Raw genomic sequence first — 142,249 nt, 5'->3', positions numbered from 1 at the left:
GTTTAAAAACAATTTTATATAAAAAAAATATTTTTATAGAAGAGCTACAAAAAAAAAGGAATAAAAAAATTATACTTTACGTTATTTTTCATTAAATAGTTTATTAAAAACTAGTACAAAATAAGCTTTGTTAACAGCAATGGGATTTTCATGAGTCGTTATGCTTTTAATTTTTATTTATCTATAAATAAGTAAAAACTATATAAAGTCAATTGTTTTAACTTTTTGAAAACTTTTACATAAAGTACAAAAAACTTATGACAAATTTCACTAGTTTTATTTTTTTAGAGGTTAAATCTAAACTTTTGGATAACTTAAAAATGATAAAACTTTTAATATTTTAATAGGTGATTAGTTTTAGTCTATTAGTGCTTTAAAGTAAACATTTTTGACTTGTACTGTTTAAGGTAGAAAAAATCAAATTAAACAAACTAAGTAAGTACCATAAAATTTATCAGTATTTATACATATATATATTGTTTGTTGAACGACAAAAAAAACTCAAAAAGAACTCAGAACTTTGATCCAAGAAGTACCTGGTGCACGTAAAACCTTTTGGTTATCCAGTCATACACCAGAACAGTTTAACGTCATGTCCAGATCAGTTTAAATGAACTAATTAAATTTTTCTAATTCTTTACATAATTTAAAGACATGTATTTCGAACTAAAAGTTTTATTTTGAGCTTTATTAGAATTATACATCAAATATTCTTTATCGTCATCAGAAAAAAACACCATGTATTTTTAGGGTTCTTAAGTTTAAAAAAACTTCTAAAGGATATAACAAGTGTTTGAGTAAAATAATTGAAGTTTGAAAATTACTAGCAAAGAAAATAACAAAAAATGTTTATTATTCAGTTTTACTACATTGTTAGTATTTTAGACTAGTTAAAGATACTTCATCTCATTAAAACTTGTTTAAACTTTTAAAAATAACTAAATTAAGCTCCTGATACAACTTGGTTACGTCCTGGAAAAGACGTTAAAGTGTATCCAAGTGGTATACGACCCGATAACCGAAAAGTTTTTCTCACACCCAGGTCCTAGGAATAGTTATTTTGAGGGTTTTTTAGTCGTTAAATAACCAATTAGTAATTAGTTATAAATCATTATTGGTTTATATTTTAAGTGTAATTAATTTTGTTGGTTATTGATTTTAAATGCAACTAACTTTACTTTAGGTTTAGATCAATTAAAAAATTATACAAAAGGTAATTGTTTTAATGAAAATAACTTACTACTTGCTTGAACAACAAATTGATTTAGTTGTTTGCCTGAGTTATTTTTTTTTTATGCTCTGAATATTATTTGAACTATTTTGGGATATGTATAATAATTTTCACTTAGTTGCGCCTATATCAATCGTTCCCGAGATCTTTAAAGGTTTTAAACTTATTCTTTTTTAGTACTTCTAGTTCTGATTGTCTGTTATGTTTATGATTGCGAAACCGTCATCTTAAAAATTTCTTGGTTTTTACATAATTATCATAGGTTGCTTAAGGAATTTAGTCCTATAAGGTCTTGAAGAATGAGCCATTAGTTACGTAAAATTGATTATTGCTGTCTTTACAGGGGTGGCAGCCTTGCCGTCATAAATAAGAAAAACAATCAAGAACTACAAAGACTTAAAAAGAATGGATAGTTGTTAGAACCGCACAACGACACTTTTGCACGAGTCATCACTTTAGCACAGAGTGACACTTAAGCACGGAATGACACTTTTGCACAGCGTCACTTTAGCACTTTTTTGCTTCAAACTTATTTTTTAAAACTCAGTAAGTTTAATAAATTGAAAAAATAATAAAAAAAACTATAGCTAGTTTATATCGCTGTTTCAAAAAGGAAAGTTACATATTAAAAAACTAAAACTACACAAAAGCCAGAAAAAAAAATTCGCAAAATTTAGCCGTGCTAAAGTTTTTTTTGCTTAAATTCTAATCTGTTCAAAAGCGATGCCGTGCTGTTGTTATCACTTTCAATATAAAAATGGGATTAAAAGAGCTTGGGTTTAAAACAACGGTTGATATAGTCGCAACTAAATGCTCTTTCTTAGACATATCCCTATATACTTCAAATAACATATTTAGACCATAAAGAAAACTCAAGCATTAAATACATTAACAATCACTCAAAACACCCATCAATTATCAAAAAAACTGCCAAAAATGATTGACAAAAGGCTTAACAGACTGTTAAAAAACAAACAAAAATTTTACTCAAAACTTTAATAACTTAATAGTTATTTACTAAAAAAAATTAAAAGCCCTACTTTCAAAAACTAACTTAAATGATCAAGACCCACAAAACAAATAGAATCCAGCACGAACAGGAAAAACAGTTTACTTCAACCCGCCCTGCTACCATTCAGTCATACAAAAAACATTGGAAAAGCAAGACAAACATTTCAAAGAGGATCACGAAAAACCAAAGTATTAAATATAAAAAATTCTAAAATATCTTACAGTTGCATTAATAGCATTAAAAAATCTTAAAACACACCACAAATGCTTAAAAATTAAAAACGGTGGAAAACAAGACAATTTGAAACTGTCGAAAATAAATGAAATGAAAAAAATCGCAACTGACTTGCGAGTTTAAATAAAAAACAAAATCCGGATCTCGGTTTATCGTAATTTTGTGGTCTGATGATCGAAAAGGTATAAATCCAATCTTTATGTAAAATATTATGATTTAATTATTTAGTTGGTAAGCTTTTCTTAAAAAAATTTTTTGGTTTGTATTATCTACTTTGGTTTTTGTTCCAAAATTTAAGTAACTGCTCAATTTAAAGACTTATCATTGTATTTAAAGAATTTTTTTTTATACATTGAAGAGCTCTTTGACTAAAACTTAGTTTACTAAAAAAAAGTTATTTTTTTTTCTTTCATGAGTATAAATCTCTAATCGTTTTTTAACAATTAACTCTAATAATACAAGTAGATATTAGTTAAATAAATAAAGTAGTAATTATCAACTGTTATTTACTAAGTTAACACAAACATTTTTTTTATAGTTTAAAAAGTATAATACTGTTTTATAGTTTTAAGATTGTACGCTATATCGTTTGTCTAAACCGATTAAAAAAGTAAGTATTTTATCGAAATACTTTTATCTTTATATGTCGCTAAGTTCTTTAATTATAAAATATTGATAAGTTATTACAAGTAATTTACATTCTTAGCAGATGTATGCATTAATATCAGCTTAGACTATTAAATAAATTTTACTGTTTGTTAAACCTCCGTTTAATTATCATTAAAAATACTTCTTTAACGTTAACAAAGTTAGTTGTTGCTCAAATTAATTTTATAACGTTTTTAAAAATTATAGGTTAAGTTCAAAAGTTTTACTCTACTAATATACAGTTTATGTAATTTAAGTATCTTGTGTAGATAATTTTTTTTTTAGTTATGGAACTAAAAATATACTATTAAGTGCAGCAAGAAAAAGGTTAAAGAAGTTTATAAAAAAGATTCTTTTATATGTAAATTTAAGCAAACTTTTTTTGCATATGAAACATCATTAAATTTAGTAAATTTTTATATACTGTATATCAATTTGTTAAATACGAATTTGTACACAAACAAAAGAATGTTTTTTAATTTAGTTTAATAAGGTTTGAAAGGTTAGAAAATATAAACGAAATTATAAGTATATATTTTTATAAAATATCTACTGTTTGTCGGTTGATTATTCTATATAGAAACTATTACAAAAATAGAAATTATAAAGAATTTTGTAGTTGTTTAACAAATCAATGTTTTTCCTCTATTTTTAGTGAGAAAGTTGAAACTCAACCTCACAGTTAAATAAATATTTTCTTTTAAATCTTATGTTCTACTACTTTTTTTTAAATGTATTTGTTTAAATGTTGTTCAAATGTGCTTCGATGATAAAAAATCGTTTAAAGTTTAAAATAAAGTTTAAACTTTAAGAAAATAAGACACTAACTAACAAAAATACTTTTAAACTTTTTACTTTTTTTTAAAATATTTTACAAATTTTTAACTGTTTTTTTATATTTTCATTATAATTTTCGAGAATTTAATTAGTTTTGTGGTTATCAAAATAAGTTTTGTGAATTTATTTTTGTCATGTGTAAAGTCCTAAGAAAAAATGTTAGAAAGCTTATTTTCAATCATATTTGCTTTAATTGTTATTTGTAAAAAAAATTGAATTTTTTTTATTACCAATTAATTATAAATATTATTATTGTTGTTGTCTTTCACATTTTCGTTTTTACTTTTATTAGTTCTAACTGCAAATATATTTTTTGCAAACTTCTAAAGTAAGCTATTCAAAACTAGTAATTTAATTGTTAAAATTTTAATATTAAGTTTAATTGTGCAACTTTCAGCTGACTTTTAAAAAATAATAGTTTATTTAACGACAAAAAAGCGCTCAAAAAAATATTGGTCCAAGGACCTAGTGTACGAAAAACTTTTTCGGTTATTGAGTCGTACACTATTTGCTTTGATACAGTTTAACGTCTTGTCAAGGACCTAAAGTTGTAAACAATTACTTATAAATAGACCAAAAAGTTTGAAAATTAGTTTCAATATTGTATAAGCTGTTTCTTTAGATATCATATTAGTTAAAAATATAGTTAAAATTAAAAGTAAAGAAATAATATTAGCAAATTGTATTAGTTTTTATGTTTAAATAAATTGCATCTTTGTAAAAACATTGCCTTTTCTTTATCTGACTTGATTATTTTACTGAAATCCAAGAATTGAAGTTGCGGTATTTTCGCTATAACATACCACCTGATAATTTTTTAGAGGTACTGAACTTTCAACAAACTTTCTTTAAGATTTTTAGTGACAAATATGCTTATTTTTTACGTATAAAACAAGTTTTAAAAATGCAAGATACTTAGTCTAAGCAAACTGTATTTTATATTCTTAAATTTAAAAACTTTTTTTTTCAATTGCAGTTAAGTATAATCTGATAAAATAACTTTGAACATTGACCAAACTTTTTTTTTAGTTACAGTGCTAAACTTATAAGTTTTTAGCATCCAAAACATTTATAACTTTAATATTAATAAAATAAAACTGCAAAACGTTTTTTTTACTTAATACTTTTATGGTCTAAAAATTTTGTCAATACAATATTATATATAAACTTTAAATTGTAAGTAGTATTTATTTTCTAACCTGTATGATTCATGTTGTTCTATAAAGTTTGCATGCAGTGTTAACTTTTTTAAGTTTTTTAGCTTGGCAAGCTTATCAACTTCTTTGATGCTGTTTATTTCGTTTGAATGCAAGTAAAGTACTTTTAAATTTGGAAATTCTAACAAAACCTTTAAAATTTTTTTTGCTTGTGTTGTTAAAAAATTTTTACGCTTAAAATTAGTTTCTTTACAACCCACAAGCTTTTGTAAAGTACTACAGTATTATATCTATTTTTTGTTAATTAAAATAAAGGTTTTGGATTGTATTAAAAAAACTTGTAATTTTTATAATACCTTTGTTAAACTAAAAAATGCAATCAATGTAAAGTATTTTTTATCAAGTGTAAATCTTACTTGATAACTATTTAATTAGATAATACTTTTTCAGCGGTAATAACTTTTTCTAATTCACTTTTGTGAAGTAGTTTTAATTGTTGTAACTTTAACTAAAGTAAATAAAAATGTTTTAGCTTTACTTGCACAAATTTTGGTATGCAATTTACATTATTTTTGTTAGAAGTTAATAAAAGGTCAGTTTATTTAATTTTAATATTTATTATCATGGGCAGACCTGTAACAAATATTTAAAACTACTGTATTTATTCATATACATTTATATATAAAAAATATTTAATTAAAGATATTTATTCTTCATTAAAATTATTTTTTTTATTTACCCATATTTCATATAATGCTTACCTAAATAGGTTCGAAGTAATTATAATGTTTTATATGCGGTATAAAAATATTAGCTTAAATTAGATTTTTTTTATTTACTATGCTTAAATTAAGGTTTCCTAATCTTTATAAACCTAACTTATACACATTTAATTACTGAATTGAAAAGTTTGAGATTTATTATATAAAAATTTAACATTTAACAGTCCTGGACAAGACGTTAACAGGTATCCGTGGTGTGCTACTCGATATCCGAAAGGCTTATCTGCGAACCAGGTCCTAGGACCAAATAATTTGAGCGTCTTTTATTTTCGTTCAATAAAGCATATTTAATTTAAAGTTATAAACTTAAAGTTTTTTATTTAATTCAAAATTATAAACTTAAAGTTTAACATTAAATTCAAACTTATAAACTTAGAGTTTTAAATTATTTAAGATTATAGAAATATAGACATTTTAAAACTAAACTAAACAATTAAAATATTACAAAACCAAACAAGAATAAAAAGCACATTATCTTTTAGTTCTAAATACTTAACCTCTCTCGTTGCTTTCAGATTTCTAATTATTATCAATTCTAGAACTAAAAGTTTGTTTGTAATTCTAGCTTAAAAAATTCCTACATCCTTTTTAACTTTCTGCAAAACTTGACTGTTTAGGAGGTAGTATTTTTGTAAACAGGTGATTGTTACTTAATTAATTTTAAAGGTCGCTATCAATTTAAAAAACTATGAACCAAAGATCTGCAAACAACGAGTTTTATAATTTAAAACTATAAAAATTTTATGCTGTTCTACTGTCATGTTCTTTTTTTAAATTTTTTTTTGTTTATTTAAGTTTTATAGTGCTTCTTTCTGTGAACTTAGAAAAATCTTAATATATAAATTTGAAATTTTAGACTCAATTTTATCTCGTTTAAAACAAATGTCAGTTTACTTCAATTCGGTTATATGACAATTCAAATTCCGACACAAAAATTCTTAATAATTTTTTTAAAGAGCCACAACTCAAAAGTTTAAAAAAGTAATATATACTTGAAAATAACAAAAATTGAGTAGGTAGGTCTAACTAATACCCACAAACTTAATTAAAAGTTAGTTTTATAAATTACCGAAAAATACTACATTTAAAAATTATGATTAGCAGTATCTCAAAAGAGATTTGAAATTAAAAAAAAAACGGTTTGTAGATATTACTTAGTCATGCACCCCATCAATTTAATATTAATACTTCTAACATAGACTTGGTTTTCATTTATCTCTTTTTGACGTAGAGTTTTACTTTACTTTTAGGCGTCGGCTGCAGTTTTAAGGTCGCTTTTGATTGGCTAATATTTTAATTATTTTTGTTTTAAGTTTTAAGTAATAACACTTTTGTTTTTCGGTTTACTTTTTATATATTTAGCTAAAGTTGTTTAAGGATAAGGGTATAAATGTTCTCAATATTCTGCTGTATTATCAATTTACCTCATTTGCATAAATTTGCATAATGGATGAAAACATTTCCAAAACCTTACAGCTGCAGCTGACCCTACTTTTTGAAACATCGAAAAAAAATAACAATTGCCCCTTTACTAATTAATTATTTATTTACTTTTCGCCTTCTTATTGCCAAAATCCCACTAGGATTCTACATCTCTCACTTTGGGAAACCTATACTAAGTTTTGTTTCATGCAGCTTTTAACTAATAAAGGGCTATACTAAAATATGTTGGTAAATTTTTTCGAAATATTAAAATTTCTGAGCTGTGTTTAAGTTTATCAATAACAAGTAAGTACCTAAACAAAAAAATCTATTCGTAAACAGTAAGAAAAATTATAAAAATAAAATTTATAAGCTTGTTTGTTAAGCTATTATCAGTATGAGCTGTTTAAAGTTTTCTATGCAAACTGTAAACAGCTGTATTTTTATAAACATAACTATTAGTTATTGTTTATTGAACAACAAAAAATTAAGCTCAAAATAATTGGTCCTAGGACCTGATATACCAAAAAATCTTTCGGTTATCGAGTCGTTCACCACTTGGATACAATTTTACGTCTTATCCTAGGACAAACAAACAAACTGTATTATACTATAGATAGTGCACTATTATTCTAAACATATTCTTACTTCATCAATATGCTCAATATCGTTGAATGAAAGATCGATCCACTGTAAATTTATTGGGTTATCCAAAACAGAGTTTAACATTCTTTGAAACCCTTTAAATGATGAAATTCTATTGTTGTTCATTCTTATGGCATCACTGAGTTTTTATTTTTTTTTATTGTTACTTAAAAAAATAGATAATAATTATCTAATTAAGGTATCTGAAAATCATATGTTTTAAAATAAGGCTATAGCATTAGTTAATATTAGTCAATATTATTTAACATTGTACAATTTTTTTTAATTTACATTAATGTATAAGTATAAGACAAGTATATAGAGGTTAAAAGTCTTTAATATCTGTAAAATTAGTTGTTTAAAGTAACACAATTAGTTTTAGTTGACTTAATTAATTTTTATAATAAACTAAAAAAAATTAACTTATCATACTAATTTTAAATTAAAATGATATAATGAATCATTAGAAAATATTTAACACAAAAGTGTTTAATATATTTTTAATATTTTAATAGAAATTTTTAAAAGATAATGCGTTGCACACATACTGTTCAATAAATTCAAGTCCAATTGATACTTATTAATAATTAAAAAACTTCTTAAGTAATAATTTAACGCTGTTTATCAGCATGTTATGTGCTAAGATTAAAGTACCCGATAAGGTATTCACTTTGATCCCAAGTAAACATTTTTACCTTTAGTGTAATGCGTACTTTACCGTTTTGAAAAAAAAAAATTTAAATCCTTTAAATAGATAGTATCTTTGTAAACTTAAGAAAATTACAAACATCTACTGTAGATTATTTTAACATGTTTCAAACGGGTAGCTGTCAAATTTGCACGAGCGTAAAAAATTGCACGAGGGGACAAAATTGCACGAAGATACTTTTGCACGAAGTGATAAAATTGCACGAAGATAATATTGCATAAAGACACTTTTACACGAAGGGTCACTTTTGCACAAAAAAATTTTTGCACCAGCAGACAATTTTGCACGAAGACACTTTTGCACAAGCAGACAATTTTGCACGGATACAATTTTGTACGGGTTGAATTTTTTTCAATTTTTTTAAATTTTCTTATTAATTACAATTTTTTTTTATCACTGTTACCCTCAACCCTTACCCTTGATCGGTAGCTTGTTTTTTATATTTTTATTATCATTGTTTAAAAAAGTATATATACTTCTTTTTTTGATTTATTATTATTTTTTTACTATCATTGTACCCCTAACCCTTACTCTCGGTCGGTAGCTTAAAATATTTTATTTTTTTGTTTTTATTAGTTTTTTTTTTTGACTATCACTGTTACCCCTAACCCTTACCCTCGGTCAGAAACTTTTTTTCTTTCTTTTTGTTTCTTTATTAATTTTTCTTTTAGTTTATTTTTCCTGTGTCTTTATAATTTTTTTGTTTTTTTTTACTCTCATGCATAAATGTAACTCGTGAAAAATTAACCCTTGGTGCAAAATTGTATTCGTGCGATTTCGTTTCCTCGTGCAAATTTGTCTTCGTGCAATTTTGACCCGTTCCCGTTTCAAACATTTGTTTTGTATTATCATTAATCACGTTAAAGTTATATTTTCGTTTATCAATTGTATTTGTTAAATAAAATAATTAAACTAAATAAAAAAAGAAGTTTTTGATCCGACTTCATTTTGACATTTATTGCGTACAATCAATAACAATAGCACGTACCTTATCGGATACTTTATTGTATACATACTTTTTTTAGCAACTTTTTTGCGGTGCAGAACTTATTCAAAAAATATAAAAAACACATTTAATTGTTTTATAAATTTATTTGAGTACATACTTTCAAGTAAGTTTTGTAAAAAATTGTATCTTAGTTAAACTATTAACTGAAATTAAACTGAATTGAAATTGAAATAAAACTATAATTTTCAAAACTTTCGGAACATGCTGATCGATTTTTACGTGAAACCTTTGCGATATTTGAAAAAAAAAAGTAACATCATCTATAAATTTAGATTTCACTGTGTAGTGACTACGTTAGAAAAATATCTCAAAGGTTTCACGTAAGAATCGATCAGCATGTTCCGAAAATCTTGAAAAGCTGGTTTGATGGTCGTTTGGAGAAACCTGCGAAAAAATACTTCTCTGCAATTGGACAACTATGAGTGTTCGAGAAATTATAAAAAAGATGACTTTTCAGTTTTAGTGAGAGCGGAGAACTCTTTTTAGTTACATATTCTGAAAGCCTTATGCATTCAATCTTTAAGGCCCAGTTTTTGTAAACAGAAAAACTTCGAATAACAAACTAGAATTTCAAATCGTTATATTAAGTAATTTTAAAGTAACTGGTTCCGTAATTTTTGAAAACTGTAGTTTTATTTTTATTGTTAGTTTTTATCGCTGGTTTATTTTAGTTTGATTTTAATCTAACAAGTTTTATTAGTACAGCAAAGTTCTTTAGTATTAGCACCTAATTAGTTTTGCACTTGACTATTACGTCATTTTATATTTTTAAATGTTAACGTTATAACTAAATTAAAATTTTATTTTAATTTCAATTTAGTTTAGTTTAGTAAGATAAAACTTTTGACAAGACTTATTTGAAAGTACTCAAACAAACTTATGAAAAAATGAAATGTGTTTTGTTATATTTTTTGAATAAAGTTATTTTAATTTGCAAAGTAAATAAACTTTCACCTTATTTATGTCCCTTTCATAACTAACTACTATAAATTTTGTAAAAGTTACCACAAAGAAATGGTATAAAAGCTTATCAAAAACTTGCTTTAACATTTAAGTTTTAATTTGTTTAAGTAAAAAAAATAACTTGAGTTTGGATTTCATCTACACTTTTATAGTGAGAATTTTTATATCAACACACCTTATATACTTGCAATAACTTTTCTTAATTTCTTTGTCTTCTCTCTTAGTAATAAGCTTGCTTTCTTTTAGCTTAACATTCATTTTGTCAATAGGTACTGGTACAGCTATATAATTATTTAATCCATTTCTAGGTGTTACTCTTGTAAAATCTGTATTAACAAAATATAACTAAAACTAGTTACAGGTAGCTCTTTTTCTAATGTTGTCTTTTTAAATCACATTAAATTACAGTATATTTAGAGGTAAACACTTAAAAAAAGTTTTTTTTTTTCTTTTTCAAATGTGTTAGTTTGTTCTAATACTTATAAACTACTTTTTGCGGTAGCATAAATTAAAAAATTAAAACTGGTATTTTACTTTATCGCAATTTAATTATTTTATACTTATAACACTTATAAAAATTAAACTATACTTTTACATTACAAAAAAAACTTAAAAGAAGTTTGTGCAATATATATATATATAGAATTAAGTTAATTAACTTGATAAATCAAATATTTCACACTGAGCCCACCTTAAGGGCTTTTTTAATGAAAAGATTTATTTCAAAATATAAAACTTGAAGGACTCGAGTTATCGTGGTTTTAAAAATAGTATGTTTTAAATTTTTATCAAGTACTTTTTAAAAAAACAACTTTGAAGTAAAACTTTGTAAACTTTGTTTTATAATATATAAATCAAACTATTAAGGTTTTTGTTTTACTAACAAAAAGAAAAATTCCATGCTAAAGTAATAAGAAAAAAGTATTTATTAACATTTGGAGCTAAATACTTAGTTTTAAAGAAGGAGGAACTTTCAAGAAAAGGTGGTATAGCCACAAAAGAGATATAAAAATTTACAAGGATAACGGAACCGAACTATCCAAATATATTTGGAAGCTAAAACGCAACAACACTAACTACAACATCAAATGGGAAATTTTACACCACATCGGACACATAAGGAAACCGCAGAGAATCTGCAGGACCTGCTCCTATGAAAAAATGGAAATAGCGAACGCTGACTGGGAAACATCTTTAAATAAAAGGAACGAGTTAATATGCTCTTGTATACACTTTAAGAAGCTTTATTTCAAAACTTAAGAGCGTTTTGATAAAAAAATATCTATTTTAATTTGTACAAGTATTTAAACCAATATATAATTACGTCATAATACAACAGCCATTTTTTTTTTTTTTTTTAAACGAGTAAACTTAACTTAAAGGTTTAGTTAAAGAGATGTTTTTCTTTGTTAGTTATCTACAGATTTCACAAGGCCACTAAATGTTAGTAGAATTATTTTTTATTGTATATTTTTTATTTATTTCTTTAAGTTTTAAGATTGTATAATTATTAAGTAACGTGCATTTTCCTAAATTTAGCCTAGCAACATTAAAATCATCATACGCTAGTAACTTTAAACTATAGGTTTTAATTAGATTTTATTCAGTTTTTTGTTATACATTTTTTCTTTTTAACTTCTTTTATTTCAAGTTTAGCCTAATGTCTTCCTACTTGTTATCACATAAATTTTTACAGATTTTAAACGACTGAAGATATCGTTTTTTTAAACGAGTGAAACATTGTATTGTAATAAAATTTTAAAAATTTATCATTGAAGTTTTAAAGAAGTAACAATAGTTTACTAATATCATGATAATTATTTCAACACTTAACATAGGTAATTTTTTTAAGTTAAAAATGCCTATCTTCAACGGGCATAGTATAAACAACTCAACATTTTTTGTTAGTAGTAACTTTAATAAATATTCATTTAATGATATGTAACACTTATAACAATAAATAACTAGACTTTTTTAATAAGTCTGTCCTGCAAAAAGTTTTTTTTAGTTATTTTATCTGAGCAACTAAAAAAGTTGCCCAACCCTATTCCATATGATACCCTATGCGTGTTTGTAGTAATTCCACGTTTATCAAATATATTTTGCTCACATAGAGGAAATCAATTTTCAATAATAGATAGAATTTTCTCTAAAATTATGATGGTGAATAATCAACTTACATATTTTAACTACCATGGTTATTGTTTTTAGAATGACATGAGTTTTTGTTATAAAGTAACAAAGCTCTATTTTACTAGAATAGTTTTTAAATATTATAGTTTGTTAGTTTTAGTAATAATAATTTGTTAGTAATAGTAATAAAATAGTTTGTTATAAGCTTTAAATAATTCTGAATATTTGTAAAACGTTTTTAACAATTTTTAAAGAGTTTAACGATAGTTAGGATTAAACCAATACTTACCTGACATTTTCTGAGCTTCACTAAAAGAAAAATCTAGAGGCGGCCCTAATCTTCTATCAACATTAGCTGGTATCACAGGCTTTATTGTCGATAAAATTTCACCTATACTAAACCTAAATGTTAATCAAACATGTATGATAAATCCAGACTTTAATTATAATATTGTCCTCTTTTTTTATTTTTTGTCTTACAATACTATTATAATGTAAAAAATTGAAACTCTTTTCAAATTATCGTAAAAACCAATTTACTAATATTAATAGTTTACCTGCTTGTGTCTCTTGTTTCGACTTTATACCGCTTTAACTCATATAGAGACGACCTATTAGTAGTAGCACTTTTCATACTACAAACACTATTTAAAAAAAAGTAAAATTTAATTATTTAATTAGGTATTTAATTAATACTTAGTTTCAACAAATAACTGAAAAATAACTTAACAATGACAGCAAAATAATGTTACTAGTACGGAAAAGTTTTTTATCGACTGCATGAGTTAAAAATTATCAATTTTTAAAACATAAAGCTATACCTTTCTTTTTGAGTAATGTTTTCTAAAAAAAATATATAAAAACTTAAAGATATTTAAATTTCTATTCTTTACCAATATAAAGTAACGTTTTTGGTAGAGACAAAGTTTGTTAAAAACCAATTAAAATAAAATAAATTGATGTTTGTATAGATTTAATTTTTTAAACTATAAAAACTAGTTAACAAATAAATATTGTAACAAATTTGTGACATTAGTTGTTTAATATTTTGTTTTTTCTTAGTAAAATTTTAAAATTTCACAAATAAAAGAAAACATTAAAGACATGTCTCATTTAATTAACGCAACTTTGTTGGTAATAATTTAACACTCTTTTGTTGGTGTGTAAGTTAAGCTTTGTTAGTTTATTGCAAACAATAGAACAATAGGTGGTAATCCATTGATTAAAAAAAGTTTTCGAAATCTTTGTACAAAACTTTTTCAATAATTGTTAAACATTAAATAACCACATTTTAAGTTTTTCGTCAAAGTATTTATTTTTTCAACATATTAATTCTAAGTAGAAATAGTCATTTCTGATGAGCAATACTTAATAAAACATCTTCTTATATGCTTTTCAGTGAATGATTTTTATAAAAAGGTTTTAAAATAAGGTTTGTCTGTCTATTTAGTGCATATACAGCTACAGAAGAATTTATTTTTGTTTATACATCAAAACTTCTGAAATTAACATATTCTACACTCTACTGCTACAACAAATGATGGTAAGAGTTTAGTTACAATTAATGCTTTTTTGTTATTTCTTTTTTTAACATAACTTTTTTCTTAAGTTATTTTTACGCCTAAAAACTTCTATACGTTCCATGAAACACTGTCACACTCAATTAAACTTATTTTTTGTGTTTTCTAAATTACAAATATTTTTGGTCAATTTGTCAAAAAAAATGTATAGGTTGTTTAAAGTACTTGAGTTAATGTTAGCTTTGTCCCAGTATGTTTACTTTTTAAAAAGATTATCTCAAACTGACGTTTTCTCTTCAAAGTAAGAAATAAAACATGATAAATTGAAGCTCAAACGAGTAAATAAATAAGTGTTCTGCCATACTATCAAATACGAAAATGTATCACTATTTTAAAATTTATATTCTTAATGGCTTGTATGATAAATGTTTTGTAAAGTTGTATACTACTAAAATTAAATAATTGTTCATCCACTTTTATTTTCCATAAACACGTACTTATTATTTTGAACAATTATTTATTAATTTGTTTAAAAAAATTATATTCCTTTAAATAAAAACGGTTACACATGTAATGAGTTACAACTATCTTTTACTTTTTTATAAACAAAACATTTTTTTCTTAAACATTAGTGTTTAAGTTATTGTTTAATTTCAAGTCCCATTGTATTAAACTTTAAACTTGAAATTCTATATTATTAGCTACTTTTAAACCCTCCTAATTACGGCTAAATAAGATCATTACTGTTTTAAAATCGTATATTTTGTAGCTAAATAGAAACTGTAACTAATTATATTTTTGTTTGTATTACATATAACAACAAATTAAACAAATAAGTGAAACACTTCTAAAGTTTTGAATACACTCACAACTTTTTGATAACGAACGTGAATAAGAAACATAACTTTTTAAAATGTAGCTTTTCAATGTATAAAGTTAACAAACTAACTTAGAAAACTTAAACACACTTATTTAGGTTTAAGACAATGTAAAGTTTATGTTTTTCACAGGCAATGTATTAAAAAAGTGTTAAAGTTGTGGTTATATAACTTGTAATAATTTTTTTTTTTGACTATTAGCCTCATATCAGTTTATATCATTTTACTTTATTTTACATAAACAAAAATAACTTGGTAAATACATTATTAAATTTAGAAAAAAAAAACCAAGTTTTTTTAAAGTTATTTATACACTTCTATAAAGTAGAGCAATAGTTTTGTTAATTGAGTTAAATTAAGAGTTTATTAAAGTTTCAAACAATTATCTTTAATCTGAGCAGTTAAGTTTACATTAATTACAAAACAGCTACAAACAAAAAACAGTTAAACTTAACTTAACCTTTTTGAAAGTATCAATTACATTGTCACAATAGTATAGCTTAAAAATATTTTTTAGATCTATGAACAACATATTATGATATTAAAAAAACAGTTTAGTATATTATAGCAAAAATCAGTTTTTCATCGAATTTTAAAATTCTTAATTTGTTTTAAAAGCAAAGCTAAAATTTATATTTTTTTTGTCTTCAAATTTTAATTTTATTATACGTAAAAAAAGTTAAACAACTTTTAGATTCTTGATTTAGCTACCAAACGACTTAACTTTTTGATTATCAAAATCATTTTGGAATAGTTGCGATGCATAAGCAGGAAATTATTACTAAATTCAAAATTTAGAAATTCTAGTAAAAAAAATAGCACTAGTCTTTTAATACTTTAACATACTAAAATTTAACCTAGAACGGTGAAACTTTTTATTCGTGTATTACTAGGTCTTGTCTCCAGTCGTTGTCAACTTAATTGGTCATTTTACCGTTTTTGTTTAAATGGTTGAGTGTCGAATACAAAGACTAGTTACTATATAATTCAACGTTTAACTAAAGCTTAACATTTTTCTTCTAAAACTCTAACATGATAAACATTACCTTAGAACGTTGAAACTTTTTATGCGTGTGCTACTAGGTCTTGTCTCAAGTAGGTGTCAATTTAATTGTTCATTTATTATTATTGCTTTATCGTCTTCGGAGATCGTTATCCCCGTCCATAGCGGGACTAATGGCATGTAAGATATCAGCAAAGGTGTTATGAACTTTAGTAAAAAGTATGAAATTTTTCCCGGTCGGTTTTTCTGACTCTAGACGAGTGTTATAAAATCTTGTGAACAACCGTTCAAAAATAGATTTTTTTGCCGTTGTTTTACATGCCTTTAGTTTATTATTGTCAATTTTCCTTCATCCAGATCATTTACTTCTTGATCTTTTACTCAATTTATCCCACAAATTTTATCATTTAATTATTTGTATGCGATCTAAGTATATAGATAAACTAGAAACTGTTTTTAATAACTAAGTACATTAATAAAAGGAAATTCATTTTTGTTATCTTCATTGACTTATTTTTGAGTTCCTTAAAATTTACTTATATAAAAAACCTATTGTTTTTCTAAATTTATTTTGTGAAAGGCTAAATCGCACAAGTGACCAAAATTTTTTGTTAACTCTGTTAAAGTCGTATAATTGATCATATTTAAGCATAAACGTTTTTTACTACTTCTTTTGTAATTAAATTTGCGAGTCTGTTAGTTATTGGTCTTATTATGTGGGACGAGCAGAGATGAATCAACTTATTTTTCAACCCATCTTGTTTTATACAACATTATTCATTTCGTTACTCTCGATACAATTACAATACCTAAAAAAATGAAAAAAATCTTAAATAAAGTTAAAAAATAGATATAAAAAAAACGTTATTAAAACTTACGCAGTAAACTATCTCTAAACATTGAAAAATTACATGAATTTAAAAAGTGTCAACTAGAAATTGTTAATTAGCCGGTAGAGGCTTTATTTACTTATTTAAATAATCACCTACTTTTTCTTTATTAACAATTCGACAAATTGCATGGATTAAAACCGAGTACTCAATTTAAATTTTCCATACATTAAAACTTGTGAAACTGTTAAAAAATTTTTAAGAACTCAATAAATGTTAGTTGAAATTAGACTAAATTTAGTTTTTATAGAACTTATTAAAATACTAATAATTAACCGCTGTAATTGAAAGAAAAAGTTATTTAGCCATGGTCCGACCTGTTCCACGGTGTGCCCGGCTGAAAGAAACTCTGCCACAGGTAAGGGTGGTTTGTTTTGACCATTACCTAAATGGTTAGAATAAAATTTTGCTATTATGTTTTTATTTACATGTAAAATTAAATAAAAAACAAAGTTGTGCTATAGACTTAAAACTTACTTGCTAATGAGAGAGCATAGTAAAATGGCCGTTTTTCCATACCATCCATTTTTTTAACAACTAACTCAATAGCATCCAAATGTAGCAAAGCTTTTTTACTTTTATTTATTTTTAAGTAGTTTCTTAAAGTTATAAAGTTTTCATCCGTTTACATGCTACAATTGAAAGTGTCGTAGTTAAGCTTTCTAAGGTTTCTGAAATATTTATGTTTTTAAATAAAGGAGTGTTTAAATTATTTACGCACTAACTAAAACTTTGACTAATCAAAGTAGAACTATTAAACATATAAAATTAATAAAAAACGATTTAAATTCTATAGAAGTTTAATAAACCCAAGCTACTTTTTCGCTTTTCCATCATTGCATACTACTAAAGCTTTTTTAAATGCTGACTAATTCGGAAAACCAATCCATTCTTTTCCATTTTTTGTGCTCAGAAATCATTTTTCTTACTACAGCTTCAGGTAGTGCAGGGTTTTCCAAACTTTTTTTCAAATGGCCCCTTTAAAGAATTTAAAAAAGCTACGGCCCCTTCAACAAGATTACTCGAAAAACTACCAATAAAAGCACCAAGACCTTTTTTTTGCTCTTTATCAACAACTCCTGAATACCTAGTGTAAGTTTAAAACTATGACCTCATGGCCCCCGTTGGTTCCTTAACTGCCTATGGTACCCTTTGCCCACTTTGGGAAACGCTGAGATAGTATATCAGCATAATTTGCGGCATGATGGTGTTCACTTGATGTGTACCTGACATGAAGTATTATTAATAATAACATCATACATACAAGTTACAAACAGTCTTTTTTTAACTCACTTATTATAACTCTCAATTTTAACTTCGTGTGGCGTTAAACGTCTCATTAAAGTTTTGTTTAAAACTTTAAATCGCCTGGGTTGCCTTAACTTGTCGCTTTTTGAAAATTTTTCAATCAAATATGTAATGTTGTTTGTCCGATAGGATGTTATTTTGAAAAAGTCATCTTTTTCAGCTTGAGGTCTTACCTAATAGTTTTAAACGTGTTTTAAAAAACCTTACTTCAAAGTTTTATTTATGACTAACCTGGAACTTCGCTATTGGCGTGTGCTCTAAACAATGCCCTATTTTTTTTTGGAATTGATTTCTTAACACCAACTGTAAGAAAGCAGGATCAAAGTTTTAATTTTTTTCAGAAACATGTTTTTTAATGAATACGGAATCCCCCTTCAAATATACTGGTTTCCAAATTATACAACTTTCTTAAAGTTTTTATGTCGACATCGTGACCAAGCTTTTCTGGTACATAGCTTAGACTTCGGTACTCACTAGAATTAAGAAGTAATAAATGCAAAACTGAAAGTAATAGTTATTGAAAAAATTAAAAGTAGTAGTTATTAAAAAAGTTTAATACTAATTAGTAATATCAAATTAGAACTGCTAAAAACAAATCCAGTAACTATTAACTTTTTCTTTTTTATTTGGTATACCGTCTGTTTCATTCGATATATCTTTAGTCTAAAACAAAAGAATGTTTGAAAATTGAGTTATTTAATAATTAGGTAAAAAAATATATATTTACCTCTTCACTCGAAAATATTTCTTCAATTTCTTAAAATTTTGTAGCTTGTTTTGTCCTCTTTTTGCTTCTCCACTTGTATTTTCTAGTAATTTGTTGCAGCCATCAATATAGAATATTTTTATTAGTTTACTTGTCTACAACTACAATTAAACTCCTTTTGTTAGCTATAACTTACTTCTTCTTCTTCAAATGAATTTTTATCACTAATCTTTTCACTTATTTGATCTTATTTATTTAATTTTTTGGTCTTTGAAAAAGATCTTGAATCTTGCTTGAGCTTTCCTGTACTTATGCTTAGTAGTTCAATTTATCTCGAATGTTTAGTTTTTTATACAAATCTTCGTAGGCTTTTTTTACATCTTTTTGTTGTGTCAAAAAAAAGTTGCACTCTTCTGCTTTTTTAAGAATGCTTTTTTGGTCAGAAAATAAGTTAAAGATAAGTGGTTTTAGTTTTAAGAAGGGGTGTGTCTAGACATTTTTCAGTAGTGTGGCACTATTTTGTTTGTTCGATTATAAAGAGTATTTTCTATAGTAGCTTTTAATGAAACACTTAGAAAAGTTACTTAATTGTCTACTATCGAATTAGAGCACTTTTTCTTATAATGTAAATAGAAAAGGATGTATAGATAACGATAATAATATATTATAATTTATAATTTTTTTAATTCTGAAGAGTGTATTTTATAAACAGTAATTCGCTCATTTATACTCTTAAAAAAGTTAGCCTTCTAGTAGAAAAACAACTGTAATAACAAAGAATAAATAAAACTTCAATTATTGTAAATGTTAAGATATTACTATATATAGTGTCCTTTCTAGTTTTCTTTAAAACTTGAAATTTTAACTTCCTTAATATTTAAATTTATTTTGCTGATTAGATATTTTTTAAGCTTTTTAAATAACATAAGTTTTAATTTCAATTAAAAAATAGTACTTGAACTTAAGTAATAAATATATATCTTTGAACGATAAATAAGTAGTGATGTACCAGACCCGGATCCGGACTTTTTTTTCAAATTAGAATCCGGCTGGATCCGGATATTAGACAAAAATAGCAATATCCGGCCGGACCCGGACCCGGATAGTGAGTCCGGTACATCACTAGTATAAACTAGCCTGAGTCAAAATGATGTTTTTAAAAACTGAAAAAAAAGAACTTTAATCTAATAATAAGTAGAACAGCTAGCCACAAGGTTTACAAATTTAGGTGTTATTTACAATTAAAATCTGAAATCAAGTTCTTGAACAAAATACACTAGAAAATTACAAAATATTAAAAACTGGATCAGCTCAAACCCATTCAAAATCTAAAAGAAAACTAGCCTGAGTTTTTATAAAAAACTAAACTAGCCTGAGGCAGTCCAAGATTTTCTAAAATTTCCAAAAATTTTCAAACTAGCAGGGTTGCCACTGTTTACGTCATTAGAACTATCTAGAGTGAGTATAAACAAGTCTGAGTCAGAATGAGGTTCTTAAAAACTGAAAAAATTACTTTAATCTAATAATCAGTAGAACAGCTAGCAACGGTTGACAATTTGGTAGTAAAGTTGTGGACTGATTGTGGTACACTTAACTTATTAGTACTACCCATCATATTTAAATCCTGCCTTATTTAATTATTATCTAACAAATACTAATTCTAACTGAGACTACTTTCTATAATCAGACACGACGGTTTTGAGTGATGAATCTTTTATATAAAACACAAAAAGAAATACTAGCATATACAAAATTATTAATTACTTTGGTAACACTTTAAAAACTGAAAGCTCTTTAAATCTATATCAAAAGACTTAAAACAATAAACTAAAAATTAAATAAAACTTTTAGTAAACAGGAAACTGTAAAAAACTATAAACCTGGCATAAATATTTAAACAATTAAACACCAGTTGAAATATTCACTTTTAAAACAAAACACTACTTACAACAAGCATTCACAAAAAAGTTCAAGATAATTTGTTGCATCAAGCTGCACACCAAACTAACTAACTGCTTACATATAAACTGCCTGTCATGTTCTGATGTTTTGTTGCATCAGTATTTAGTTTAAAACATTTCGTCATATGATTCTCATTGGCTCGTACATTCAACCGTATTAACTCTAAGTATTCTCTGAGCTCAACTTTAAACAATAAATAATGCAAGTATTCATTCCAAAGTTCAACATATGTAAAAAGTTGCATTTCTGAAATGTTTATTTCATAGTTTAAATGTAAACAAATGTAAATTAGTCACGTGTACAAAATGAGCCAATCACGGTAGGTGTTTAGTTTTAACTGACGAAAATGACTCTTATTAATTTACAAAGGGTTTGATTTTGAAAAACTACTTTTCGGTATGCTCTTTTTTACTAACTAGATCCGGGTCCGGCCGGATCTCTGTTAGGATCCGGCCGGACCCGGATCCGGACTTTTTTTTCAAATTAGAATCCGGCCGGATCCGGATATCAGACAAAAATGGTAATATCCGGCCGGACCCGGACCCGGATAGTGAGTCCGGTACATCACTATAAATAAATGTGTGTCCTGGTGATTGTTTTTACATTCTCTTAAATGAATATTCCAATACCTTAACCCAGTGGTTCAAACATAAACAAAAATTATATAAATGTAAAAATTATTTAGTTACATTAAAATTTTAAAGAATATGTTGGAGTGTCACTAAACTAATGTCATGGTCAAGTAAATGAAATGACATGGTAATTTTTTGTATTCTTTAAGAATTATAACTTTAAAAATTCTTGTATATGTGTCGACCTGTTCGTTTTAAACTTGTAATATTCAACTCAATTTTCTTTGCTATATATAAATCAAAATTATAAGGCTTGCTTCCCATAAATTTGTTTTACACAATCAACTAAGTGTAATTAAACTTTAGTAATTACATTAAAAAATTTGAAGTAAATTTTTACTTTTTAATTCCAAACATAATAATAATAATAATCTATTTACATTAAATAGCATATTCTATTGAAATTTTTGAGCAGGTTAATAAAAAGTTTCCTAATAAAATAATGCAACTTCAAAACATTAATTAATTTTGACAAAATTGCTCAAGGGCCGAAAGTAAACAGTTTAAAACAGTTTCTAATCGAGGTTTAAAAAATTTCTACTGAAACTTAAACATTTATAAAACTAAGAAAATATTTAGAAAACGATAAAATGACCAACTAAATTGACACCTACTGGAGACAAGACATAGTAGTACATGAATAAAAAGTTTCAACGTTCTAGTTTAAAGTTTATTATGTTAAGATATTAGAAGACTAGTGCCATTTTTTAAAATAATTTCAAAATTTTGAATTTCGTAATAATTTCCTGGTTATTGCGATGCGACATGACAAAAACTTTTATTATTAAAAGAAATTTTTATTAAACTTTGTCAACCATTTTCTTGTGCTTATTTTTAAATTCATTTTTAACTACAAAAAACTATGAATCAAGAACTAAGTCTAAATATATGAAAATAACAAAGTAAATTTTCACATTCTAAATTGTTTTAAAATTAAAATTTTTGTCACTAATTATTTACTTATTAATATACAAATTATAAACTAACAACTTCTAATTTAAATTATAATTAGTAGATACTACTTGGTAAATTAAACTAACAACGAGTGTTTAGAATAACAGTTGCCATAATTATAACTTGTTTGTAATCATAGCTGTTTTGATTTTTTTTGACAAACTAAATGCAATGTATAACAAATTTTAAAACCGCCATATTTAATATATATATATACATTTATATTTATAGCTATTATGCTTTGAAAAAAATTCAAAGTAAGCAATCAAACGGCTGTCCTGTTGACAACAATGGTTTAGGCTACCTAGGTTGAGGTTACTTTTTCAATACTTGTAGGTTTTTAATAGGTTGAAATAGTTTCTAAAACTACTCTCATAAAACAAGATCTAAATGTAGATTACATTAAGACCTTGTAGTATAGGAATGTATATCCTCATGAATTAGTAAAAAGAACTACTACATCTCACTTATATGATTTAAAAATAAATAAGAAATAATAAATAAGAAAACCAGAATATGTATAATCACCTTGAAAGTTCCATATATAAATAAAGCATTTGTTTACTAGAGAACAATATTAAGCAACTAATTACTTCTAAATTTTTCAGCTACAAAACCCAGAGTAATTTTTTAACTTAACTTCTACTTTTACTCAAGTTTACACCTGAAAGAAAAAACTAGATGTCCACCTTTGATAAAAGCATGGTTGTATACAAATTTAAATGCTATTGTGACAATAGCTATATCGGTCTCATAACAAGACAGCTTAAAAAAAAATCAAATAACTTATACCTGCTTGCGTTGAAAAGTTTTTGAAATCAGTTGAGAAAGAAAAAGAAAAGAAATATGTTAAAATTATGAATGCAATAAAAAGGTATGCTATTGCTAAACACTTTGTTAATATTCAACGTTGTGCAAAAAACTTCATTTGGGATATATTTAAGATAATCAAAAAATGTTGTAACGTTTTTGATATGGCTAAAATCGAGGCTATATGCATTTTGAATAGATAACCTACCCTTTGTAGGCAAAAGAAGTTTGACTATAGTGTTGCTTTATTTACTTAATGCTTCTTTTTTGTGTTTATATGCTTGTGCTTAATTAGCTCCAACAATAAGTATATAGATTAACCTCGTGTAATTAACTTTGTTTGTTTTGTAATGATTACTACTATTACTATATGAATTTAAATTTACTTTTTATTTATTGTTATGTATCCACTGACGAGAATAGCGTGATATATATTTATTTTACTGCATTGAGTGTCTGTTTTGTATAAACTGTTTAAAATTAATTGGACTTCAACTACTTGCCATGTTAAATAAACATTTTTCTAAAACAAAAATTTGTAACTCCTGCATACACAAGTATAGATTTTTTGAAACTACGACTATTTAATATAACGTTTTTTGTATTTAAAACAAATATAAAATAACGTTTTGTTTGACATCAGGATTTTTTGTTTTTACTGTAATATATAAAAAGAATAAAAAAATATTATAAAAACACTAAACACATTATAAAATTTTACTAAGAATAGCTTATTATAAAAAAGATTTATAAGTGTTCATTTAGTTTTGGAGTAAATGTTGCTTAGAACAATAACATAAGCCTATCTAATTTTTTTAAACTGTTTATAACTGTAAATATATACCTTTTGATTCAACTATAACAGGATAAACCACGTAAAAAAACAACAAAAGTTATACATCAAAATTATTTACTACAGTAATTTAGATATAAGAACAAAATAAGTACAAAACTACCTAAAATATTTTGTTTTTTATTTTAGCAGTTATTAAATTTTTAAAAAAGTGTTTAAGCAATTATAACGACTTTGTATATGTACTTGTATAAAAAAAATACTTACTTATAAAACAAGATTTAAAACGTTCACTGTTATTAACTTCAAAAAATAGAAAGTATATTTACAAGAGTTATGACAAGAACCATATGGCTCACTAGATATACAGTAATGTATTGCTATTTACTAGTAAGAACTCAAATAAAAACTGTATTTTCAAAAAAAATAATTTAACTTTACACAACTTTGTCCTGCACAAGACGTTAAAAGGTATCCAAGTGGTGTGTGACTCGATAACCGAAAGGTTTTTTAGTGCACCAGGTCCTAGAACCAAGTATTTTGAGCACTTTTTTTGTTGTTAAAAAAAAAAAACAATTAATAGAGAAAATACTCCTGATAAATTTAATAGTTTAAGATTACTCCTAAAATTTTTTATTTGGGAACGGGTCAGATAAGCACGGCGTCAATTTAGCACAGAATGACACTTTAACACAGCGTCCCTTTATCACTGCTTCACTTTAACACGGATTTTTTATTTATTTATTTTTTCTTTGCTTAAATAACATTTGTACTACGATGTTTGAAAATCTAAAAACGAACTATTCAACATATAAACTAAAAGTTAAAGACCTTTAAATGTACTAAAAGTTTAAGCTTTAATTAAAACTGAAATAAAAGTAAATTTACAAACTTTATTAACTTATGTTACTATAGAATTTTTAACGAAAATATTTTAATACTTTTACCTTCATATTTTCGAAACAAAACTGTTTTTATAAACCTGACTATTTAAACAAGCTCTAGGTTGTTTCTTAAACCTTTTTTAAAAAGCTTTAATTAATTTTAGTAAGGTTAAGCTTTAAGTGTAAATTTTTAATAAATTGAGATATACAAAGTTTATAAATAATAATAAGCATTATATCTTTGTCTTTTATAAGCTCTAATAATTTTAAGGCCTATCAAAAATTGACTTAACTTGTTTTTAAAATACTTTAGCTTTAAATATCAATAATACATAAAGATGTTAAGTTCCTCTTATTTCTACATGCACGCGTTAGCAACTTTTTCCATACTTATCTATTTGTTATAAAAATTATATATAGACTACTACAAGGGTTAATAAACTTAGTTTAACAATTTTTCTACCTATTTTAACTTTATCATTACTTTTATTGTTTTGAAACTTTAAAAAGCAGCTTGTCTTAAAGTGCTATTAAAAAAACTTTATTTATGATTTTTTCGGACAGTACTTTCAAAAGAGTTAAAATTAGTTTTCGCATTTATTTGTTTGTTAACTTAATATTTATCAACTAATTAGACATAATTTAAAAGAACATTTTAAAAGATCTAAAATTACTCCGTGCTAAAAAGAAGCCGTGCTAAAGTGACGACCCGTGCTAAAGTGACGTTCTGCTTTTCTGATACCTACCTTTTATTCGTTTTAAGCTTTTAATTAGACAAAAATTCTACCGTTAATAAAAAAAAAGTTTGTTCAAATTATTTTGTTACAGAGCATTAGATAACATGTGCTGAGGTTTATTTAATAAGAAACAAAAATCTAATAAAATTAAATAACTTAAGAAAAGTATAAGTTTTGGTGTTGCGTAAAACGAAGGAAGCTAAACGACTATAAACTAGTCAATAAAAAAATTTCATCTATCCAATATACAAAATAAAATTGTCAATAAACTTCATGTTGTATCTTCCACTAAACATATTTCTAGTTTACGTAACAACAAAAAGTTTAAATGTTCTAAACCTTTACAACATATATCAATTACTATATGTAAAAGTATTGTATGTAGATAATAATAGTATAAAAACAGTTTTATCCATCCAATTAACAAAAAAATAATAATCAATAAACTGCATGTTGAAAATTAAATCTTCCACTAAACATTTTTCTAAATTTTATAGCAACCAAAAACTATAAATATTCTAAACTAAAGTTTTCTCAGCTTTTTTCATTACGCCCCCTTTGATGAAAACAAAAAAGCAATAGCCCCCACAAACAAGATATCTAAAAACTATCCTGAGATCTTATGTCCCCCCTAAATATCTAAAATGATCCACTTTTGGAAGCCGTGGTGTAGTGTAAGCTTCAAATTTCCCGTAATGTCTTGTGTAAATTTCAAAACTAACATCAAACATGCCGAAGACCTTTTTTTTCTGTTCATCATTAACTTTTGAATATCTTATTTAAGTTTCAAGTTATAACCCCTTTGCACCTTATGCCCCTTTAAGTTTCTAGAATGGCCTACTTCTTAAAACCCTGATCTAAATCTTTACATCATTTTGAAAGTACTATATGTAAAGATCAAATACTATATGTAAAATATCTTTTTTGTGCTTGATTGGTTTGACTTGAGCTTTTGCCGTATCAAAGGAGTTTTTAATATAAGTTTAGTGTCGATTTTATAAATAGAATATCTGAAAACAAAGCTTGATACATGCTATCCACTCAAATTATTGAGTCCAACTCCTTTTTTTAAATCAATTTCTGGCCAGATCTGAATCCCAGAATCTAGTAAATCATTAATCTAAAAAAAGTAGTATTCAAAGTCAATATTGTTCAAAATTAATTGTTTTAAAATTTTATTATAGCTTAGTTTAGATTTACTACAGTTACTACAAATTAGTAGAACAAACATTTTACTTTGTAGAATTTTAAAGTTAATTTTTATAATAAATATACAAACCGTAATCAGATAATACAGCTAAAATAAAATTTTATTATAAACAAACTTTTTTAAAGAAATAAAGTAAGTCTACTTATTCTATAGGCAAGTTTTTTAATAAATTTTATATAAAACATTTAACATTAAGTTTTGTTATTTACTAGGTGGCAGCAAAGGTTTAGATTTATACATTCTTAAATTTAACACTTATATTACTAAACCAATATTTTAGTCCGCTAAAACAAAAGAAGCATTTAAAAAAAACTTTAACGAAAGACTTCAACACTTTAATTTAAGTAGAATCAGATTTTTTTTGTTTTGAATTTTTCTTTAAGTATTTATCTTTTAAAAGTTGTTGTTTTTGGCTTTAAAACATTCGTTTGAAAAAAAAAATTGTTTAAAAGCTTATATTAAATAAATGTTTAAACAATTTTTTCAGTTTTTATTAGAAAAATATCAACTTAAAATGCAGTATTCTAATTTATTTCATAAAATATTTTACTTTCATTGGTTAAGTTTTAAATATTTTTTGTAAAATTAAAAAGTTTAATTTTTTTTTTGTAAACTGATTTATTTTGTTTTATTTTTTGTAAATTAATATGATCTATAAGGTTTTCAAAATTTTTTGAAAATTTAATAATTCCTTATGAAACTTCAGCGCCTACTTTTTTGTTAGTTTAAGTTTGCTTGACTATCGAGGATAAATAAATTTCGCAACCTTTCTGCACTACAAACGTTTTTTTTTGTTTGCCTATCACACTAATCAGACTTAAATTAAAAGCATTAATAATTTTAAAGTAAATTAAAAACGTGTTTAGAAGCACAATCTTTATGAGAACGTAAAAAACTTCATAGCATTAAAATGTTTTTTTTTCTTTAATTTAAAATTTTTGACCAACGCAACAACTTAAAATTTCAGTAAAGTTTGTAACTTTTGTCATATAACTAAATATTAAAATGGATCTAAAATCGAAAAAGCTAATGAGAAGAAAAAGTAAAATTGATCAAATTCAACAAAACCCTGACGGAGGTAGAAAAGTTTTTCAGTTGATTTTTAATTACATAAACTGAACATTTACTAAAAACTACTAACAACTTTTTTCATGATTTCTATTTCAGGTTGGGGATGGGTTGTTGTTATTACTAGTATTTTTGGATTGTCTAACTGGACGATAGCACTAAGGTGTTACTCAGTGTTTTACTCCGATTTGATTAAAGACTTTAATGCTGAATACTCAGAAGTAGCAATTTTAATTGGAATGTTTCAAGCTGGATACGGCATTTCATGTTTAAAGTTTTCTGCTTTATTATAATATATTGTTAGGACACTAAAACACTACTTACTTCAAATTATCGGAGTTTTGTTATGTTTTACTTAAACGAAAATTTTATTAGAAGCAACTCGAACAACATTTATTGAACTAATTTCTAAAATTTATAAATCTAAAACGAATAAAATGGTTGAATAATACAAATGAGCAAAACATAAAACTTAAACCAATAAACCTTAAACTATAGTTTAACGAAAATTATAAGGTTATATATTCTTTACTTTTTATTCGGACTGATAAGCTGTTAACATAATGAAGCAGTCTTTGTATAAAGACGATTACTAATACTGAACTGGTTTCGCATTAATAACTTTGCATAGACAAGTAGTGCTTTGATTATTAACTGAAATATTTCGTAACTCTTTGAAGTTATTTCCTGCAACATACAAAACTTTTTAGTTATGAGTATGCACTCCTTTTCAAACTAAAATTAGATAATTGTTTTTAAGGAAATATTTTTTTTGTTTTCAATATAACTTAAAAATTCGAGAACCAAAGTTTTTTTTTTTTTTTTTTTAATAGTAAACCTTAACATGGGTTTATTATTTATAATCAAAATTATATCTAAGTACATACATTGAGAAACCAATTTAAAAAAAAGATAATTACTCTTATAATTATTAAAAAGTTTAAGTTATTTTTTTAAGTTACAAGTTTTGAATAACGTAATCTTTTAAAACCTTTATGACAAAAAATAATTTCAAATGCGGCTTTTTATAGATGTCATACATAAAACTTATCCAAACTGTAGTTTAGTATTTTTTTCAAAGTATGCATTAAAAAACATATGTATTTTTCAGCAATTTTTTGTCCATCCTTGGTTAACTACTTTTCATACCGACAACTTACGATGTTCTCGTCCATATTAGCGAGCTGCTCAGTCGTATTTGCTTCATTTCAACAAACCTTGCTAATGATTCACTTATTTGCTGGTCTAATTCCAGGTTTCCTCGTTTTTTGTAGCTAAAGCGTATAAGAAATAGTTGTGATCTTCCATAGTTTTGTTATAAAGTCAGAAAACTAAAATAACTAATGATCCGAGACTTATTTTATTTTATACTTATACCAGTAATGAAACGAAAAACACTATGTGTATTGATCTTTGAAGCAAATTTTACAAGTTTTATTAAACTCCTTTAAATAAAAAGCTATTGGTTTTATAGAATTATGTTAAAAAATTTAAAGTTTTATGAAAAAAAAAGTTTAAGGTAAGTTCTCTAGCTCTTAAAATTAAACAAAACTTACAATGAGTATATATTTGTAAATTTTGAAAATTATTAATGTAGTTTACAAATAATTAAATATTATTCAGCTAAAACTCACAAAGTTAACAGTTTTTTATTCATACATAATCTATTCTTATTAGTAAATGAGTTATCAAGACCTAAAAATCAACTTTTTGAATTACTTTTAAATCTTGATAACTCTGTTGAAGTGTGTTAACTCGTTTAATACACAGAAACATATGTCAGTTCAATAAATAAATTTATTGTGCAAATTGTATTTGTTGTATATTCCGGCGAACTTGCCTAGCTAAGATTTTTAATAACAAACGATTAGCTTTAAACTTTGTTAATATTTAGAGAAGAATAGGATTAGATAAACTAAATCAACTTCCACGTGGCCCACTTAAAAGGTTTTATCATGTTCATTGCAAATTGTCGAATTCAACAAAAAACACTACATATGTTTCATAAAACTAAATGCTTTAATCGCAACTCTTAAAATTCGAAATGAACTGCACTGTGCTTTACCCCATAACGCAAATTACACAAAAAATCTATGAAGTACTTAAAAGTTTTTGTAGAGGACAAGTTTCAGTGAAAAAAACTGAACTTCCTTCTTAACTAATAACAAAAACCACAAAACTACAATTAAGTGACTATAACATAAACATTTTTAAATTAATTTAACTTTTAGAGGAGCTATTTCATATTTCGACAAGACGATATGAATTCGCTCCTCTTGTTTAAGCATCCCTCATGTTTCGACGCATACATAACGGCAGTTGGTTCTTTTAAGCACAGCCTACACACAGGGTTATTACCATCTGCTATAGGCTGTGCTCTTTTTATCACCTCGTAAGTTATTCTAAAATCAGTTGCTTGCGTTTTAGGTCACAAACATGCCTTGAAAAGCTAAGTCTCATTGTCATATACACTTGCTTTAACTAATAAAATTTTAATTAAGCCTTCAAGGTGGTGTATATGAAAATTATACTGAGGTTTTGAAGTATGTTTGTGACCTAAAACAATGTTATATGTCTGTATGCATTGATCTATGTAATTTTTACATAACAGGTTTAAAATCACATCTCAAATAACATAGCATTATAGCTTGAATTAATTTAAATTTTGTTTCAAAATAACACACTACTAAAATAAGTTTTTTACTTAAACATTTTAAGATAACAGTTGTGTGTGCTACTACTTAATTTATTTCTTAAATATTTAAACTTTTTATACAATGTTGTTTCAAAAATTTTTATTTAAGATACTTGTAACTTTATTTAAAATGTGCTTTTTAGGAATATGTATAGCACCTATGATTCTTAGTTGTTACACTGTGGTTTCAAGGTATTTTAGTAAAAGAAGAAATTTAGCAATTCAAGTTCTATGTGGAGGGGCAACAGTTGGTGGCTTTGTTTACAGCCCTTTAATACAAATTTTAATTGACAATTACACGTGGAGAGGAGCTTTGATGGTAATAATGTAAATTTTCTATTATTCTAAAAATTTATTTAGTGTACTAAGTTTTAAAAAAATGTTTATACTTTATTTCTTTTATTATGTTAAGCTTTTTTAAACAGGATGCATTTTTTAAATTCTTATTGTTTTATTTTTATACTTTCAAATTATTGTATAATAACTTATTTTTGTAAGATACACTTTTTATAACAAACTAAAATAATGAAAATGTTAAAATTTAAGATTGTTGGTGGAATCTACCTTCAGTTTGCTGTTGCAGGCGCAGCAATGAAACCAATCATCTTAAAAGAAGATTTTGATCAAAAATTTCTCCAACTATATGAGTCTAAAACCAAAGAACAAAATTTGATGGATTTGAATAACAATTGTGAAGTTAAAGAAAAAAGCTTATCTAAAAAAATGTTTATTTTTATTTCTTTAAACTTGATAAAATCTTTAGATTAATATTTTTAGGCCCTTTATCAGCCGAAATCGACTAGGTGTGTTGTTGTCAAAATATTAATTATTTACAGTATTCACAACGCTATAAACAAAGACAAACACAGTGATACAGTAAAATGATTAAAAGAATATTTGAATAAATAAAACTAAAGTATAAATAGTTGTGATTTCTTCGTCTGCTTCAAACTCTTAAATTATTTTCTTTTTTTTAGTATTTTGTTAATACAAAACTGCCATTTATCGCAATCATTAGCAAGCTCCTTTCACTCATCAGTGCTAACATTTAACCAAATATTAATATTTTTTTTGCATTTTCGATGTTATTGTCATCGACCTTGAAAGATGGTAGACTATAGGTTCCTTTGCTTTATAATTTAGTTGTTCTAAGGCTAATGGTAAGGCCAAAATCTGAGTATGCTGATGAAAACTGACTCAGCTGTGTCCTAAGAACTTTGGAAGAATGAGTTACAAGTGCAGCACAATCAGCAAAGGAACTTTTATTTATTGTAAAGTTCTTTCGCTTTAGTCTCAGATGTGCAAGGTTGAAAAATTGGCTTCTGTTCTTGATGGAGCTTAACTCTTATAGAAGAGGATCCAAAAGCGTGCTTAAAAAATATTTCCATTAACTGATAAATTTTCGAAAATACTTTTATGTAAAAATAGTACTATTAGTTACTTATCAAAAGTAACACTATAGTAATAACTCTATTATGATACATTGTATACTTTATAGAATGAAAACCAACAGAAGTCGTTCAAACAGCTCATGCAGCATAAATAAATCATCAAAAGAACCTTTTAATCAAATTTGTGCTTCAGAGAAAAATTTAACAGAGAATAAGAATGTAAACAAATCTACATGGTCCAGAAGAGCTTCTGTAATAAACAAAAAGCTGAACTTGAGCGTTTTTTCAAACCTACTTTTTTATTTATACACTGTTAGCTACAGTTTTTATGCTGCTGGTTACTTTTCATGTATGGCACTTTTAGTGTCACACGGAAAAACAAGTAAGTATTTTTGACATACAAGCAAATTAGTTTTTATCGTAAAAAAAATCAATTTATTTTACATCACTACTTTAACTTAAAAGAGTATAATTTTCATTAAATTTTTATTTTAAAATGTTATCAAAACTAGAGTCAATAATTGTTCGTTATAAATAACTACTAAATATATTATAAATATAGTGAATTTATGTTTTACAGTTGGATTAAAAGATATAGAGGCATCAACATTAGTTTCGGCAATCATGGTTGGCGAATTAGTATCTAGGTTAATAAGCTCATTATTACTTAATGATATAACAAATGAAACCAGGATTCTTTGCATGGTTAGTTTTTTTAAATTAAAACTTAAGTTAAAAATTACTGTAAACCAGGTCAGTCTGATATGTAACTAAAAAATCTTATTTGTGAAAAAAAATATTACAACAAATTGTGATATAATAAAACTCCTACATTTAACTTATTAAACTTTAAGTGATAGTAAACAGTTTGTTTTGTGTAAAAAATTTATATAGCAGATTATGTATACATTTTTTGGAAATTTTCAGGCTGGATATATCGGATGCTTAACTTTCAGTTTTTTGTTTGTGTACTTAAGCAGAGCTTACTACGTTATGTTACTAGCCTGTTCAACAATCGGTATTTTTGGTGGCTCCCTTGACGGTGTATTTTCAGTTTTTATCGGGGATACGTTTGGGATGAAACTATACCCAGCTGTTTTTAGTTACAGCGCAACGCTAATTCATGTCGCTGGTTTAGGCTGGTCAGTAATTATTGGTAAGATATTTGAATAATTTGATATTATTTTGAATAGTTTTTTGCTTAAATATTTGACTCAGTTAATCACGAGTATGGGGGAAATATATTTAATTGACGACTTGTTATATAAAAAGACAAAAAAATATGTTTGTCAGGGCGTTAGTGCAGACTTTTAAAAGTACCAAATCTTTCTAAATATATATTATTTACACTTAAATAATTTTTACTTAATTTATTTTTACGTAGCATGTATTTCAAGTAATAAATTAAGATATTAATATATTCACAAAAGAATACATGAATAAAGGATAATAAGATATGAAATATAGTTACTTAATGTAAAAAATGATAAGCTTAGTTATATAAATACGTAGCTAACAAATTCCCAAAAATCTATTTCTATGAACTTTGTTTGTTTTTTGTAACATACAATAGGTTTTCTCTACAAAAAAAATATTTATGTCCATCTAAAATCCTTTAATAGCATAAGCTTTAGTTTTGAATAATTGAAAATGTATTTAAATAATTTTAGAGGATTTTAAACAATATTTACCCGACAAACATAAAAGTATTTTAATTCATAAATATTAGAATTTTTGTATTTAAGATACGATTAAACTGTTTTTACCTTTTTAGATTTAATATTTTCTTTATTTTTTTTTAAATTCTGCATGTAGCTTTTATAAAGTCTAATTGTGTTCATCTCATTAAAATAAGTAACTTTAAGAAAATAATAAACTAAACAAGAGTATTTAAAATATCTTAATCTTTTTTCAACTAACATGATAAAATTATTGTGAATATGAGCTATGAGATTAATTGTAGAAATTAATTATAGTTTTTCTTATAACTTCATATAAGATTAAGTTTTAATGAGGTATATACATTATAAAACAAAAATATTTTTTATTGTATTCATAAGTTGTATGCTTTTACAGCTTGTTAAACCAGTAAACTAAATCTATAAAAAAACTAAGTTTGTATGTTGTTAACATATCAAAGTTCAAAACTCAGTTAATGTTTAATTATTTCATGAAACAAAAGAATTTAATTTTGTAGAGCCACTTATATGGTCCAAAATATTAAAAACAATATACATGTTATTTAGAGTATTATAGAATCAGTACAAGCTTTGAATTTAGTTAAATAAATCAAATTTATCAAACTCTTGGCTTATTAGCTAGTTGTTTTTGATTGCTCAAAGTCTGTACTCAAATTAGGAAATAAAAAAATGTTTAGTATAGGGTATTTAACCTTTAATTTTTTTTTAACTCATGTAGATATAAAGCTCTTTAGATATAGAAATATAGACTCATTAAAAAGCAACTTTTAGTTGATATACAGAGAGAAAAAAATCTATTATAATAAGACTGTTTAATATTCGAAAAATATTTTTTAAAGATAAAACGAACAACATGTAAAAGTAGATGTTACATCTACAAGGCAGATCTTTGTTGTTTTTAATAGTCTTTTAATCAGTAACACTTAGTGAAGACGCTTACATTTGTTTTCAGTAAAATATTGTCGCATCTAGAACTCAAAGAATACTTAAATAAATAAAAAATCATATTTTTGTCGCTTATAGTTTCTTTAGGTTACCTTTATAAAGAAACCTAAACTAGTTCCTGTTGGGATTTAGCTAAAGTTGATAAGAGTTTAAAAACATTGCTTTTTGATTCCAAAGTGAAGAACAAAAACGTTTTTAAACACTTAGTTCAAGTACAACAGTAGTTTTTTAAAGTTATGAACATTTCAAACTTTTTTTAAATTAATATTTAAGCTAATAGTTTTTAGTAAAAAACTTTTAATTTTTTTTTAAGCTGTCTTAAAACCTTATCGATAAAAAATGCAGTTTTTATTGCAGTTAAATAAACTCTATGTCTTAGTAGTTTACACAAACATTATAGTTATTACCATGTTTTTTAATAAGTAAAAAACTTTCAATAGTTTTTTTTTTCAACTAATTTAATTTTTCTTTCTTATTTAGAAACTTTTAAACATTTAAGTTAATTCCTTAAATGTAAATTGAAAAACGTATCATGTCTTAATTAAAATTTATTTAGAGCTTAAAAAACGTCTTTTCTCGGGAAATTTGTAAAATCTGAAGAGTTATTTCTTAGTTATTTTAAATTACATATCTCATATAACTTAGCATAACACAAAAAACATTTAAAAGAGTACTTTTTATTGTTAATGTAAAAAAAAATTGCAACGCGTATTTTTAATATTCTAAAAAACTGGTCAAAACTCGAAAAATTTATTTAACCTAACTAGGATTGCTTTTTTTGCAGGTTCAATAGTTGATTTTACAGAAACAACCTCTGCTACCTTTATTATCGCTATAATTGTGGTTATAATAGCAGCAGCAATAACAATAGTCATGAGGAGAGTTTACATCAAGAAAAAAAACAAAAACAACTTGCAACACCTTACTCAATGCTGACAATTACAAAACAAACATGCGCTCAATTTATAACCTTTGAACAAATTTAGTTTTCCTGCCTTATTTCTACAAAACACTGTTAGCTTTTTACTTTACTTTGTTTCCTTTACTGTAAAATAAACTTTGTGATTTTATTTGTACTTATTTCAATTTGAGTAAAATAGAAAACTCTTTAAAAATCATACACCGTTTAGTTTCTCTTATTTTTAGTAACGACATATTTATTTAGATTTTATTTATATTAATTTTCTATTTAATTTTTTATCGAAAAACACCACTGGGCGAAAAATTATATTATAACAAGATGTTAACAACTAAAATTTCTAAACTTTTCTTTATGTATCTACTTAAGTTGAGACCTGTAAATGTTCAAATTAAAACTAAAAAGTTAACTTAAATGTTAATTTATAAGAGAAAATTTATGTGAGACAAAAAAAGTTAAAATGTGGAAAGGTAACTATAAGGATAAAAAAGTTAATAAAGTTTATTTCAAGATAAAATTAAGAAAACAAACTTTATAGAGTTTTTCTTAATGATAGAATTTGCAGTGACCTTCCTTTTAAGTTCGCATTTTTCGTTGAGTTCGAATTTTTACACATAAAACGTTGTTCTATTTGTTTTTTTTCTTAATCTAAAAATATCTATTACCAACTAAGTATTAATTAAAATACATTTTTTCACCTAGGTTTTTTCACTTTAAATAAAAGTTAACAAAAAACATAAAAAAAAAACAGTAAAAAAACTAATAAAAATATATTAGAAACTAGAAATAAATTAACAAAAACAAAGGACAGTGTAGTTTACATCTGAAATCTCACGATTAAACATGAATTAAAACTTTCTAGAAAACACTTTAAAAATTTAGACATTCAAAAAACTAACACGTTTTTTATGAATGTTTATTTTGTGTGTTTTGTGACTTTATATCTCGTCATAAAATTATTGGCTTTTAACATATATAAATTAGCAATTTTGTAAAAAAAAAAAATTATGACTTCTTGAGTTCGCTCTTTTGGGTTTTTTAAAAGAGCAAACTCAAGAGGAAAGTTACTGTGTTGAATTTATTAATTTAACAAAGTTTTATTTAATGAAAATTAGTATTTTGAAACTGAAAGCTAAAAAAAATGGAAACATAGTAATAAAAATTCTATTATACGAAGGAAATCTGAACTCAAAATTGCCATCATTTTTATATTTTTTATCAATGTGTTACATTATAATATTTGGGTCAATTTGGCCTGGAAAGATATTTTTTAAAAATTTATCTAAGCCAACAGCCTAAAGCAGTGTTTTTAAAACGCTGAGACCCATAGTCTTTTTTTTTGATAATTCCTGTGCGTACAAAAATTTTTTTTTTTAAACATAACCCAAACGATGCAAAAAAAGCAGTTTACTTTAAAATGGGTCTTTAGTTGTGTAATTTACCTATGTTATAGATCCGAGAGATCACTGAATCTACGTTAGTCGTTTCAGCTCCTTCCAGTTTTGTACCTAAGTTGTTGTTTTATTAACTAGTTAAATTTAAGATTATAAAAGTGTTTACAGCTCTTTACTGCAATGTTATTTGATAACAAATCATATAATCATAAAAATTTTATCTGATAATTGTGTCTTACAGTTTTAGAATTAAAAAACTTATAATTTTTGTTATAACAAGAGCTTTCCGCACCCTCCTACCTTCTGTATTTTTGGAAAGATTATTTTCTGAAGCTGATAACTTGCATGAGCAAAAGCGCAATCGATTGTTTAAAAAAATAGGCGAAAAGCTTTTATTTCTCCGTTACCACTTGAAAAAGCAAATATCTTTTTTTTAGTTTAATAGTGTAGAAACTATTTTTGCAACTTTAGTTCGTTTTATATTCTTAAACTATTTCTAAAGTTAAAGTTCTAGTTTTGTACGTTTTTTGTAATGGTTGAAGCTCAATACTAAACTGAATATAAAAACTTTTTATTACAACTTTATAACCTTTTTGATTTTATGATTTTAGTTTAGAGCAGGGTATCTCAAACTATATTTCATAAGGCCCTTTTGAAGAAATAAAACAAGCCTATGGACGCTCGAACAAAATTTATCAAAAAACTACCCTTAAATACGCCTAAGACTTTTTTATTTTTCTCTTTATCATCAACTGCAAAATATCTAGTGTAAATTTTAATTTATGGCCTTGTACCCTCTCCCCCTTTTAAAGCTTATGGCCTCTTAAATTTTAGAAAATTTTCAATTTTAATTAGTATAAGTTTTAAAACTACCCATGAACACGGCTTAGATTTTTTTTTCGCTCTTCATCATCAAATCCAGATTATCTAGTGTAAGTTTCTAATTATGGCCTTATAGCTCCTTAACTACTCACGACCCCCCTCCCCCCTTTAGCCCCTTTGCAGCTTATGACCTCCTAAATTTCTGAAATTGCCTCAAAGGGAAACCCTGCTTTAGAGTTTAGTAGACACTATGCTTATGTTTTATGCTGAGTTATTTTCAGTTGTACATATTTTTATAATTGTAAACAGTTGTGAAAGTAAATGTTCTACTTCATCTTTTGTAACAGTAAAAATTAATTCTTAATCAAATCTTTAAAAAAATTCAACTTTATTGGTATTTTGATTACTATTTTAAGCATTTACTAAAGACGATAAAAACATTTTTAATTTACAGTAAAGAAACAACGAAAATGCAAGTTATCAAAAATGTAACTTGTAATCATATCTAAAAAATTAAGCTGAGATCTTATTTATGTAGCTTTATTTTTTTTTTCTTCTCAGCAAGATTTATTTTCTTTGTTCTTTTTAAAAATAAAGCATTTCAACAATACCAATGGATTTATTCATTATCAGGTGAAAACTGTTGTTCAAACTTTTAAACTTAATTAGTAGTAATAACACTTAATTATATTGTGTAAGCTTATGATCAACTTACATTACAAATAACTTTAAATTTTTTGGATCCGGATCTAGCCGAATTCTAATTTAAAATAAGATCCAGATTCTAATTTAAAAAAAAAGATTCGGTAGATCACTAGTCTAAAGTATTAAATAATTATAAATGCCAAATTGAAACTGTACGTAAAACCACAGTCCGAGATTTTCAGTTTTTCATTCCGAGTAATATTTATAAACTAGAAACTAAATAATTTAATCAAACTATTTTTCCATTCAACACCATTTTTTGATTAAACTCTTTATTAAATTGCTGTTAAACAGTTTCTAAATCAAGAAATAAATAAGTTATGAACAATGATTCAAATTTTTTTAATGAACAAAATGTTTTTTAAGTATGGCAACTTTATTTAAAACATCTAATATATGTGTTCGACCCTAATATATGTTCTTATACTATTTTAGTTACTTTATCTGCAGTTGAGTTTGAAATTAAAAGTTGTAGAAAAAATATTTTATTCTAATATCAAAGCTAGTTTTTGTCAAAAATCTTTCCTTGAATAGGTTTGTAAACAAAAACTAAACTAAAAAAACGTTCAATAGATTCAAATCTTTATTGAAACTGCTTACCTTAAAATGATCTTGACAAAAAACTAGCTTTAAGAAGGTTTTATTTTGTGTTAGTTATAACAAGTATGTTTTATTGTGGAAAACTTCATAGTAAATCCTTGTTTTTCATTTAAGTTTTATTGTACTATATTAGTTTACTTTTAAACGACTGTTTCTTTGAGTTTAATTATAAAGCTATGTTAAAATATAAAAAGTTAACAAAAAAGTAAAATATATTTTTTTTTTGTTTTTGAAAAAAGTTTTTATTCTCTTTTAAATATGTAGTTTACGTATTTTTAATCCTAAATCATTTGGCTGACAATATATAAACATAAGAAATAAGTTAATAAATAGTAATTTGTAAGAAAAAGTCATTTAAATTTATTTTTTAAAAACCAGGATCTTGATAAAACTTTGTGAAAATGTTGTTAAATTATATTGTGACGTATGAGATCTAGTTTCATTTTTGTTTAGTAAAAAACTATACCGGTTCATTAATTAAAATTAAACGTCTAGTAGTAAACATATAAAGGTAATATGTATCAAACAACTATTTAAGAATGAAGCAAAAGGTGAACAAAAACATAGTTGTATACACAGCAATAGGCTCGGTATGTTTTATTGCTGCTGTACTGCTTACTATTATACTTGGGGCGGGAATTTTTCATACAAGTAATAGTTTACCTGAAGAGCTGTCAGAATCACTTGATATTGAAGAGCGTATGTAATCATTTTGTTTCTTTTTTTATTTTGTGATATATATACTATTGAATATTCTAATATAAATGCTAATAAATATTGTGTACAGTGTGAAAAAGTAACCTTCGGCCAAACGGATAAATAATAAAATGTAACACAAATCAACAAAAACTTAAGATTACTACTTAAAACTAACTTTTTAAACAATTTTAATTAAAAAAAAGAAGACTTTTTTTACGTAATATCTTTAGTTAACTAAAATTATTTTGTTGTTAAGTTCTGAATAAATCTCAAGACAAAAAATTGATTAATGATTGTTAGTTTTATAGTTTGGTATATAAACTAAAGTAATTTGTTAGGATGTCCGAATCCTCCAGATGGACCATTTGTTTATTGGGACTACAGAGTTCGAACTGAGTCATTAGTTCAGATTCAATATACTTGTGTAGAAGGTTTCTTTTTTGATGAAAATGAAGTTACAGTTTCTACATGCTTGCAAGATGGTCGATGGAGTTCAATTTTTGCACCTGAATGTATACCAGGTGAAAATAAAAGCCTAAAATTTTAAACCTTAATTTGACTTGTAAATTATTTTTTTAACTTATAGTTCAGTATAGTTTTTCTTCTAGTATAAATGTTTAGTAATTAAGCTTTATTTGGTACGTAACACAAAAGAACCTAGTTTAAATGAAGCCTACCAAATGAAAAAAAGATAAAATTGCTAAACACTTTTATCAGAAAAAAATATTTCTGACCTATAGTTTACAATAAAAATGTACAAAATGAATAAACATCTTCCTTTTTATCATAAATTTATTTCTTTTACTTAATTCATAATAAAAGCTTTAAATTTTTTTCTTAAGACTGTGGACTTCCTCCAGCAATTCCAAACACTAAAAAAATTTCTGAAAGTACTGTTCAAACAAAAAAGGGTTTTAGCATTATAACTGCAGCGAGCTATGATTGTGAAAATGCTATATTAGTTTCTAGAGTTATATATAATGGGGATATTAATATAAAATGTTTGCTGAACAACCAGTGGGAAGAACCTCAATTTAGATGTGTTGATAGCAGTCAGTTTGTTATACTATATTTTCATTTATAACTTTCAACGTGTAAAATAAACAGATGTTTTTTTGACTAACTCAGTATATTTCGAAATTATTTCAGTTATACATATAATATAATTAATTATTAGTATTTTTAATATAATTTATTATTAATATTTTGATAAACTTTCTTTACGAACTATTAGAGACTTTATTATTTAACAAAAAGTTTATGTTAGATAAAAAGATACAAAACATGGTCTTTAAAACTAAATTAAAATGTTTGTATGTATTTTATGTTTGATATCTCATTTAGTTTTAGCATGTTGTCTGTTTTTTTAGATTCGGAAAGCTTATGCTAATTCAATAAATACTATATGTAATAAAACCCAGTAAAAAGTCTTAGTTCCATTCACTTAACAATTACAATAGACCTTTCGTTAATTAAAATTGAAATTAGTAATCAATAATTATTTAAATAGAATTTTATATACAATATATGGTTTTGAACATGTATCTTTTATTAAGAAGTGTACTTAAATCATTCTTGTTATAATTTTTAAATCTATAAACACGTGTAATTTATGTGTAATTATTAAAAAAGTATGATTTCAAATAAACAGTATCAATTAATTTTAATAAACGATAAAATTACTGCATGAGTTTTTTAATTAAAAAAAAGCTTGCTTACCCATATCGCACTTATGTTATGCATTAAATCTGTTATAACTTTAATGTATACTTTGATGGAGAACCATTAGCTGCATATATGAAATAACAAAAATCAAAGTATATCTCATTTTCTTTATGATGATAACTAAAGTTTTTTGAAACATGAATTTGTGTAAATTTTTTTTAGGTTGTCCACAACCTCCGCAGAGAGACCACGTTTCATGGTTTTATGTCAATATAAAGTCTGATGATATTACCATTGACATCACCACTAGCAATAAAATAAGGTATAAATGCGACAAAAATTATCATTTTTCTGCTGATGAGGTCATCGTTTCTGAATGTTTTAACGGAAATTGGGATATAAGTGTAGCCCCCCTTTGCTTACCAGGTTATCTAAAAGTATTTGAAAAAAAAAGTTGACTAGTTGGTTGAACATAATGTTATTTACAATAAGCTTGAAATTTTTTTGTCGAACCTTTTAAAACCAGATTGTTTTCTAAAATTAAGCTTTGCTATTCTTATTTAAGATTGCGGTCCTGTTCCTGTTATACCCAATGCATCAACACAACGTCGTATCGATAGAAGTCCTGTTAAAGATAGAGAACCTATAGCAACTGCTGCATTCTACAGTTGTGAGAATGGAGCTGTTTTTATAGGTTCAAAGACGAATGAAGACGTTGAATTAAAATGTTTAGATGACACTACCTGGGAAGAGCCAGACTTTCGTTGTGTGAGAGGTATAACATCAAAAGTGTTTAACTAATTATTTGTTTGACTGCAATAAGTAATTTATTTTATAAAATTTTAATTGTGTTCTTTTTATGGGCAGTAAAGCAATTGATTAAATACTTAAAGTTATTCTTAAACTTTCTTATCTTTGTTAGTCTCTAAAGTTATTTTGTTTATTTAAAGTATTATAACAAATCGTTGTTGTTCATTTAAGTTTTATTGATTTATGTAAGTTGTTTTGTATGTGTAAATTATCATTTTATAAGTTTAAAAACTATATTAAATACAGTGCTCAATCTAGTATTACAGCGCTTAGTTAATATAATATTTTAAAAATATTTGATATATTTTTGTTGAACTTTGCATAAAATTTTATTAAATAGTTGATTACGGATCAGAAATAAAATTTAAAACCATGAGTATTTTAAAAACATTTAGAGTTTAATGTAAAAAATAAATTACTGGAAAAATATTAATAGACTAAGACTTTAATTTGAATGACATATAACGTTATAAGGATTTAAACCTTAGAGATTCAAATAAGCAAAGCCTGTCGAAGAACCAACACAGCTTGTGCTTAAATACTTTATTAAGTTGACTGCGTTTCGCTGCCCATAAAATATGAATAGCCCTGCAGACTCTGTGAAGATAAACGATAGAAAGTACACATAATTGTATAGAATATACATTTATGTATAAGGTATATAGACTATAAAAACATACTTATAGATACAAACAAAACATAAAAACTTGTCCAAAGAAGGATCTTAGTTTATTTATTTAAATTTTACTTAAGTTATACTGTTTATCCTAAATTCAATTTTAAGTTAAAAACTATTACATTTAGTTTTAATATTGATAACTTATTTCAATTAAACTTTCATTTTTTGGTCTTACTTAAAAGTATATGTATATACTACATATAACTAATTCATAAACACATATTGTATATCTTTTAAAAACAATTTTTTTAGTTTTTTTTCTAAAGTTTTTTGATGTTTACAGACTCCCTTAAGCTATTCATATTTTATGGACAGCGAAACCTCGTCAATTATATAGAGTATTTGAGTACAGAAAAAATGTTTGACTTTTATTTATGAAAAAGTCTTCTTTGTATATCTACAATTTATATATATATTGTTTATTGAACGATAAAAAAAGCGCTCAAAAAGTTTGGTCTGAGGACCTGGTGTACAAAAGAACCTTTCGGTTATCGAGTCGTACACCACATGCTTATAAAGTTTCTTCAAGCTATTACACATAGTTTTTTTATCATTTTAATATTTAAATCTTTAGTAATAAAACAATCAGTTAAACGAAATAAAAAATGAAAGAAAATAATATTTTTTTATAAACGTTTTTGTTAAAACAATTTTTTGGCTATATCGAATTTTAAGAGAAATATCATCATGTTTTTGGTGTTAAATAATAATAATTTAACGTACTTTCAGAGTGTCCTAATCCAGCTTATCTGGCAGATGTTGTTAGCACAGAGTTTTTGTCAAGAGTAAAAGATGATAATCTTTACAGTGGTGCAAAAATACTTTATTCGTACGTAAAAGACGGTAAAACAGAAATATCAGTTGACGGAGTGACATGTATGGATAGTGGCTTGTGGGATAAAACGTTTGTCTACCAAACAGAAGAAAAAGTACATGAACGAAGTTTGGTATTAACTGATATTTAGATAGTATAGTCTTACTAAACATTTTAATTTTATGGTTTTTTGATAAAACATACAGTGGATATTCTAATATTTAAAACATCGTATAGAACTGTAACATACAATATTCATAGTACATTGGCTTGTACAATTAGTCAAGATACTTTTTCGTTTACCTAGATTTTATTCAATGTATATACCTTCAATGTAGTGTTTTAAGTTAAAATTTTATCTATAGCATCTATAGTAGTTGTAGAAATTTTATCACTAATATATTAAAATTCTACACTATGAAAAAATTGTAGCAGTAGTATAAATTTATAGGTTACGAAATACTAAAAAAAATAAGTAACTCACCTATGACCTTCAACTTTTAATTTTATCACCAGTGAACAGTAGTGTGCATTATGATTATTTTACTACGAACTGAGAATTTGTTTGAAGTTTTTACAAATACGTTGTTAAGTAATCGTTATTTGTTTATCTACTTTTATGTTTCCTCTACCGTTTTTTGCAATAATTGTAATAAAATAACTTTAGTTGTTATTAAAATAAGTACACTTATATAACCTTGTTTACGTTGATATTTTCATTGGATGATATACTGTGTACATTTTTTAACAAACGTTGGTACTACTAGTCTATAGGCAATAAACCACGTGTTGAAAAAGCATCTAAAAAAAAGCTTTACTTGATAAGTAGGTCTAAGCTAAAATTTAACACTGCTTAAATTTTTCTTAGCTTTTTTTTTTCAAAAGTTAAAATTATAATTCTTGAAAAAGCTATTTGATTGAACTTTAGTGTTTTCAATAGTTTTTTGTTATGACACTGAATGGTCAGTTGCTCTTCTAGCACTGAACCAGGGTTTCCCAAAACCGCCCCTTAGCGGGGGATTTCGGCTATCTGTGGACAATAAATAGTAAGACAGCGAAAAAATTAGTGAGTAATTATCTCAAAAAAGGCAATGTTTGATAGAGGCCGATTGTTTTTTTATATCTGCCCAATGGGTGATTAAAGAAATAAGTTTGAAAAATATTGTACTAAACGCTGTAAAAATGCTTTTAATATTTACCAGCGATGTTGTTTAATTATTTTAAAACGTATTACGATGTTGTAGCTATTAAGGACGGTTGTGGTCTTATTGAAAAAGTTGCTGATGTTGACATCAAAGCAAGCTCCTATCATTTGTGGGACGATGAAACTTACAAAGATTCTTTTAAGCCATCCAATGCGCGTCTTTTTTCAACTTTAGGAGGAGGAGGCTGGACAGCTGCGGATAGCGACAGTAAGAAAAACTGAGTGTAAATTAAAATTGTATATTTTTACAAATGCAGTTTAGTACACTAACATGGTAATTTTTTTCTTTTTTGGTGTTTTGAAAATTAGTTTTAAACAAACATAAAGCATATACCTCATAAATGACTTTAGAAATTAAAAGTTTTTTTTACGCTTACTTAAGTTATTAAAGTATAAACTCTGTCTACGTGGTGTTGTGTAGACTTAGTTTTATGTTCGAAATTTTTCATAGCAATAACCATCGAAAAAAAGAAATATATTTAAGTATATCATCATAAAAAGACGTTAACTTTGCAAAGTGTATTGCTGATAATTAAATAAAAAATTTTTACACTGAATAACTTTTATAGTTCTTAATTAATTTGTAGACGTTAACTTTACAAACTCTTATTTACTAAAGATGAGAAAACATTGCACGTAGACTTTAGAAAAAACACTAATTTGATTGGAGTTGTAACTCAAGGCTTAGCTCATGGTGTCAAATGGCCTAAATATGTGACAACCTACAAAGTTTTGTATCGTATGGAAGGGGATACAACAGATAGTTTCGTGTCAGATAATGGTAAACCAATAGTAAGTTTGATCTTGCTTATTTTATACATGTTTACTTTATAGTTTTAAAAGTTTTATTTATTTAAAACTCTTATATTGTACAACCTAGTAGCCTAAAACTGTTTTGAATTAAAAAAGACAGTTGATTTTGCTTTCTGACACTTTTATTACACTAACGCTAACCTATACTTACTATTTTTTTACTTAATTAAAATCTTCTCGAAAAAGATGGTTTGTACTTAATTATGCTAATGTTTTATTGATACTAAAATATGTGATAAATCCTAGTAGTGTGTTTATTGTTTTTCATAATTGTTTACTGTAAAATGCATTAAAAAAAAAGGTTAATATAAAACAATTTTAAAAACAAATTAATGCTAATGTTTTCTAAATATTTTTTACTATATATTATTTGCTATATAATTCTTAATTTAAAAAAATACTTAAAATGGATCTTAAAGACGTTGTTAATGAAATTACAATGTATACAAGCCCTAAATATATAAAACAAAACTATAATTGATTAAAGTAAACACCATTGAGGCTATTTTCTTTAATGTCAATGCATTAAAGCAATCATCATCTATTTCATTATTTGCTAAATTGAAATACTATATTAACGATAAGAAAAAATATATCATACAATAATAATTAGAACCAGAACATAATCACAAAAGGTACAATTTAAAAAAATCTTAATAACATCTACACTTTATAAACATTTTTAATGAATAGCTAGACATATTACAAAGATAAACACTTTATATTTCATTTCTAAAGTTTAAAGAACTTTCTTTGCTAAATTTAGCCATTCGTTATTGAATATTAACTCTTATCAGACTTTTCGGATACATTTAGCATCACTTTGTTAAGTATTGACAGTTTTTTTTTTGTGCAAAACTATTATCGACTTTATTTACGAGCTTTTACAAAGTTTTTTGGGATTCTTTGTTATTTAAAAAAAATTATAAATGTATATGAAAGAAAACGCTTCTTTAGTTATAAACTAAACTTATTAGTTAAATAAAATTTTCACGTCATTCAAGTTAACTTGAAACAAAGAAAGGTCATTTGCAAAGTTTTATTACTTTTATTTTTTATTACATTTTATTCTGCTTAAGAATTTCTTAAAGTAATTCTTTATTGAAAATCAAAGTATTTAATCACATGATTAATTTGTTTTTGGTTCAAAAATTTTGTATAACTTTTTTTTTTTTGTATTTTTTAACTCTTGACTTAATTTTTGAACTGGTTATACTTAGAATTTTTATATTAAATTAAATTTTTTACTTTATTTACATTAAAAACTTAACTTAATAACATTAAGTTAACTTGAAACAAAGAAAGGTCATTTGCAAAGTTTTATTACTTTTATTTTTTATTACATTTTATTCTGCTTAAGAATTTCTTAAAGTAATTCTTTATTGAAAATCAAAGTATTTAATCACATGATTAATTTGTTTTTGGTTCAAAAATTTTGTATAACTTTTTTTTTTTGCATTTTTTAACTCTTCACTTAATTTTTGAACTGGTTATACTTAGAATTTTTATATTAAATTAAATTTTTTACTTTATTTACATTAAAGGTTTTTTTTATAAGCAAGCGTTTAGTTCATAAATTAAAGAATCAATTTTAAACTTGTAAATTGCTTTTATTAAGTTTTGTTTTACAAATATCAAGATATATAAAAGTTTTAAAATTTAATGCAAGATCTAAATACTTTTATTTCTAATTGAGGATAATTGATTTCCGTTTACTTAAAACTTACGTAGCAGATTTTAATTGCAAAATAAATAAATATAAAATCGATCAAAAAACTTAAAGCTTGTTGTTTACACAATTTTTAATTTCATGCTTAAATATTTTTATAGCTCTTCAGTGGAAATTTCGATGGCAATACACCGGTTGTAAACATATTTCCCGATTCTGTTACAGGTCAAATTTTTAAAATTAAAGTTATAACATGGCAAGATCTTCCTTCATTGAGAGTCGATTTTTTGGGATGCTAATAATTGGATTGAAATGATTATCAAAGAAAAGTCTAATGTATAAAACAAATAAAATAAACTTAAAAACCAACTATTTATTTTTAATTATTTTTTTTGTCTAACGTTTAACCAAGGTATAAAAGTCTGAGCTACAACAACAGAAAATGTATGAAAAGTAAAAAAAGACAAAAATTAACAACAGAATAAGCACACTAATTTACATTTTATAGAGAGAATTGTGTTAAAAAAAAGAACGTTTTTTATTTAGTGAAACGAAAAAGTGGTATAAAAAAGAACACAGAATTTTTTTGATATTCATAAGATTTATGGTTAAAAAATACAACAAATTTAATTACAACAATCTTAATGCTAAACAGTAAAATATAGTTGTAATAGAAACTCAAATATTAAGTTAATAAAACACTTTTTACTTTTTTTAAATTATTACAGTAATCTGCCACTTAGGTACGCCTTACGTTTGGGTAAACACTTTTTAGTCTAAAATCGCTGAATTTAAAGTGCTTTATTTTACTTTGAAGTTAAAAAACTAACATAAAATTAGTAATAAAAAAGTATTATCGTTAGATAAATTATAGTACATTTAATTTAAATATAACTATAACGAAAGCGAATAGAAAAAAGTTATGAACAAATTGTATATCAAATCCAAAATTAAAACAAACATATTACAGTTTTTTTTAAATTGGACGAAAATAAAGAACAGTACAATAAATTTCACATTCCTATAACTTATATTATCCCGGCGTGATGTCTAATATAAACACCAAAGTTTATTTATGTAATAATTATTATATTTATGAGTTTAACTATACTTAGGTCTTAAACATGTGGCCTCAAAGCACTTAAGTTAAACTACGTATCTTACTTTCTAGTAGTGTGGTGGGAAGCGCGAATAGTCCCTGATCTGTAAATAAGAGTACAATATTTATAAATAAACTATTTAGAAGCACTGCAAGTTTAAATTTGAAAAAGCTTTTATGACGTTGCATGACGACTAAATCTTGATACAAATACAGTGTTTTAGCTTTAGCAACCGTCAGTTTACAGATGAACTGTAGTTGATAACAGTTAATCAATATCCTGCTACTTTGAATTGGATTTGGAATTTTCAATTAAGCGAATAGACTGTTATTAAACTATGTTGCTTTTAATTAAAAAAAGTACCAAATTATTAAGCCATTTTCTTTAACTTTTTATGTAAATTTATTTATTTTAGTACCTCTTTTTAAAAAGATTTATACAAATTGTATATTTTATTCGCGACCTGTTTCGCGCAATTTCAAATACTGAGCCATCTTAAACACTTCAAAAAATTAATGTCGTACGTGATCCGGCTGTGGAATTACTTTGCAGAACGATGTGCGGCCTACGGTATCACCATTGACAGTGAGAAGTTTGAAATTCTACAGAGAATATGGCCCCGTTTTGATATTATAGACTTTGTGGAAACACGTGACGAAGACAGAACATACAACAGTCTTGTTAAGTTTTTACAAGGCAAATGTAGTAAATTGCCTCGTATCTTAGGTGCAAGCCCACTATGGCCAGAGCCAGTACAATTCCAGGATTTGTTTTTGCCAGCTAAACATAGGGCAAAGGCAAAAAAGGAAGATAGAGTTAAATATTTTATGCCCAAACATGCCCCTAATATAATAATTTAAAAAAATAAATTAAGGAATGTTTTGGGCTGTAATATGACGAGTTTATTAGGCTGTAACCGCTTGGTAGCGGTTTAGAGTTGTTTCTAATTAGGGGTTTTTTCTGACTTGTTTACTTCTTGAAGCTGTACCGCGTGAGCGGTAATTGTCTCTTTTTTACTTTCTTTTTTTTTCAAGCGAGTATAAATTAAGAATATCGCGTAATTAGTGGAGTTCAGTACGGTGCAGTTTTTCTAGTTGCTACTTCATTGAATGGTCTGAACTCAGTGCAGCTTTTTGCTGCACTTAAGTTTTAATGGTTTCAATCTTGTTGAAGTGATTTCGATTTTAGAATGTTTTTTTAGTTTGGTTTAAACATGTAGTGTTTAGTTTCTATTATTCTGGTGTAATGTTGTGCAGTTTTTTATCATCTTTTCGTTTCGCAGCTTCATTGTAAATAAAATCATTATCACAAATTCGAACCCAGTTAAATTAAGTAACTGATTTATTAAACATTTTGTAAATAGTAAGTAGTTCATATTAGTTTATTTAAGCAATTATAATTTAAGCGTTATCTTGGGGACTTCTACTTTTATATAAGTTAGAGCGCACGTTGCGTATTAAACCAGGCCAAAAATAGTTATATAAGTAGAATCTTTCCTAGGTAGCGTCATGATGACCCGGACGTCCAGTTATTTATAGCTGGAATCAAACACAGATACCTTCATTAAAATTTTTACGTTTTGTAGATGGTGACTTGAAAACAGAGTAAAATAAACCTTATTTAATAATATTATAAATTCGATAAATTTAAGGGCATTTATTTAACCCAGTCATCTGGTCTGTAAAGTTTTAAAAATGAGTTTAAAATTTCTAGTTGGAAAAACAACTAAGTAGTTCGAGTTTGTGAGAGATTTGTGTTGTTTTTTGCAAAAAGTAATTAGCTTTATTGTGTTGAATTTTATGTTAAAGTGGTTTGGGAAAAGCTAATGGACATGTGTTAGATTTAAAATGTATTTGTTGTGTAGATATTATTGCAATTCATTGTTGAAGCGTTTTTCAAAATGAGTTTTAAACTTGTACGAGCAAGTTTAAACAAAAGTTTGTCTTGTTTTCAAGTTGTTCCGCGTTTTGTCAGATTAATTAAATATCGTTCAATCGTTTTAAACATTTTATTAAAAATTAAAATGAAACTAAAGGCTTCTAATAATAAAACGTTCTTATAACAAAAAGAGTTTTAAACGTCTATAAAAGTTAGCAACTGTAAAGTTTAATTGTTTTGTTTTCAAACAATCGTTTAATTTGAACTATAATGGATAATAAACTTTTTAAACTGCATGTAAAAACATTGTTGTTTTTTCGTTCGTCCTTGTAAAAGTATTTGTATGAGGTTATTAAAACTTGTTTTCGAGTGCATAATCGGTTAATGAAGTGAAATTTCTTAAGTTTATTAAACTTAATTTAGTTTTATATTTAGCAACAATGTTATGTTCAAACTTTAAACTATAATATTTAAAGTTTTTTTTTTACAATGACCTTGTTAATTGCTTGTAACAAACTTTATTGGCTTGTTTTTTGTTGTTATACACTTCAGCTTACTTATAAAAACACAATTTTAATAGGGTCATTTGAGCTATTAATATCTTAATCAACATTTAAACGCTAACAACAACTTTGTTTTTAACTTTCTTAGAATGTTAAAGTTTTATAAATTAGTATAAAGTTCAAGAGCTATATATTTTTACGAAACAAATTTAAGCTTTTGAAATGAATATAATTGTTTATTTTGTCAACTAACTCATGTTGAATGTGAAATGTTTTTAATATACTAAAAGTTTTTATAATGAATAATTAGTTTAAACTGAAGCTATAAATGTTTTTTAAGTTTCTTATCAACATACTTAAAAGTACTTGAAAATACTTGAAATAGTATTTTCTTTATATTTTTGCTTGAACTTTAATTGCACTTTCGCACGAACGGCCCGAGAAACGAATCGGCGAGGAGCGGTACGAGGAGACCGAGCTTTATGTACGAGGAGAGGAACGAGGAGATGTACGGAGAGACGGATCAGAGGATTCCGTAGCGCCAAGAGACCGCTGGTTGAGGCAAGGAGACGGTTCCGTAGGGCCAAGAGACCGCTGGTTGAGGCAAGGAGACGGTTCCGTAGGGCCAAGAGACCGCTGGTTGAGGCAAGGAGACGGTTCCGTAGGGCCAAGAGACCGCTGGTTGAGGCAAGGAGACGGTTCCGTAGGGCCAAGAGACCGCTGGTTGAGGCAAGGAGACGGTTCCGTGGCGCCAAGAGACCGTTGGGTGAGGCGAGGAGACGGATCGGCGTGGACCGGTCAGACAACGTGGAGATGTGCAGGGGCGGAGCGAGTTCCGGCGGCGAGGAGATTTTTTGAGCTTTCTACATTTTTCTGTTATTTAAGTCTTAATGTGTTCTAACCAACTCTTAAGTTTTATAAACGATGTTGATTTGATTGGTAAATGTTTTTAGCATATAAATATCTTCTAGCATTTAAGTTCTATTTTGATGTATATATATTTTTATTTTTTTTGTCAACCGATTGTTGAAAGCTTTAACAGTTACATTTAAACATTTTGACACTTAAATATAATTTTAACTGATTTCTAAGCATCTTCTTAACGTAACACTTGAAGTAAAGTTAAAAAAATTAAGAAAATACCCCACACCGAAGTTTTTTACACCGGTTTTAATTAAGAGTGTCTTTTGTCTGTGTAATCGTTCTCTTGTCAGAATCTAAAAGTTTTCATCTAAAGTTTTTTTAAAGTTTTACGACTTGTTAGCAAAGTAAAGTTAATGTTTTTTCTAAACCGTAGCTGAAACTCCAATTTGACCGTTTTAGGAGTGAAAATGTAACCGCTTGGTAGCGGTTTAGAGTTGTTTCTAATTAGGGGTTTTTTCTGACTTGTTTACTTCTTGAAGCTGTACCGCGTGAGCGGTAATTGTCTCTTTTTTACTTTCTTTTTTTTTCAAGCGAGTATAAATTAAGAATATCGCGTAATTAGTGGAGTTCAGTACGGTGCAGTTTTTCTAGTTGCTACTTCATTAAATGGTCTGAATTCAGTGCAGCTTTTTGCTGCACTTAAGTTTTAATGGTTTCAATCTTGTTGAAGTGATTTCGATTTTAGAATGTTTTTTTAGTTTGGTTTAAACATGTAGTGTTTAGTTTCTATTATTCTGGTGTAATGTTGTGCAGTTTTTTATCATCTTTTCGTTTCGCAGCTTCATTGTAAATAAAATCATTATCACAAATTCGAACCCAGTTAAATTAAGTAACTGATTTATTAAACATTTTGTAAATAGTAAGTAGTTCATATTAGTTTATTTAAGCAATTATAATTTAAGCGTTATCTTGGGGACTTCTACTTTTATATAAGTTAGAGCGCACGTTGCGTATTAAACCAGGCCAAAAATAGTTATATAAGTAGAATCTTTCCTAGGTAGCGTCAAGGCGTACGGAGTTTATATGCGATATTGAACAACAGAGGGTCTTTGAAAATGCTAAAAACATTTAATACGAACCTCAGCGTTTTAAGCACAATAAGAGATACCCTAACAAACAAAAATGGCATGAGAACATCCCACATAAAATGAAACATTTTTGCAGCTATGAACATAATCGTAGTCAGGGGTATTTCGGGGAAGGGTATAACAAGCGCACGAATCACGACCAGAAAGCTCTTTGTCACAAACATGCAAAGTTTGGAGATATGGTAGACTATTGTGCTACAGTTGTAACTTGCCCTATGTTCCGTTACGGCAACAATACGATCAAAAAACGAGTGTATACTATACTAAGTAAAATGATTAAGTCGAAGAAGAGATTAAGACTAAAAAATAAGTTAACGGGTCTTGCAGATGCTGAGCCATCAGTATGACTTCAGTAGATTATAATGCTAAAGTTACAAGTAATGAAATCGTACTTAAAGTAACTTATTCCTAAGTTATAAATAATAACACACTTAAAAATAAGTTTAAAGTACTTTATTATTGATATATTAATTATAACAAGTCTGAAAGAAACTGTTTGAATTACTACACAAGTAAAAAATATGAAAAGTAATAACAATCGTAAAGTTCTATAATCTACTAACGATTTAGAAAAACTAATACTCGCTATTTGATATTCTTGATGATCGAAATTAGATGATCGAGTCTAGATGTTGAATTTAACTTAATGATACGTTGATCATGCGAACTTTGATTGATCATCGAACTTGAAAACGGCACACAGTAGATTGAAAACTAATGCGTATTTTAAAGACTAATCCGGTATATACGCATCAGAAAGAAATTAACTCCTTCGAGTAAACAGTGTTGTTTTGGAAATTGGGAAAATTGTTTTAAGACTGCTTAGATAATGTTAATTTTTATATCTGTTTTTAGTTCTAAAATAACTTTTTCTCGAAACTATAAAATAATTTATGACTTTGACACACTTTCTATTTTCTGTTTTAGTAATTAATGTCACACTTCAAAAAAGTTTTTAATCAACCTTATTCCTTCCGAACTTGATTTTGATTAACCGCTTAATCGTATGGCTTAAAAAATTGAACCTGTCAGTATTTTCTTTTAAACCCATCACTTTATACTGAACAAAAATCTGAACAATAGAAGATGAATTGAAAATAGAACTTATAGTTTTAACATTTTCCAGAAAACACATAAAAAGTTTTAATTTTTTTTTCAATCTACAAAAACATCGTTTCTCAATATTCAAAACACAAACTTTAATAAACAAAATAGATAACATTTTCTTTAAGATATTTTTCAAAACAATAAATAGCCTAATATGGTTTTTCATGCACAAATAAATTTTAAGAGGGTTCAAGTATAGATAGTTGCTTTTTAAAAGCAATACAAAGTTTTATGCATTATAGAAATGTTAACAAAAAAAAATGCAACTATTGCTTTTTTGATCCTTAACAGTCAAAACTTAATGGGAGTTGAAAATATTTTTAAATTCAAAGTTTGTAAAAAAAAATTATCACGAGTCGAATTTGAAAGCTTTAAACTTGAACTTGATTAGTTTATGAGGAAAAGAATGTAATGACGTAATTTTGATTCAAGTTTATAGCAATATGTAGTACTAAAAATTTAATGACACTTTTGTATGGTCGGTCTTTTTATGGGTATCCTTTTTAAAAATTGTACAATTTTATATCGATGTGAGGTATTTTTTCAACTTTTTGGTACAACTAAAAAAAAAGTCTTTTTGCGTATATTTTTTCATAAAATTGTTCAATTTCTTAAGATATAAATTTAATTAAAATGACTTTGAAAACTTGTTTAAACTGTTTTAGATGCAAGAATTTAAAAAGATACCTATAAAAACACTAAACACAGCCCTAAAACTTTTTCTGGGTATTCTAATGTTGAACTGCTTTTGAACTTGTATATGCTGTTATTCTCTCTTGATTTTCTTTAATTGCAAATTTACATTTCTAATTTGTTTAATAACAAAATTTAGTAATTTCATAGTTGATTATAATGTATTTGTGATTTAATTAATATATTAGTGATAGTTTAAGTTTTCTGTATTTATATATAATTACGAGCGTGAACTTAGCTTAAGAGGGTTTGTTAGGAATTTTATAAAAATGTCCAAATTTAAGACCCAATTATGTCCTTATCTTAATAGATAGTTATTAACTTTGTTTTTAATTCTAAAGAACGGTCCTTTGTCTTTAATTGAAAAAAAATCCATTGAATTGGGGTTTGACTTTTTGAATAGGGCCCCTTTAAAATTTTTGTGTTTTTTTCTAGTTTTTTATTTATACAACCTTTTGTTAAAAAATCATTATTATTTTTTTTTTTTACTTAAACATACTTATTAGAATGAGTTTAATGATGCTATAAACATTTTTTTTTTTTTTTTTTTTCAATTTTTTTTTTGTATACCATAAAGCCTGAACAAACTTTTCGGAAAAATTCCAATTTTGCACGATTTTCGTTTTTCAGATATACAACCTTTTATGCAAAAATAAAATATTTTTTTAGTAATTTTTATTTTTAACAGACTTGTATAGTTATGTTTTATGATGTTGTGATATTTTTCTCCAGTTTATTATTGCTTTTAAAATATATGACCCATACAAGTTTTACCTAAACTTATAGCAATTGAGCAAGAAATCCCTCAAATAGCGTTGCTAAGAATTTAGGTAAAACTTGTATGGGTCATATATTTTAAAAGCAATAATAAACTGGGAAAAAAATATCACAACATCATAAAACATAGTAAATTCAATTAAAGACAAAAGACCGTTATTTAGTTTTTAATTATCTATTAAGATAAGGACATAATTGGGTCTTAAGTTTGGACATTTTTATAAAATTCCTAAAAAACGCTCTCAAGCTAAGTTCACGCTCGTTATATAATTATTTAGAATTATTTACATCTGTTATTGTATTTGATATCCATTAATGATATTCATATTCATCATATATTGATATTCATTTGGCATTTATAATTCTCATTCTAATATTTGTTATCTTGTAAGTAAGAGTATATTAAGATGATCGCAAGTGACTCAGAGGCAATATCTGTTCCGCCGGTGCAGCCAGGCCCCCCGAGCGGACATGGTGAACGTTTACCTGAGCTCAAAAACTATTTGAACAAATTTATTCTGATAACAAAAAATCACTATTTTTCACTATAAGTAAATTCTCTTAAGTTAGTTTTGCGAAAATACCTATAATTTATTGTCAAAAGGGCTTTATAATGAATGTTAAAAGTTTTAAACCTGCTATCAATAACTCTAACTCTTTTTACGTTCTGTGTTGCAATTTCTTCTTCATTAAATTTAAAAAAAAAATTAAATTTTTCTGAAGAATTGCAATATCCTGAGTCTTTTTTATAACTTTTAAGCTTCACTGTTGGCACCTGATGTTTTAGCGCGCTATCATATTTTTCTGCTGATGTTTTTGGTGTTTTACTTTGCTAAGTTTACCTTGTTTTGCTGTAAAAATAAAGTCTTGCTTATAAGCTCTACTATTTGTTTCTTTTCGGTTGTTAAAATTACTCGAATTATTGTTTCCGTTCAATCTTTTTTGTTGAAACCTTTGGTTGTAGTTTATTTTTTTATCTAGAGCCTACTTAGACCCTTGAACTGGTTAACCATTAGGATCTGTCACGTTTGCGGCTTCTGAAATGTTCTTTTTACCTATAACAACATCAAACTTGACTTTTTCTCCTTGTGTAAAAAACTTTAATAATTTGTTAGGGTTGTTTTTGACGATAGCTGTATAATAAAAAAAATTTCTCTTTTCCGAACACCACGATGAATAAAACAAAAACATTTACGAACATTAAACCACACTACTTGGGGTAGGTGTCAAATTTGCACGAGCGGGCTAAATTGCACGAGGGGACTAAATTGCACAAAGATACTTTTGATTAAGCCTTATGGCTAATTAAAATTTGAAAAATATTTGGGTAGATAAAATTACACATGATGTAACAAACTCCTTCTTCCACAGAAAGTCTTTATCGGTACAAGGGACGCAGTTTGAGACTGATGTCATTTGACCATTATATAAATATTCATAATAAAAACAAGTTTTCACAGTACTTTTTCTTTATTATACTAAATATTTTTTTTCTGTGTGTTAACAAGCCAACACACTTCTACAAAGCTATCAAGTCAAGAAAAGTAAATTCTAAACTAAAGATCCACTGGATTTCAAGTCCAGATCGACCGGATACGGCTGTCTTTTGCTTGGATCTGACCAGATCCTAGCTGAGATTTCGCCGGATCTAGATCCATTTTAATAGAAAAACTTAGCTTTCAGCGATCAGTTTCTTTCAGTTTAATACTTAAACTATTGTGTTTTTGCCTAAAAAATTTTCTGTTATATAACTCTTTATTGCTTCTAAGCTCATTTTAAACTTATAACAAATAAATTAAGATTGTTGTTTTCTACAGTTTAAGACTTACTTATTTATAAGCATTTATTTGGTTTTAGTCCTGGACAAGACGTTAAAAGGTATCCGTGGTGTGCCTTTCGATAACTAAAAGGTTTATTCGTGCACCAGGTCCTAAGACCAAATATTTTGGGCGTATTTTTGTCGTTTAATAAAATATATTAGTAGTTAAACATTATTACACTACTTTTAACAGAAAATGTGATAAAATAAACAGTAGTAAAGCAAATGAACAACAAAAACTTTTTTACTTACTGAGCGTGAAACTATGACTTACAACGTTTATTGTTATCTTAGAAATACTCAAAAACATTTATTTTAGCTGAATTAAATAAATCTACTTCTCGAAAGAAACCGACCAAATAAGTTAGAAAGCATTGTATTGTAACAATTAATTTTATAAGTTTTTTCTTTAATAACACTACATAATGCTTAAATTATTTATAACCCAGCCGGACACTGTTTTAAAAAAATATCCGGATGCCGGATCTTAAATTAAAAAATAGAACCTGATCTAGATCCGGCCGGATCTTAAACTTAAATAAGATCCGAGACCGGCCGGATCATAAATAGTGGATCCGGTAGATCACCACTCTAAATATATATAAGCATATTAGATTAGCTGATTTTGAAAACGTTTTGTACAAGTTAATAAGTCACATTAAATTAAATAAATACAGCAACAATTTATTTAGCACTATGAAAAAAGACATCAAAAATATAACATCCTCTGAAAAATTGTTTATTTTATTGACAAATCAACTAACATTTACGAAGTAGACAAAAACTTTTTACAATAAAACTTTGAAAAAAAATATCACATCAGACTACAAAAAATCAGACCCGGGAATAATCGAAAAACTAAATGAAGAAACTTACCAATTCATCAATAAATACAATGTAAATAGCAAAATTAAGAAAATAGAAGAAAAGCCTGCATTCATTACAATCAAAGACCACAAAAAAGACTTTCCAAACAAACTAAACTGTAAACTTTTGAACCCTTCCAAATCCTCTTTCAACAAATTTACCTAAGCTAAATTAGACACAATAAATTAAAGAACATTAGTGGGCTCAAAACTAAATCAATGGAAAAACACCAACAGCGTTACAAACTGGTTCAATAAACTAAAAATAACCCCTAAACCTGATTTATAAAATTGATATCACTAAGTTTTACCCATCCATATAAAAAAAAGCCTTAATTAATTCATTAAAATTAGCTGAAAAATTCACACAAATCACAGACAACGACCAAAAAATAATATTTCATTCCTGCAAGTCTACAATCTTTCACGAAAATAAAACATGGGAAAAAAATAAACACCTCTGACCTTTTTATCGTTAGCATGGGATCCTACAATGGAGCCGAAGTGTGCGATATGGTAGGACTCTTCATGCTAAGCGAAATTAAGAAAATTAATAGTTCTAATGAAGAAGTATTCAGTATCTATAGAGTCGATGGCCTTGCGGTCATCCAATCTAAGTCGCCGAGAACCGCAGAAAACACAACAAAAGAACTACAAAAAAATTTTAACAAATCGGTTTTTAAAATAAAAGATGCAGGCCTAATCCAAACAGACTTTCTAGACATCGAAATACCTAACAGAACATACATCCCATTTAGAAAACTGAATTCGGATATCCTATACGTGAGCAACCAATCAAACCACCCTAGTCAAATATTAAAACAATTACATATAACTATTAACGAAAGACTAAACAATTTATCGAGTAACCAAGAATCTTTTAACCGTATAAAACATAATTATCAATCAGCACTAAAATCCGCCAACTAAAAATTTAATCTAACATACCAAAAAGCAAATAATACAGGACAAAAGCAAAGAAAAACAAAAATAAACTCATTTCAAGTTTCAACCCACCTTTTTCCCTAACTGAAACCACTAAAATAGGCAAAGAATTGTTAGACTTGGTAAAAAAACACTTTGGCACAAATCACCCATACCACAAAATTTTGAACAAGAACACACTCAAAATTTTTTATAGCTTCTTTTAAAACAAAAATTCTTAAACAAAACAACAAAATATTAAACAGCCTAAACCTCAAACAACAAGAAAAAACCGGCAACTGTAAAAAAAAAATCCCTTTAAACAATAACTGCCAATCAAAAAATATAATCTACCGAGCTACTATAAAAACAAATAATATAACAAAATTCAACGTGGGTCAACAAGCACAAAATCTAAAAACAGATATAGCAACTATAAAGCAAGCTTTAATATTAAATTAAAAAGACATAATACCGAATTATCGAACTGTTTATGGGAGTTAAAAGACGCAAACAAAGACTATAATTTAAAATGCGAAATACTCTGCAGAACAAAAACAAAACCGAAAAACAACAAAACATGTCATTTATGAAGCCTAGAAATGTACGAAATCGAAAATATAAAAAAAAAGAGTTATTATTAAATAAAAGAAAAGAAAGGCAGTAACTCTGTCTTCACAATTAAAATATTTATTTTAAAAGAACAAAAAACACTAAACAATAACAAAAAATAGCGACTAAATAAAACTAAAAACAAGAATAAACTAAGCAAAAATAAGTTAACTTGTACATAAGTTGTTTTTAAGATAAGCTAACTAAAATTATTTAATTTCGATTGAAATGTCATAACGTGTTTTTTTGTGACTCTTTAAAAATTTTTGCTATGTACTTTATATTGTTTTGATGAAATGTGTTTAACGTTGAAACTTAGTAAACAATACGAAAATTAGTTGCTTTTTTGTACTATAAACATGTTTTAAATATATATATTATATTAAAAACATATACTGTTGTAGTAGTATTTTAAGAACTTATTTCAGGCTAAACAATATGATCACACAGATTGGTCTAATTCTTTGATGTTTTTCTTTGATTCAAAAATCTTAAATCTAACAAATCAAATGTATCATGAACTATCCGATAAGTTAGTTTACGGATCAGATAATTTCAGTTCACTGCAGTTTATCATTACTGCAGCAGCTCCATAAAAAAAATTAATCCAAGTTTCAAGTAGAATATTAAATTAAAATATTAAAAGTTATAACTAGAATAAAAATACAATCTTCTTTTTTTAGCATTTCTTAATTTGGTCTAATTTTTAATTATTAAGTTTAATATGGTTTTGAACAATTAAAACTTTTATATAGTATATGAATGAAATCATCATATACGTTTATAAACTAACATTTAATTCATACTTTACTCTTATTTGAGAATAATTTTGACATTACAGAGTTAAAATTTACAACCTATTCTAGTTTTTATAAGTTTTTTATTCTTCATTGTATATTCGCAAAATAAACCGCTTAAAAACAACGCTCGTATCTTTTGAACAAAAATGACTTCTTTTAGGAAAAACTTCTACAAAAAGAAGATTAACTACTTTTTTTGACGTCATTTTTCAAAAAATTCCAAACATGGAAAATTGATTTGCAAACCAGAACTTGAATAAAAAGTTTGTATTTATTTGTTTTAGTCTAGTATAGTACTTTTTTTAGTTATTGTTTATAGAAAAATAAAAAGAAAACGCTTAAAATATTTGGTCCTTTGACCTGATACACGAAGAACCATACGGTTTTCGAGTCGCACACCACCGATACCTTCTAATGTCTTGTACAGTATTGTCCGTTTTTTACGAGAATTATTTAATAAAAGTGTTTTTAAAGTTTTTGGACTTAAAATTTATGTTAGCTTTTCATGTGATTTATTACTAAGATAAAAAAAAACTTCACAAACTTACGACAAAGAAAAAAGGAATTAAACTTTTATTTTCAAGTCCTAACTTGTTTCCAACAAACGCATTTTTGCGTTTGGTTTTTTCAACATTAGACGAATACAAGAAAAAATTCTACATCGTGTTTTTTGCATAGTTAGTTGAAGATGCAGCATTTAATGTAGTACTCCACCAAATCTTTTATTGAAGAACTTTTAATAAGAAGTCGAATGTGGTCTTAAAAACAGTACAAGCATTATCTTTAAGGTTTGAAGTACTAAATAATGATTTTCCTATTAGTTTTTAAAAATCTTTACAAAATAAATTATAAACTAACAAAAATTTCGATAACTACGTGAATATTAAGCGAACACTTGGCGAGAGCTTTACTAAGTATGTACTGCATCGAATCATTTTAGTTATTGATTAAGTGTCTACTGTGGGACTTTTTTTAGCTAGCTTACGTATTTATCTATGTGAGTGTATTTTAAAACATAACAACAGTTAATGCTAACACTTTTAACTTATTATTAAATAATAAAAAGACTATCAACAATGTATTTTTTTTGCATCCAGATAAAAATCTTGATCTACAACAAGACCATAGATCAATTTTTTGTAATTTTCATAGAAAATTGAATAATTAAATTTGAAATTCATATGTTAATAAACATATGTTAATGTTACAACTGCTAAAGTTTCACTGTAAAACCCTAGTCTGGCCCTGTATCCGTGGTGTTTAACTTGATAATCAAAAGGTTTATTTAAACACCAGGTCCTTAAACCAAACTTTTTAAGCCCCTTCTATTGTATTTCTTCCAAGTGCCACTGGTTATAATTGGTTTTTACTGGAAATAATCAGACAAATTGCTCCATAGCAAACAATTATTTATAAAAAAAGTTAAAATTTTGCAATTGTTTAGTTAATAGACGTGAACCTGTTTTTTTGTTGTTCTAACTAATGTATTAAAAATTTTACAACTGAATTTTACCTATAAAAGTACTTATATTTGTTCAGTCTGATTTTATCCTGTAAAAAACAAATATGCCACTGGTTCATAATTAATTTTGAAAGTACTTTTATGTTGTTTACACTATCTAAAAGTTTGAAAAGAGTTAAACACTAAAAATTTAACATAGATACCTTCATGGCACATTTAGAAATTAATTATTCACTAATCTGTAAAGTAATTAAATTTAAAATCTTATTTTTTCATTTGTTTAAAAATACTATGGTACAATAGTATCTTAATTTATAAAAGTGAAATAAGCTAGATGTAGTATATTATACATACGTTGAAATATTTTTGTACCAACCTTCTTTTAAATAATAAACTTTTTGCTCAAACAAGTAAGATGTTGTTAAGAACAGGTTAAAAAAATCTTAAAATAAAAATAAAAACAGAAAAGTATAAACAAATACACAAAAGTGGTTTTTTTATGTCATTCAATACAGTTAATTAAATAAGTAGTTACATATTTTGGTAATCTTATAAAACAGCCTGTACAAAAATAATTTTTCCTCTAAATTTATCTAGTACTTTATAAAAGTCTTAGCAACAGCTTTATCTGATTAGATGTGACATAAATTGGAGCACATTGTATTATGATGCTTAGTGTGTTATAGTAAGAGTTTTAAACTCATAAAAAGTCAGTGGTGTTATTTAATTAAATTATGATTATAAAAAGAAAATATTGATGTTTTCATTATATACTGATGAGGCTTAATAAAGGTAAGTAATGTATTTTCAAAATAATTACCAGTGCAAAACTTTTTTACAATATTTTCTGCCAAAAAGGCCTGGGTGGTTAGCTTTAAAGGTGATCAAATTGTTTTTTTTGTGATCTTTTTGTACAATTTGGAACCTATGTAGATTAAGTTTTAGGAGCCCAAATTTGTAGAGAAACATCAAAAGTTAAATACTCCTGAATACTGCAGTTTACAAACTTCTATAACACTATAGACATATTATTAATTCAAACACTATTCATTTAAATTAATAAATATATAAAATATCACTGATACAATGAAAAGTTTTAAATGTGTTAGTCTTTTTTATTTTGAAATATAATTTTACAGAGCTTAAATGTTTTTAAATCATGAACATTAAGGTTAAATATTTACTGACATTGTGTCTTGCAATGCCTTGTTTAGCCCTTGGTTATGCTAAAATTTCTGAAACTATGAAGTGCATAAATAAGGATTGTTCAGGTTGAAATTGTTCATTTTGACTATGTGTATAATGTATTACTTTGGTTTTAAACCAAAATATAATTACAAAAACTTTAGTTTAAAAGTCTGCAAGTAAATTGATAATAATTAAGTAGTGGTTTTCATTTAGTGTTGTTCTAAGATTTATGATGTCTTGGTAAGATTTAAAAACACCAAAATATATATGTAAACTAAGTATATTATTTACTTGATTTATTATACTATATTATCAATAATGGTTTTACGAATTAAAATGTTTATCTAAGAGAATCCAAAAAAAAAAACTTAATAGAAACTCTATACAGAAACAATATCTGAAGGCAATGCAAAGATAGGATATCGACCAAAAGATGATAAATTTTTAAGTATGAAGAAAGGGGACATTGTTAAAGTGACAGCAAAAGATGCAGGTCAAAAGACTCATTTGTGGGGAGGAACGGTAAATTTATTTTACACTCTATTTTTAAAATGTTATACATTCTTATGGTATTTTACTCTATTGCAGTTTAATAGTAGTTTTTTTTCTGAGTAAACAGCTACAGTGTTTTAATTTTTAGTCAGTTGTTTTTAAATCTAGTTTAAATTCTCAAAATAAGTATTAATAATTATAAAAACATTTACGATTAAGTTTTACTCTTTTGTTTTGTTTTTTGTTTGTTTTAATTTTAGTCCTTAAGTTTTAAGTTTTTATTTATAGTTATAATAGTTATGAATTAGCTTGTAACTATAGTATTTAGTAAACGTTTAAGTCTTATAATTTAAGATTATTTATTTAAAATTCTAATGTTTTGTTTAACGTATTTGATGGATTAATTTTTTTTAATGGTCTTTATAATTTTAATTCTGCTCATTTCAACAAATAGTTTTCCTTAATTTTTTGTGGCTTTTAAAAAGTCATTAAACATTGTATGCAGTTTAAATAAAAAGTTGTTGCTATTGATTTTAACTATATTTACTTGTTAATTGTTTTTGTGTGATAAAACTTTATTCTTTTGCTTATCTATTTTTTCTTTTAGGTCGTTAATGTTTAATAGAAATAATTTAATTTTTTAAAAATCTCCTTGTACTATTTTTAAGTTTTGATATTTTACAAAAAAAAAAAAAATTAATTTTGGTGCAGTCTAAATTTTGTTTAATTGATTTTTTTTGTTTGTGGAAGTTTTGTTTAAAAATTTGAACAGTTTTATTAGAAACATTTGTACAAAGCAGCTAGATTTTTCGATTTCAGTTGATTCTTTTATACACTTTTCAATTTTAAGGTAACTCAAATGTTTTAAGGTCATAGGGGTGTAAGCCATGTTTTTTACAAGTTGAAAAGAGTTTTTTCTAAGCTTGAAGATGCTTTTTATCGTTTTGAAAATTAAAATTATTTTTTGAGATATGACTAGTCAAAGTCGGGCCGCATAAAAGGTTCCCTATGGAAAGGGAAAACTAAAACAGCAAAAAAAATTAAAATCTATCTCCTCTTACAATTTTTGAGCAATCTTCTTCAAACTTTCACAGTCTAATCTTTATACAATAACAAAAAGAAAAAAAAAACGTTACTTTGGAATTAAAAAAAAAAATGTAAAAATATTATTTTTTTTGGAAAAAAAACACAGTTTTTTTTAATTTTTGTGATAATTTTTTTTATTTTTTTACATCTTTAAAATTTTAAAGTAATGTTTTTTTTCCTTTTAATATAAGGAGCATCTCCTGAAAATTTGAAGAAGATTGCTTGAAAAATGAAGGAGGAGATAGATTTTTAGTGAATTTTTAAGTTTTGGAGAAAATTGACCCCGAAAAATTTGCGGTCCATACGTTTGTATCGGAAACTTTTTGCAAAAAATAAAATATCTCAAAAGTTAAATGATATTTTTGAATTTTATAAAAACAGGCTCGTAGTTTATATTTAAAGCTTTCATATAAAAACCAAAGTTAATTTTTGTAAAAAAAAAATGTCGGACCCCCCCCCTATGGCCTAAATGCTTTTTTATGTTTCAACTAATTTCATATTAAAAACATTGTATGAACTATTTTTTACATGTACATGGTTTTAATTACGTGAGAACAATAAAAGTTGCCTTATGCATTAGATGAATTGTTCATTATTTTAAAATTATGTATTTTTGAAATTTTTCAATGTTTGTGTTACAGATTTTAGGGAGCAAAAAGTTTGGATTTTTTCCGAGCACATTTATAAGAGAAACACTGGTTTATCATAAAAAACCTTCTTTTATAGTGAAAACCAAGGTAACATGTAGAAACAATTTGTAAAATGACAAATAACTTTGTTAATTTGAAATCATTTTAACATTTAGCTTTGGGTTCTATGCTTAAACTCAACATCGAATGAAAATAAAAACAAATTACTCTTTATTCACTTTCATGTTTGATTCTTTTATATTTTTTATAAAATGTTTTAAGTGGTAAAATACATTGAGGTTGACAAAATTATTACTTTGATGAAATTATTATAGACATAGTTAAAATACATAGTTTTTGAAGTTTAATAGAAAAAAGTATATTTATTTATTATACATTCATTTCTGTACTAGGTATTTAGACTCTGCATACATACTTCAGTTAATGATACTTTCTAAAAGCTAAACACTTTTTAATAACTTATAAAACTATAAAGTTTTCTTTAGTAGTTCTTATATTTCTATCTAAGAGTTTTTGAATTATAGTTTTTGTCAAGTCTTACATAAATAATTTCACAATATCAGACAATAATTAAATTTAAAGTTTTCAGATATTTGTATGTGGTAAAATTTAACTTAGTTAAAGGAGTAACCAGTTTTTGTATTTTATTTTTGTTAAATTCAATTTAAGAGTTTATATCATTCTTATTAGTCATTTTCATGATTATTACTTATTAGTGATACTTTATTAGTTTAAGTAATATATAAATTACAAATTATTGTCTTTATTTTATTTTGTCTTTTATAAATATTAGTACAATGCTTTTTAATATTATTTTACAATTTTGCTCAATTAGAGTCACTGTTCATTCTTTTTCATAAAACATGTAATTACTTTGTTATTGCTTGAAAAGTTTTAGTTTAGTAAATTGAATGATTAATTCAGCAAAATTAAATTAAAACATTTGATAAGTTTTGATTTAGAAGGTGTTAGTTTACAATAATGTAGTTTTTAACAGTAGTCGATTCAATGTATTTCATTAATTTTAAATTAATGAATGTTTAGCTTTAATTTTACCAACACAACTTTAAATTTTAAAGAGTCTATCATATAAATAAAAAATAACTAGTTTTTACAAATAAAACTTAAGCAGAGACTTATATCATGGTGTATCTACTTATTTGATAATGATAGCATGCAATATAGAAAAACTAAACTTTATACTTTTGTTAAAAAGAGTTTATATATAGCTTCTAAAAAACAACTATAAACTTCTAAAACTTATGGTATGATTTAAGGCAAACTAATTCAAGTTAAAACTAACAAATGCAAATACAGTGAAAATTCTTTTATCTAATTTAAGTGGTTACATAGTACTTTCGAATATACTTTATTTTACTTCTAACTATTGCTTTTGGACATACAAATATAGTTTGAGTTTTAATTAAAAATTTTTTTTGTAAGTAAAAAAAATAATTTAAATGATTTTTTATAATCTCGTAGAATATCTTGTCATTAGACTATTTTTCTTGTTGTTAAGTTTTTAAGTTTGTAATTTTATTTTATTTTTGTAATAACAAATGATTGCTAAATACTTGATGTACGTTAAAATAGTTTTGAAGTATAATTAAGTATAATTAGTTGATAAACTTTATTGTATTTAATAATTTAAATATTATTTTTAAATTCTAGATTTAACTGAAATTTTTTAAATTTTCTTATAAATTTAGCAATTTTTTACTGTTTTAACAGTTTTAACTTACAGGATTTCTTAGGACGCGCGTCTGAGCAGAAAAACACCATAAATAGTGGTGGCCAAGTAAGTTTGAAATATCTTCATAGTTACTCAAGATTTTGTTTACAAATATAATGTTTATCATTAGAAGCTGATCATAGAAAAACAAGAAACTCGAAGTAGGCCAAAACTAACAAAACAAGAAGTTTTCGATGATAGTGTTAAAATTGCAAATAATGAAAACTCTGAAAAAGTTCAAGTTAAAACTGATGACATTTTTGACTTAAATAAAAATGTTATTGTTGGAACCATCAAAAGCAACAAACAGCACTCTGAAGTTTCTGATGAAAATAAAATTAAAACTGTGGAAGACGTTGCTAAAGATACAAAAAAATCCCAAATTTCAATTGTTGAGAATGTTAAAATTGTTGAAGATGATCTTAAAGAAAAAGAAGTATTAAAAAAACTAAGCGGTACCGATGAAAGGATGAATCAGTTTTTAAATTTAATTGCGCCTAATTCTATGAAGACTAATAATCTTGCAACCTTTGATAAGAAACAAGAGATAGAAAGTCTTGCTGTAAAAGGTAATAACAAAGTAATCCCTAGCAAAGATAAGCCTATTGACAATTCAGAATTTATCGATAACATCTACAGTAAAGAAAAGTTTTTCACTTCATACTATGATAACTTATATATAAAACAAAAGTCTTATGATGAAAGTGTATTAAGTATGAATGTGTATAAGAACAAACCTAGTTATATTGAGAATGGAAATACATTCAATTTAAAAAAAGTAAAGTCTGACGAGAGCAAACAGCCAAAATACATTGAAAATTTAGAAAGTGAAGGTAATTCGCATGACAAAACTTTTGATGTTGTATTGCATGATAACTATGATGTTGGTTTTAAGCATGGTTTTAATTCAGGGTGTGTGAAAAACTTGAGTTTTTTGATTGATAATGTCTTTCTTTTAGATCGCTGTATGGGGTTTACATCAGCTAATAAGTTAATTGGTCATAATAATAGTTCTTGCAGTGTTTTTAGTGATGTTTTTTGTTTTAATAAAACTATTAAATTTAAAAATCAAAGTAAAACCTTTTATGGTTTCTGTAGCCTCTTGGAAAACGTTTTTAGTATAAAAAAACTAACAAAATGTATTGACTATAACTTTTATAAAAAAGGTTACACATCTTTGTTTAAGGAAGTCTTTTTCCGTGAAAAATATCCTAGATCTTTAAAAGACAACTATTATTTAAAACGCAATGATAATTTTTCTTCTGTTTGGAAACATGTTTTTTTTATTGATAATAATTTGAAATGCAAAAGTAATATGTTGCTTATTAATTATAACAGTTTTGATTACACGTACCTTATGAAAGCTGTTTTTAAGTATGACAAACCTTTAAAATGTAAAACCTATTTTGTAGGCAAGACTCAAACTTGTTGTTTTATGAATGAAGTTTTTAAGTACAATAAAAGCCCTATAAGTTGTAAAACATTTTTGGAAAAAACTAGAAATATTTCTTCTGGACTTACTAGTTTATGGAGCGAGATTTTTAAAGTTGACAAAATTCTACAAAGTGATACTGATGCAAAATTTATAAATGATAAAATAAATAAGGGAAGCATCTATTGGAGCAACATGTTTAGTAGCACTAATGATCAAAATAGTTTAAGTTGTTTAGGTTCAATGAATATAAAAAAATCCATGTGTACAATAGTAAATGAAGTATTTAATTGCACCAGGTCTTTAGAAAATTATAATTTTACTAAATTTAAAGACTGTTCCTTTTTTAAAAAAATTATAAAAACAATGAAGACTACAAATTCACAGTCTTTGGACTCTTTTTATAATAGTACTGAGGGTTTTAGTTTTTGTTCTTTATTAAAAGAAGTTTTTCACATTTCTGATTCATGTGCTGTACATAGTGCATATTATCAAAATGCTGTAACAAACGTTGATGAAGATTTAAATGATGCTACAAAAATTATTTTATTTTTAAAAAGTTTTAACATTTCTAGACCTATAGAGGATTACAAACATTTTTTGAATAACTTTTTTAAATCAATAAAGCTAACAAAACTTGCAAGTATTTACAATAAAAGTCAAAGTTTTATTTTAAAAGAAGTTTTTTATGTTAACCATAAAAACCAGTCAAAAAAAAGTCATTACTTTGAGTCTAAAAGTTTATGTAAAGCTTGGTTTGATGTTTTTTGGTTCAATTTACAGCTACATTATTTATTTTCCAACAACTTAACGAGTGTAATTAACAAATGTAATTTTCTTGACCGCTCTAATTTTCTTGACTTGTATGCTGTGTGTTCTGTTTGTGAAAGAAAAATTAATTTAAAAAAGAGTAATTTGCATGGTTTGTTCCATAGTACTCTTTATGAAGCAAGTTTTTCTAATAAAAAACTTACAAAACCGTATCAAAAACTCTCAAATTATTTCAAGTATTGTAAAAGCTTGTCGCCAACAATAAACACCAGCATGTATTCAATTCAGCTTGCTCCTTGGTGTAATAACACAAAAAAGTTAAAATGTAAATTGGCAGATTGCAATACTTTACATTATATCTTTCCACGTATGTCTTTTATTAAAGATTACAAAGAAGATGGGGAATGGAAAAGTTATGAAGAAGAAGAAAAGATGAGAGCTGAACAGTTGGAAGAGATCATTAAGCAACACAAGGCTCTTAGAGAAAAGGAAATGCAGCTAAGCACAGAGACTGAAATGAAAAAGCGTGAAGTTAAGTCAAAGCTTTCTGCCGTAATCGATTTAATGAAGGTAAACAAAAACGAGCTAACTGATGATCTTAAACTTAAAAACACTGAAGAACTGCGTGAAATTAAGTCTGATGTTGAGATGTTAGAGTCTCGCTACAAAACCATTGGAGAAGTTTTTCCACCTTTGGAATTCACTGATGAAGATAATCACAAGACGTGTATGGAGAAACTTCATGAAAGAACAGCATCTCTTGCTGAAAGGCAGAAGTCTATGTTTGATGCTAAAAGATTTTCTCGCGATTTAGTTGATGCCATATATGATATTGAAGAGTCTATAAAAGATAGTCTTGAAAAATATTCAGAATACAAAGGTAAACTATTAAGTTACGAAGATGATTTTAAAGAAAGACAGTTAAATAATGTAATGATTCTAAATGCTACTAAAGAGGAGTTTAAAGAAAGAGAGTTAGAGTTTAATAATTTAAAACTCGAATTTAAATTAAAAAAAGGTTTTTTGAAAGAGGAAAATATTGAACTAATTGAAAAAGAAATTAAAAATATAGATTCTCTTTTAGTTAATCTACACTTAACAATATTTAAGCATCAAAAAAACGAAGAAGATATTGTAAATGAAGCTGCAAAAATATCAGAAATGAATTTATTTGAAAAAGTACATAGTTTGCAAAAACTAATAAAGGTACGAGTAAATGAAGATGATTTGTTAGTTAGTATAGAGGAAGATGCAATCGATTTAAAGCAGAAAATAAAAAATGTAAAAATAAAAGTTAGCTTGCTTACAGATAGTCAATATAATCATAAACAAGTTTTAGAAATAAAACAAAGACTTGATGAAATTAGGTCTCGTAAAGTTTCAAGAAGCAATAAAGATGAAATTTCTTTGTCTGCTCTTCATAATAAGTATAATGAACTTATACAAGCTTATAATAAAATAGAAAACGAAAACAATTTCGATGTAGGCTCATTAGATTCTAACCTTAGTTCCTTAAAAAGTTATTTAGACAAACAGAAAAGCATCGAACAAAATGTTGAAGAGAGTTTTGATGAATTAAAGTCTGAAAAAATGTTAAGTGAATATAAAGAGTTATTAGATCAAGAAACTGCGAAAGAATTAAACTATGAACCTATTGTAGAAAATAACTTGTATAAAACTATTAGCACTATGCTTAATGATCTTGATGAATTAATAAACAACTATTATGAAAAACGTATTTTGAAATTATTTTCAGATGTAGATTATTTAAGAAGCAAGCGGCTAGAAAACTCTAAATCAGATAAAGCTTTAGTGAAAGAACTTCAAAATAAATTTGAAGACTTAAAAACTCAGTGTTATGATAACAAGTTTGATTTTGATATATCATACAAGGAAATAGATAGTTTATTAGCTAGTGTCGACTTCAATAGAAGACTTGACTTTCAAAAAGACAATGTTTTGAAATTAAGTTTAGAAAAGCAAATTCTCTTTTTGAAAGAAAAAGTTCTAGATGAAAAAACTGCATTTGTAGATTATGAACCAATATCTGAACTAGTGGCATTCAAAAATCTATTTAAAAAGTTTGAAGAATCGAAGGTAGTGGTTGAAAATAGGATAAAGATTAAAAATATCAAACATGAATTATTAGAACTAAATGAACTTCAAAAAAAGTACCGTGCTGAAGATGAAAAAGAAGTTTTTAATCTGCAACAAAGTCTCAATATTCTCGAAGAAAATTCTAAAAATAAAGGAAATTTTGCTATTGAAATTACTTCACTTAAAGCTGAAATAAATTCCTTGCTTGATAGTATCAAAAGTATTTTTACAGAGGATGAAATTAATGATGAAACTAAAAGTTATGATTTCCAGCTACAATTTTACCAAAATCAAATTTTGAATAAAAAGAAAGAATTATCTAATTACAAACCTATAAAAGAAAAAGAAGCTTACTTAGCAATTGGAACAAGGCTTAATACAATAGAATTAGCTATTCAAAAGTCTGTAGACGATTCACACAAACAACAGAAAATGACTGATTTGTCTAGAGGAATAGCAAGCCTACAAAGGGAAACAATCGAAAAAGCTGTGGTAGTGGTTGAGCCAACTGTAGGCTCTGGTATTAAGGAAGATGTTAGTTCGAGTATTGCTAGTTCGATTGACAAAGAAGAGTTCGTAAAAACGTTCAAAGAAATTGCTACAAACGACGACGTTGTCCGTAACATTTTATCAGACATTGTCTTAAGCAAAGAAGATACAAGTAATGTTAAAGGTTTGTTTTTTAATGTTTAGTTTTTCTACCAAAGTGTAATATACTGTAAAAATGATAGTTGATAGTTTTCCAAAATTTTGTTTACACATATCTGTATAAATAGAAAGTCTAAAATATTATGCCATGTAGTACATAAGAAAAAACTATTTTTATTTTTATTTTTGTATGAAATTTTAATCAAAAGTATATAAAGTAGTCAAAGACATTGGAGAAAAGGTAACTTACTTTTTACAACATTATCTTACTTGTTAGATTTTTTCGAAGCTATAAGATACATTTTATGTTTATAGTTGTTAAATAAAGTCAATAGGGTGTGAAAATGCAAAAAATAGCTTTCATAAGATATTTTATCTTCAGAAATAACTAGAAAGACGAAAACGCAATTAAGAGAATAAGGGGTCCAACATATGATTGACTTCTCTATATTAAGGCTTAAATTATATAGTATTAGTCAGTTTTTATAGTTTGAAAAACAGGGTTGCCACAAAACCTGGAATCCTGGAAAAACTTGGAATTTGAAAGTTGAGGCTAAAAAAACCTTGAATTTTGAACAAAAGTCACTAAAAAACCTGGAATTTTTAACAACTTTTACATAAGTAGAAAAATTTTGATTTTACATGAAAAATATATCATATAAATATTTTTTTTTTGTCATCATCAAAAATTGTTTTTATTAAAACAGCATATCTAAAATAGCTTTACAGTATCTTTTTAATGTTGTTATTCTAGTTAACACGATTTTTAACCTTTAAGAATTTTTATACTAAACATATACTTTCAAAAATCTGGAAGAAGTTCAGAAAACTTGGAAGAAATTTCTTAAAAACCAGTGGCAACCCTGTAAAGTTTTCAATTAAAATTTAGTATATAATCGTAAAAAAAAAGTTTCTATTAGTAACTTATGGAAATTAATTGTTTTGTTATTAATTTTTTCAGCTCTAACTTCTATTATAAACTAAATAATACTAGATCACTTAAATTTAACACCTAAAAGTATTAAAATGTTTACTTTATAATATATTTATATGTTTTTTAATTTTGATTGTTGTTACTTTGAGCTGCTTTTTTTTGTATGTAGTATTTTATATTTAAAAATGCATGTTTGTTTTAAAAATATAAGGGACTTTAAAAGTGGACGGGTGTTTAAAGTTTGTAAACTATTTATGCCAACATTTAATTTGTTTTTACGTGTTAAAAAAAGTTTGAAAGTCTATTTTAAAACTTAATTTGTTAGTTGATGACTATGTTTAAGTATAGACTAATAAGTAGATCTAGAATAAATCTTCCAATTTAAGCAAAAATTTTCTTAAGTTTTTCAGGTCCTGTATATTTATAAATTAATTTTCCATTGAGCTTACCAAAAACTTATCTTTAAAACCACGTTAAAAATACTAAAGTTTTGTACAAAAAGTATTAAGTTAGTTTTGAATATAAATGGCTTTTGTATCAATCAACTAGGTAGCACTATATTCCAGGGTATTTTAATAGTTGGAATTTTGTTTAAAATGAACTTATAAAAACTAATTTTAGTGATGGTGACTGTTTTCTACACCAATATATAAAAAAACATAGTTCTATTTTTTTTTGCTGAGTTTTGTTAAATAAATTAAAGTAATCAAAACATTTTACAAAGTCATAATATAACTACTTAGTTTTACTTATATGCATTCTCATAGAAGAAAACGTACAAGAAGTTGGTATTAAAAAGCGTGTTGACTGGGACGAAACCGTTGAAACACCAACTTCTCTTAACCAATTGAACACTAATCAACTCGATTCGTCTGAATGGGATGAAACAATAAGTTCTAGCGAAGACAAAAAATACGGTAATTTATATCAATTCGCTTGTTGAGATATTATTGAAAGATCTAAACTTTTTGTTTAAAGTTAGTTACTTGTTGATATAAGGTTCATTCATGGCGAGCATTGGATGAAATGAATTTACATACAATAATTAACGCTCGAAAAGTCAATTTATTTAAAATCAAATAGAAAATATGTTTTTAACAAAGCGTTTTAAACTAGATCATAAATATTATTACTTACTACTGTCTTGAGTTTAAGTTTCTCAACTTTGTATAAACGTTTTTGATTATTAATAATACTTTATAATATAGATCCGAACGAAACGAGTTTGTTGGAATATACAAAAACATTAAATTAAGGGCATAAGGGGGGGGGGGGGTAAAACACCTTTTTCACAATTAAGTCTTATTTTATTGAGTTTTAACTAAGCTACAAGTTGATTTTAACACATTTCTAAAAATAAAAATATTTTTTGATATATAGCCGGTATAAGTCGGAGACTACAATAGGTTCCATATGGGGGCGCAACCTAAAACTGCAAATAACTAGAAATCACTAAAAATCTATCTCCTCCTACGTTTTTTGAGATAACTACCTCAAACTTTTAGGAAATGTTCTTTGCGATATTTGAAAAATTCTGTTGTAACAAAATTTTAAAAATTAGATAATAAAAACTTTATGGTAAAAAAAAATTTTTTTGTTTATTTTTTTATAAAATGTGTGTTTTTAACTTTTTTTATTTTGTTTCAGCAGAATTTTCTAAATATTGCAAAGAAAATTTCCTGAAAGTTTGTGGTAGTTATCTTTTAGAATGTAGAAGAAGATATATTTTTAGTGAAACAGTCTTTTTTGTCATTTTAGTTTGCGCCTCCCATAAGGAACCTATTGTTGCCTCCGACTTTGACCTGCTATATCTCAAAAATTATTTTAAACTTTTAAAATCTGTAAAAAGCATCTTTCTAGCTTACTTAAAACTATGTAAAATAAGATCAAGTTGTGATTTGAATTTCCTCCCCTATGTCCTTAATAACACGTCAGTTTTCAATAAATTGAGTATACTTTGTAAATTGTTTTTTTTAACATGACTTACAATTTTATAATTTTGTTATGCTATAAATTCACTTAATTTTGCTTTAGCAAGCTGTTTTTTAAATAAGCATAATTAAAATATATAACAAGTTCAAAAACGTTTTTTTATCAAAAAAAAGTTACTTGCATAAATGATTGTTGTAACATTTGCTATAATACATATAAACTTAGAGCATAAACTGATATTTTTTTTTACAATAATAATTTATCAAAATATTAATTTACTTACCAAAAAAGATTATAATTTTTTTTTTACTAGTAACAAAAATAAAACCAGAAAAACTTCAGTCTGATTCAAGTAAAAAATTAGAAGTTAATGGAAGTGTTTCATCAAAAAATGATCACGTAAGAGTTGCAGAACCAACTACTAAAGATGATTCCAATCAAAATCAAAGTAACACAGATAAAAAAAAGAATACTTTGAGTAAGTCAGCTAAAATTAATTATCTATAGTTCTTATTCAGCTTTAAACGAAAATAAATAGTAATTATCCTAAAATTTTCTTCGTTTATATAAAAAATGTGTTTTAAGTTTAGTTAAGTATAATTATAGTCTTGAAAATAATATTCTATTAAATTATAAATGTTAAAAATAATTAAGTTGTTCATGTAATTTTTATTTAAAATATATTTCTCAACTACTTTTTTAGATAGTTAAAATTGTTTACATTATTTTTTTGAAGTTAAAATTGAGTTGTTTTCTTTATTAACATTAACGTTTATATAGTAATAATGTCTGTTTCGTAAATAGCATTTCTAAAAATATAGTTTGTTGCTATTAGTATAACACTTATTTGTGTAATAATCATTTGGTTTAGTTGATATTAATAAAATTTAACTATATAGACTATCTCTTAAAGTTTTTCTATTAAAATAAGATAGTTAAAGATTTTTTTAGACATACCATATTTAATGTTTAGGTCTTTGGGTTTTAGGTCTTTAAACACCTGTATTTAAGACCGATGCTTGAAACTTTTATAAATTAAATTAAAGTGATTTAAATTTATAAACCTTAATATTTTAATGTTTATAACTGTATACCTTAGTTTTTTAAGCAGGTTCAATTATCTTCTTTTGTTCATGTTTAAGCTTTATAATTAATACGACAGTTAAAATTATTTTCGACTGATTATCGAATTTTTTTTATTTAAAAGTAGTATCTTTTACGAAAAACATGGTTGTCACCCACTATAGTCGTTTTTTCACATTACAAATTACAATTTTAGTTTGAAAACTTTTAAATTTAACAATCACGTTTAGCTTAGTGGTAATGCTAACGTTTTTACAGACAGAGTTGTTCTATTAAATAGTGTGAATTTAAAATGCTTTGTTTTCTGAAATTATTTTTAAATTAATTTTTATTAAGTCGATTAATGCATCTGTGCCACAATAATGAATAAAAATAAAACTACTAAAGTTGATAATATAAAAAGTTAATAGTTTCTAGTATTTCTGGTCAAAAAAATGTGTACTATTATAAAAATTTTCCACAGGCATATTTTTTTATTCAATTAATTGACATGTTTAATATTTTTGACGTAATTAAAATTTTCGACTAAAAAAATATTTGTATACTTTATACTACTGAATGTTTTGTCTTATGTAATTTAGATGTCACCTTTGAGTATATACGAAGCATACCTGTCTCTGGAAATTTTGGCAATACTTATAGTTATATGCGTAAAATGTATGAAGTTTTAAAATAGTAGTTTGAAACTATAAAAATCATATATTTTTCAATAACTTAGTTTACTTTGTTTAAAAAAAAACAATATAATTATAAGTTTTATCACTGGCCTGTGAGGTAATTTAAAAATGATCTTGGCTTGTATAATTTCCCACTTATTTCAAGTTTGTATTTTTTGACTAGATCAATAAAGATTATTATTCTAAAAATCACACTTTTAGTAAATTTATTAAGCGTTATCTATTTTATGACTTCTTTAAAGATATAATTATTATATTTCTTATAGTGCAAAAAAGATTTTAAGCATCAGGAGATTTTTAGTTTTGATAAAAATTAAATAGTTAAGAATAATTTTTTCGTGTGGCTAAAGGTTTTATGAATGTATTTTTAGTTCATTTTGGTGGTAATCTTTAGATTTTTTTTTAAGTTTTAACAGTTTAATCTTGGCAAATAGTATTTAGAAGAGAAGTATTTTTCAGTTTGTATTAGTCTAACACTGAGAATCTATTATATTGTCTAATTGTATTGTCTTAAAAAACAATTATATGCACACATTACAAATAGGTATAGGCGTTTTATTAATAAAACTAACTTTGATAAAAAAACTTGCAATTTTTTTTCTTTAATGAACTGGCATATGTTTCTCTGAGTTAAACAAGTTAAAACAGATTCACAAAGCTCTGTAAAAAATAATAAGTACTGCAAGAAAAGGATAGAAGATAAAGTAGATGAATATGTGTATTAACTAAAGATAAGCCATAATTACTATAAATTAATAATAGCCAGTAGATAAAGTATGTGTTATATTATACGGTTGTTATAAACTAAATATCATACATTTTCTACATAGATGCTGTAAATAATTGAAAAGTACTTTGTAAATTGTTTTTGATCTACACTCCAGCGAACTTAATAGGATCTGTAATAAGAAGTTATTAGCTTGAAATTTTGAATGTTTTAAACTATAAATAAATAATTTAATATACAAGTAATAAACATACTAAAACTAGTGAAAAACTGTCGAAAATTAGCTTTTAAAAACTAATTACCAAAAACTAAATACTTATTTTGCAAAAAATAAAAACTGTTTTAAACTTCTATGCACAATAGAATAAATTCTATGCGCACTAATATGAACAGTAGAGTGCTTATAAAAATGGTGTTTGGAGATTTTACTTACGGTATTTCTTGATTTTTTTTCAAAAAAAAACTTAAAATTTCCAAAAATTAAACATACAGAAAATTTATAAAATTTCTTTAAATTGGTTCAAATTCCGCAAAATGTGTTTTTGTGATAACTGGCACATTTAAAACATTTGTTAGCTAAAAGTTCGAGTGTTGCGTTTTTTAGGTCCCATGCAGTTTACATTGGGGTTGTTTTCAGAAAATCGTGCAAAGCCTTTTTTTAAGTTTCTACAAGTCACCTCAAGCTTTGCACGAGGTGTTTTGTGATTTTTTATAAGTATAAAAAATATGTAGCTTAAAATTATAAAAAATATCAATTTTTAAAGCCCCCTAATGAACAGGCTCATCGTTTTGAGAAACACTGGTTTGGTAGATACGTTCCTAATCTAGATAAATGTTATTTTTTAGTCTTTTTTTATGTCTAAACCTAATACTTTAATGCACCAAGGTTCAACAAAAACTGAATCTGCCCACGAAGTTGTAGTGAAAGAAAAGTTTAATGAAAACCACATTGATGATACTAGAAAAACGATACAAAACGCAAAAGCAGCATTTGATGAAATTGAGGAAGTTAATAAGAATCCTTTAGGTAAAGATGCAGAAAAGTATTTAAAAAGTGTAGTGAGCAACCCAACAAAAGTAACTAACCAATTTATTGATTCAAAGAAAACTAATTCAAGTTAGTTAAGTTTAAAGAAATAAATAAAGTTGAATTTACAGTCTAGTTTTATAATTTTTTATTGTTTATAGCTTACAAACGAGGCAAAAGTAGTCTACAAAGACGTCTTCAAAAATCAAAATCTCAGCTCGAACATAATTCGGAAAAAAATGAAAAAATTGCTGAAAAATCAGTTCAGACAAATACCAAAAATGAGAAAATTCTTCATGAAATGGTTTATTTTAACCTAATAAATTTCTATTTTTTAGTTGGTATGTACTATATAGTGTCGTGGTTTATTTAATGACCATGTTTTTTGTTTCGCTAAACTATTTAAAAAATGTTTTCTGTTTAACTTGTTAACTTAAACATTGGAAGTAGTTTTATTGATTTCAATTCTAAAAATGAGCTTATTTAGAAGACTTAAGGGTATAGAGCAGAGGTTTCTAAACTTTTTATCTGCTGAGAACTAAATCAAACGCAAATATATACGAAGACCACAAAGCATTTAATAAACAAATTAATTTATTGAGAAGTAACAATAATTTTAAAAGCACATCAACAATGTTTATATATATTGTTACAACATCGTACTTATTATCAATACTAAATATCGAAGTAATACTAATAATGACTTAGTAACACAAAAGAATTATTCAATACTAGGTTATCTTAAAGTATTCTTAGTTTGCAAATCTCTGGTATGGAGGGCTTAAAAAATGAATACTAGTCTTATCTACAACTTAACGTTCAAAATATAAGTTATTTTTATTGAGAAAATACATACAATTTGTTTTTCAAGGGACACGTTCAAAATCCACCCGCATTCAAAATCCTCCCGACCAAAATCCACCCAGTCAAATTCGAGAACCATTTACCAATCGAGAGTAAGGGTTAGGGGTAACAGTGATAGTGAAAAATTAACTAAAAATGCAAAAAATATATAAGATAAATTAATAAATAAAGAAAATATAAAAAAACCGGGTGGATTTTGATAGTATACCGTTTTTCAAATATAGGCAGTTTTGTATGAAGTTTCAGGTAAAAATTTATAGAAGGATTTTTATATTGTAGCTATGGTTAAGCAAATTCATTATATATATTTTTTGATAAGATGTCATGATAGTTATTTGTTTATAACTGGAAAAAAAATTAATGGTAATGAAAATAAAAGTTATTTTCGACATAGTTAAAAACAAGTTTTAAAAGTTAGTTTTTCTTAAGTAAGATGTTTATGAATTTGAAATATTTTTACTATAAATAGTCTAATAGAGCGTAAAAAGAAATAAATTTTTGAAATACTTTTATCATACTATTTTATTTTTGATCATCAAAATAAAACAATTTATTTCGCAAAAAAATCAAACCTTTCCAGTCTTAATCAATTAAACCTTTTATCAAGGCTCATAAAAGTTTTCGAAATTAAAATTAAATTAATTTTTGAAGTAATGCTGTTTGATATCAGAAGAAATATTCTGGTATTTAAAACATAGATTTATAAAAAACGATTAACCAGTATAAACTAAATTTCTCTATGACTTCATTCTCGTAACCTATTTAGAATAACAACATACTGAGTTTAATTAAATCTGAAGATCCCATTCAAAAAAAAAAGCTTTTAATAAATCCTTACTCGTTAAAGCCTAAAGAAGATGTCATAGCAACTACACATTTGACTTCAACAAATAATGATGTAGAAAACAAAATCGGAGGCAAAACGAAGCATGCCATCGAACTTGCCATGAGCATTCCAGAGGATTTATCATATGTTCTTGAACCTTTGGTTATATGGGTTAGTTGTGCTTAGTTATTATCTTGTATTTCATCCGTTAAAACTGTGAAGGGTCGTATGGCCAAATTAATTAAACAAAAGTTTTAAATGCTTCAATTGCTTAGTTTAATTAATTTGTACTATGTTAAAGCTTTTGAAAATTGTATTAAAGTTTTTTCTCACAATTAAACTTACGGAATAATATTTATTTTATAAATAAAATTTATACACTAAATTAAAATACTTAAATTTATAAAAAATCTAAACAACTCAATTTAAACGGTTCAATTGCTTTTGGTTGTTGATTTGTTCTAGCAAAAAACACAATATTTTTCGTTCGGTTAGGTTTTTAATATATTATTATTGTATAAATTATAGTAAATTAATTTCTTAGTAACCAATTGAAAAGCTTTTAAATAGGTAAGTTAGAGCTATATAGTTTTTTAGTATTTCTATTGTTGTGTTACAACTTGAGTTGCTAAAAACTTTTTAGCTGGTACGTTCTTTTAAGAAAGTTTTTAATTCTCATAAAGATGTTGTTTTTCAACGAGATATGTTTTAAATTTAAGATTAAAAAAATATTTTGTTCAAATAGTTCTAAATTTAAAGTATCTCGTGGTATAGATCCGCAGTAGTTTTGTATTTTTTACATAATAAGTATTTTGTACATCATAAAAATAGTTTTGGTGTTTCAAGTTAACTTATCTATGAAAAAGCTATCTTAAAACTATTCGATTTGATTAAAAAAATTAACGTACTATTGTCTAATATTAATTAAATATTATATAAGGATTGTATTTTTAATTAATTTGATCTAAAATTTTTAAAGTACTGTTAAGTTTTATTTAATTTAATACTATAAAAAGCTTTTTTGTTTGGTAAAATAAAAAATATATTTACCGTTGTTCAGTACAATGTTATAACTGACTAGACTGCAATTTTTCGTTGCACATTTATTTCAAAGATTAGTAACTAGCCGAAATGTTTATAAAACTTATGTAAGCATTATTGCACTTAGTTTTTTATTTTGTACTTAAAAGTATTTTCTCATTAGAGTTTAAGTTTTACTTATGTTTTTAAAATCATTATTTTCTTACAATTTTCAGAGTAATTAATTTAAGTTTAAGGTGTGCTTAAAATACTTGAAAATCTAACTTAAAAGTAATAAAATAATATCGAATGGTATAAAACGTTAACCTAAAATGTCATTAAAGTTTTATGATTTAATAAGAAAAGTATCTGAGATAACTTATTGGACTTTTAATAGTTCCAGATAAGCAAGTTCCGTAGGTACACCAGAATGACTGTTTTATTCACTTTTCTCCGAGCATAGTATTTTTCTAAATCAAAAAAGCGTTGCATATGTTACCACTACATGAAAAATATCTAAAAAGGTCTCTTATAAAATACTAGATCATCTCTAAACAGAACTAGGTGTAGAAATTTATAGCCAGCTACTTCAAAAGATAAGCCTAATATCAATTTAGACTTATAAAAAGTATCTCCGGAGTTTTTTTTTCTTGATTTCTTGATAAGAAGCTCTGTTCAAGTTTCAGGAAAAAATTTAGATTTATAAAAACAAACATTTTTATTACTTCTTTTTTTTTTGTAAATTAGGTTTGTTTTAGTATGTTTAAAGAAAGATAAGTAATTTAATGTTTTTAGGAAATGTGAATAAGTTGTTAATATTAAAGTTGTAGTAAAACGTATTAAATAAAGTTCAATATATTACAAAAAAATATGTGTTTAGCTTTTATATGTTTATAGTTATTTTTCACTGTAAGTAAGTGTTATATATATATATTGAATATCTCAAGTACTTAATGCATCTTCATGATGTTTCAACCACTTGTCAAACAGTATTTTAATATTTTTTTTAATAGTTGTTCTAAAAAATATATTTATTCTTTCTAAACAAACTATTTACAATTTAAATCAATGTTTAGTTGTAATACTCTTTGTAAGTAATTTGTTCTTCGTAATTTAAGGTAAATTTTTTGTTGAAAAACTAAGTTATAAGTACAGTAAGCTCTCGCTTATTTACGCACATTGTGTCCACAGAAAAAGTGCGTAAAGATATGAGAGATCGTAAAGATAAGAGAGGTACCAAATATACTTACTGTAATGCCTGTATTTTGATATTTGTTTACTTTATTTATAAATATGAAAAAAAAACTATACATATATTAAAAAGAAGGATTTAAATTTATAAAAAATAATAGTATTTGTAGAAAATTTTTACTAATTTTAATAATAGGTATATTTTACCTTTATCTTTATTTATATGTGACTTGTTTGGTACTTAACATTTGTATTCTATTTTACTTAGCAAATTCAATTTATAATTAAGCATTTGTTTTCAATTAAGAAATGGTGTTGGCAAGAGTGTTGTAGTATGTGTTTGTGTTTTAAAGTCTCATTATTTCATTATACTTTCATTATTTAACACAGTCATATTTCTTTCAGATTTTTTATTTAATCTCTTATTGTTAACAAAATTTCTTATATATTGAGGTATAACTAAATGTTTATTAATTAATCAAGGAACATAAGTTTACTAAGTCTATAGATGTAGAGTGGTGAGTTAGCATTTAATAATATATTTTAAATTAAAATTATACAATAAACCTAATTTGTGAAATATTAAAAAATATTAGAATTTTTATTTTTTGAATTTTTTAGAATTCTAAAATGCCTAACTAAACGAGAGTGCGTAACGTCACGAGTGCGTAAAGATCCGAGAGGTTACTGTAGTAGCAATGTTTTCATCAGTGTGTTACAATGGTTACAAACTAAACAAAATTTTAAACTTATATAGCCTTGTAATTGCATCAGAAATTAGTTAATCAAGCAAAACACAAAACAAAAAAGTAGTTAAAATTCTAAATAATTATAATTAAACGTAACATAAGAGCACTAAATGACTGAAAAAGGATAATTAATAATCAAATTCTCGCTGCTTACATAACTTTGGTTTATTTAAATGAGTGTATATGGCTTCAATTTTGATCAAATCAAAATTTTTGCTACAACTTCTCAGTATTCTAAATTTTATTTCATTGTAACTTTTCCACAAATGAGTTTTTCTACTAAATGTTCTGATATTGAAGATCTATTCATTGCATTTGAAGTTGCTATACTAATTGTCTTTGGCTGATTGCTAATATGATCTCTTACACACTTTGAAATGTGTTCTTTAATTCTGGTTTCAAGGTGCCTAGAGGTTTGATAAATATAACTGTTTGGACAACAGCATTCAAACGTGTAAACTACGCAGCTTTTATGTTTCTTCGATATGAGGTCTTTACATTTAGGACTAAAAATAGAAGTTGATGTAAATATAATTGTAGGTTTAGCAGCACAATATACTTTTTCGTTAACTTCTTTATATTTCTTTGAATCTGAGTCGATTCTCACCTGCATAAGGCTAAAATAACCAAAGTATGTCGTGCTTAGTATTGTTTACCTACTAGGTTAAAACTATTAACTACTTACAGAATATACTTAATATTACTTTTTAGTTTGAAACCGGTATTTTTTTTGTAATCAATGTTCTTGAAACTATTATGCATCATTTAACTGCTATAAACACTAATTTTTGAAATGAAAATTTATTCACGAACAAAATACTTTTTAAGTTTATAAATCCCTTTTTAACTTTTCATATTTTTTCGAATCTAGAAACACTAAATAAGTTGGTTAAAGTTAGTGATGTACCGGACCCACAATTTCGGGTCCGGCCGGACCCGGATCCGGACTTTTTTTTCAAATTAGAATCCGGCCGGAACCGGATCCGGACTTTTTTTTCAAATTAGAATCCGGCCGGAATCGGATCCGGACTTTTTTTTCAAATTAAAGTCCGGCCGGAACCGGATCCGGACTTTTTTTTCAAATTAGAATCCGGCCGGTCCGGATATCAGACAAAAATGGCAATATCCGGCCGGACCCGGACCCGGATAGTGAGTGCGGTACATCACTATAATATACTAGCCTAAGTCAGAATGAGGTTTTTAAAAACTTAAAAAAAAAGAACTTTAATCTAATAATAAGTAGAACAGCTAGCCACAAGATTTACAAATTTAGGTGTTATTTACAATTAAAAATCTGAAATCAAGTTCTTAAACAAAATACACTAGAAAATTACAAAATATTTGAAACTGGATCAGCTCAAACTCATTCAAATCTAAAAGAAAACTAGCCTGAGTTTTTATATAAAACTAAACTAGCCTGAGGTAGTCCAAGATTTTCTAAAATTCCCAAAAATTTTCAAATTAGCAAGGTTGCCACTGTTTAAGTCAATAAAACTAGTTAGAATGAGTATAAATAAGCCTGAGTCAGAAAGAGATTTTAAAAACTGAAAAAAATACTTTAATCTAATAATCAGTAAAACAGCTATCAAAGGTTGACAATTTGGTAGTAAAGTTGTTGACTGATTGTGGTACACTTAACTTATTAGTACTACCCATCATATTTAAATACTACCTTATTTAATTAATATCTAACAAATACTAAATTATAACTGAGACTACTTTCTATAATCAGACACGACAGTTTTGAGTGATGAATCTTTTATATAAAACACAACAAGAAATACTAGCATATACAAAATTATTAATTACTTTGCTAACACTTTAAAAACTGGAAGCTATTTAAATCTATATCAAAAGACTTAAAAAAAAAACTAAAATTAAATTAAACTATTAGTAAACAAGAAACTGAAAAATTTTTAATAAACTATTAAACTACAAACCTGTATTAAATATTTAAACAATTAAACACTTGATGAAATATTCACTTTTAAAACAAAACACTACTTACAATAAGCATTCACAAAAAAGTTCAAGATATTTTGTTGCTTCAAGCTACACACCAAACTAACTAACTGATTACATATAAACTGCCTGTCATGTTCTGATGTTTTGTTGCATCAGTATTTAGTTTAAAACATTTCGTCAGATGATTCTTATTGGCTCGTACATTTAACCGTATTAACTCTAAATATTCTCTGAGCTCAACTTTAAACAATAAATAATGCAAGTATTCATTCCAAAGTTTTCAATTTTACAACATATGTAAAGAGTTGCATTTCATGAAATGTTTATTTCATAGTTTAAATGTAAGCAAATGTAAATTAGTCATGTGTACAAAATGAGCCAATCACGGTAGGTGTTTAATTTTAACTGACGAAAATGACTCTTATTAATTTACACAGGGTTTGTTTTTGAAAAAATACTTTTCAGTATGCTCTTTTTTACTAACTAGACCGGGTCCGGCCGGATCTCTGTTAGGATCCGGCCGGACCCGGATCCGGACTTTTTTTTCAAATTAGAATCCGGCCGGAACCGGACCCGGACTTTTTTTTAAAATTAAAGTCCGGCCGGAACCGGATCCGGACTTTTTTTTCAAATTAGAATCCGGCCGGATCCGGATATCAGACAAAAATGGCAATATCCGGCCGGACCCGGATAGTGAGTCCGGTACATCACTAGTTAAAGTTTACTTATTTAGTGTTTCGGTCTATGTGTAGTTTGATTTATTTTAGTCGATCACTAGTTGTTTGCATATACTGTTACAATGTTTATCCGATAGTAGAATTAAAATATTTATTTAAACTTCAAGCAGTAATTTATTGAAGTATTTTTATTTATATATTTTTATTTTACAGTTGAACTGTTTGATGTATTAAAGTAAATTTAAATAAACAAATTAAACATAGTGTTTCGGTTTAAAATAAAATGTCTTTGAAAATTAATTTTACTTTTAAAAGTTAAAGTATATAAAGTAATTTTTTTTCTACTTTACTCTGCATAATACTGGGTATAACTTTTCTTTTTCTGTCTATGCCTTCAAAACTATTTTGTATAACTGTAAAATAACTTTTAATATCCCATCTTTATTTATTTCCTTTCCCTAATTACTTTTTAATTCAACTAAATTTGGATACTAATAAAATTTTGTTGTAATAAACGATCACTAATTTTTTTTTAATTTAAAAGTTTTAGAATAACTTTAAACTAGAGTTTCTAAAAGCTGTCGCTCAAGGGATATTTTTCGCAATCAATCGTTAATTAGTAAGGCGGTGAAAATGTAAATGGGTAATTTAGTAGTAAAAAAGCGATAACCAAAAATGGCGGTGATTGTTTTTTTTTTTAATTTGAGCTAAGGTACGTTTATAAAAATAAGTGATGGAAGTCCTCCCTGCTTTGAAATGATGTTTAAACATGTCAGATTTGTATTACTTCAAGTTGTAGTTTAAAAATTTAAATTTGAAATAAAACACTAAGCATACATAAATAACATAGTTAAAAAAATACATTTAAAGTATACATTATTTTTTATTAGGTACATTGTAAAAAAAAAAGTTTTTGTTCGTTAAATATTGCTGAAAATAATCAATTTATTTTCACTATGGTGTGTGCTGCTTAAACTTTTGTTCTTATTTTTTTTAAATTTCACTGAACTTAATCTAATTAAATTCAAAACAATTAAATCTGCTATTTTTTTTTAGACTGTCTAAAAAATGCATATACCAATAAAATAATTTCGATATTAATAGATTTTAGCACTGTTAAATAGTTTTGTTGTTTTGTGTTATAGTTTTATATTCCTATAAATTAAACTTTCGCAAGAATTTGGCTATGTATTTTACCAATTACAAGACAGCGAAAAGACACGACGGTTAGCGACCCGATTTTAAAAAAATGTTAAATTTAAAACTTTCAACTTTATTTAATAGTTTTAATTTTTAGATCATGATCCCTTAAAAATTATTGTTTCATAACATATTTTTCAATACTATTCTCTAAAATTTGAGTCTGAAAAACACAAACTAAGTTTCAATACTAATTTAAAAAAAATAATAATTTCTATAGTGAGTTTTTAGCGTTATAATTAATAAAAAAAACAAGACCTTGTTTAGTTTATAAATTTAGTTTTAAGCTTAAGTTATCTCATAATAAAAAAATTCCGTAACTTAGTTTTTAAGTTAATTGTATAAAGTTGTTAATAAGTATTTTGAGCCCAGGTTTTATTTTTAAAATTTAATATGGCTTTTTTTTTAAATTGCGCCAAAATCATCACTGTTCAGTGTTCACTCAAGCATTAATTCACTGTAAACATTCATGTGTTGGCAAATTCAAGTGGAGTATGCAATCATTTAAAATATCTGAAAGAAGTATTTAGCTTTATTGTTACTTTATGTAATGAGTAATATGAACATTTACAAATTGTATAAAATATTATGGTTATGGTTAACTTTAGGTGAGCACCAATATCAAGCTTAAATTATAATACATTTGATGTCTTATTTAATCATAATTTTAAGCTAAAAGTTTATCTTTTATAAATACATGAATAAAATTAAACTTATGTATCATAACTAATAAACTTATATACTTAATTGATTTAAATTTACAATATAACAATGATTATATCAATACAATAATTTATATTGATTATAATATTGTAAAATAAAATTGATTAAATATTTTAGTTTATACTATATTTGTTTAGTTCTATGTATTTATATAGCTTGTTTAAAACAAAATATGTTTTTTTAGTTGATTAAAAATACATTGAATGTATTATATTTTCAGCTTGATATTGGTGCTCACCTAAAGTTAACCATAACCAATATCATTTACTAATAAACATCATAAGTTAATTTGTTTGACCAAAATGAAAGAACTACAAAGTGTCATACTTTAGTTGGTAGATTGTATAACTTATAGTTTTGATTTTTTTATTATTCATAAGTTTTGCAATAGTTCCATTAGTTATAGATTACTAGAAAGTTTGCCATTGAGTAAAAGTATTTAGACAAGTTATACATTCCTTTTTTTTTAATTATTTATTATCAAAAGGAACTTCATTAATAAGTGCAACTAGTAATGAGTATAAGTTGTTAATTTACTTTTATCAGGTTTTAATAAAACAAGTTTCCACACAGCTATCACTTTATGTTACTTTTTTAGGTAATATACATTTTAACACTATTAAATTCAAAATTCAATTAGATGTAAGTAGTATTTTGAGGTTGTTCCAAAATTGAAAAATATATATATATACAAAGGATTTAATGGGAAATAATTTGATGTTTGTAGTTAATGTGGCCTGATGGTGTTGGAATTTTAATGAAAGCTTTAAAAACTCTTGAAATTTAACATCTTAAGATTGAAACCCATGACCAACACAAAAATAAAACAGAATCAGTATAAAGTTAAATATTATAGCCATAAATAGTGTCTTAACACAAATATAAAAGTATATTAGATTGCAGTAAAAAAACCAATCAACAAAATCAATTAGTATAAAATAGTAATTAACGCAAAAAACAAACATTTTAAATTACAAAAGGAAACAAAGTAATACAAACAAGAACACTTTTAAGTAAATTAAATAACCAAGGGAACTTTTAAACAATTACCAAAGACACTTTAAAACAAATAAGAAAACCTTTTAATCAAACTTTTTCTGCGGTTCTTAAAACTACCATATTTAGGTTTCATATTTATTTGAGAAGAAAGTGCAAGAACTAACACAGTCAACTTACAATTACAATCAAGTTAAGTTTAAAGTTATATTTGTTTCTAAACCAGTTTTTAGATTGGAACTGAAAGACCCAATATCCCATCTTGATAGAAGTTGTATTATTTACAAATTTAACTGCTTTTGGGAAAAAGCTACATTGGACACACATCTAGGTATTTGAAAACGAGAGTAAATAAACATATACCAATATGTGTATTAAACTTTATAAAAGAAAAGACTAATAACAAGACAGAAGCTGTTATAAATGCAACAAAAAGATCTTTGATAGCAGAACACCTGATTAACAACGTTAATTGTGCAAAGATCTATGATTAACATTTATGATAAGGTTATTTACAACTGTACAAATTCCATTGATTTGGTCAGACTAGAAGCAATCTCAATATTTTTAAATAAACCAGAACTGTGTAAGCAGAAAGAGTTTTACTACAAGATTTCCTTATTTGTTTATAAAAGTGTCTTTGGTTAATTTGTTTGAAAATTTCCTTTGTTATTTTATTTACATAAAAGTGTCTTTGTTTGTATTTAACATTTTGTTTCCTTTTGTAATTTAAAATTTTGTTTTTTGCTTTAATTACTATTTTACATTAATTAATTTTGTTCATTGGTATTTTTACAGCAATCTAATTACTTAAGTAGTTTTCTAAAATTATTGTTTTTACTTAAAAAGCTATTGTTCTATTTCAAATTTCTGCAGTAAGTTTCTGAAGAGTTGCAGTGAAAATATATTAAAACTTTTGTGGTAAAACATTGATTGTTATTTTATATAGGTAAAAAGTATAGTAGGCTTATGTTTTTAATGTTAAAAAAGTATATATAAGAATTAACTTAAGTTTAGAAAACCAAAAGATATAACTAAGAATTTAAGCCTTGGTGGTACTCAAATATTAATTTTCTTGGTCTGCATTTCTTATTGTACTAGATAGACTAATTGATACATTACTATACATAGGTTATAACCAAAATATAGAAATGTTTTACTAAGAATATTTTTTTTTTAAATGCATGTAAAGATTTTAGTTGTTTATAATATATAAAGAATACTTTGCATTAAAATTCAAATTATTTAAAATCACAAAACTGTAGCGTAATAAAAGTACCTCAAAGGAATACCAATTTCAAGGAATTTGTTCAAATTTCCTTATATTATTTCAAGGTTGCCACATACTCAAGTCAGTTTGAACTTCTTTAAAATCTCAGTCTATTTTAGTTTTTTTTCTTTAAAATTCAGGCTAGTTTTTAAGTACAGCTTAAATTAATAAATTTGTTTTAGTTTCTATTTTTTGCCAATTTGTTTTAAGTAATAATACACAACATAAAAAATTCAAACATAGACCATAATTTTTTATTGCAACTTTCTTAGAAATTTGAGCATTCACTAAAAATTTTCTTTGTTTTCTGAGCTAAAGACCTAAAATTTTCATGTTTCATTCATTAAATTATTGAAAAGAAATCATGAATTTGAACTTCTCAAATATTAAAAAAGTATAAATTTTAGATAAAAATAAAAAACAAAAATGTATTTTTTTAGTCAAAACCATATGTTTTTCAAATCTATAATACTTTTTTGATCAAATAGTTGTATTTTATTATCGTAATAGACTAGAAATAGTAACTGTAATAAATTTTTAAGAAGATTATATTTTATGAAATAATCTTTGTTTTTTTATTTGGTTTAAGCCTTATATAATTAACTTATTGTTTTACTAATTTTGATCCTGAATTCTAAAAAAATGTTTTGAGTTGTCACCACGCTATGATCTTTAGGTATAGATAAATAAAATTAAGTTAATGTACAAAGTAATTGTAGCTTATTACATTCCAATTTAAAAGTTACTGGACATAATATTTTTTTAAGATTTGTATGGTAAAAGTATATAGAGTTCCTATTTTCCTGAATTTCCCTAGATTTCTGCAATTTTCCTAAAAATCACTATACTTTCCTGGATAAAATTTAAAATTTCATTTTGGCTTAACCTATCTTTTGGCTGTCAGGCAGAAAAAGTAAGTAGGTAATTAACTATAAAAAGTTGTGATCCCTTTATAATAGGGATGATTTTTTAATTCCAAGGGGGTATTAATTTAAATGATTATGGGAATTCCTGCTGTATAGAGTGTGCAGTGCAAGCTCTAAGTCGTATTATATATTCAAACTTTTAGTGGTTTGTTATTAAGTTACTTTAAGTTTTTTGTCACTCAAACTACTTATTTTCATTTAAAAATATACTCCTTATTACATACTGTAAAACAGTTTTAGTTGAAACTTCTGATTGATAGAAAGCTTTATATTCTAGTTGTTGAAATATTAATAGTTTAAATGAAAATAGAATTTTTAGCTGAAACAGTAGCCTAAGTGAATTTATAGTGTTACAAGCTTTATAAGTTATATAGTGCTTAATGTGCAGGAATCTAGTTTGATAATAATTTTTACTGTAATTAGTTTTTGTAAATGTAAATAAATTACAGATAAAAATGTAAAAACTGGATTAAATGTTTTCTAAATTAAAATTTTCTGTGACATTCAGTGAACATTAATTCTAGATTACAAAATATATAGAAAAATTGATAATTTTAAGCGTAAATTAATGAAACCTCAACATTTACATATTGTTCCAAACTTGTTTAACAAAAAAATGCAAAAAAAAAAAATATTTTCACTTTTAGATAAATGAAGAAAATTTAGTATTAAATAATTTAAACCAATCAGATAAGATAAATATTAAAATTTAAATACAAAAATGTCTTTTCTTTGAAAGATCTGAGTTTGTATTGTTTTTATTTTGACATAAAGGTTAATTCTTCTGCGTAGTTTGCTTTAAATACAAGTAATCTGAAATTGTAAAGTATTGTTAATGAGTTAACTTTCAAAACGTAGAATCCTGGAAAACCTGGAGTTTGACAATTTAGAAAAAATCTTGAAATATATTAAATTAAAAAAAAAAAGTTGAAAAACTTGAAATTTCAAACAAAATCACTAAAAAACTTAGAATTTTTAATTATTTTTACATGTAAAGTAATGAACTTTAAATTAGATACCAAAAATCAACTATATGAAAAATTGTAGTCAATTTTTTTTTATCAAAACATTTTAAGTACTTTTACAGTATCATTTCAATAACTTCTAATAATTTGAGACAGTTTTTTACCTTAAATATAATGTTATGCTAAATATTGACCAAAAATGTGTTCTTTAAAATCCTGGAAAGAATTAAAAAAAAACCTTTGGCAACCCTAAATTTATTTAAAATGATTTGATGTACCACTGTAAAAACATAATATAAAAGTAGCAGTGAATTATGTTAATTTTTAAAAAGAGTAAGAACTAAAACATTTTTATGGTATACAAAAGTACTTAACCAGTTTAATTGCAACAGTAGCAAAATTAAAAAGTGATTGATCAAAAAGTTTTAACATTTACTAGGCTAAACTAATGTAGTTTTTAATTGGAGAAAGAAAGATAATTAAGATAATCTTTCTTTCAAAAAGTTTAAATAAATACTGTTTTGTTATTTAAGCTCTAGGAGTTTACTTTTAAATGAGCCAATTGAAATTTATAATTATATCAACATTTGTATTTTTTTTTGTTTGCAGTATTAAAATTTGTGAAGGTTTATGTAGATTTGTAGTATGTAAAAATTATTCAGACAATTGCTAGTGAGTAATTTATTGCTAGTTTAAGGTAAATAAAATTTTTAAATTTATTTGCACTTAGTTACGATTGGGTCTGATTTAATTTAGGGCAGTGGTTCCAAACCTTTTTGATGCCCCGCACCCCTAAAGTCTCTTAATTTGATCTCGCACCCCTAACAATATATGCTATAATTATTTATTAATAATTTGGTTATAAAATCATTGATTTCATTAATTAATAATTTGTATTTTAATTTTTATGATAGTGTACTATATTAACAAAAATAAAATACTTGGAAATTTAAAAACATAACAAACTATATTCGAACAAGTTTTATCTATTTTTTATAAGGTAGATAAATCAGAATTCACTCTTCCTTCTGCAATGATAAACGATTTCTAAGATTTAAAAAAATATTAGAAGTGAGGAAAAAGCATTAGAAAAGTAATAAATATTAGGCTTAAACTTAAAACTAAACTTTTTATACATTTTGTTATGAATATATGTACTTAAAAAATAAAAATCAGCTATTTTAAGTTAAGCTTATGTAATGTTTAATTTTCAAAACTATTAGCAGCTAGGAGGTTTCAAAATAATAAAGATTTGAGTTCAGATTTTAAAAAGTTAAAAATATTTAGTCTTAAATTGTACAAAGATATGTATAAAAGCAAATACAAGAAAAGTTTGTATCCTTACAACATAAATAGAAAAATATAGATTGAAAAAGGTAAACAGTTTAGGTTCAAAAAAGGAATGAATAGAAATAAAGTTGATGCATTGAATACTTTTGCTGATCTATAAAAATAGGTTTCATTGAAGCTAAAAATAAGTTTTCTTAAATGTTATAACATACAGGAATTGCTGTGAACTTTACAATTTACTGATGTTAAATCTTTAAACACCACTTTCTGCACAACTAAGCTAAATAAAAGATTACATTATAAATGTAATAGACTTAACAGAACCTGTTCTTAACAGCTATTAAAAAGCCTGCTGAAGATACTAATTTTTATCTAAGTATTTCAATTAAAATAGATGCTACCTCATGAACTGTTTTAAACGATTAATGTCCAGTTAAGAAAATAAAACATTTAAAGAACAGATGATTAAAATTCACAGGTGTAAAACTCTAAGAAAGCTTTATTGAAATGTTAATTCTAAACTAACATCTATTAAATGAAATTAGTAAAATGAATTTACTTCTAGAAAAGCGCTCTTGCTCTTTGACGTATTAATAAAATTAATTTATTCAGAAAATTAGCACCAACTTCTTTTTATAACAAAATGTACTTTTTAAACTTTATCAGAAAGGGAAAATCTCCTTATTTATCATACAAAAATAAAAAGCTATCTCGCACCCCCTGGAATGCTGCCTCGCACCCCTGGTTGGGAACCCCTGAATTAGGGAATGACAACAAGTCACTCGTTGTATTTATTATTTTAAATTTACTTATTGTAGATGTTGCTTATTAAACTAGTTTTTTTGTGTGTTTGATATATTTATAACTATATTCATATTTAATTTTTTTAATTTATTTATTTACAAGGCAACAATGTTTCTCCCCTAAGGGATCTTCAGGCCTGTAAAATAAGATAAACATAAAACGATGGACAACTTAAGAAAATACAATAATGCAAAAAATTATAATTGAGTTCAAATTAAAATAAAAAATGTATAGCGCTATTACTAGATAATTAGTTAACAAAATTAAAAGTTTTATAACTATATTCATATTATAAAACTTTTAAAAAACTTAATTGAAAATGAACTTTTATTATTTTAAGTGTTTTTTTTTTCACTATTTTATACAAAGCTATAAAAATATAAAAGAGAGATCTGATATTTTTAGTCAACAAGCCACATTCACTTAAAGTTTTATTTTGATTCAAAAATAAAGTTAAGCCAATTTTTAGATAATTTCCATAACAATTCTCAATATAATTTTTTTAATGTTGTTATTAAGCTAAAAAATATTGGCCATATTTTAAAGACCACCAGTGTATAAAGTAGTATTAAAACATTGTTAAATAATATTTACTGTTAATATACTTAAAATAAAAATTCTTGAGAATAAATTATTATTTTAGAAGTGTTCAAGTTTTATTTTAATAACTTTTTAAGTTAATATGAATAAATTTTTTTATTGATTTAAAAGTAACAACTTATTAAGCAAAAACCTTGTATAATAATACTCTTTTAGCAATCATATTTATAAAAAATTCCCCGGTAAATAAACTTGTGATGACTAATTTTAAAGATGTCATTGATCAATGCTTACTAAGAGCTTACCTTGTTGTTAAACCTGTAAGTTTATTAAAGTTGTTGTAATCCTTTGTTTAATGCTTATCATTATACAGCTTTTTATCTTTTTAATTAACAATGAAGAATAATTTTCTTATTGTAACGAAAAAATCATGTTTTCATGTAGAATTAATATTGATAACTTAGCTAAAAGTATTGATAAAGTATCTGATCAACTTAGTTAAATAATTTATTTTTTGATGTTTTAACTTGTTACTTTCATTAGAAATTTAGATGTTTTTGGTAGTTTAAGTTTGTAGTAGACTGTAAACTATCTAATTTTATCTGCAAATCACTATTTAGATGACTTGATATAAGATGAATATATATAAGTTAAACTTTTTTAATATAGTTAAACTTTCATATATAAATATATTCATGGTTGCCACAAAATCTGGAAAAACCTGGAGTTTGAGAAATTTTGAAAAAAAAAACTTGGAAAACCTGAAATTTAAAACAATTCTTACATGTTAAGTAGTAAAGTTTCGATTTGACACAAAAAATCTATCATATATATAAAAAAAATCATCCTAAATTTTATAATTAAAAAATACATTTAAAGTAGCTTCACAGTATCTTTTCAAGTTTGTTATACTATTTTACACAGTTTTTAACCTTAGACTCAACTTAAACTAAAAATAGACCCAAAAACGTGTACTTTCAAAAACCTGGGAGAAATTTCTTAAAAATAAGTGCCAACCCTGATTTGCTTATTAAGTTTTTGAATTAAAATATTTAATCTTATAATTTTCACTGTATCTTGTTATACTAAATCTATTTTATCTACTTATATGTGCTTGTGCATAAGTTACTAACTTTTTAACGTTCAATTTTAAGTAAATTACAATGTCGTATCATTTTAAAATTATTATAGCATAAAAATACTCCGAATTTTTATTTACAGTGGTTTTCGTTATTGCCTGCAGAATTTCAAAATCATTTCTACGGGTTTTCATGGACTGTCGTTTTTTCTACAGTTTTTCTTGGTTTGTTTTTTATGTTAGTGCTGACCTGTATAAGTTCTTCAAACAATAGAAAAAGAAAAGAAGCACTGCAGCTTAAGCTAGTTAAAGAACTAAAAGAACAAGTCAAGCTTGTTGCTAACGAAAAAATTTTAGTCGAAAACAAGTTAATACAGTCAAGTGAAAAAGTAAGTTTATGAAAAAAAATTACCAATAATCTTAGTCAAACTCTTTAAAGTATATAACTTATAATCATTCTGTTGTACAAATTAGGATTTTTAAGCGTTTTTAAAATATGCATTTTATACATTTTAATTAAATAATTAAAAATTAGGTTTAATTTTTGAAATTTAATTATAAAATTATAGTATGACAATTATCAAAAATTTCACATGAGTATAAACATTAGCAACCAACAAGGTGTACTTAGAAATCCTAGTCATTAAACCTACAAACATGTTGAAAGCCACTAAAGTTAACAGATAACTATTACACAAAAAGCATTAAATAATAAATTAAACCTATAGTGCTCTGCAAGATTATATGCTGATCTTAAAATAATTAATTACGAGATTTAAAGCTATTTAAGGTAGAAATATGTAAAACTATTTTGATACAGTGCTTCCTCGCTTATCCGGCTATGTTTGGCAAACTTTTTTTGAAAAAATTCTTTTTTCAGATAAGCTTTTGGCCGGATAGGAACAAAATATTGCTTTTTTTAATAATCCACATCATTTATATTAATCAACTGCATTTAATTGTACGTACACTTTTTAAAATAATTTAATTTATTTTACTTAGTTCAATGAACCAAAGAATTAAATCAGACAAAAAACAAACAATATAAAGCTTTGATAAAGATAAAAATTAATTTAGTGAAACACCAAACCAGTTTAACTTAAAGAACGAAATTTCTTAAAAAATGAATGAATGGATGTTTGTTTGATAGAGCTTTCTTGTTTCTTAGCATAAAACTCACATAATTGGTTGAGTTGTGACAAACTTCCTATGTGGCTAATGTTTGATAACGATAGTAAGCTAAATAACAATCAATTTTCTACATGCCTTTAGAGATAAACACTTAGATGACTGGGGAAAATCTTTTTTTTTGTCAAATCAATACTATGAGTAGATAAGTACTATAAGATGATTTTTATAGAATAAGATTTTCGATTAACCTTTGAGATATCACCAGTGGGATAAGCATAAGGGGGATTAAAACAATTTTTTTAATATAATCTTTTAATCTAATTTCATAATTATTTAAGCTGCCACTTGATTTTTACTACTTGTTAAAATTCGAGCTAACTTTTGAGATCTTAGAGATCAAAGTTAGAGGGTTCAATAGGTTCTTTGTATAAGGCTTAAACTAAAAAGACGAAATTAGACTATTTCACTGAAATTCTATCTCCTCCTTCAATTTTTGTGCAATTTTTTTAAATTTTCTCAGAGTTATCTTAAATAAATGTTAAGCTACTTGTAAGAAACATATTTTTAATTTTATTTATAAGTTTTTTTTATTCAAAAATCTGCTTTATTCAAGTTGCTTGTAAAATTAAAAAGAAAATTCTTAAAATTTAAAGTAAATTGCTTAAAAAAATGAAGGTGAAATTAGACTTTTAGTGAATTTTCAAAGTTCCTAGAAAATTGGCCTAAAAATTTTTGATTTCATATGTTTGTGCCGAATTTTTTTTTGAAACTCTTTATATCTCAAAAGTTAACTGATTTTTTTTGTTTTATCAGATGTGTCCTACAGTATAAACTCTAAGCTTTTAAATTAGAGCTAATGTTGATTTATGTTTCAAAAAAATGATGGACCTCCATGCCCTTAATTACGTAAAAAATTAAACTAAACTTCAAAAAAAGTGTTTAACCCCCCTATGCTTTAAATAAATGTGTAAATAGTTTATTTTACTAAAATTGTTTATGTTGTTCCCAACTTAAATACCTTTAGATATCATAAGTAACTGTTTTAAGTAGCATTAAATTATCATCATATAATATGTTATAACAGTCTAGTTCAAATGAATCAATACTTATTATTTTACTTACACTTTCTGCGTTTCACACTGTATATGTTTATTTTACTTTAAGCGTTTTTTTAATCTTACATCATCATTTAGAAAAAATCAATTTCAAAGTATTTTTTTTCTGTAGTTAAAACTAGTTCATTTTTATATGATTAAAGAAAACTAAAAGTAGTGATATTTTAGATAAGGTCAATTGATGAAGTTTTTGAAAATAAATCCAATGAGACAAAATCTCTTCAAGAGAATAATGACAAATTAAAGGTAAGTGAAGCTGTGTTACACATTTTTAAATCTTTTTTTAATATGTATTTAGGTTGTAGTATTATATTTTTTTGTTTTAGGTACAGGGTAGCCACTTCACCTGGAAAAACCTTGAAAAACCTGGAATTCAACAATTTAGGCAAAAATAACCTGGAAAAACATGGAGTTAAAGAAATTTTGAAAAAAAAACTGGAAAAACCTGGAATTTTGATCAAAAAACATGGAGAAACCTGGAGTTTTTTATAATTTTAACATTTTCAGTAGTTAGATTTCGATTTGACACAAAAATTTATCATATAAATAAGATTTTTTTTGTCATCATCAAATTTTTTTATTAAAAAACACATTTAAAGTAACTTGAAAGTATTTTTTCAATGTTTTTATACTATTTAACACAGTTTCTTATGTAGAAATTAACTTAAAACTAAAAAGAGACCCAGAAATGTGTACTTGTAAAAACCTGGAAGAAATTTGGAAAACCTGGAAAAAAATTTGAAAAAACGAGTGGCAACCCTGTAGGTATTACATTGTTTTGAAACTTTCCCCTTAAATTGATTGACACTCAAAAACAACTGTTAGTAGTAGAAAGAAAAAAAAAATATAGTTTACATGACAAATAATAAAGTGTTGAAACTTTTTAGTCTAAGAGACACAAATGTTTTTTCGAACTTAAGTTTAATTAAATAATGTTTTATAGGATGAATTATCAAAAGAAAAAGTAAGTTTTGCTAAAAAGGCTCAAAATTTAGATGAATCAAACAAAGAACTTCAGAATATTAAAAAAGAGATAGAGAAATTAAATCTCAAGGTTTAAATTGCTACTTAAAATTTTTTATGTAAACCATTTTTAAAATTTCATATATTATGTTGTAAAAATAATAATTGTTATGTTTTTAAACTTTATAGACTTAACATATTTAGTATTTAATTGCATTTACAGGTTGAAAAAAAAGAAAAAAGTCTTATTGAAAGCAGAAATAGTAACAATGAGTTAAGTTTAAAAATAAAAGAGCTGACAAGTGATATTAAAAATCAAAAGGTTATTGTTTAAGTTATTATCATTTAACAAAAATATTTATTAGTTATTTATCTGATCTAGTTAACTAAAAAAATTGTAAAATTTAAAATAAAGTTATAAATTTATATAGTAACAAGGCTTATAGTAATAGTAATTTACTATAATTTAGCCTGATAGTTTAATAATTGTACTTAAAACTTGTCTAATTTTACCAATATTGGAAACCTTATGCAGATACTTTATGAGAAAGAAGAAAAAGAAAAATCTAAAAAGGAGTCGACTCTAAAGGAAACTGTAAAAGTGAATGACAATTTAAAGAAAAAACTAAAAGAAAGTGAGGATAAGATAAAGAATTTGGTAAAAGATAAAGAAAATGTTGAAAAAGAAAAAGAAGAGTCTTTGAAAAAACTGAAGTCTGTACTAAGTGAAAAAGAAGTCATACAAGATTGTCTTGTACAGACAGAAGTAAGTTTCTTTACATAACGCATGTTGAAGTTTTATAACGTTACTCTTCAATAAAGCTTATCAGAATAAACCTATTATTACACTATTATTCTAGGCTTGGAAAAAATCTCTTCTGGATGATGAAGATGCTGATGCAGATGATGTTGAGGAAAAAATGGTTAGTTTTTAGAATAAGATTGAAGTTTTCTACATTTTATTTTACGTTTGTGATTGAAATACATAAAGTCAGCTTAACTTTTTTTTTTATGAATTTGAGTATAAATTCTACATATGCTTTTCAGTTATATTAAAATATTTTTAAACTTTATATTTTTAAATTAGACTCCTGCTCCTCTCTTTGAGTTGATATTATTCAATATGTATAAGATAGTTAGAGATTTAATGTAGTACATAACTTTTTTTATTATGTAACCATGATTAATTTTCACTTATACTTTAATTAGGTTGAAAGAATCAAGGGTTTGTTTGACTGCCGCAAAGCAAATGAAGAAATAACTATTAAAGAAAAAGAAAAATTACAGTTGAGTAGTCAGCTAGAAACTGTTAAAAAAAACACCAAACAATTTGAAAGTCTGTTTTAATTACTTTTTTAATTATAGATTTATAGTATATATTCTTAAGGTATGCGCAATGGTTTATACAGAGTTGCCACAAAACCTGGAAACCTGGAAAAATCTGCAATTTGACAACTTAGGCTAAAAAACCTGGAATTTGATAAATTTGAAAAAAAAAAACCGAGAAAATCTTAAATTTTGAACAAAAATCACTAAAAAACCTGGAATTTTTAACAGTTTTTACATAATTAACTGTAAAATTTTGATTTGACACAAAAATCTATCATATGATATAGATTTTAAAAAATTCTGATCATCAAAAAATTTTTTTTTAATATTTAAAGAAGCTTTAAGATATCTTTTTAATATTGTTATACTATTTAACAAAGTTGTTTACCTTAAACTTTTAAAACTAACAATAGACCCAAAAACGTGTACTTTCTAAAACCTGTATAAAATTCAGAAAACCTGGAAGAAATTTCTCAAAAACAAGTGGCAATCCTGTTTATGTGAAGCAGAACAAACTATAGTTAAAAAAACCTCAAAAACAACATAGTGCGTGTTTGCAAGCTTAACTAGCATTATAGATTACGAGCGTTAACTTATCTCGATTAGCATTTTTTGCAATTTTTAAAAAATGTCTAAACTTTAGATCCAATTATTTTCTTTATCTTTAAAGCTAACTAAGATTTTTTTTTTTTTAATTTTAGTTAACGCTCTTTTGCCTTTTAATTAAAAATATCCATTTGATTGAGGTTTGACTTTTTGAGTGGGGCCCCTTAGAAAAAAATATTTTTATATTCAGATATTTTTACTCCAACCGATGTTTTAGCCAAAAATGTTAATTTTTTTTGGATAATATTTTTACATTGCTGTGTTTTCAAGGGTGGTGGGTGTTGTTTTTTTTTCAAATTTAGAATTTTTTTATAATATATACAAATATGCCTGATTGTAAATTTCAAAGACCCTCAATTTTCCAACGGTCGCTGTAGCAAAAAAAAATATTTTAAGTTTTTTTAATACACTTAATTATTAAAATTTTATATGGTGTACGCTTTTTTTCTTATCTAAACTGTTTTACTAAAATTATCATTATTTGAACATGAAATCCCTCATATTTCTTTTACGAGGCAAAGGCTCATAAAAAGACAAAGGAGCGTTCTCTAGAAAAAAGAATCTCAGTTAGCTTTTTAGATAAGGAAAATAATTGAATTTGAATTTGGACATTTTAAAAAAAATGCTATTCGAGCTAAGTTAACGCTCGTTTATAGATTTTCTACGTCATATAACTTGAAAACTCTGTATAAATTATCATTTTCGATAATCTGTCATTGCTTTCGACGATAGTTTAAATGGTAAAACATTAAATTTGAAATTTACGTAAAATAATGTTTGTTTTTATTACAAATATTATTTTAAAATGTACACTTATTTTAGTTATATGAAATATACAGTGACTGTATCTCAGTTAGAGATTGAATTGAAAAGTGTAAAGCAAAAGTTAATTCAAGAGCAAAAACTTAAGACAACTTTTGAAACTAAGGTTGAAGCTTATAAAAATTTAATGGCTGAAAGGGATCTACAAATGCAAAGGTGTTAATGGTTTTACTTAGAGTTTAATTACAATAAAATTAAGATTTAAAAATACAGTACTCTACTTTAAAGTCTTAAAAGTCAATTAGATCAAGTAAATTTTAAGTTTGAATTTTTTTATGTTAGTTTTTAATTTGTAAACTTTTATATTATCTATTTACAGTTGTTTTTTTTCTGTTGTATTTTAAGTATGATGTATTGTACAATGCTTTTATCAAAAAACGACTTTTAAAACCTTTTGTTCTAAACCAACAGCGAGTTGGGTCAAGGAAAGACAGAATTAAGCAAATATATCAATGATCTGGCCAGCAAAGAGGACCAAACTCAAGAACTGATGAGACAGGTAGAGCACCACAGAAAGATGCACGTAGAAGCAAAAAATGAAATCGATAAAACGGAAAAACAGAAGAACAAAACTATTGAACTTTATGAAAAAAAAGCTCATGATAACTGGGTAAAATTTTCTTTTGAACTTTTAAATGTAAAAATTAAAAAAGCTCTTAAAAGTTTTTTGTTTTTTATGGAAAAAAAATTGGTTTCATTACCTAAATTTAAGCGAAAAAGTAAATATTAGTGAAAAAAAAAAAAATTATTACCATATAAATTTATATTTTACACTATATATTTAATTTTCTTAATTTATAAAGAAGCTTTCTAAAATTTCACTCATTATACTTTTATCGTTTTCTGTGTTAAACAATTTTCTCATGGTTAATTTGTATAGAATGCAAGGAGGGATAGCGAGAGAAAACTTCAAGAAGCTAAAGATGAAATTAGTATTTTAAATGACAGGTATGCAAAAACAGCTGCCTACTAAATTGTGGTTTTGTAAAAGCAATTTTTATATTAACAATAGTTTTTGAATAAATTTGTTTATACTTGATTTTTTTTTTTTGATTAATATCTGTTCTAAGAAAAAAAATCCGTTTTTATTTCAATCTAAATAAAAGATATGCTTACCTAAGTATATACTTTACTCGTGTACTTGTTATTTTTTTTATCAAAATAAAAAATTTAAAGTAATAACAATTTTTATGAAAGTTTTTTTAATCAATTTGTATAATTTAGATAAATAAAAAAGAACAAATGTTTCTTTTTTAGATATGGTGTAAAATAATTTTGCTGTAACTTTACTAACAATAAAAAACGTTTACAAAGATTAACCGAGTTCAAAGACAAGGTAGCAATATTGGAAAAAATTAGCAAACCTCAACCTACTATGACAATGCAACCTCCACTGCTTCCAATCGAACCTCCAATTGCACCTCCGATTGCACCACAAAGTTTGTATTGTTGTTTCAATGGCTGTTTTTCTAGTTTTACAATACCACTAAAACAAAAATCCCAATAAATTTATATTTTTTGTCTTTTGTAAGTTATATTTATGTTTTTTTGATACGCAAGTCTAAAATTATATTGTATTAATTAAACTATTTGAAATTTTTACACAAAAAATTATTGAATTTCGTTTTTATTGATTTGATAAAGTTAATTCACCTATCCTAATTATTCAGTTTCAAAATAGATCTAACAATCATTAGAAGAGTTTCAGTTGTCAGAAATAGATTAAGAATTTTATTGTCCATTAATATATATCTTAAAAATGATCCATCTTTATGTATTATAGTTTAATATAGCCTTTTACTTGACTCATCTCTATAAATACTGTGTTGGAATTTGTTATATTTATTTTAGATTATAAGAAATTTTACAATTAGAATGATATTATGTTTTTTTTGTTGAAACTTAGTTGTATGTCATTAAAGTAAGGCAGGATCCATAAAAATAACAGAAGGATCTCAGTTCATAGAAGTGTTTGTAGCTATTTACGCGTTGTTTAATTTGATTATAAAAAACAAACAGTTCCTTCTCCGATCGACTTTCGTCGAGGCTTGCCGTCCAACATGAGCATGGACTCGACAAATGCGACGACGCGGTTGATCTCCGCCCCACCCCGTCCTCCCTCCCCTCCCAGATCCATTCCTCCTCAAGATGACCTGCGAAGACCTCCCTCCGTACCTCCTCAGCCACCAATGCGTCCGTACGAAAACGCTCCATCGTTCAGAGGTGCCCCGTCTAACTACGATGGTCGGAGGTCCAGGGGACCCGCACAGCCACCAATGATGAGGCCAACGCCCCAAGTTGGGGATTTTTTGGGAGCGAGGGGAAGTCCAATGAGTTTCCAAGACATGCAGCCGCACAACTTGAGGAAACCAGGTTTGTTATTAAAACATAGCATCTAATATTCATTAAGGTTTATAAAATATAAGCTTTTGTAGTTTTAGGGTTGCCAAAAACGAGGAGTCCAGTAAAAACCTGAAATTTTAAGCAATTTTTACATGTAAAGTAACAAAGTTTAGATTGTATACGCAAATCAATCCTAAACATTTTTTTTAATACATTTAAATTAGTTTTGCAGTATGTTTCAATGTTGTTCTACTATTTTAGACATTTATTTTTTTACTAAGGCTTGGTATTATCCTAAAATGGATCAAAAAATTGTTTTGTTTTTAAACTAGAAGCAATGTAAAAAAAACCTTTGGCAACCCTGAATCTTACTAAATCGCTGACCGACTTCAACCGATAGTTGAAAAGTAGTAATTGAAAAACTTTAAAAAGTGTGTTGCATGCATTACTTCCACATAATCATTGTAAATAATAAATACTTGTAACTTAAGGCGTATTTGATTTTTAAAATTTCGTCAGAATATTTTCTAAAAATATTTTATATTAAGTTTTTTAAATTTATAATAAACTATCCAAATTTTGCTTCATTTATGAAGAAGTTAAATATAAAGATTATATTATAAAAATATTTAAAAATATGTTAATATAAGTATTAATATAATTATTTCCTTTGGTAAAATGTAACCAATCATATAAGTTTACTTTCTACACAGTGCTAATATTATATGTATACATGCTTATCTGAATATAATATTTAAATTTTTTATCTGTTCTTTTTCTTTTTCAAACTATTTCACTAAATTAGGTTTCTATTATTTTTATAAGAATTTCTCACTGTTTCTGATATATGATAAAGTTTTATTTATAAATAAACTTACTTCATTTTAACTCTTATTTGGATTTAACAGCCAAAATCAAGGCTATAAAATGTTTTACATTTTACTGTACATGTTTTTCCAATATTTCCACAGGTGACGGTATTACCATGACATCTTCTCCTAATCCAAGGTATGACGGTTCCGGGCCACCAAGGCCTCCAAAACTGCCAATGGGCGGTCCACCACCAAGAAGATCCGAACAACATAACAACAATTTTTATGATGGAGTATGAACATTTCGTATTTTAGTTTTCTTCCTTTGCTTTTAAGTTAAGTTTTAAAATGTACTTTTTAGAAATACGAGCGAAACATTATAAATTTTAGTAACTGGTCTTATATTAACAAAATGTTATAATCGATTACATGTTTAATATTTATGCTTGAAAAAAGTTTTTATTAGGCCCATCTGTAGTTTTTAGAATATCTAATTTTATTATGCAGAAATAAGCTGTTTTCTATTTTTAAGACTTTAGGAAATGTCAGTAAGACAGATTTTTTTTGTTATTTGGTGTTGTTTACACATTAGATAGATCGGGTTTTAGGTGCAATAAGTAAAAGCTAAAACAAAGAACTACAGAGTACTTTATAGCCTAACAAAGTTAGTTGTAAAACAAAGTAAGCTAGCTATAAAAGTATGTAAATGTAATTGTTTTATTTTTCCATTTATATTTAAAATTGTGGCAAACGTTCTTATAATCTTGTTGTTTTTATTTTGTTACGTAAAATAAATTCATAACGTTCTTATTCATGTAGTAAATAATATGCTCTCAATCAAATTACAAAAAGTTTATTTCGTATTATACACCTATGTACTAAAAATTTACTTAATATTTAAATGTTTGTTAGCCATATCTGGTAGATCACTACTTTATATACTTTTAAATCATAACTAAAATTTTATTTCATCTTAAATTCCAGTTAACAAATTATACTTTTATTTATATATTTAGCCAACAACTAAGTTAGGTTCTTAGTTGAAAATAACGTATATCATTTAAAATACCTATATATTATAAAGTTTTCTATTACCCAACTTTGCACAGTATTTCCAAGTGTCATTATTATAGTGGAAGTTGTAGAAACAACGAAAAGTATATCATACTAAATGTTAGAAAAATGTGCAAGGTAAACACTCTTTAACAATAACTAGATTGCTTAAATAATTTATTATAATGTAATTAAGTTTTTATAAGCTGGTTCCAACTACTTTTTATTGTGATTTTTTTTTCAGTTTTTTTTAATTTATTAACTCAATAAAGGGGTTTTTACGGTATGCAAAGAAAATATTTTACTGTGCACATAACAATTAGTAAGGATAATAAAGACTATTTAGACAGCGTTTATAACATAAATTAAGAGTTCTCAATACGTTGTTTATATGTTAAAACACTCAAAGCAAAAAAATATACTGTTTTCCGAAGTAATTCATAGTCTAGTGCAGTGCTTCTGAACCTTTTTCTAGTGGCGGAACCCTTTTCCAAAGTTCAACTTTTCCGCGGAAACCCTAATTTTACATAAAATGTAAATAATTTCTAGATATATTTTTTAATTTGAAAAGGCTTCGCGGAACCCCTGAGAGGCGTCGCGGAACCCTAGGGTTCCGCGGAACCCCATTTCAGAAGCACTGGTCTAGTGTTCATACAGTTTATTATCTAGTAACATTGTGTCTAGCTGATGAAAAGGTTGACACTTGCTTAAAGAAAGTACTTTTTTTTTTAATTTTAAGCTTCATGTTATCAACAAGATTATGTCTGTAGATAAATACTGCATACTTTTATATACCAGATATCTTATGAAAAACTTATTGAATTTTAACTATTTAACTTTTTTAAATGTTTATTATTATGTGAGATATGCAAAATGTTAATCAGTTGATGTTTTATTTGTTCTGAAAACTATTTCTAGTATTCAAAGTTTTATTATTTTTAAATTTGGTTTTGTTTATTTTTTTCTTCAAATATTTCAGAAAATAAGTATGTAGTTATTGTAAATTTAATTTGAAAAATAATTTAATACTCTCCATAGTTATTGACAAAAATGGCTTACAACAACTGATCAATAAATGAAACACTTGTTTTAAATATTATTTTTAACACTTTTATTAAACATGGTATAACGTTTAATAAAAGTTAAAATAAATTGTTTATAACCTCAAAATCTCTTATTTTTTCCTTAAAAATAAAATTATTTATTTACCTATAAAAATGGTTGTTACTTAAAACAGAATTTTCTGTAAATTGCTTTTTAGCTATTTTGTTACATATGCTCTAGATTGGAAAAGAAATCAAATGTGGATTCTCACTGACTTTTGAGTTGTACCACCCTTGGTATGTGTACCCTAAGTTGCCCTAAAATTATTGTTAAATTTTAAATAGACAAACAAATCTTATTAGAATGATAATCAAAAGTTTTGAGTTTTTAAATAACTTATTTTATTTTAAAAAACTCTATACTGCATCCAGCAAAATTATTTTAGAATACATAAATGTAAATAGTTTTGTGTAGCCTAATTAGATTTTTAATTAGATATAAGACTATGCAATTTTTTTCGATATACTTTTACTTAAAAATAAGCAACAAGGGGCTAAATTTCAACTTATCTATAGTCTAAAATAATTTGAGCAGGAAAAAACAGTTTTAAAAGTAAGAAACCCACTTTTACACAATAATTAGTTTTACTTTCTGTATCACAAAACTAAACGGTCCTATGTGTAGTAGTTCCAAAATTGTAAACCAATTAAATTTTTACTAGCGTAGTTATAAAGTAGTATCATTAAATTGTTATTGGCATGATATTTTAGCATTTTTTAATTCAGAAACGTTAGTTATTTACTGTCAGTTTTGTCAAAAAAGTCATAAAAAAGTGTGTATAATAAAAAAACATATTAGAAGCCGTTGAAAAAAAATTCAAAGTTGTGTAAGTTAAAAGATAGTTGTATAAAGCTTTTTTTATTAGTTAATAAAACATAATATATGAAAGCGTAAGAATCCTAAAAACAATAAAAAGAAGTAAAAGAAACTAATTACTTGTTAAAACTATCTAAATTTGAAAAATTAGTTAGACTAGCTAGTTTTAGGCTTTTCTGTTGCATTTTTGAAAAAAAAAAAGAGAACTTTATTATAAACTTTATCTAAATTTGAAAAATTAGTTAGACTAGCTAAAGTTTATAATAAAGTTCTCTATTTTTTTTTCAAAAATGCAACAGAAAACTAGTGATCTACCGGATCCAAGATCCGGCCGGAACCGGCCATTTTTTGCTTAAATCCGGATTCGGCCGGTTCCTAATTAAAAAATCCGGAAATGGATTCTGCCGGGTCCTAACTTTTATAAAAGATCCGGATCCTAGCGGAGATTTGACTGGATCCGGATCCAGTTAGTTTGGAAAGACTTTGTTTTCCGCGATCAGCTTCTTTCAGTTTTGTATACTTATGTTATTGGGTATTAAATATTTAATATGTATAAAATTAATCAAGCAAAACAGACTAATTAAAGTTTATATAATTCAACTATTGTTGTAAATATACAGGTACATACATCCATTAGATTAAAAATAGTAAACTGTTAATTTAAAGTTTTTTGCAGATTATATTCTCTTACTGACTCTATATTTTAGTTCTATTTACAAACATAAAATATTTCATTTCTTAATATAAATCATATATTTAAATTTTGATAAACTTCAATTTTTTGAAATTCTTTTTAATTTTAAATTAGTTGTTTTATTCTAATATTATTATGTTAAATAATGTAAAAACTCTACAAATACAGCTCATTTAATAGTTGGTTACTAAAACTTTATAAGGCAGCAATTGTTCAACAAAATTTACTGCGCGATATTGCATTTAAATGAAGGCTAGTATGTTGTTTTTAGAATCCACTTCAGCACCCTGTTTCATTCACCCGCTTCAACTGATAGTTAAATATTCACTGTTTTCAGAAAATAACATAAATGTGTTAATTTCCAAGGCCTGTCAAATTGTTATCCACTTTAATCATTCTTCTACAGCATGCGAGAAACTAAAAAATACAGGTCACTTTAGGTTCGTCAGTGTCAATGTAAAAAGCCTTACTACTTGTGCAAGACTTTGAAACAAGTTGGAACTCAACCTACTTAATGCTAAGAAGACTAGAAAATTTAAAAACAAGTAACCAGAACTACGTGGCTATCCGAAAGTATTCTTACAGCTGATGAATGGAAACTTGTTAGCCTCCTTAATGAGCTGCTCGAACCCTTTTACATAGTAACGCAGCAGTGTAGTAAAAACAACGCATTGCTGTCAAGTGTAATCCCGCATGTAGAAGTACTAGAAAAAATTTTTATCATAAAGCTTATTGTCCAACAGGTCAAAGTAGTTCTACAACGTTAGCAACCTTAGCAGTAAGTATAAATAAGACTTAAAGAAGGTTTTATATTACTAATAACAGCACACGAATAAACCTTTATGATAACGACTTGTTTCTACTCACAACAGCTGTTTATCCACGGTATCGACTTGATTTTTTCCCTGCTATTCTCAAACAGAAGGTTGTAAGGCTACTGAAATCAGAAGTAAAATGTTATAGTTGTCGTGAGACTGGTAAAAGTAGTTAAGTTCCTCTAGTACCGTTTATTAAACCTAAAGCACAACTACCTAAAAATAATGTTCCCAAAATGTTTTGGTCATTATATTCTACATTTAAATCGGAAACAAGTACAAACACTCACGAAAGTGAGCAAAAAGATTCAGTTGATCAAGAGATTGAGACAGAAATTAAGTGTTTTGTCGCTGAAAAATATTTATCTGCTTAGGAAGCTAAGGAAGCTGAAATCCTGTCGTGGTTGAACTATAACAAGAAAAAATACATACATCTTGCCAGGTTTGCAAGAAGGTATCTTTCGGCACCACCACCTTATGTTTATTCTAAAAAATTATTTTCAGAAGCTTGCCACTTCTACGAACAAAAGCGAAATCGAAAAACTTTTACATCTTCATAACAACTTGAAAAAAGTTAAGGTTTTTTGTAGCTTAGTATTTAAATTAAATATAAACAGTTGCTAAAAAGTTTCTGTTCATCTTATAGTTCAAACTTTTATAAACAAAAGCATAATTTAAATCTTAACATAATTCGAACGAATAAAGTTTGTTTTTTTCGAAGGCATAGTTGTATTTAATTAATTTCTTTTTCTTTTGCGCAATACAAGGTACAAAATTCAAGTTTATTCTTGTAAGTAGCTTGAATTTAACATTTAAACTGAGATTTCATATAAGTTTTTTTTTTTTGTTTTACAACGTTCTTTTTCCTAGTGTTGAAATACAAAATTTAGACAATAACATTGTTTTTTTTAACTAAATATTTGTATAAAAATTTTTTTACTAATTAATTGTATTACAAAAATTTAATTTTATAAGTTTGTTCACTATTGAAACTACATAAAACTTAAAACATTTAGGGTCCATCCGGATATTAAATTGAAAAATTAGATCCGGAACCGGATGAAGCCGTAACCTAATTTAAAATTAAGATCTGAACCCGTTTCTGGCCGGATCTTAAATTAGAAAAAAGACCCGGATCCGGTAGATCACAACAGAACACATTGAAATAATTTAAAATAATCCAGGGTGTAAACTTAAAATACGAAGGCTGTATTGGAAGGCTGCAAGTTAATATAAAGTAAGATTTTCTAAACTTATTTTCAGAAAACTAGAAAGTTATCGCCCCCACTAATTACAAAACCCAGGATATTTTAGTGTAGTTTAAAAGCTTAGGTAAATTGTGTGTTAGACTTTTCTTTATTTTTTTCCATTCATTACAAACCATAAAGTATCTAGTAAGGTTTGCCACTGGTTTTTGAAAACAAAGTTTCAGGCTTTGAAATTGTATCCAGGTGTTTAAAATCACACTTTTTTAGGTCTGTTTTTAGTATAAGTTTTTGTTTAAGGTAAAATCTGTGTTAAATAGTAAAACAACTGAAAAGATACTGGTAAAGCTACTTTAAATGTTTTTCATGGTAAAAAAATATTTTATGATGACATAATTTTTTTATCTATATGATAGATTTTTTGCGTCAAATCAAAAATTTACTACTTAGCATGTAAAAATTGTTTAAAATTTCAGGTTTTTTAGTGATTTTTGTTTAAAATTCCAGGTTTTATTTTCAAAATTTCTCAAATTCCTGGTTTGGCCTAAATTGTCAAACTCCAGGCAACTCTGTCTTGTGTAAGTTTTGAATTTCTTTTAAATTGTGTCTAATTACTACCGTATGGCCCCTATACTAGTCACACTCCCCCTCCACTCCAATCTTCAGCTTTTCGCCCACTAACTTTCCACATGGACCACTTTTAAAAGTTTTTATATGAAATCTGTTTTGATTAATGAACATTTAATAAATAAAGTATAAAAATTTGTTAAAGATATTGTTTTCATATACGTAAGGATGATCACTTTATATCTAATAAAAGTCATCATTAACTTTGTCAATGAGGTTTCAATAATATTGGTTAAAATTAGATTGTAACGATTACAAGAGAGATTATTAGTAAAAAATCTTATGAAATACGGGGTTCCCACTAAAATTCCAAAAAAATTAGAGAAAATCCAAAAAATTATAAGGAGTTTTAAGCGTTACGAACATATTCTTAAGGTACATAAAGTAAAATATGTCTCTAACTATTTATAAAAAAGTCTTAATAAAAATTTACTTAAGTTCTTTAATTTTTTTTTTAATTTACGAAAGTTTTTTTTAGCACGCTGTATTGTTGTTTAAGCTTTCAAATTTCAATCACCAAGCAAAAAAATGTAACTTCTATGGATTTTCACATATTTTTCTATTTTTTCTAGGGATTTTTCAGAGTATTGCAAATTTATAGGGAAATGGGTACCCTGGAAATAGTTAACATTTATTTTAGGTAAGTAAATTTAATAAATTGTAAATGTGATTGTTTGCAGGAAAATTTTATTTGCTAGATCATGAGCTGCAGTTAATTATAAAACGTTAGTTGATAGTTCTACAGTTTTTTTTTTCTTATGATAAAAATAGCATACGATACACAATGAAAGTGATACTTTTAATGTGTCTGTCTACATTGTTCAATTCGATAAATCGAAGTTATATATTTAGTAATCGTTTGTTACATTATCTGTTTGCATATAGAATAGAAGCTAAAAAAAAATGAATTTATTCTTACTAATGATGATTATCTATAAAAACTCAGAATCGTACACCTAAAAACTGTTTTCATCTATTTTAGTAAAGCAATTTTATTCAAAATAAATACTAACCCAGGTGGAAAATTTTGAAACTTATATAAACAATATCAACCAATAAAGTTCAATCTAACTATTAAAACAATCTATAAAAACAGTTCATATATATTTTAATGTTATAAAGTTTTGAATTTAAGTTATAAAATAACTAGTCATTACTAAAAATTACTTTTAAATGTTTTAAGTTATTTTATGTATTTGATTGATAATGTAAAACACTAAAGAACTTATATTTAAAGTTGGATTTTTAAAACTAGGACAAAAATAAAATTTAAGTAAACTAAATTTTAATTAAATGTTAAATATGACTTTACGCTTATTTACAGATATGTACAAAACACATTCAATTTATCAAGCAAGGATTTACTATACAATGAGTATAAAAATTATATAGTTTATTTATACTTAAAAGTAGATAATTTAGGAAAATAAACCAGTATAACTTTTCAAGTATAAGTGCTAAAAATAAAGCATATTTTGTATATATAAGAGTCAGGAATGTGCTTAAAGTGTCAGTACAAAATATAAATAATATATTGCATTAAAAAAATTGATAGCTTAGACATAATTGAAAAATATGTAAAAAAAAACGTAAAGAAATGTTAAATAGTTTGAATAATCACCGCATTCATACAAAGTAATTAAAGTTTTATAAATCTAAGACAGTAAATTTATTTTTTTTTAGTAGACTTAAAAAAACTTAAAGATTTATACTTTACGCAGAATTCGGTAAAAAAATCAAAAAATTAAATATACTTGAATAGATAAAAAAAATTGTACATAATAAATGCATTGTATATATTTGTTATTTGGTACTTAATTTGTGCTTTAATCAAATTTTGCTTGAAAAAAAATATATTAGAAATACAGAAAACTAATAGATTACAGCTCTAAAAAATATTTTTTAATTATTTCGCAAAAAAAAGTATAAGTACTTTAATATCAACAATTTAAAATCTAACAATAACAAACATTTAAACGAATGTATCAAAATTTCGATTTATATAAAAATAATCTAGACATTTTACACTCTAAGTTTAATTTTATATCATTAAAATATTAATTATGTAAAAATTAAAACTTATTATAACAAAAGGCACTAAATTACTGATAAATATGAGTTTAATAACTTAGGTAGGCGTAAATTTTTGTAAATAACAAACTAAATTTTATTGGTATATAAATATTAAAAAATAAAAAGCAATAACTTGCTTAAAATAGTAACTTAAATAAAGCAATAAGTTAAAAATTAACTGATTATTTAAGCGCATAAAAAATTTACAAAATATTATGTTTAACTTATATTTTGTATATCTTATAGTTTACTAGTAGTTCGTTGCTTTAAATGGTTCTCAAATATTATATTATTTAGAGATTATTTAACTGTTGAGTTAAGTCTTCAATACTTGGACTTTTTGGCAAATTTTGGCTGCGAACAAATTCTTCAACCGTTAAATTTCCTCTCAAAACATCACGAATCTAAAGTTAAACTTCTATTTTTGTTTTATCCAAGACAAAATAAGTTTTTAGTAAATATTTTGAAAATATCTAAAAAATAATTAGGTTTGGTTTTATACGCGTTAGCTTCAATGGAACTATTAAACTAGTTTTTTATAATATCAATAAAAAATTTGGACAAAATTTTGGAGTTCTTATAGCGTAATATCATTAGTCTTTTTGGTATAAATAGGGTTGCCAAAGGTTTGTTGAAAAAAATTTCAATTATTTTAAATTTATTCCAGGGTTTGAAAGTATGTACAAGTGTTTTTGCTTATTTTAGTATAAAATAAATTTTAAGGTTTAAACTATCTAAAAAAGTATAAAACATGGTATAGACACTTTAAATGTGCTATATAATAAATAAAACGGTAAAAGGTAGAAAAAAAATGTTTGTGATTTTTTGTATCTAATAAATTTTTATCATTTTACATGTAAAAATTGTTTAAAGTTCCAGGTTTTTTAGTGATTTTTGTTCAAAATTCCAGGTTTATTACTAAAATTTTCTAATTTCGGGTTAATCCAGGTTTTCAGGCCTAAATTGTCAAATTCCAGGTTTTCCCAGATTTTTTGGCAATATAATACATTTAAAAGGATACGAAAATACAATACCTACAAAATGAGTAAATAATTATTTAGAGTTAATTTTCAAAATCCGAATGAAATTTAAGAGTTAAATCTTTAACTAAAATTTATCTTAAGGATTAAAAACTATAAAAAAAACTTGTTTTTTATGATAGATCTTTTGGTTTTCATTTCTTACAATTTTTTCTGATTTGTTACTTAAATAAACTATAATATAATTTTTAGAGTATCAAAACGTTTTATTTTGATCGGAAAAACAACAAAATAAAACCTTATACAAAATAAACTGCTTTAGTTTGTTAAATATTATTGAAAAACATAACAAATTTACTTGCAAAACAAAAACAGCTAACTACTATAAATTGTATATAACTTATTTTCTTTAGTAATATTCAACTTTATTTTAAGTACACACTTGTTTAAGAGATGCTAGTGACATTAAAATTTCTCCACTCAAATTCATTGTTGTAGTTTCAAAATCGTCATCACTAGTAATCACAGGTGAAGAACTTTCATTTATTATAACATCGTCACTAACTTTACTTGTAGAGGAAGTAAGTTTGGTTAAATTCTTCTATAAATATTTACTAGTAAGTGTACATTTAATGTTATATATCTAACCATTATAATGCTTCAGTAAGAATTTTTTAAAAGATTAAAATATACTTTGGATTAATAACTTCTCTTGAAAATAAATTTAACAACACAATTAGAAAAAAATAAATATTTTTGCAAGTTAAAAAAAAGCTATAATTTTTTTTTATACAAACTTGTATTGATTTTATGCTATCATCTATTTGATCACTACAAAACTTGCATGTCAGTTGTAAATTCATAATTTTTTTTTCTATATCTTTTTCAGTTTTTGTTGTTGAAAATGAATTTTGGTCGAACATCTACCAGAATAGTAAACTCTTAATTAAAAATGTTCAGTTGGCTAAGTTACAAGTCTTTAAATTTAGACCAACTTTAAAAAAAGTCCCCCCGTGAACTTGTACTCATTTTATTCGTGAAACTAAAAACAAAAAAGGGACAGCTTATTCATCCTCAAAAAAAAAAATTGCTTCAAAACTTTCTATAACTAATAAATACAAAATTGATATTAACTTATTTACAAAAATATTTAAATTTTTCACAATATTTATTACTAGTATCACAACAGCTCAACTAACGTTTGACAAATTTTTCATAACGTTTATTTTATTAAAACTCGGTGTTCTATTTTTTATTGGCTCATTGGTATTTCCATTATTGTTTGACTGTACTGAATGTTTAATTAATTTTATTATTAAGAACTTTAAGACAAAAACAAAATCCTAATTTTAAAACTTAACTTGTAGAAATGCACTATATATAAATTCTAATTAGTAACCTGTTACGGTAATTAATTCAATTCGTTAAACATAAAAATAAATAACCTTGAACAAAACTTTGAAATTCATTTTTTGTTGATCCGTTGAGGGATAAGTTTGAGGTAGTTGATTGCATAAAAGACTTCATATTACTATAACATAACAAGAATTATTTGAGAATAATAATGTTTTTTAAAAATAAAAATTGTATATGTTTTAAATAAATAAAACAAAAAAAAATCAAGTCTTGATGAAACTTGTTTAGTTATAGGAGAAAGTCTACAACATACCTTTTGAAAGAAGAAATAAGTTTTTTATCAATGGCTAAATTTGGTAAAAAGCTACTCTTGTTTTTAGACTCAATACTGGTGTTATAAGATTGTTGATCCACAAAGCTATCATCTGAATGTGATTGCTCGAACTTGGTCAACAATGTCACAGGCTTCATGTGAGACTACACAGTGTGATAAAAACTTTAAGGTAAACAAATTTTACAATTACAAGTATTAATAATATTTCTTTAAATTATTCAAAAGCATTAGCTGTGCATTTAATTATAGTTTCAAATTGTATTTTACAAACATAACGTTTATTCCTTCTCAAAGTTTATAGCTTACGCAAAGCTGATGAAGAGGTTTCTAGAACAACTAAGGAATTATTTTTTGTGAAATACTATTGTAGCAATGTTTTGGCAAAAACGTTTGAATACTAACTAACTCATAAAGTTTTATTAATATAAAAGGTTGCTTTATTATTCTTAAATTTGTTCGTTCTGGTTATTTGAAAACTATCAGAAGTAAAAACTATTCGTTTTCAAATAAATAAGATTAATTTAAGAATTTTTTTCTTTTCAACAAAGTTATAAGTTTGGTTACTTTTAAAAAAAACCTATACAAACCGTTGGATTTCTGAAATGAAGAGCAAGCTGTACTAGTTTATGAATGTCAATATAATTAGGATACTTCATTAAAATCTTCATAACTTCGCAGTACTCTGGTTGCAAAACTGTCAATAGGTTGTTAATTATTAAAATTAAACATTTTAGAAGAACAAAAATTAACAATTGTTTCAGAAAACTAGTGATGTACCGGACCCGGACTTTTTTTCAAACTAGGATCCGGCAGGACCCGGACTTTTTTTCAAATTAGAATCCGGCCAGAACCGGACCCGGATATTTTTTTCAAACTAAAATCCGGCCGGATCCGGAACCGGATTCTTAATACTCTAAGTTATTAGTAATGTAAGTAGTATAAAAACTACTATCAGGGTTCGTGCGCGAAATTTTTTTCATTTAACCTGACTGAGACCAATTTATCCTGACAATTTTTCAAAGTAAGGAAAATCCCCTTTAGAAGTCAATTTAGGTATTAGGGGTCTTGACTAGTACTATAATAGTTACTGACTTCAACCAGCTTTATCTCAAAAATATTTTGAGCTATGAAAATAAGCAAAAAGCAACTCATAGCTTAGTTACAACTCAATAAAATAAGACTAAATTGTGAAAAAGGTGATTGACCTCATCCCCCTATGCCCTTAACGTAACAAATTCAGTGATAAGTTTTAAAATAATTGTTATATCTAATCTATTGCTAGTTTAAAAACTTAATATTACTAAACGCAGTTGTTCAATTTAATTAAGCACTAAGTAAAAACATTATAACCAGAAGATTTATAATAAAACGACGTGCATTGTCGTGGTTTATTAAAATTTAAAATGAAACGCTTACATGAGTATTAAAATAAGTAAAAAATGTTTATTATAGTATTTTGAGTAATACTTAAAATTGATACATAATTATAAATCCTAAACTCTAAATAAATACAGTGATTGTTGATGTCATATCAGTTTTAAAAAGCTTACACTTAAATAAAAAACCTTTAATATTTGTTCTTGTAAAGAAAAATGAGTTGTACCTAAAATGTGTACTCCCACAAAACTTAGTACTTATATCTTAAAGCTAAGTTTTAGTGTTGTGATAATCTCTAATAACTTTAAACAAACAGTAAAATATATGAATAAACTGCTAAGAGTTTTAATTTAAAAAGTATTTAGTATAATGCCTTTAAATTAGAAATTAAAACAGTTCAACCAACTACGCTCTGAAAACATAGCTGATGTAAACAAATTCAAACAAACAGCTAAGTAGTTGAACTAAACTGTAATGTTTAAACTTTTATGAATTTTTATAATTATGACGTTTATAATCTACTCAAAAAAAAATAATGAAGATTCTTAAATTATTCTAGAGATTCAACAAAAGGTTTCAAGCATTTATTTTTACAAATACTGACTGATTTTGTCTTTAATCACTAAATCTTTTTTTTAATAAATTCACATCTCAATTTGGTCTTAAAAAGATTTCTCAATCTTTTTAATCAAAAATTTACAAGCATTTGAACTGAGAAAAACTGAGATTCTCAAATTTTTAAATAAAAAAACTGATTTAGCCTGACGTTTTTCAACTTCTTTCAAAAAAACTGATTTAGCCTGACTTAGCCTGACGCGCACGAACCCTGTACTATGTACAATAATGCAATTTTATATAACTAACTACTAACTAAGTATAATTGTGTGAAGTTTATCTTTTATGGGTTATATATAACTATATACTTTTGAATTTTGAAAAATTATAGTTTAAAAAAAGTTTAGACTAAAAGTATTAATGTGCTACTAAAACAATTAAATAATAAGAAAGTTTATGACATGTTATTAAAGTCTAGTTAAGATTAACAGTTGAAAATAGTAGCTGGTATGTTTGCTAATTTTCTAAACAATATTTACATTTAAATTTTATTAAAATTGAAATAACAAAGGAAAAACTTGAAATTGAAAGAACAGTAAAAAAAAACTTCAAGTTGAAAGAAAAATAAAAAACACTAAAATAGCCTTTTTGCTAAACTTATAAACTTTCCATGATTTTTGGCAACCAGAAAATCACATAATTTTAGCTAATATCAGGGTTGCCACTCTTTGATTCAAAAAAACTAACCTGAGTGATTATAAACTTTCCTGAATCAGAATGAGGTTTTGGAAAACCAAAAAAATAATTACTTTAAGCTAATAATCAGTAGAACAGCTAGCCACAAGGTTGAAAATTTTAAGTAATGTTTACAATTAAGGCTATAGGAGGGTTAAATACTTTTTTTACAAGTTGATCTTATTTAATATAATACTATCTTAGCTACCAGACGCTTTTTATAGCTTTACAAAATTCAAAGTAGTTTTTGAGATATAAGCGGTCAAAGCCGGAGAGTTCTATAGGGACCTAATGAAAGGCGCAAGCTAAAAACGCGGAAATATCCATTTCACTAAAAATCTATTTCCTCCTAAGTTTTTTAAGCAGGATATCTCAAATTTTCAAAAGTTAATTTTCCACAGTTTAAAAGCTTTTGAGTGTTGGAATTTAAAATAATTTAAATTTACAAATTTAAGGTCTAAAATTCAAAAAAAACACCTTTTTTTTGAAAAAAGGAGACTTTTTCTCAAAACAAAAAAAATCCTACACTCAAATGACTTAAAATTTAGTAAAGAGAAAACTGTGAAAATTTGAATAAGATTGCTTAAAAACTGTAGGAGATACATTTTCAATTAAATGTTTTTCATCGCCTTTTTAGTTTGCACCTTCTATAAGGAAGCTATTGAGCTGGCCGGCTTTGACCCCTTGTATCTCGAAAACTACTTTGAATTTTGTTAAGCTGTAAAAAGTATCTAATAGCTAAGATTAAAATCTATCAAATAAGATCAACTTGTAAAAATCAAGGTGGACCCCTCTATAGCCTTACCAATCTAAAATCAATTAAAATCAAGTTCTTGAACAAAACTAACTAGAAAATCACAAAATATTGAAAACTCGATCATCTCAAACTCATTCAAAATCTAATAGAAAACTAGCCTGAGTTTTTTAAAAAATCTTAAAACTAGCCTGAGTTTTTATAAAAAACTAAACTAGCCTGAGGCAGCCTTAGATTTTCAAAAATTCCCAAAAATTTTCAAACTAGCAGGGTTGCCACTGTTTAAGTCAAAAAAAAACTAGCTAGAGTGAGTATAAACTAGTCTGAGTCTAAAATTACTTTAATCTAATAATCAGTAGAACAGCTAACCATAAGGTTGACAGTTTGGTAGTAAAGTTTTTAATTTTACAACATAGTTAAAGAGTTGCATTTCTAAATGTTTGTTTCATAGTTTAAATGTAAACAAATGTAAATTAGTCACGTGTACAAAATGAGCAAATCACGGTAGGTGTTTAATTTCTGAACGTATTTTCTGACGAAAATGACTCTTTTTAATTAACACAGGGTTAGTTTTAGAAAAAATACTTTTCTGTATGGTATTTTTTACTAAATAGATCCGAATCGGCCGGATCTTTGTTAGGATCCGGCCGGACCCGGACTTTTTTTTCAAATTAGAATCCGGCCGGAACCGGATCCGGACTTTTTTTTTAAATTAGAATCCGGCCGGATCCGGATATCAGACAAAAATGGCAATATCCGGCCGGATCCGGACCCGCATAGTGAGTCCGGTACATCACTACAAAAAATTAATCAGGTAATGTTATGTAAAACATTTATTATATACAGTAACCTCTCGCTTATTTACGCACATTGTGTCCACAGAAAAACTGCGTAAAGATACGAGAAATAGTAAAGATACGAGAGGTACCGAATACACTTACTATAATGGCTATTTTTTGATATTGCTTCTAGTTAAAAGCAGACTGGGGACTTTCTCACTTTTTAAAAATTTGTTTAATTTATTTATAAATATGAAAACAAAAGATAAAACTATACATATATTAAAAAAAAGGATTTAAATTTATATAAAATAATAATACTTTTAGAAATTTTTTACTAATTTTAATAATAAGTAGATTTTATCTTTATTTATCTGTGATTTATTTGATACTTAACATTTATATTTATTAAGTATCACTGCTACTTTTTGCTAGGAAGTTTCATAAGATTTCTTTTTTAGATGTTTGTTCATATATAGGGGAAGAGTGCTGTATTATTGGTTTGTGTTTTATACTTTTATTACTCAACACAGTCATATTTCTTTCAGAATTTTAATTTAAACTCTTATTGTTTACAAAATTTCTGATATACTGAAGTGAAAGTAAATGTTTATCAGTTAGCCAAGGAACATAAGTTTACAAAGTCTAAAGATATAGTGAAGTGAGTTAGCATTTAAAAATATATTTTACATTAAAGATATAAAATAAACCTAATTTGTGCAATATTAAAAAATATTAACTTTTTTTTGAATTTTTAGAATTCTAAAACACGTAAGTAAACGAGAGTGCGTAACGTCACGAGTGCGTAAAGATGCGAGAAGTTACTGTAGTTTAAAATTGCTAAATTTGCATTGCTACTTAAATATCAACACTTAAACTAAAATAGAATAATGAATGTATTTCATTCGTTATAATTTTTATTTTGTTTCAAAACCCTTCGTTTTTTATAAGTTAAGCTTAATTTTTCAATGAAATAAAATTACAATCAAGTTTTATATTATACCTTAAGTAAGTTCACATTGTAGTACTAAAGTAGAGGTTGGTAAGCTACGGCCCAACAAGCAGAAATATCTTTTGTTAAGCTTGAAATTAATCTGTGCAAAACACATAAAACTAGATAGTAAGTATTTTCAATATGTGCTCTTAAGATTAATAAGATTGTCAGTACTTAAGTATTGTTTATTAAATGGTCATTTCATTAACACTTTAGTTAATTAGTATATTTATACAAAAATACGCGGCAAGCGAATATTTTTAATAATTCTGGCCAGCAAAAGAGTTTTTCAGGTCAATCTTGCCTTGATTGTTGTTACTAAACTCAATTTTAGACTAACTATGCTTAAATTTAGTATTACTTTGGCGATTTTTTTAAAGAAGCTTTTGTATTTCGACTGTAGCTCTAAATATATACTCATAGGTGTATATGAACCTAATACATATATACGCAGCTTTTATCTATTGTACGTTATAATCGTTTCATACACCATAAAGGTTCATATCTTATGGACAGCAAAACTCTGCTACTAAAGTCGAATAAATTACTTGCATACAAAAACTGTTTATTTTTATAAAAGTTATACTATATTTTTAGATTGGTGACTAGGGTTTTAAACTTGCGTTGCGTAGATTGGGTTGTGTGAAATGTTTAGTTGCTATTCAAAAAATAATAAAGCATCGAAAAGAAGTAAAACTTTCTTTTCCAATATTCAAAATCATTAGATAAAAATTAAATATAACTTCGCCAGTTTTAAAAAAGCAATACCAATACTAAAGACAACAGCATCTATTATTTTAAAATAATGAAACTGCTCTTTTTTGTATGGACAACTAGCTATACATTTCGTCAGCATTTAATGATCCTTATTATGTATATCATTTGATATATGATAATGCGAACATTTTTTACAAATCCTTTTTAATACAGTTTTACAAGAATAGTCGTTAGCTACTACGGTTTAAGGCCATAGGGGGGGGGGGTAGACCATGTTTTTTACAAGTTGATCTTATTTTATAGAGTTTTTACTAAGCTTCAAGATGCTTTTTACCGTTTTTAAAAATTCGAATTAGTTTTTGAGATATGACCGGCCAAAGTTGGGCCGCATAACAGGTTCCTTATGGGGAAGGAAAACTAAAACGGCGAAAAAAGACTAATGCATTCAAAATCTATCTCCTCCTTCATTTTTTAAGCAATCTTCTTCAAACTTTCACAGTCTATTCTTTATACAATAACAAAAAAACGTTATTTGTGACTTTAAAAAATTTCAAGTAAAAATACCTTTTTTTTGTAATTTTATGACAAAAATTAAAAAAAAAAGTGAATTTTCATCAAAAAAATTTTTTTTTTACAAAAAAAAGGTATTTTTACTTGAAATTTTTTAAAGTCACAAATAACGTTTTTTTGTTATTGTATAAAGAATAGACTGTGAAAGTTTGAAGAAGATTGCTTAAAAAATGAAGGAGGAGATAGATTTTGAATGCATTAGTCTTTTTTCGCCGTTTTAGTTTTCCTTCCCCATAAGGAACCTGTTATGCGGCCCGACTTTGGCCGGTCATATCTCAAAAACTAATTCGTATTTTTAAAAACGTTAAAAAGCATCTTGAAGCTTAGTAAAAACTCTATAAAATAAGATCAACTTGTAAAAAACATGGTCTACCCCCCCCTATGGCCTTAACTTTTAAAATAGAATAGAGTTAACAAGTTTTCTCCAGCCTTCAAAGTTTATAGCAGGGTTTCCTAAACTAGTCGCCTAAATTGCTCTATTTCCACTTAAAATTAAAAGATGACATCCGGTTCAAATATTTTCTTAGCTAAATATTTCAAATGCAACTCTGTCATGTAAAGTTTATTTAAAGCAAAATTTGTAGCATAAACTCTTTTTTGTGTAGAAAAATAACTAAAAAATTAAATAAAATATTTTTTCTATCAAAAAATTGTTTAAACTCTAACTTCAAGTTTTTGTAAGTATATTTTAAAAGCTTTTCATATACTAAAAGACTTTATGTTGTCATAAGTATTAGGATTGTTTATTTTATTATAATATTACTACTAAACTATTTTAAGACAACTGTATAAGGTATTGTTACATTTAAAAAAACAACTAAAAGTAAGTTAGTTGGTGTTTTTATTTTCTACTCACAAAACTTGTGACTTTTGTTTATTTTATTTGAAAAAAATGGGGATTCAATGGTTGAGCATGGAAATCGCTGATACAATACATTTTTACTGGTAATTTAAAAAATAAATCTAATCCATATAAAATATTTTAATCTTATCTTTAGATTAAAAATATAAAACTAACGTTTGTGTCTTATATTGACCAACATAGCGACAAAAATGTAATCAACAAGCAGAAGATCTTTACTATCGACAAACAATGCATCCCATAAAACGAGAAGATCTTGTAAAACAAATTCACGACCAAACAGTAACCGAATCCACCGTCTTTTATTAATATCATGTTGAGAATTATTAAAAGATATCGAATTGTATAACTACTTTTCTAACTGTTACATATATTACGAAACTTATTTATTCATTAATTACTGTAATATAATATATTTTTCTAAAAATAACAAATATTTCACTTAGGCTGCTAAAATATTTTTAATTTTTTAAAAACAAGACTATATCAACATAATTTTAATTGTTATTAAAATAATACATGTTTGTTTACTTTTTAAATTAGCATAAGTTAGTCTGTGAAAGTTAAAACCCTATATGAATTAGTTTAAACATTGTACTGGTAAAAAATTCCACACCACTTTAATAATATAACTTTGTTGCTAATACTTATTATTTTTAAATAATAATGGTGAGTTATTATATTTTTACTATTAAATTTCTATTATCATTAAATTACTAAGTCAATAAAAAAAAGTTATATTTGGAAAAAAAATATAAACCAACTTAATCGAAATCAAACAATGTAACAAGTTTTAACATCAAAAATCAGGTGTAAATTATGTTTAAATGATTGCCATAAAAAGTGTTGTGCGTAGTGTTATAATATTATTAGGATGTATTCAATAGTCAAACAAAAAATAAGAATTTTACGTTTAAAATCAGTTAGTACAAAATAAATAAAACATTATAAAAAACGTAAATTCATTATTACAAGACTAAAAAAACTATCTATTTTAGCTTTATCTTGTTATACAACACCTATGACTTTCAAAAAAAAATCTAGTTGTTTAAAACTTTGTTAAAAACATAAATTAAGTGATGATTAACAAAACGTACAATCCATAGACTTGAGGTATTATTTGTAGTTTTTCGAAATGTAAGTATAACTCGTTATCAAATTGTTTCAACAATGTATTATGTATGTAGTCCAATTTCTTTGTTATAACTAACGGTGGTGTTTTTGTTTGAATTGAATCCTGTCAAAAAAACCTTAACTTTCAAATCTTAAAATGTTTTATATAAACTATTTCGAAAAAAGTATTAAAGTATTTCATACTCATTAAAAAAAAAATATATATGCTGAACTACCTTACATAAGTAGCAGTAGTTCTCAAAATATATGAAAAAACACACTAAAAAAAGTTGCAAGCATGTATATTTGTACAAAAAAATATTATTTTACATTTTTTTTAGATTATTTTTTAATTATTGTAAAAAACTAATAAAATAATACAAGTTAACAGTGATTAATATGTAAAGTATTAGTATATTATTTAATATTCTGTTTAGCGCAAACGTTTACATTTACACGCTTTAAAAAACTAACTTATAGTTCTAATAAGAAGTTAAAAATGCAAAAAAAAACTTAGGAAACTTTAAGCAAAATTCCAAATACTTATATAAACTAATACTTACCTCAGTGCCTTCACCAAGCGTTTTATTACATATGGATGTAGTATCATTAGTTTCCAAATTTACATCTTCATTTTTAAAAGCAAACCATCTATGAGTTGATTCCATCAGTTTCACTAACATCGTACTTTAACAATTAAAAAAAATATATCATACTAAACTTAGAAGTAGATGATTAAGTTTTATTATGAAATACTTTACCAGACAAGAAAACATCAATTCTTAAAAATGTTGCAGTTTAAAAAAGATAAGTTATTATGGTTTATTAGCATACTTAATTACTCAGTTTTACACCGTCTTAGAGTAATGATAAAACCTATAAAAAATATTATATCATTACATAAAAAGATTTGAAAATTATTAAAGTTTGAAACTATTGCATAATGTATTAAATGTGTTGTCGTTTTAAAAAACTTTGCAACATATACTACTAGGACTGAAAAGAAACTTACTAAGCATCGTGCTCTATGTACTGAGAGTCTAGAACTATTGAAAATATTTCTCTGTGAAAATGTTTATAGTAAGTATTAATAAAGTCTAAATAATAATAAATTATTATTTATGATGTTTTAAAAGTTAAAAATTAACATTTACATCAGCAACTTTTTTCAACAGAAGCAATTTAATACTAATTACTTTTAATCTTGATCAAAATATAAACGATAGTACTATGTAAGCTAAGTACATCTTCAAATCGTACTTGTGCTAAAAGATACTAAGTTTTGTAATTTTTTTATACACTTATTTCTATCACAAAAATTTCTATTTGATTAACAAAATACTTTTTTAATGCAAAAATAAATTTAACATTAGGTACTGATGAAACTAATAAAATATAAAAAATCTAACGGAAGATCTCCAAGTTCTTTTGCATGCTGAAAAGCTTGTAAGTCACAATGAAGTACGAAAAGTAAAGGAGCAACAAGCTCGTGAATACCCTGTTTGTAGCTTATTTGGGGGTATTCACAAGCGTATGTGAACAATATAGAACACAACATATGACGAACGTTGTTCTTATGGAAGTAATCTATCTCCGGACAGCTATAAAAAATACGTGTAGAAGTTATAACATTTGGGACTGATTACTATCATAAATTCTACCTTTAATTGCTGTTTAGGTTTTACAATACAATTTTATATTAACTAGGTTTATAGCATTTAAGTTAGTATTTTTCATACTACAACAGTAATGTAAAGTGAAGTTTTAAAATGTGTTACCCTGTAGATTAAAACAAATAAGTGTTATTTTTAAAGAAGAATGAACCTTTGGAATGTTTAAATTAATTGTTTTAACTAAAACAGCATCTTATTAAAAAAAACAAAATGTTTCTCAGGGTTACCTCTCTTTTTATCAAAAAAAAAGTCTTAGTGAACGAAAAACCAGCCAGAGTTTGTCAAAATACCTTATAAAAATTGTTGCACCTCTATAATAATTCACTTTTATCTTAGGTCTATGTGTAATATATATATATATAAATATATTTTAACTGCCTATAGCACATTGTAAAACATCTTTAAATTTACATTTTGTTTTTTAACATTATAAACAAGCTGATTTTTATTATAGCACGGTTTGTACGCAAAATTTTGCAAGTTTAGACTGACATGTTTCCTAATCTTTGTTGGTTGGCTCCAAGTTGGGCTAATAACCAGATGAAACGACATAACTTATTAGATTAGTTCTAACTACGTATCCTATTAATAATAAAACTTTTTAGCACACTTTTTATGTTTCAATTTCAAATAATTTAATTAATTAGATAAAGGGCCCGAAAAATATCATTAAATTTTTAGCTTTTTGGATTTTAACTCTTATTTAAGTGCTGCAGGCATATTTAACATTTTATTTTCAGAGTGCTAGCTCAATTATTCTTAAATTTCATAGTTAACTTTTATTACAGCAGCACTTTTATTTTATACTAACTCTATAACATTGACGTCGTACACTAATGCATTCAAGAACTTCTTGCAAAATCAGAAAAGTACACTTCTGGTAAGGATATTACAATATCTACTTAAATCAAAAAAATCTAAAATATATTTTAGAAGTTCATAAATTTTCAAGGATTTGTACTGATAAGTACTGACATTTTGCCAATATTTCATAATTTTAGTTTTTAGAATTTAGGCTACAAAAAACAAATGCTTTTTTGAAAAGAAATTCACAACTTATAACTTACTCAAAAAAATATAGATTCCCTTTTTTTTATGCATTTGAATTGACAAAAAAAAAAGAAATTTGTTAGCATTTGAACTAATAAAAACTGACGCTTTGAAATTTTTTTTTCAAAGTGATTTAGCCTGATTTAGTCTGACGCGTATGAACCCTGTTGTAGACTGTTTATGGCAACTCTGGTATTGCTATAAAATATAAACTTTAAAAGGTAAGAATTTTAGAAAGCTCTAACAACATTTCTTAGAAAAATAAAGTTTCAGTGAAATAAATTCAGTGATTTTTTCAAGTTTTCTAAGACTAGACCTCGAAAAATTACTTCGCCTTTCTTATAAGGTAAATTATATATTTTATTCAACTTTTTTTAAGCATGTAAAATGATATAATATTTGTTGTTATGTTTAATAACAATTTATTTTAAACTTACGTTCTATTAACATCTCTCTCAATCATTGCCTTTATATCATTACTCTTGAAATATCTTGACCAATTACTCTGTTGTAAAGTAAAAAATTTATAAAAACTTTAACCTTTTGTCATAAACTAGTATAAAGAAAAAATAAAAACATTTTAAACTTGTATAACTGAAAAGCTTTTAATCAACTAGAGAAAAAAAAATATTTGCCTGAAAAATGTTTAGTGACCAATTTTAACTGATTTTTTGTTACATGCAGTATATAACAAATCAAACTTGTTCGTTCAAAGATAAAGGATTATCAAACTGAACATTGCTTTGTTCGTTAGATGGATTAAACATGTGCTTTTTTTTAGCTATGTTGTATACTTCACGAGATTTTTTCAACGTACTTTCCCAATCTTCTGTAGACGCAGGTAAACACTCCAAAAATAACTGCAAATTTTACTTTGCTTTACTTTGTATATATCACAATATTACAATAAATTCAGAGTTAGGTTTTTGATATAGCTTTTATTTTTGTTTTCTAAATTGTAAGTATTAATGACAAAAAATCGTTACTTTTCATTCAAATATAAGTAGAAACATTGTTTGCTTTGGCTATTAAAATGTGTAAAATTGTATTATTAGAACTATTCTATCGGTGGATAAAATTATTCTAAAAGTAACTTTGTATATGTTTTGTCTGTTTTTAAAAATACTAGTCTTTAGTTCCTGAAAATAAATTAATTTTATGATAACTTACGTTAAGATCTTTAAAAGTCTGATTTATTTTTTGATTTAGATAAGTATTAAAAACTAAATATCAACTTTCAAGACCTACTTATAGCTTCAATAAATATTATGCTGTTTAAAAAAACATATAAATAAAAACTATGTACAGTAACCTCCTAACTAGGTACGCACTTTTTAGCCGAAACATGCTGTGTTCAAATTGCAACTTATTTTTTACTTTGAAACTAAAAAACAAATCTAAAATTAAGATTACAAAAGTATTATATTACAAATAAAACAAAACTATATTTATTCTTTCAAAAATTTATTTTGCAAACTAAGTTTCGGTCAAAGACCTCGTCAGTGCTTAAATAAATCTTATTCAAATAGAATCTCCTCCAGCAGTTGAGATCTCTCTATTTGTTTTCTTAAAACCAAAACATATAATAAAACAAAACTAAATAAATAAGAAAACAAGTTAAGAACTAACAAATTTTATATCACATCCAATATTTTAAACAAACATATTACAGTTTATTTATCTAAATAAAACTAGGAACAGTGCAGTTTAAATTTGCATACCTTTCTAATTTAATGTTCATACAATTGAAAAAAAAATGATTACACAACTGATTAAAATATAATCAAAGTTATAACAAATATTTATTTATCTAAAATTAGTAATTAATTATATTAACTATTTAAATTTTAAAGGTACATGAAAATACAAGATAAACTAAAAAAAGCGTTGTGGGTTGAGTATAAATATGCATACATAAATTAATAAACATATAAATACATAAACTAATTAAATACTCAAGACTTATCACATACTTTTAACAAATTTGTTTAGTTTTTATTCTTAAAGTTTTTTATTCTTTGGGAATTTTTCTTTAGTAGCTTTTGTTAACTTTAGTGGCTGTTAATATGTTTCTATTAGGCTTAATGGTAACTTCCTATGTACGTACCGCCCGTTGGGTACGCACTTTTGCGCTGTGCTCAAAATGCGTACCTAGTTGGCAGGTTACTGTGTATACAAAATAGTAACTATTGCTTTTCAAAAACACTTATTGCATAAGCCAGGGATCAGCAAACTTTATTTAAAAGATAATTTTTCGCCCTAATTTTTGAATCAAAAAATAGCAAACAAAAAACTTGTTCTTTTTTTGACCTGCCAACCACTGGTCTAAACACAAAAGCTATTTCCTAAATATATGAGTTTTTTTGGCAATTAAGATTTATTTATCATTAAATTATATTGCAAATTAAAAATGCTTCAGTTCAAGTATGCAAAACAATTATTTTTTAACTTTTTGCAATCTAAAATATCATCTTACCTCTTAAGATTCATTTAATTCATTTTTCCTTCGTATATAAAACAAGTTAATTTTTTGAGTGTATATGTATTATAATCAAAACTTGCTAAAAAAAATTCTGTAAAAGTAAAAAAACTTTAAAATACCTTTAATAAAAGGGGTAGGCTGCAGTAGTAAGGTTTTGGAAACTTTTCTTTCACATTATTATGCAAATGAGGTAAAGAAATAATACAGCAGTAAATTAATAATTTCAAAACAACTATCCCTAACAAATTTTTAGCAAAATTTTTAATCTATACCCTTACCCATCTTACCCAAACATAAAACAAATAATCAAAAAGGAAAAAAAATCATTAAAAAAATAAGTAAAATTTAAGTCAATTTGAAGCATCTAGAATTTACAGTTGACAAGTAATAAATTACTTTTGGATTTAAATTGGCCTACAAGTCTAAAAACACTTATTATGCTCTGCCTTAAGCTATCTTTGACAAGTAACAACTTTTTTTTATCTTTAAACGGAACTAAATGATAAACTTTATGTTTAACTATTAGAATGCTAAAATCTTGAGTTTAGTAATCGATATCAATGCATCAAAAAAAAATTTGAATGGAGTATTTAAGTCAAAACTCATTTGTATTTTCAGCACAAGTCACTTTTGCAAGGTTTTAACTTCTGAATTTGTCATTGCTTATCATAGTTCAATTGAAGAAAAATTATGAAGTTTGTTTTTGTATTTATGAAAATATTGAAATCTTGTTGCATCAAACATACCTGCCAGCATGTAGAACGAAAATGACAGTTTCTTAACTTTCCGTTCATTGCAGCTTCTTTTAACGTAGGTGAAATACCATTTGTTAAGTTCCTGTTTTCAAAGTAATTAATCCACTGCTGAATGTAAGAACTTTGAGCCGAAGTAGGAGCTTGGCAGTTTTTTTCTGCAACCAGTTCAACTGATTGACTTGATCGAAGGGGGTCCTCCATTTTATACAAGTTTAGTATTAAATTCAAACTTTTTAAATAAAATAGTTCTAAATTAAAATTTACTTTGAAAAAATAAATAATAAAAATATTTAAATATTAAAAACCAGAAAAAACTTGAAAACTTTTTAGTTGTGATGTACAAGTTTCTAATAAAATCAATCAGCTTAAACGTGAAAAACTTACTGAAACTAATTACAAACGGATAAAATATTTTTTTTTTCAATTTCCCAAATTCTTTACTTTTCTTAATGTCTTTTAACAACTAACATTGTATTTATACAGATATATAAACTAAACCTATTATCAGTACAAAAGGTACAAGTTTTATTAGACAATAATTATTATTTCACATAATTTAATCAAAATAAAATATTTAAGTAATTTTTTTCATGCAAATACTAACAACAATTTCAATCGATATAAATTCTTACCTAATAAAATTTAACAAAAAATATTGTAACAATACCATTAAACATTATTAGTAAATTTATATTATTATAATTTATATAACGATAGCTTTCATAGAAAACTCCAGCAGGTTCTATATTAAAAATTATAACAATGTCTAATAAAAAAAAACTATAAATGTCCTATAATATCAATAGCTCCACAATTTATCTAATTTTGTACTCATTTTTAATGGTGCGAAGGTTTATGTCCATCAACATAAAAATTTCTTGTAGCAGATGGAAGTCTAATAATGAGTCCTTCCAAATCTTTAGTGAGAACAATCTGACATGACAACCTATGGATTAAAAATATTGGATAAAATTTATACCAAAAAACAATTGTTTAATAACTAACATATAAAAAAATTTATGTATAAAACAAAAGTTTTTTATAATAAATATCAAAAGCTAAAAGTTGAAAATATCAAGTAGATTGTAATTATCATTTATTTTATGCTAAATAATTTTGACATTTAGCTTCGGTAAAAAAATGTTCTAGTTTTGACAATTAAAAAAAAGACTAATTAATATTTACCCACTAGTTTTCCTGCTCAATTATAATACTATTGTAAGAACAGGTCAAATTTTCAACTTTAGCAATCTTTGGTCAATTTTCTTTCCAAATATTTTAAATCATAGTTTTCTTATAATAACTTATTACTTTAAACTTAATTACTAATATTTGGAAGAATAAGAAATAACTAAGATTTTTCATGCTTTATAAAGTATATTTATGTATTATATAAAATATATTGATAACAACTTTAAATTTAGTTATGCTATAACTGCAACTACTTCAACAGCATTTTGTAAGAGAAATTAAGCTTAAACCTAGAGTTTTCTTTCAGAAAAGGAGCTAAATCAAGCATATCTTCTTCTTCCTCTTCAGCTTCTTCTAATTGATCAAAGAAGCCACCTTCCACATACACATGACAGGTGCAGCAAGCCAGTGATGCTTCACAAGCACCCTCTATATCAATATCATGCTGCTGTGCAACATACATTGCATTGTCACCTACCTGTTGTCAAAAAGTAAATTATCAATTACAAAAATATTACATACTTTTAGCTTATTTTAAGAGAAACAAATAAAGTTCTCAACTTGTATCCATAGAGACTATATGAATTTATTAACTGAAATTTTTTTTCTATAAATATGTCTCACAATATTTGTGCATACAATATTATAAGTAATACAGTATGAAAATTATTTACTTTTTAAAAATATTAAATTTTGGTCAAAATTCAAGTTGTGCTTCCTCACTTATCCGGCCTGTTTTAGGCAAGAAGTACATTTATTTGATACAGCTAATATCAATGTTTTACTTATAAATGCACCTCTAATTTGATTTCAATATTTAAGCAAGCAGTTTATAGTACAGTAACCTCTCGGATCTTTACGCACTCGTGACGTTACGCACTCTCGTTTAGTGACGCATTTCAGAATTCTATAAAATTCAAAAAATAAAAATTTTAATTTTTTAAAATATTGTACAAATTAGGTTTAATGTATATTTTTAAATTAAAACATGTTTTTGAATGCTAACACACCTCTCTATATCTTTAGACTTTGTAAATTTATGTTCCTTGAATAATTGATAAACATTTAGTTATACCTAAGTATATCAGAAATTTTGTTAACAATACGATATTAAATCAAAATTCTGAAATAAACTTGACTGTGTTTAATAATGAAAGTATAATGAAATAATGAGAGTTTAAAACACAAAGAAATAATACAGCAGTCTTGCCCTATATATTAATAAACACCATTTTATAATTGTAAAGAAATGCTTAATTATAAATTTAGTTTGCTAAGTAGAATAGAATATAAATGTCACATATAAATAAAGATAAAGATATTTTCTACTTATTATTAAAATACTAAAATTATTTCTACTCGTATTACTATTTTATAGAAATTAAATCCTTTTTTTTAATATATGTATAGTTTTATCTGTTGTTTTCATAATTATTAATAAAGTAAACAAATAGTTAAAAGTCGGAAAGTGCCCAGTCTGCTTTTAACTAGAAGCAATATTAAAAAACAACCATTATAGTGAGTTCATTTGGTACCTCTCGTTTCTTTACGATCTCTCATATCTTTACGCACTTTTTCTGTGGACACAATGTGCGTAAATAAGCGAGAGGTTACTGTAATGTGAAAGTTATTAAAAAAATTAAATTTGATGTTATAATTCATATATTTTGCGCTATACAAATTTAAGAACATTAAACTGAGGGCTACTATAAACATGAAATTTTTGATTGCGGTGAAACTAGGTTCTATTTAAAAATGATGCCAGGACATAACATCTTAGCATCAGTACATGAAAATACAAAGTAGGCTGCATGAAACAAAAAACCAAAAACCACACCAGAAAGTTTTTCATGGTATACTCACAATTCCTACCCTTTTTTTAATTTTTTCACTGTAACCCCTAGCCCTTACTCCTTAGTTTTACAGTTTTCGGATTTGATCCGTTAGGAATTGTGCGTGGGTTAGAGCTGATCAGTTTTTATAATTAACAACGTATTAATTCTAAGAGTTTTATGATAAAAAACATAAAATTTATGTCAAGCAAACCTCAATTCTTTTTTTTCTCAGAAAAAGTTCCAATATAAATTACTTCTTTTACAATGTAATTTGGTTTTCTTAAATTAATTTTAAACTTTACGAAGTTTTGTCTATTTTTTATCTGTTTCCATTCTTTGGTTTGTCAAATAAAGAATAAATCAAATTAACAGATAATTTAGCACTAAATTTATTATATGCAATTTATAATATTGCAGAGGTAGGTTTAAAAAAAAAAAAACAATATTTTTTTCTTATCTGGTCATAGGCTAATCAGGTCTTATTTACAAAAAATAATCGTGCCTAACATGGCCGGATAAGCAAGGAATCACTGTACTTGATTACTGCTATATGGGCTACTAGTTTTATCAAAAAATTAGTGCTAAAATAGTATTATAATTTTAAAAGAAATAAAAAGTTATATTTAAAAATGTAATCCCTATTTTAATTTACATTATGCTTGACTTTGTTAACTTTCATATTTGTTGAAAATTACACTGATATACTTAGAAATATTACTACACTCATACAAGTCAAGTATTCTAGCTTTTTTACATATTTACTTTAGGTGAACAACAATTCAAAATATAAAATCTTAAACTTTATATTTTTGAGTAATTTTGAACTATACCCCTTGACTGATTTTCAGGTTTTTTACAAGCAAGTTATTTTTAGTTAGAGCTTCTGGTATATTTTTGTTTTTTTATTTTTAAAAATAATTTTTGATATAAGACAGAAAATATTTTAATACCAATATATGGCTACTTTAGGCAGCTATGAGAAATCTTATTAAATTTTACCATAACTATCTTTGCAATCTTACTTTCTAATACACTTTTTTAGATATAGCTCATTAATTACCTACAAATTCACAAAAACTTTGTTTTTGACATGATACCTACTACCCCTCATAAAACATTAAGATAACTAACCATCTGGTAATACTTTTTTTCAGAACTAATATGTTTTTGTAAAAGTATTATGTACACTAACCTCTTTTTTAATGTGCTATGTGTTTTATGATTTATATGTGTTTGTTGTTTTGGTTCAAATAGGTATGAAATAGCATGTAAGAAGAATGTTTCAAAACTGATTTGCTTAGTAGTAGTTTCATGGAATAAAACAATAATGCTACTTATATTTTGTAATACTCAAGAAATAAAATAATTATTAGAGACCTATTGAAAATAAAGATTAGTTAATCTTTGATATCTCTTCAAAATTTACTTCATTTATTTACAAACATAACTTTATGTTAAGTCTCAGAAATATTTTTTTTAATTAAATTCAATTTTTTTAATTATAGTTAGATATGTTGTATCATATTTTCATAATTACTATTTTCAAAAAATTTAAACAGTAATAGGTTTTATAAGATATAAGTAGAGTAGTTTATGGTAAAATACACCACATCTTACTAAATACAGTATTTTAAAGATTATAGACAACTATTTTTATTATCATTATTATTAAATTATATTAGATTTTCTTTTGATAAAGTTTAACTTGTTTTAATGTGCTTTTAAATTAAATGTAACACTCTAAAAAATTTAACTTGAATAAAACAAAACAAACATTATGTCTAATGACAATAAGAATGGTATATAAAGCAAGAAAAATAACACAAAATGTTATAGAATTTATAAAAATTAAATTTTATAAGATATTGAACAAAAGACCATTTACCATATTACCATTTAATATGGAAAATAACCAAGCTGCAACAAAGCAACGTTTTTGATTTTTCATCAATGAACTTATGTGTAGAAATTTTGTATGCTAAATAATAAAAAAACATAATAAAGCTTCTTTAATTATATAATTAGCATTTAATATTTTTAGTATTAAGTATATCTAACAAGTTTCACTAAATTTATTATATTTTCATATAGACTGATTAGAAAAACTAAATTTATTACTACTTATACTGGACTTGCTAATCTTTGAACTAAAAATCCAGCTTGAGTTATTAAAAATTAGCCTGATTTACTCTAAACTAGACTATATCTGCCAAGTATATTAAAAACCTTATTTTTCCTTAGACTTTTACTAATACAACAGGGTCTTTTAGAAAAAACTATCCTAGAAGACCTAAACTGTTTTGAATCAACCTGAATTTTTTTAAATCCTTAAGATAGTTTTTTAGTTATTTAAAACTAATAAAAATCAAGTTCATCTAATTTGGTTATAACATGAAAAGACATTAAAATTAAATCTACTAAATTTCACAAAAAAAATATTTTTTAAATGTTCAAAAACCATACAAATATCTTGAGTATTTTATAAAATAAGAAACTATCCTGAGTCAACCTAAATTCAAAACAAGATTCAAAATATCCTGATTTTTCCTAAGTTATCCTGAGTATCCTGAGGTAGTGGCAACCATGATATATATCTAAGTTTATAGAGAACAATTCAATTCAGAAAATAACACAAAAACATAGTAACACTTTTTTTATTACCCCTGCTAATGTTATTGACATTAATTTTATTTTCATCAGTCAAATAAAAAATAATTGTATTACTTAAGCAGAGCTAAACTCAAATTGAATTTTTTTTCCTAACGAAGTAAACTAAGAATAAAGAATTACCCACAAATAATTAGAATACTATGTTTCTACAAAAAAAATATCAATTATTGACAAATGAAAAATCTCAACCTCATCAAAGCTTATCAATAATCACAAGCTTGAACTTTTGAAAAAATCGTTAAATTAGTCTTAGTTTTCGAAAAATCATCAAACTAGTCTGACTCAAATTGAATTTTTCAAAATTTTTTAACTAGTTAGAGGGTGTGGCAATCCTCTTATATACTAGTATACTTTTGATGGTTTTAAACTAAACAGAATTTCTAAATAACATTCTTAAAATCTAGCTCAAATAATTAGAACAACTTACCCTTCCTGCAATTTCATGTTCTAAGCCATTTCGATCAATTACTTTAAAATTAACTTTTGGTGCTCCTGGTTTTCCAATTGCTCCCCCATGATGTCTACTTTGTTCAAATAAGGCTAGGCTATTGTTTTTTGGTTGAACTTTAACCAAATTTTTACTAAGAATAGTGTTTTTAAATGACATATTTCCAAACTTGTTGCTGATTGAAATACTCATATTTCTTACTAAACTTTGATTTAAACATTGTTTGTACAAACTAGACAGCATTTTGAATTGAAAGAAAGAAAATATATTAAAAGTCTGAAAAATATTTCATTAATATTGGGTTTAAGCAACATTATTATTTTTAATATTTGTTTTAAAACATATATACATATTCAGTACAAATTACTTTCCTTAAAAACCTTAATATCTGTTAAAAAAATACATGATGAATAGTGTAAACTTTTAACAAAACAATACAACATAGTATTATAAAATAAAACATATAACAGAGGCAACTTTTTTTTTTCTTAGTATTACTTTGATTATTCAATAAACTATTTTGATTGATCATTTAAACTTTCAGTATAATTTTTATGATTATTAGAGATTACTTTTTTTGGTCTATTTACTAGTTGTAAAAAGTCTTACAATTCACTATATGAATATAAAACAAAAAATATCACAGAAAAATCATACTAAACATGAATTGTACCACTTTTAATATAACTAATCAAACTAATAATTTTATAATGAATTGTAATAACACTTGGTCTAAAATTAAAACCATAGTAGTTTCAAGGCATTATTATAATAAAATTAGCATAGCAATACAGCTTACAATAGTTATAAAGCTTTAATTATGAAATATACATCATTTTAAATAAAATAATAAATTATAATCAACTTTAGTGATATAGCCGTTTTAAAAATAGATTTAAAAACGAAATCACTAAAATATATCTATTTTTTAGTTTTTGAGGTATATACTTTAAATTTTCAGGAAATACTTTATGAATAGACTTTGAAATTTTTAGTTTAATTTTTGTTTAATTTTAAAATAGTATATTAAAAAATTTAAATAGAGAAACTTTATAAAAAGGAAAAAAAAATTTTTTTTAGAAATCACTTGTAGTAAAATTATTTTACTATAAGTAATATACTTTCTATAAAAATTTGAATAAAATTGATTAAAAAAAAATATTCTGAAAGATTTAGTTTTGACACTAGTTTAATCTTTGTTTAAAAATCTCTTTACGAATGACTTTAAGCACTTATCACAGTGGGCCAGCAAATGGAAAATTTGAAATTTTTTTTGAGAATATTTGGCTAGAAATAGAATTCTGGTAAAATCTAAAGATTTTCACAAATTTTACAATTTTATCTACAGATATCTAGAGATTTTTTTTGAAAAAAGCAGAGATTGTTTTGAAAAAAGCATTGTATTAAAATCATGTGTGCTTCAAATTGTGAATAAAGCATTATATATTTTTAAATAGTTCAGAGCTAATCAATAAACGGGAAATTAAAATTACACATGATTAAACTTGTGTGCTTGACTTTTGCATAACTCTTGAAGAGATTAAGGTAAGTATTGATATGTTTTGGTAAAAACAGTAAATTTAGAGTTATTGGATAAAATGCTAGAGTTAGAAATACATCTGGAGCGAATTCTTAATTTTTAAAGTTGTCAACTAAGGGGATTCCTAATTTTAGCTAAAGTTTTCCTAATTTTGTTTTAATTCATAAAATAGTAAAACATGTTTTATTAATATTAAGTTTATGAAATATCTTTTTTTTTTGCAATTCTCTTAAATTGTTTAAATTCAAAAATTAGTAAATTTTTATATTTTGTCTATAACTACTAAACTATTAATTACGAAACACACACCATGTAGTAAAGCTTGCTTTCAAGCTTAAATTCAAAATAATGAATTTAAAGTTTTCGAAGAAAATTTTTATAACTAATTAATACAATAAAAATTACAATTAAAAAATGTACGATTTGAGCTTCTATTTTTACGTAAAAAATTCTATGTTACTTTACATTTATTTTCTCATTTCAAAGAACAGTGAAATATTATTTTATCACAGCTATACGTCTAAGTCTAGTTTTGAGAAAATGAGAACAAAAGGTATATGTTTAAAAAACGGTACAAGGCTTAAGCAAGGTTAGTAATAAACGGTTCTGCTTCGAATACAAACTTTATTTTATTGACAAAAATGTAGCCACATTACATCTAGGAGTAACTTAATATGAAATAACTTTATTAGTTAACTAAGTTTTAGTGTAGTACGAAAACTAATTTGTCAGAATAGTTTTAGGATTACTTTCAACCACGGTTGCTATATTGTATACCATATTTATTTATAAGTAATTAAGGTGATAAAAAAATATCTCTATCTTTATCGGCTGTAAATAGGTATAGCAACTTATTTAGTTATAAAATAAACAACAAAAACTATGTATAATTTATTACTTTCACAAACGAACGATTCAAAATGGTGCGCGACGCTTAAGTTTTCTACACATTAATCTTTTACGAACTTCAATATCGATAAAGGTAGAAAAGACGATATTTATGAACGTAGAAATCCGATCAAAATTGTTTCATATCGTACCACAGCTTACGTCTTCGGCCTCGAAGTCTCACGTAAGCTGTTTTATATCGTTCTCTAGTTAACCTCTGCGGCCGCGCAGTCCCAAGCCAACTATTTTGTATCGTAATGCCATTCACGTCTCCGGCCTCGAAGTCTCACGTGAAAAGCTGCAACTACTTCCACGAAGGAAGAGTCGCCCCGTTGAAACGGCCTAGGTCCGCTCCGTAAGGTAGTTGAGGTATAGTAACCTAATTGTAGATGTGCTTCATCGTTTATATACACTTTTACTCTCTCTTTTGCAGGTGGCTTGACATGTTGACAGTTGCAGGTGGCTTGATTAGTTGACAGTTGCAGGTGGCTTGACATGTTGACAATTGCAGGTGTCTCGTTGCATGTTGGAAGCTGCAAGTGTTTCGGCATGTTGGTATATGCATGTTGGAATCTGCAGGTGTCTCGGCATGTTGGAATATGCATGTTGGAATTTGCAGGTGTCTCGGCACGGTTTTAATAGCCAGCTTACATACTCACCTGGTTTTGCAAGCGGCAATTAATGAATACAAAATTGTATTTATTTTGCCTTTGTCAATCAAAAAATATCGAGTAGAATTTAAAATATAAATTAGAGAATTGTTGTTATTATTTATTTGAAACTTGTCTTTAAAAAAAAAATTTAATTAAAAAAGTTTTAAAATTTATTCTAATGCATGCATCGACATATGGACAATTGAAGTGAAATAAGTACAATTTCACATAAATTTCCAACAGCTATAAGCTTAAACAAATAGAGTTTTGTAAATCTTCTCTGTATTTAATAATTGTTTTGCGTTTTTACACTTTGATTGTTGTGCTCTGCTCTTGTATTTATTCTAAACAAACTGGAACAAAAAGCTAAATGTTTTAAACTTTTAGATTTTAAATTGTTCTTTCACAACAGCCCTGCTATGATATCAAATATATTTGTGGCAATATGCTTATAGAAACAACCACCACTTTGCTCTAGATCGGGCTCAGTCTTGTTGTAATCTAACGGGGTTTTCTCTAATATTCGCTGAGTCAGCAAAATAAAAAAGGTTTATTTTTAGTATTTTTTTATTCCAGTTATTAAAAAAAAATCGATTACTTCTTAATATGGTTGGGTAAGGTGGGTTAGGTATAAGGGTTTTTTTTTCTGACTCTGTAAACATCAAAGGGAAAACTCCTTTAGATTACAATCGGACCCGAGTGGGCTGCAGCCGACGCGAGCAGGCTTGCAATTTTTACTAGAAACTAGTTACTTCAAAAAACTTCCTGTAGCATGACAATTTTAGTAAAAACAAACTAAAGTTAATTATTTATAAGTATTAATTATTTAGTTGGCATATAGCAATACTTACATTTTGTAAACCCTGCATTAGATTTTAGGTTGGACACTTTAATCATAAGAGCCTTAAGTGAAATAATTTTTTTGTAAATGTTTAATCAAAATTAGGTTTTTAATCAATCTAACTGTATTCAAAAATTTAAAGTTTAGTTTTTTACTAATTTATATTAAAAAAAACTCCAAAATAAACTAAAAACAATTCGTTTTAGCAATTTTGACTCTAATATTAAAATTTCTTTAAATGTAAAAACTTGAAGTTTTTATTAAAATTATCTTTTAAAAGCTTTCAGTTTTATGCTTTATTTCAAATTTTTTATAATTATCTAGGGGCGATTCTGGATTATTTTTCCAGCCCTGTTCTAACACTGAAAAAAAAAAGTAAATTTAGGTTATTCTATAAAAACGTTGTTTAATTAGAAATTTTATTTATTATTAGTTTTTTTATTTTTGCTTTCTTACAAAATTTGATATGTTCAAAACAAAAAGCAAGTTGTTGTGACAAGCTAAGCCAAGTAACTAATGTTTAGTGTTGCTAACTTTAGTCAAATATTAAAAGTGTGTTTTTTTTTCAACATAAAATGCAATGCTCAAGTAGATTTTGCTAACTAACTGGATTATAAACAGCAGCTCTGCTAGCAAGCATCATAAATAGTTTTTAATGAAACAATAACTAAAAAAGGATGACTAGAAGACGTCTATCTTAAACAAGCTCGTATAGGTTTACTTAATCAAATTATTTCTTCATATAAGAAAACTCTCTATACAAAGAATTTTTAGAATTATTTTTATTGTAAAAATTTGACTTCTATTCTTACGTAACTCAGGGTCTTAGTAAATTCAGGGCCTTAACGTTTAAGAATACACACACACTCATTATAGATACTAATTCTCCATAAATATTTTTTTTTAATAAGTGTACTCTATATATTTAGTTTTACTGTAATTTTATTTAAAGCAAACATGATGGGACTATGTTCTTAGTGGGAACAGGTCTAAATTGCACAAGGTTACTAAATTGCACGAGGGAACAAAATTGCCGAAGACGATTTTGTACCAAGGGTCAATTTTGCACGAATTAAATTTTTGCACGAGAGTAAAATAATACAGAAAAAAACAAAAAATAAAAGTATACAGAAAAGTAAATTTAAAATTAATTTAATAAAAATTAAAGTTACTGAACGAGGGTAAGGGGTAACAGTGATTGAAAAAATATACAACTAATAAAAAATATATTTAAAAAATTATATTTTAGTAATGCTGAAAACTATGCTCTCAGGAATAAACGCCATACAAAAATCTATTTGGCAGCCCGCTATGAATTTATTCCAGAACAGAGCTAAATAAAGCTTTGTTAAATTGAGAAGTTGTAAAACTTTTTTAATTCATTTATTAAAATTAACTATATACTTCAATGTTTTTATAAACTGTAATTGTTAAAAAACAAAATATTAACTTAGCATTGAACTAAAATGACGTTTTATACTACTTAAAAGCTTCATGTCATCTTTTTCTTTATGTATACAAAACATTTGTAGAACTTTACTTAAAAATAAATTCTTTCAGTTATGTTTTTTTTAAGAAAACAAACTACTTAACTTATGTTTTACATTGAGGTTAAAAGTATACGATTGCATTTACATAAGAAAATGATAATTTAAGTAATTGTATATAGTTGGTAATGGTAACATTTTTATATTATTTTATTTGAAGCTTAAAAAAAATTAAGAAACTTGTTATCGATAAAATTTCTTTCGTAAGAAACTTTATTTGAAATATTATTTAACTGACAAAATATATTAAATTATTAAGTTATTGTAC

At 25.6% G+C, this 142,249-nt stretch overlaps 5 protein-coding genes across 9 annotated transcripts; 2 read left to right on the top strand and 3 right to left on the bottom strand.

Moving 5' to 3' along the window:
• Nucleotides 1–4,541: 4,541 nt before the first annotated feature.
• On the bottom strand, nucleotides 4,542–13,422 carry LOC145834535 (leucine-rich repeat-containing protein 51-like). The gene is made up of 6 exons (XM_082941981.1): nucleotides 13,340–13,422; nucleotides 13,072–13,184; nucleotides 10,825–10,975; nucleotides 7,972–8,107; nucleotides 5,162–5,310; nucleotides 4,542–4,768 (listed from the first exon to the last, which is right to left on the bottom strand). The coding sequence occupies exons 1-6, from the start codon at nucleotides 13,414–13,416 to the stop codon at nucleotides 4,648–4,650; spliced, it is 747 nt and encodes a 248-aa protein (XP_082798107.1). The 5' UTR covers nucleotides 13,417–13,422; the 3' UTR covers nucleotides 4,542–4,647.
• A 14,652-nt stretch (nucleotides 13,423–28,074) lies between these two features.
• On the top strand, nucleotides 28,075–35,804 carry LOC145833389 (monocarboxylate transporter 7-like). The gene is made up of 9 exons (XM_082940569.1): nucleotides 28,075–28,147; nucleotides 28,237–28,404; nucleotides 29,249–29,392; nucleotides 30,976–31,151; nucleotides 31,379–31,557; nucleotides 32,331–32,605; nucleotides 32,804–32,928; nucleotides 33,151–33,379; nucleotides 35,653–35,804. The coding sequence occupies exons 1-9, from the start codon at nucleotides 28,075–28,077 to the stop codon at nucleotides 35,802–35,804; spliced, it is 1,521 nt and encodes a 506-aa protein (XP_082796695.1).
• Nucleotides 35,805–63,351: 27,547 nt separating this feature from the next.
• Nucleotides 63,352–105,699, top strand: LOC145833926 (uncharacterized). 4 transcript variants are annotated; one of them, XM_082941198.1, is made up of 24 exons: nucleotides 63,352–63,485; nucleotides 63,791–63,924; nucleotides 65,622–65,717; nucleotides 67,375–67,428; nucleotides 67,493–68,195; nucleotides 69,951–72,335; nucleotides 74,015–74,161; nucleotides 75,508–75,654; nucleotides 78,550–78,780; nucleotides 78,852–78,994; nucleotides 80,402–80,551; nucleotides 95,918–96,163; nucleotides 98,189–98,266; nucleotides 98,964–99,074; nucleotides 99,207–99,305; nucleotides 99,519–99,749; nucleotides 99,844–99,906; nucleotides 100,193–100,319; nucleotides 101,758–101,896; nucleotides 102,152–102,350; nucleotides 102,621–102,688; nucleotides 103,055–103,179; nucleotides 103,760–104,113; nucleotides 105,055–105,699. In XM_082941198.1, exons 1-24 carry the CDS (start codon nucleotides 63,374–63,376, stop codon nucleotides 105,192–105,194), a joined length of 6,282 nt encoding a protein of 2,093 aa, XP_082797324.1. In that variant the 5' UTR covers nucleotides 63,352–63,373; the 3' UTR covers nucleotides 105,195–105,699. The 4 variants fall into 4 exon arrangements, with proteins under 4 accessions (XP_082797324.1, XP_082797323.1, XP_082797325.1 ...); XM_082941197.1 differs by having other exon boundaries at nucleotides 74,012–74,161; XM_082941199.1 differs by lacking the exon at nucleotides 65,622–65,717 and having other exon boundaries at nucleotides 74,012–74,161.
• Nucleotides 105,700–113,313: 7,614 nt separating this feature from the next.
• Nucleotides 113,314–130,575, bottom strand: LOC145833724 (TBC1 domain family member 5-like). 2 transcript variants are annotated; one of them, XM_082940880.1, is made up of 15 exons: nucleotides 130,360–130,575; nucleotides 127,833–127,991; nucleotides 127,569–127,636; nucleotides 125,818–126,009; nucleotides 125,421–125,471; nucleotides 124,972–125,095; nucleotides 124,393–124,532; nucleotides 123,452–123,594; nucleotides 116,540–116,646; nucleotides 115,932–116,095; nucleotides 115,708–115,793; nucleotides 115,462–115,553; nucleotides 115,060–115,185; nucleotides 114,705–114,863; nucleotides 113,314–113,686 (listed from the first exon to the last, which is right to left on the bottom strand). In XM_082940880.1, the coding sequence occupies exons 1-15, from the start codon at nucleotides 130,567–130,569 to the stop codon at nucleotides 113,576–113,578; spliced, it is 1,932 nt and encodes a 643-aa protein (XP_082797006.1). In that variant the 5' UTR covers nucleotides 130,570–130,575; the 3' UTR covers nucleotides 113,314–113,575. The 2 variants fall into 2 exon arrangements, with proteins under 2 accessions (XP_082797006.1, XP_082797007.1); XM_082940881.1 differs by having other exon boundaries at nucleotides 114,705–114,860.
• Nucleotides 130,576–131,076: 501 nt separating this feature from the next.
• On the bottom strand, nucleotides 131,077–136,784 carry LOC145833727 (2Fe-2S ferredoxin-like). The gene is made up of 3 exons (XM_082940882.1): nucleotides 136,492–136,784; nucleotides 131,850–132,037; nucleotides 131,077–131,314 (listed from the first exon to the last, which is right to left on the bottom strand). Exons 1-3 carry the CDS (start codon nucleotides 136,753–136,755, stop codon nucleotides 131,206–131,208), a joined length of 561 nt encoding a protein of 186 aa, XP_082797008.1. The 5' UTR covers nucleotides 136,756–136,784; the 3' UTR covers nucleotides 131,077–131,205.
• Between the last annotated feature and the right edge of the window lie 5,465 nt (nucleotides 136,785–142,249).

This window comes from Thalia democratica, chromosome 4 (genome assembly GCF_965202585.1).
Source record: "Thalia democratica chromosome 4, ktThaDemo2.hap1.1, whole genome shotgun sequence".
Classification (NCBI taxonomy): domain Eukaryota; kingdom Metazoa; phylum Chordata; class Thaliacea; order Salpida; family Salpidae; genus Thalia; species Thalia democratica.
The sequence above is the reverse complement of the archived record's forward strand: the minus strand, read 5'-3'. Positions and strand labels throughout refer to the sequence as shown.

What these genes read in the sequence shown, in the direction of transcription:
- LOC145834535 (XM_082941981.1), bottom strand. Translation starts at nt 13,416, where the DNA reads ATGAAAAGTGCTACTACTAATAGGTCGTCTCTATATGAGTTAAAGCGG. An exon ending in GAAACAAGAGACACAAGCAG is followed by an intron (nt 13,185 to 13,339) that starts GTAAACTATTAA and finishes ATTAACATTTAG; the next exon opens with GTTTAGTATAGGTGAAATTT. An exon ending in ATATTGAGCATATTGATGAA is followed by an intron (nt 5,311 to 7,971) that starts GTAAGAATATGT and finishes AAAATTTTAAAG; the next exon opens with GTTTTGTTAGAATTTCCAAA.
- LOC145833389 (XM_082940569.1), top strand. Translation starts at nt 28,075, where the DNA reads ATGGATCTAAAATCGAAAAAGCTAATGAGAAGAAAAAGTAAAATTGAT. An exon ending in AAACCAGGATTCTTTGCATG is followed by an intron (nt 32,929 to 33,150) that starts GTTAGTTTTTTT and finishes GGAAATTTTCAG; the next exon opens with GCTGGATATATCGGATGCTT. An exon ending in AGGCTGGTCAGTAATTATTG is followed by an intron (nt 33,380 to 35,652) that starts GTAAGATATTTG and finishes CTTTTTTTGCAG; the next exon opens with GTTCAATAGTTGATTTTACA.
- LOC145833724 (XM_082940880.1), bottom strand. Translation starts at nt 130,569, where the DNA reads ATGGAGGACCCCCTTCGATCAAGTCAATCAGTTGAACTGGTTGCAGAA. An exon ending in CGCTTGGTGAAGGCACTGAG is followed by an intron (nt 124,533 to 124,971) that starts GTAAGTATTAGT and finishes TTTTTTTGACAG; the next exon opens with GATTCAATTCAAACAAAAAC. An exon ending in GGTCAATATAAGACACAAAC is followed by an intron (nt 116,647 to 123,451) that starts GTTAGTTTTATA and finishes ACCTATTGACAG; the next exon opens with TTTTGCAACCAGAGTACTGC.
- LOC145833926 (XM_082941197.1), top strand. Translation starts at nt 63,374, where the DNA reads ATGAACATTAAGGTTAAATATTTACTGACATTGTGTCTTGCAATGCCT. An exon ending in AGAATAATGACAAATTAAAG is followed by an intron (nt 98,267 to 98,963) that starts GTAAGTGAAGCT and finishes AATGTTTTATAG; the next exon opens with GATGAATTATCAAAAGAAAA. An exon ending in TAGAGAAATTAAATCTCAAG is followed by an intron (nt 99,075 to 99,206) that starts GTTTAAATTGCT and finishes TTGCATTTACAG; the next exon opens with GTTGAAAAAAAAGAAAAAAG.
- LOC145833727 (XM_082940882.1), bottom strand. Translation starts at nt 136,755, where the DNA reads ATGCTGTCTAGTTTGTACAAACAATGTTTAAATCAAAGTTTAGTAAGA. An exon ending in AACATGAAATTGCAGGAAGG is followed by an intron (nt 132,038 to 136,491) that starts GTAAGTTGTTCT and finishes TTTTGACAACAG; the next exon opens with GTAGGTGACAATGCAATGTA. An exon ending in TTTCTGAAAGAAAACTCTAG is followed by an intron (nt 131,315 to 131,849) that starts GTTTAAGCTTAA and finishes TTTAATCCATAG; the next exon opens with GTTGTCATGTCAGATTGTTC.